The 142606-nt window shown below is 48.5% G+C and overlaps 4 protein-coding genes and 1 pseudogene across 10 annotated transcripts; 2 read left to right on the top strand and 3 right to left on the bottom strand.

Moving 5' to 3' along the window:
- Nucleotides 1-63267: 63267 nt before the first annotated feature.
- Nucleotides 63268-79661, bottom strand: PPP1R3F (protein phosphatase 1 regulatory subunit 3F). Of its 2 annotated transcripts, none has more exons than XM_019955990.2 (4): nt 78229-79661; nt 68737-68789; nt 68440-68519; nt 63268-65039 (listed from the first exon to the last, which is right to left on the bottom strand). In XM_019955990.2, the coding sequence occupies exons 1-4, from the start codon at nt 79215-79217 to the stop codon at nt 63741-63743; spliced, it is 2421 nt and encodes an 806-aa protein (XP_019811549.2). In that variant the 5' UTR covers nt 79218-79661; the 3' UTR covers nt 63268-63740. The 2 variants fall into 2 exon arrangements, with proteins under 2 accessions (XP_019811549.2, XP_019811548.2); XM_019955989.2 differs by having other exon boundaries at nt 68440-68522; nt 78229-79660.
- Nucleotides 78749-98093, top strand: FOXP3 (forkhead box P3). Of its 3 annotated transcripts, none has more exons than XM_070784647.1 (14): nt 78804-78881; nt 82518-82553; nt 82694-82863; nt 90902-91133; nt 91653-91757; nt 91847-91985; nt 92367-92454; nt 92525-92629; nt 93513-93600; nt 93781-93861; nt 94638-94788; nt 95465-95541; nt 96733-96834; nt 97029-98093. In XM_070784647.1, the coding sequence occupies exons 3-14, from the start codon at nt 82793-82795 to the stop codon at nt 97176-97178; spliced, it is 1389 nt and encodes a 462-aa protein (XP_070640748.1). In that variant the 5' UTR covers nt 78804-78881; nt 82518-82553; nt 82694-82792; the 3' UTR covers nt 97179-98093. The 3 variants fall into 3 exon arrangements, with proteins under 3 accessions (XP_019811553.2, XP_070640748.1, XP_070640749.1); XM_070784648.1 differs by having other exon boundaries at nt 82694-83143; XM_019955994.2 differs by lacking the exon at nt 82518-82553 and having other exon boundaries at nt 78749-78881.
- Nucleotides 98008-113134, bottom strand: CCDC22 (coiled-coil domain containing 22). 2 transcript variants are annotated; one of them, XM_019955992.2, is made up of 17 exons: nt 112931-113133; nt 111662-111839; nt 105572-105704; nt 104706-104812; nt 104491-104557; nt 104214-104392; nt 102042-102236; nt 101464-101526; nt 101251-101370; nt 100424-100543; nt 100214-100330; nt 100007-100108; nt 99591-99698; nt 99236-99331; nt 98961-99020; nt 98806-98880; nt 98008-98376 (listed from the first exon to the last, which is right to left on the bottom strand). In XM_019955992.2, exons 1-17 carry the CDS (start codon nt 112978-112980, stop codon nt 98263-98265), a joined length of 1884 nt encoding a protein of 627 aa, XP_019811551.1. In that variant the 5' UTR covers nt 112981-113133; the 3' UTR covers nt 98008-98262. The 2 variants fall into 2 exon arrangements, with proteins under 2 accessions (XP_019811551.1, XP_019811552.1); XM_019955993.2 differs by lacking the exon at nt 99236-99331 and having other exon boundaries at nt 112931-113134.
- On the bottom strand, nt 105711-109746 carry LOC139181192 (small ribosomal subunit protein uS2-like; annotated as a pseudogene).
- Nucleotides 113135-114836: 1702 nt separating the features above from the next.
- CACNA1F (calcium voltage-gated channel subunit alpha1 F) lies at nt 114837-142172 on the top strand. 3 transcript variants are annotated; one of them, XM_070785221.1, is made up of 48 exons: nt 114837-114861; nt 116339-116588; nt 116968-117073; nt 117511-117650; nt 117904-118046; nt 118150-118302; nt 119541-119737; nt 119850-119953; nt 120473-120630; nt 120914-120997; nt 121110-121203; nt 121368-121394; nt 121543-121703; nt 122836-123061; nt 124041-124248; nt 124346-124466; nt 124583-124664; nt 125973-126015; nt 126196-126259; nt 127161-127305; nt 127523-127652; nt 128145-128204; nt 128420-128526; nt 128609-128696; nt 129281-129388; nt 129481-129533; nt 131247-131393; nt 132176-132377; nt 132468-132626; nt 133560-133670; nt 134118-134201; nt 135011-135031; nt 135242-135370; nt 135682-135747; nt 136001-136092; nt 136742-136901; nt 137132-137259; nt 137544-137640; nt 137828-137930; nt 138194-138295; nt 138477-138607; nt 138839-138967; nt 139563-139732; nt 140439-140546; nt 140658-140785; nt 140891-141003; nt 141386-141583; nt 141868-142172. In XM_070785221.1, exons 1-48 carry the CDS (start codon nt 114837-114839, stop codon nt 142096-142098), a joined length of 5886 nt encoding a protein of 1961 aa, XP_070641322.1. In that variant the 3' UTR covers nt 142099-142172. The 3 variants fall into 3 exon arrangements, with proteins under 3 accessions (XP_070641322.1, XP_070641321.1, XP_070641323.1); XM_070785220.1 differs by having other exon boundaries at nt 120473-120663; XM_070785222.1 differs by having other exon boundaries at nt 114837-114911; nt 116492-116496; nt 120473-120663.
- Nucleotides 142173-142606: the final 434 nt, after the last annotated feature.

Below are 142606 nucleotides of genomic sequence, written 5' to 3'. Positions count from 1 at the left end.
GTTTCAGGTTACAAAATTAATAGTCAGAAATCTGTTGCATTTCTTCTATACACTAACAATGAAAGATCAGAAAGAGACATTCAAGAAATAATTCCATTTACCATCACATCAAAAAGAATAAAATACCTAGAAATAAGCCACCTAAGGAGACAAACAGAGAAGGCAATGGCACCCCACTCCAGTACTCTTGCCTGGAAAGTCCCATGGATGGAGGAGCCTGGTAGGCTGTGGTCCATGGGGTGGCTAAGAGTCGGACATGACTGAGCGACTTCACTTTCACTTTTCACTTTCATGCATTGGAGAAGGAAATTGCAACTCACTCCAGTGTTCTTCCCTGGAGAATTCCAGGGACGGGGGAGCTTGTTGGGCTGCCGTCTATGGGGTCACACAGAGTCGGACACAAATGAAGCAACTTAGCAGCAGTAGCAGCAAGGAGACAAAAGACCTGTACTCCAAAAACTATAAGATGCTGATGAAAGAAATCAAAGAAAACATAGATGGAACTACATACCATGTTTGCAGATTGGAAGAATCAATATTGCCAAAATGACTATACTACCCAAGACAATCTTCAGATTCAATGCAATCCCTATCAAATTACCAATGGCATTTTTCCCAGAACCAGAACAACAAAATCTTAACATTTCTATGGAGACACAAAAGACCCCAAGTAGCCAAAGCATTCTTGAGAAAGAAAAATGGAGCTGGAGAAATCAGGTTCCCTGACTTCAGACTATACTATAAAGCTACAGTCATTAAAACAGTATGGTACTGGCACAAAAATAGAAATATAAATCAATGGAACAGGATAGAAAACCCAGGAATAAACCTATGCACCTATGGTCAATTAATCTATGACCATAGGCAAGGAGGCAAGACTACACAATGTTGCAAAGACAGTCTCTTCAACAAATGGTGTTGGGAAAACTGGACAACTACAATGTAAAAAATGAAATTAGATCATTCTTTCTTTAAAACCACACACAAAAATTAGCTCAAAATGGATTAAATACCTTAATGTAAGACCAGACACTATAAAACTCCTAGAGACAGAATACTCTCTGCCATAAATCACAGCAGTATCTTCTTCCATCTGTCTCCCAGGATAATGGAAATAAAAATAAAAATAAATGGTATCTCCTTAAACTCAAAAGCCTTTGCACAGAAAAGGAAATTATGAACAAAACAAAAAGACAACCCACAAATTGGAAAATATCTGCAAATGATGTGGCCAACAAAGGATTAGTCTCCAAAATATACAAACAGATTATGTTGCTTAACAACATCAAAACAAACAACCCACTCAAAAAAATGGGCAGAAGACCTAAACAGACGTTTCTCCAAAGACAAACAGATGGCCAAGATGTTCAATATCACTAATTATTAGAGAAATGCAAATCAAAACTACAATGAGATATCACCACACCAGCCAGAGTGGCTATCATCAAAAAATCCACCAACAATTAATTCTGGAGCAGGTATGGAGAGAAGGGGACCCTCCTACACTGTTGGTGAGAACATATATTGGTACAGCCACTATGGAGTACAGTATGGAGGTTCCTCAGAAAACTAAAAATAGAGCTACCATATGTCCCTTCAATCCCATTCCTGAGCATATATCTGGAGAAAAACATGATCCCAAAGGATACCCCAGTGTTCATTGCAGCATTGTTTACAATAGCCAAGACATGGAAGCAACCTAAGTGCAACAGAGGACAGGGTAAAGATATGGTGCATATATTTGTGGTTGTTGCTGTTTAGTCACCAAGTTGTGTCTGACTCTTTGATTCAGCCTTTAAAAAGAATGCAATAATGCCCTTTGAGGTAACATGGATGGACCTAGAGACTGTCATACTGAGTGAAGTCAGACAGAGAAGGAGAAATACCGTATTACATCCCTCATATGTGGGATCTAAAAAGAAATTATATAAATGAACTTACAAAATAGAGACTCATAGACTTCAAGAATGAATTTATGGTTGCTGGGATGAAGTATGGGGCAAGGGATAGTTAGGGAGTTTGGGATGGACATATATACATATGTGCACTGTTATATTTAAATGGATAACCAACAAGGACCTGCTGTGTAGCACAGGGAACTCTACTCAATGTTTTGTGGCAGCCTGGATGGGAGGGGAGTTTGGGGGAGAATAAGTATATGTATTATGTATGGCTGAGTCCCTTTGCTGTTCACCTGAAACTCACAACATTGTTAGCTAATCGACTATACCCCAAAACAAAATAAAAAGTTTTTTAAAAGATATATAGAGTTTTTTTTTTTCACTTAAAAAATTTAGAACCTTTTACTCTAGGGCAGTGGGCAGCAAGGAGGTGATTTTGTCCCCCAGGAGACACTTGGCAATATCTAGAGAAAATTCTTAATTTGTCACAAGCAGGGAGGTGCCTCTGGCATCTAGTAGGTAGAGGCCAGTGATGCTGCTAAATATCCTACAATGCACAGAACAGACCCCACAACAAAGAATTATCTGGTCCAAAATGTCAGTAGATCTGAAGCTGAGAGACCCCGATCTAGGATATAAGGGCTTTAAAAATAAAGATGATTGTCCCTAATACTCTCATCAGAGTTTCCTGTTGTTGCTGTTTTATGACATTTGCACCTGCACCGCCTATATGCCCATCAGACTCTGGAGTTGTTTCACATCTGTTGTAACTAACCTTTCAGGCTAAAGTGGCCACTGAGATGCATAAATTCCTGTGTTTATAGCAGTGATCAGCTCCTCTCTTTTCACAATGATTAGAAACTACTTTAGCATTACAGTCAGAGGTACTGAAAATATTTATGCAACAAACAATTTTTTAAGATAGCTATGGCTCTACAAAATGGGCAGGGGCTATCTTAACATTCTAAATAAAGCATTATATTATAGAAAGTAAAGAAACATCCATATTTTATAGTCTATAAAATGTAAATCTATGCTTTAAAAAGAGACCTTACATGAAGTGCATACACAAGCCAGTAAGTTTATTTATCAGTATACAGTTGACCCCTGGACAATGTGGAGGATTAGAGGCTCTGACCACCCCAAGCACAGTTGAAAATCTGCATATAACTTTAACTCCACTCTCCCCTACACCCTCAGTTCCAGAAGTATTGTAGTGTATAGTTATTTGTCCCCCAAAATTGCATAAATGTAATGGACCCAGGCAGTTCTAACTCCTGTTGTTCAAGGATCAGTGGACTATTTATACAAAAGGTGTATTATGAAGCTAGGGAATCTGGTGAGACTATTTATAGACCAGCTCCAAAAGAAGGCAAATGGATGTGTGCTCAGTTGTGTCGGACTCTTTGTGACCCCATGGACTGTAGCCCACCAGGCTCCTCTGTCCATGAGACTTCCCAGGCAAAAATACTGGAGTGAGTTACCATTTCCTACTCCAGGGGATCTTCCTGACCCAGGGATCAAACCTGTGTCTCCTGCATCGCAGGTGGATTCTTCACCGCTGAGCTATGGGGGCAGCCCTTATGAAGGCAAGTGCCTGTGGAAAAATTTTGCGACAGGCAAGTTGAACTTGATGGAGATAAACTCTGTACAGGGGCAACTCTACAACAGTGAGAAACCAGAAATACCTATCTTCATGTGTCAGAGCCTCCCTTGCCTGCTTTAATGGTTTCCCTCGGGAACAGCTCTCATATGTTAGAAGCCTTATTTTTTCTACCTTACCCCCATTACACTTCTAACAAAATCAATTCCAAGAAAAAAATTCCGACAAGGTCTTCACCTGGAAGTATACATCCTATTGTGAATATGAGCTGGGGGGTGCACATTTCTGTGGGATTTGTCAGCAAGAGCAATATTTGAACAGCAATCTGCAACACTGTAGGTCTTGTTCTACTTCATATAAGCAGAATCATGCAGTATTTGTCTTTTTGTGACTGCTTTATTTCACTTAGTTTACTGTCCTTGAGCTTTATTCATGTTGTATTGGTAGCATGTGTCAGGATTTCCAGGATCTATATTTCTTTAAGGTATAAGTCTCCACTGAAGATGTTACAGACTTGCTTCAGAACACTTGGAGTCTGAGTTGGGATTCGCTCACTGGGGCTTGCTATAAATTCTCCACCATCTTTTCCCATCACTGATACTTCCAGCATCCTAATGTCACTCATCTCACTCATTTTACTATCACTCATCCTAATGGCACTCATCTCACACGCTAGTAGAGTAATGCTCAAAATTCTCCAAGCCAGGCTTCAACAATATGTGAACCGTGAACTTCCAGATGTTCAAGCTGGTTTTAGAAAAGGCAGAGGAACCAGAGATCAAATTGCCAGCATGCACTGGATCATACAAAAAGCAAGACAGTTCCAGAAAAACATCTATTTCTGCTTATTGACTATGCCAAAGCCTTTGACTGTGTGGATCACAATAAACTGTGGAAAATTCTAAAAGAGATGGGAATATCAGACCACCTGACCTGCCTCTTGAGAAACCTGTATGCAGGTCAGGAAGCAACAGTTAGAACTGGACATGGAACAACAGACTGGTTCCAAATAGGAAAAGGAGAATGTCAAGGCTGTGTATTGTCACCCTGCTTATTTAGCTTATACACAGAGTACATCATGAGAAACGCTGGGCAGGATGAAGCACAGGCTGGAATCAAGATTGCTGGGAGAAATATCAATAACCTCAGATATGAAGATGACACCACCCTTATGGCAGAAAGTAAAGAACTAAAGAGCAGTCTTATGGACTCTGTGGGAGAGGGAGAGGGTGGGAAGATTTGAGAGAATGGCATTGAAACATGTAAAATATCATGTATGAAACGAGATGCCAGTCCAGGTTCGATGCATGATACTGGATGCTTGGGGCTAGTGCACTGGGACGACCCAGAGGGATGGTATGGGGAGGGAGGAGGGAAGAGGGTTCAGGATGGGGAACACATGTATACCTGTGATGGATCCATTTTGATATTTGGCAAAACTAATACAATTATGTAAAGTTTAAAAATAAAGTTAAAAAAATTTAAAAAAAATACATGGACTGACATGGAAAGATAATAATAGCTAACATTTAATGAGAGGTTCTCATGCACTGGGCACTGTAGTGTGAGCTTTTTTGTATTAACATATTTAATTCTCACAAAAAAATAAATAAATAAATAAAATTAAATAAAATTAAAAAAAAAAAGAACTAAAGAGCCTCTTGATGAAGGTGAAAGAGGAGAGTGAAAGAGTTGGCTTAAAGCTCAACATTCAGAAAACGAAGATCATGGCATCCAGTCCCATCACTTCATGGCAAATAGATGGGTAAACAGTGGCTGACTTTATTTTGGGGGCCTTCAGAATCACTGCAGATGGTGACTGCACCCATGAAACTAAAAGACACTCTTTGGAAGGAAAATTATGACCAATCTAGACAGCATATTAAAAAGCAGAGACATTATTTTGTCAACAAAGTTTCATCTAGTCAAGCTATGGTTTTTCCAGTGGTCATGTATGGATGTGAGAGTTGGACTATAAAGAAAGCTTAGCACCAAAGAACTGATGCTTTTGAGCTGTGGTGTTGGAGAAGACTCTTGAGAGTCCCTTGGACTTCAAGGAAATCCAAGCAGTCCATCCTAAAGGAGATCAGTCCTGAGTGTTCATTGGAAGGACTGATGTTGAAGCTGAAACTCCAATACTTTGGCCACCTGATGTGAAGAGCTGACTCATTGGAAAAGACCCTGATGCTGGGAAAGATTGAGGGCACGAGGAGAAGGGGACGACAGAGGATGAGATGGTTGGATGGCATCACCAACTCAATGGACATAAGTTTGGGTAAACTCTGGCAGTTGGTGATGGACAGGGAGGCCTGGCATGCTGCAGTCCATAGGGTTGCAAAGAGTCAGACACGACTGAGTGACTGATCTGAACTGAACTAATGTCTGCCAGGTCATATGGCCCAAGCACTAGAGCTGCTTGAACTGCATCTTGAACCTGATACAGGGCCCTTTCCTGCTCTGGGTTCCAATCAAATGCAGAAACCTTCTATGCCATCTAGCATGTGGCCCAAAGCTATAATCCCAGGTGCTAAACACCCTGCCTGCAAAATCTCCCTCTGTGGTAGGAGATGCAATATGCAAAAATTAATCTTTTATTTTGGAAGGGGTGTTCTGGAACTGAACTCTGGACCACCACTGATCTCCAAACATTTTTAGGCATGTGACAGATTCCTGAATTTTCACAATGTTCATCTCTCACCCTCTGGAGCACATGTTTTTCAGTCACCCAGTGTTCTTGCCACCTCTTAAATGATAACTGATGTAATGAATCAATATGATGTTCTGTGGGATGGCCAGACAGTCCTGACTATTTTGTACTAATTATGACAGAAGGCAAGAGAGTTAAAAAGAATTTTAAGGCAAAACTGTAAATTAATATTATTATTCATTCTGTATGGCAATAAACTCTATTTTATATTATTTTTGATAGGGATAGTAAAGGATGCATTCAACAAATTGAGGGCCACATACCATGAACCTGAGGCCATGTTAATCTTCTCTAGCAATGATGCCACATTTGGCTGCCACTGGGACTGCTGTTCCTTAGTTGAGCTTGGAACAGTCCACTGTCAGCCTTCAGAATACAGCCAGTTTCTGCAGGAGCCAGACTGACAAATTAAATGGATATACAATGAAGATCTATGGACACAGATTCGTGGCATTGTATAGGAGGCAGTGATCAAGACCATCCCCAAGAAAAAGAAAGGCAAAAAGACAAAATGGTTGTCTGAGGAGGCATTACAAATAGCTGAGAAAAGAAGAGAAGCAAAAAGGAGAAAAGGAAAGCTATACCCATCTGAATGCAGAATTCCAAAGAATAGCAAGGAGAGATAAGAAAGCCTTCATCAGTGATCAATGCAAACAAATAGAGGAAAACAACAGAATGGGAAACACTAGAGATCTCTTGAAGAAAATTAGAGATACCGAGGGAACATTTCATGCAAAGATGGGCACAATAAAGGACAGAAATGACATGGACCTAACAGAAGCAGAAGATATGAAGAAGAGGTGGCAAGAATACAAAGAAGAACCATACAAAAAAGTTCTTAATGACCCAGAAAACCACGATGGTGTGCTCACTCACCTGGAGCCAGACATCCTGGAGTGCGAAGTCAAGTGGGCCTTAGGAAGCATCACTATGAAGAAAGTTAGTGGACATGATGGAATTCCAGCTGAGCTATTTCAAGTCCTAAAAGATGATGCTGTGAAAGTGCTGCACTCAATATGCCAGCAAATTTTGAAAACTCAGCAGTGGCCACAGGACTGGAAAAGATCAGTTGTCATTCCAATCCCAAAGAAAGGCAATGCCAAAGAATGTTCAAACTACTGCACAATTGCACTCATCTCACACACTAGCAAAGCAAAATTCTCCAAGCTACATTTCAACAGTATGTGAACTGAGGACTTCCAGATGTTCAGGCTGGATTTAGAAAAGGCAGAGGAATCAGAGATCAAATTGCCAACATCCGTTGGATCATAGAAAAAGCAAGAGAGTTCCAGAAAAACATCTACGTCTGTTTTATTGACTGTGCCAAAGCCTTTGACTGTGTGGATCGCAACAAACTATGGAAAATTCTGAAAGAGATGGGAATACCAGACCACCCTACCTGCCTCCTGAGAAATCTTTATGCAGGTCAAGAAGCAACAGTTAAAACCAGACATGGAACAACGGACTGGTTCCAAATTGGGAAAGGAGTATGTCAAGGCTGTATATTGTCACCCTGCTTATTTAACTTATATGCAGAATACATCATGTGAAACGCCACACTGGTTGAAGCATAAGCTGGAATCAAGATTGCTGGGAGAAATATCAGTAAGCTCAGATATGCAGATGACATCCCCCTTATGGCAGAAAGTGAAGAGGAACTAAGAACGCTCTTGATGAAAGTGAAAGAGCCAAAAAGCTGGCTTAAAACTCAGCATTCAAAAAAAGAAGATCATGGCATCTGGTCCCATCACTTCATGGCAAATAGATGGGAAACAGTGGAAACAGTGACAGACTTTATTTTTTGGGGCTCCAAAATCACTGCAGATGGTGACTGCAGCCATGAAATTAAAAGACGCTTACTCCTTGGAAGAAAAGCTATGACAAACCTAGACAGCATATTAAAAAGCAGAGACATTACATTGCTGACAAAGGTCTGTCTAGTCAAAGCTATGGCTTTTCCAGTGGTCACGTATGAATGTGAGAGTTGGACCATAAAGAAAGCTGAACGCCAAAGAATTGATGCTTTTGAACTGTGGTATTAGAGAAGACTCTTGAGAGTCCCTTGGACTGCAAGGAGATCCAACCAGTCAGTCCTAAAGGAAATAAACCCTGAATATTCATTGGGAGGACTGATGCTGGAACTGAAGCTCCAATACTTTGGCCACCTGATGCAAAGAGCTGACTCACTGGAAAAGACCCTGATGCTGGGAAAGATCGACAGCAGGAGGAGAAGGAGACTATAGAGGATGAGATGGTTGGATGGCATCACGGATTTGATGGACATGAGTTTGAGCAAGCTCCCAGAGTTGGTGATGGACAGGGAAGCCTGGTGTGCTGCAGTCCATGGGATTGCAAAGAGTCAGACACGACTGAGCGACTAAACTGAACTGACAATGAGGATCACCATTTCTACATCCTTTAGATCCTTAAAGGTGGCACTAATCTCAGCCATACCCCCAGGATGTAATATTTCTTTGGATTTAGTATCTTTGATGAGTGAAGGGAAGTGTTATGAGTTGAGCTAAGTCCACTTAAAATTCATATATTGAAGTCCTAACCCTCAGTACCTCAGAATGTGACCTTATCTGGAAATGGGGTTGTTGCAGATGTAATTGGGTAAGATGATGTCATACTGGAGCAAGAGGGGCCCCTAATACAATATAATCAGTGCCCTTATGAAAGGGGAGATTTGGAGACATACACACAAAGGGAAAATGAGATGTGAAGACGAAAGCAGAGATGAGGGTGATGCTGCAGAAGCCAAAGGGCACCAAAGATTGCCAGCAAACCACCAGAAGCTAGGAAGAGGCACAAATAGATTCTCTCTCACAACCTTAGAAGGAACCTACCCTGCCAACACCTTGATTTTGAAATTCTGGCTTTCAGAACTGTGAGATGATAAATTCCTATTATTTAAACCAGCCAGTTTGTGGTACAGGCTAACAGGTTTCCAGTTAGCCTTCCATACTATCACAGCTCTTACCCTACAGGCCAAGGGACCAATTTAGGAGTTGCACCAACTGCCTGTGTCAATCTCAATTATACATGCAAAGTCTGGCAAAATGACCACAGGTTGGGACCATGGACTCAGTGCCCCCACTGTACACTAGACAAAGTCTCACTGGACTTGGGTCAGGACTCTGTTTATTACCTGGTCCTTATACACCCTCCCTCTGACAGTGAGGCCATGATGACACAGTTTCCAGATATCAATGTCAACTCAGACCGTATGTCCAACAGTCCTTAAGAAATATGGATATTTCCCTTCCCCAGTGTAGTTGTCCAAGATCAGTTGCAGTTGCAGGGGTTCTAGTTCATCCCCCTAATCTCCTTTTTCTAAGTTACCCCTCAGGAACATAGGTCCACCAGAACTTTGGAGGAGTAGCACCTGATCATATGTGCAGAAGTAGATCCATGTGACACAAGGGGTGGTCTGTGTAGACACAAACATGAGCCTCCCAGGCCTGCTTCAAGCTCCTTTGGTGTCTGCCTCAGCTTCAGAAAACCAGCCAGGACTGTGCACAAGCAGTGACTGAGGGAGGCAGGAGGGATAAAGGCCCGCCAGCTCTGCCCACCACAGGACACTCTGATGAGCAATGCTTACTGCAATGGATTGAATGTTTGTGTCCCCTCTGCCACACACAAATTCATGTATTGAAACATCCCAATGTGATAGTATTTGGAAATGAGCTGGGGGAGGTAAATAGTCATGAAGGTGGAACCCTCAAGCTGAATTAGTGCTTTTGTAAAACAGACCAGATACCTATTGGTTCTTTTTCTTCCAGGTAAGGATACAATGAGAAGTCAGCAGCATGTGACCCAGAGGAGGTTTTCAGGAGAACCTGATCATTCCGGCACCCTGATCTCAGACTTTAAGCCTCCAGAACTGTGAGAAACAAACATCGTTGCTGAAGCCCCCAGGTCTATGGTAATTTGTTGTAGCAGCCCAAATAGATGAAGACACTTACTCCAGGGTTCCCTCCCAGATTGCCTGGCCAAGGCTTTGTCAGGCTCTCAGTCATAGTTCTACTTCTCCCTCTGCCCATTTCCACTTCTATCTCTCTTTTACAGGTGTTGGTCCTTAATAAATATCTTGCTCCCAACTGTCTGGGGAAAATACAACATGTGACATCTGTGTTCATTCTATTTGTATCAGAGTCATGTTTGTACGGAGAATGCGATGGCATCCCACTCCAGTACTCTTGCCTGGAAAATCCCATGGATGGAGGAGCCTGGTGCGCTGCAGTCCATGGGGTCGCTAGGAGTCGGACATGACTCAGCGACTTCACTTTCACTTTTCACTTTCATGCATTGGAGAAGGAAATGGCAACCCACTCCAGTGTTCTTGCCTGGAGAATCCCAGGGACCAGGGAGCCTTGTAGGCTGCTGTCTATGGGGTCGCACAAAGTCAGACACGACTGAAGCGACTTAGCAGCAGCAGCAGCATGTTTGTAACTTTTTGAAAATTGTACTTTAACAGAAATTTCACAGGCAGTATAGGAGTGTTACAAGTGCAAACTCCTGGATGGAACAAAGAAGTAGTTCTTTATTAAGAGCTGTGTGAGGTCAATTAATGTTTTTAATATCATCTCAAGCAAAACTTTTTTTCTGGGTTCCTCTCCTTGGGAACACATGGAGACTGGTATAGAGAGGGAGCTACACTAAAGAAAATAAAGGGAGGGAGTTCCCTGGCTGCCCAGTGGTTAAGACTCCATGCTCCTAATTCAGGGAACCTGGGTATGCATGCCACAACTAAGACCCAGCACAGACTAATTAATTAATTAATTAAGATACATTTTTTAAAACAGGAAAGGGAAAGGAACACTTCTCATAGCATTGTAAAACATGTTATGTTCCTTCACGGTCTTCACTTTTCTCTTTGAGAACCCTCTCTGCATCCCTCATTCTCCCCCATTTATCATGTGAATGATCACTGTTATCTGGGTTCCAAGCAAACCTCCAGGAACTTGTCCTTCATCAAACTCTTCTGCCCACTGTGACCCATTCTTCATCATCCCTGTGGGAAAGTGAAAGGCAAAGGAGAGAATAAAAGATATATCCATCTGAATGCAGAGTTTCAGAGAATAGCAAGGAGCGATAAGAAAGTCTTTCTAAGTGAACAATGCAAAGAAATAGAGGAAAACAATAGAATGGGAAAGACTAGCAAGAACATTAGAGATACCAAGGGAACATTTCATGCAAAGATGGGCTCAATAAAGGACAGAAACAGTATGGACCTAACAGAAGCAGAAGATATTAAGAAGAGGTGGCAAGAATACAAAGAAGAACTATACAAAAAAAGATCTTAATGACTCAGACAACCACAATGGTGTGGATCACTCACCTAGAGCCAAACATCCTAGAGTGTGAAGTCAAGTGGGCCTTAGGAAGCATCACTACGAACAAAGGTAATGGAAGTGATGGAATTTCAGCTGAGCTGTTTCAAATCCTAAAAGATGATGCTGTGAAAGTGCTGCACTCAATATGCCAGCAAATTTTGAAAACTCAGTAGTGGCCACAGGCCTGGAAAATGTCAGTTGTCATTCCAATCCCAAAGAAGAGCAATGCCAAAGAATGTTCAAACTACCACACAATTGCACTCATTTCACATGCTAGCAAAGTAATGCTCAAAATTCTCCAAGCCAGGATTCAACAGTACATGAACCAAGAACTTGCAGATGTTCAAAGTGGATTTAGAAAAGGCAGAAGAATCAGAGATCAAATTGCCAATATCCATTGGATCATAGAAAAAGCAAGAGAATTCCAGAAAAAAAAATCTACTTCTGCTTCATTGATTACACTAAAGCCTTTGACTGTGTAGATCACAACAAACTGTGGAAAATTCTTAAAGAGATGGGAATATCAGACCACCTTACCTGCCTCCTGAGAAATCTGTAGGCAGGTCAAGAAGCAACAGTTAGAATGGGACATGGAACAACAGACTAGTTCCAAATTGGGAAAGTAGTGCATTGAGGCTGTGTATTGTCACCCTGCTTATTTAACTTATATGCAGAGAACATCATGTGAAATGCCAGGCTGGAAAGCACAAGCTGGAGTCAAGATTGCTGGGAGAAATATCAATAACCTCAGATATGCAGATGAAACCACCCTAGTGGAAGAAAGCTAAGAGAAACTAAAGAGCTTCTTGATGAAGGTGAAAGAGGAAAGCCAAAAAGCTGGCTTAAAACTCTACATTCAAAAACCTAGGATCATGGCATCTGGTCCTATCACATCATGGCAAATAGATGGGAAACAATGGAAACAGTGACAGGCTTTATTTTGGGGGGCTCCAAAATCACTGCAGATGGTGACTACAGCCATGAAATTAAAAGACACTTGTTCCTTGGAAGAAAAACTATGACAAACCCTAGAGACAGCATATTAAAAAGCAAAGACATTACTTTGCCTGCAAAAGTCCATTTAGTCAAAGCTATGGTTTTTCCAGTAGTCATGTATGGATGTGAGAGTTGGACCATAAAGAAAGCTGAGTGCCGAGGAAGTGATGCCTTCTAACTGTGTTGGAGAAGACTCTTGAGAGTCCTTGGACAGCACAGAGATCAAACCATTTGATTCTAAAGGAAATCAGCCCTGAGTATTCATTGGAAGGACTGATGCTGAAGCTGAAACTCCAATCGCTTTGGCCACCTGATGTGAAGAACTGACTCATTGGAAAAGACCCTGATGCTGGGAAAGATTGAAGGCAGGAGGAGAAGGGGACGATAGAGGACAAGATGGTTGGATTGCATCACCGAGTCCTGGACATGAGCTTGAGTAAGCTCTGGGAGATGGTGAAGGACAGGGAGGCCTGGCATGCTACAGTCCATGGGGTTGCAAAGAGTCGGACATGACTAAGTGACTGAACAACAACAACATCCTGATATACAAGTGTGAAGTAAAGAAGTCATTAATCTGGATCAACCAGACTACTAATATGTACTAATAGCAATGTAAACAGTCCCCTCCTTGCTTTTTCCAGAAGAGGATTATAATGCAGGGATTTTAAAGCCATGTTGGGCCCAGTAATGCAGACTGTCATAAGTAGAGGCAACCACCAATTGTGGCTTCTCAGCAGCTGCTTTGACATGGAAAGACAGAGAAAGATCAGAGTGAGATCTAAGAGAGGGTTAATAATAAGCACCACACTGGGTTATGGCCCTTAGCAGCTAGAGTTACCTGGGATACTCCAGGGGCTGGAGAAATGGTGAAGGGATCAGGGAGGAAAGTGAGACTACTCAAGTCACCTGCTTACCCAGTCTGAGTCTTGTATTCCGAGGCAATTCCAGACAAGTAACTGATTTAAACAGACTGTTGGGACTTCCCTAGTGGTCTAGTGGTTAAGAATCTGCCTGCCAATGTGCAGGACACAGGTTCAATCCCTGGTCCAGGAAGATCCCCATGCAGTGGAGCAACTAAGCCCATGCACCACAACTACTGAAGCCCTGTGCTCCAAAACAAGAGAGAAGCCACTGCAATGAGAAGACCATGCATCACAACAAAGAGTAGCCCCTGCTCACTGCAACTAGAGAAAGCCCACACTCAGAAACAAAGACCCAACATAACTGATAAATAAATAAATATTTTTTAAACAGGCTGTTTATCCAGTCTGCCTTTGTCTTGGAGAAATGGGCTTCAGATAAATGACACCATTCTGATTAAAACAAATAGAAATCATTCACAAATCTTGACAAAGAGAAAAGACAATCAATTGAATACTGAAGACTGTCTTGAATTGAATACTAGAGCCCTACTGACACAGTCAGCAAAAGTTATCTAGAAGACTATTTTTCTCTATGGGTTATCAATTAGATCAAGTGTGAAGTTCATTTATCCTCCTACAGTATTGGTGGGAATGTAAATTGGTGCAGCCACTATGGAAAACAGTATGGAGGTTCCTCAAAAAACTAAAAATAGAACTACCACATGATCCATTAATCCTGCTCCTGGGCATATATCCAGACCAAACTATAATTCAAAAAAATACATAGACCCCTATGTTCACAGTAGCACTATTCACAATAGCCAAGATATGGAAACAACCTAAATGTCCATCGACAGAAGAATGGATAAAGAAGATGTGGTACGTATATACAGTGAAATACTACTCAGCCACAAAAAAAAGAACAAAATAACGCCATTTGCAATAACATGGATGCAACTAGAAGTCAGTCAGAAAGAGAAAGACAAATACCATATGATATCACTTATACATAAAACCTTTTTAAAATATGACATTAATGAACCAATCTACAAAACAGAAACAGACTCACAAACACAGAGAACATACTTGTGGTTGCCAAGACAAGAGGGGGTTGGGGGAAGAATGGAGTGAGAATTTGGAGTTAGGTGTAAGCTATTATATATAAAATGAATCAATAACAAGGTCCCACTGTATAGCCCAGGGAACTATATTCAATGGTGGTGGTGGTTTAGTTGCTAAGTCATGTCTGACTCTTTGCAACCCCAGGGACTGTAACCCATCACACTCCCCCATTCATGGGATTTCCCAGGCAAGAATACTGAAGTGCGTGCCATTTCTTTCTCCAGGGGATCTTTCTGACCTAGCGATCAAACCTGCATCTCCTGCTTGGCAGGCAGATACTTTACCAATGAGCCACCTTGGAAGTCCCAATACAAAATAAGAGTTAAAAAAAAATAGCTAAGTTTTTTTTTTAAAGAGTGAGGTTCATTTCTGTATGCTTGTATTCATTTTTAGAGCTTGTTTTTCCTCCCATACTATCACAGTTTTACTTTTTGACTATGTAGCTTTCCCCACTTTCCTATGTATCAGAAGAGAAAATCTTGGAAATATATGCAGCTAACACAAGTGTGTGTTGTTGCCTTTAGATAAAGATTTCTGTTGTGTTTTAAAATTAAATTGCAGTATGGTTTCAAAATAAACCTGGTTTGAGGCTTAATGTATTTCTGGAATTAACAGCAAAAAACAAAACCCACATGGGAAAATATTTCATTGCCAAAGCACCAACTGCTGGCAAGTGGGTTCTCCAAGCAGCCCTGCTCTGTGGTCCTGGGTTCATGGGCCCTCCACCAGGGCAGGATTTTGTGAAATTTCCCTAAATCTCAAATCCGACGATGCAATTTTAGCAATGGAGAGAATGAATGATGAATGCAAGGAGGTAAAATAAAGGTGCCCGCTGGACTTGTGTGGAGAAGGCAGTGGCACCCCACTCCAGTACTCTTGCCTGGAAAATCCCATGGACCGAGGAGCCTGGTAGGCTGCAGTCCATGGGGTCGCTAAGAGTCGGACACGACTGAGCGACTTCACTTTCACTCTTCACTTTCATGCATTGGAGAAGGAAATGGCAACCCACTCCAGTGTTCTTGCCTGGAGAATCCCAGGGATGGGGGAGCCTGATGGGCTGCCGTCTATGGGGTCACACAGAGTCAGACACGACTGAAGCGACGCAGCAGCAGCAGCAGCAGCAGCAGCTGGACTTGTGACTGGCTTAGGGACGAATGGGGAACAAGAGACTGCAGTTGTTCACTCGAGGTCAACCCCCATCACCCTGCACTCAAAGATATAGTTTTAAATTGTGCTACAGGAGAAGCTTCACCACCTTTGACAAGTGAAGAAACAGGCAAGCAGACATTTGAACGCGCCCTCAATCCGGAAAGCCCCGCCTCCACAGCTCAGAACTCTGCCCAAGCAACCACCGCGCCTGCGCCAAATCAGCAAGCAATTGGAGTTTGGCGCTCGCCGGGGGGCGGGGGCCCTGTGCACTCAGAAAAAGCTCCGGATTGGTAAAACCCCACATTGACCAATCAGATCCCAAAAAGAGCTTTGAAACCCGCCCCCGCCCCTCAGTTCAGTTCAATCGCTCAGTCGTGTCCGACTCTTTGCGACCCCGTGGACTGCAGCAAGCCAGTCCTCCCTGTCCATCACCAACTCCTGGAGTTTACTCAAACTCATGTCCATTGAGTCGATGATGCCATCCAACCATCTCATCCTCTGTCGTCCCTTTCTTCTCGCGCCTTCAATCTTTCCCAGCATCAGGGTCTTTTCAAATGCCTTTCCGTTGATACAATCTCTTTCTCCATCATGTTCAAACCACTGATTCAAAGGTAAAACACTTGAAGGGCGGAGACCGAGAAGCTGCGAGGGAAGCCTCGGCAATGTGAAAGTCTCAGTCCAATAGAGGGTGCTTTCCAGGGACTCGGATAGGAATAGGGAAGATGGGTGCGGTGTGCGGACGGTCAAAGTACATTCCTGCCTCCATCCGGAGCTTCTGTGGAAACCCCCTACCTGGGGGTGGTAGCGGCCCTTAGTGTCCTTCGCAGTGGTTTGTTCCAAAATAGATGCCACCTACCCAGTGGTACCTCTCAGAACTGACTATTCCATCTGTGCCTCACGCAGTGGAATAACCTGAGTGCGTGCGTGTGTGCTCAGTCGTGTCTGACTCATTGCGCAGCCCGCCAGGCTCCTCTGCCCATGGAATTTCCCAGGCAAGAATACTGGAGTGGGTCGTCATTTCCTCCTCCAGGGGATCTTCCTAACTCCTGGATGGAACCCGCATCTTTTGAGTCTCCTGCATTAGCAGGCAAATTCCTCACCTGAGGCTCACTTTCCTCATAGCTCAGTTGGTAAAGAATCCGCGGGCAATGTACGAAACCTCGGTTCGATCCTTAGGTTGAGAAGATCCCCTGGAGAAGGGAAAGGCTACCCACTTCAGTATTCTGGTACTGGCCTGGAAAATTCCATGGACGATATAGTCCATGGGGTCGCAAAGAGTCGGACACGACTGAGCGACTTTATCTTACCTGAGGGTATTGTTCTCTTGCCAACTTCTCATCCCTGAGTCCCGTACGCCCTCTAGTGGTGTGATGAAGGAGGTTTCCATACAGATGCCCTGTGAACTGTTCCTTCCTTAGCCTCCTTCCACCCACTCCCTGGACCCTTCCATCCCTGTCTCTAACCCATGTCCCCAAATGGACCGTCCCAGGCCCTGACCCTAAAGGCCCTGCAGAAAGCGAAGGCAAAGGAGTACACCCGCCCTCCTTAAAGCTGCTGCCCTGGAAGTAGGCTGAGGATGTCAGTAATTTGGATAGCAGTGTGGCAGCATCTATTTTAAAATAAAAACTGGAAATATCCTCCACTGTAATGTCAACTCCACGAAAGTAAGAACATGTGGCTTTCTAGTTCCTCGAGTCACCCCAACGCCTTGAGCACTATATGGCACAGAGTAGGCACTTGGGTTGTTGACTGACTGACCCCTTTGACTAAGCAGTTCACTTCTAAGACTGCTGAAGAAACACACACATGTGCACACAGATGTGTGCACAAGGCTGATAAAGGAAACTAACAGAGAAGGTGGGGTGGACCCTAAATAACCATTTATAGCCAATAGCTTACAGAGTAAAATTAATGACTAGGGTTCATGTTATACCACACAGCACCTGCTGGGTATGATACAAAATGAGTGGGACCTGTGTGTGCTTACAGGAACAAAGGGGAGTGCATTCTCCAGAACATGCAGTTAACAAAGAACAGCAAGTGGAATACATGTGTTGCAGAGAAAAGTGTCTGACCCCATGAGGCTAGTGCCCGATCCCTGGAGGAGGAACGGGGACCAGGCTTTGTTCACCACAGGGCTTTCTCAGAGGAGGAGCTTGGGGAGGGCTGGCTTAGGAGCCTGGGAGTGAGCCATTCTGAATGTCATTCGTTTATTCACAAATGCAGTGGGCTGCCAGTAATCTTTAGGACTTGGATGAAGCAAGAAGCTTATCCAGACTGACAATGGAAGGACAGGAATCCCCAGATTCTAGCTGTCTCTGGGTAGTCAGGCCCCTGGAGTGACCTTCAACAGGGCCCAGAATAAGGCCCTAACACCCAATTGGGCCCTTGCATTGCAGGGAAAGGGGGATCCGTGTTGCTTCGGGAAGGGACCTTTGGGACCCACCCGGAAATCTTGGAGCCACTGTAACAGGAGTGCGGTCCATCCTGCTAAGGAATGGAGACTTAGTCCTAGGACTAAGGCTAGGGCTTTCTTAAAGTGACATGAACACTTTAAGAAAGATGTAACAAAATAGGCACAATAAATTTGGGAGGATAATGCTGTTATCACCTCCACTTTACATGTGAAAAGACCTTTATGCCTTCTTCCCCTGTGTCTCTTCTTGAACTTCCATGGGCTGCACTTCTAATTCAATGTTTTAAAAGGGTTTCATTAGCAAGCACTTATGAAATAGTTACTATATACCAGAAAGTGTTTCAAATTCTTCTGAAATATTAACTCACATAATACTTCTCACAACAACCTAATGAGGTAGGAAGTTTTGTTTTCCCCTTTTTTTTTTTTTACAAATGAAGCACCTGGGAAACAAGTTTAGAAACCTGCCAGAGGTCACACAGCTGGGAAATCAAGGAGCCAGAATTTGAACCAAGGCCATTGGATCCAGAGTTCCATCCTTATAACCACATACCGCAGTGCCTTATCATTTTCTTTTTGTGCTTGTGTGTGTGAGAGAGAGAGCATGTGTGAGCCTTCTTCACCAGACTATGTGACTCCTGAAGGTTTGCATGATGCCTGTGGGATTGCCGGCTTCCCAGCAGCCAGGATGTCCTTGACATTGTGTGGGCATCCCTCAGCAGATGCTGACTTGATGGGTTAACTCCTCCCCCTTCCATCCTGGAGTAGGCATCCGGAGTGCTCTCAGTGTGGGCATCTAGGGGAATGAGCTTCTGTGCACCTCACCCCAGGAAGATCCTTCTGGGCAGCTGGGAGTGGCTCAAGGGCCATGAGCCCATTCTGACTAGTACAATTGTCTCAAATTTTCTGTAAGATTGAATCATTTTTCGTTTTAAATGAAATAGAAAAGGCTATATCACTACACAAAATCAGAAGCAATGTATTACCACAGAAGGTAACTGTAAAAATAAACAATGAAAAATACCATATCTTATCATTCTAAATGCCTTTTTTTAAATATTTCAACATATCAGAAATAGAGAATGCATCTTACAGTCACTGAGATGAGAAGGCTGTGGGGCACAGTTTAATTCGCCACACCTTCTTTCTTGTGTGTTAGTCTGTGTTGGTTGCTCAGTCGTGTCCGACCCTTTGCAAGCCCATGTAAGTCCACCAGATTCCTCTATCCATGAAATTCTCCAGGCAAGAATACTGATTATTTAAAATAATGATGTGACACGCTGTCTATAGCATCTGAGAGTTAATGAGCTATGGTAAAAAAAAAAATTCCAAAACTTTAAATTTTAAATTTAAATAAGAATTTTGTTTTCGGTAATCACTGATCTGTCTGATTTGTAGTGTTCTAAGCACTTCTTTTTCCCAACTTTAGTGAGATATAATTGTTATATACCATTGTATAAGTTTCAGGTGTACAACATAATGATTTGATATGTCCATATATAATCACCACAATCAGTTTAGTTAACATCCATCACTTCACATAGTTACAATTTGTTTTCTTGTGATCATAACTTTTAAGATCTATTCTCTTAGTGACTTCAAATACACAATACAGTATTGTTAACTATAGTCACCATGCTGTACACTGGATCCCCAGGGTTTATTTATCTTATAACTGGTAGTTTGTACCTTCTGACTCAACCATTCCCCAGCCCCCACCCCACCCACTCTACCCTCACCCTACCTCTGACAACCACCGATCTGTGTTTCTATTAATTTGTGTCTTTTTTAGATTCCACCTATTCATAAATGAGATTACTCAGTCTTTGTCTTTCTCTGTCTGACTTATTTCACTTAGCATAATGCACTCCAAGGTCATTCATGTTGTTGCAAATGGCAAAATCTCATTCTTTTTTATGGCTGATCCCAAGAATCTGTTAAGTGCCACCTCACTTCATCCTCACCAAGGCCCTTGAAGAAAACCCTGTTGCCCCTGTCAGCAAAGACACTCAGGCCCAGAGAAGGCACTTAACAAACTCCGTTGTCCAGCTCCAGTAGAACAGAGCCTGGCCAGGTGCCAAAGCCCATGAGGACAGCAGTTGGGGCCATCCTCGCATTCCCGCTGCCCCGGGTCCTCCCAGGGCTGTTCCCTGTCCTCACAGACCCAGCCCTGCCCTGTGTCATCCCACCTCCCACGGGACACTGAGCCCAGCTCCTCTCAGAGACCCCCTCCCTTTCCCCCCAGCCCTGAGGGAAGTGCCTTGGACGCCTGGTCTGGGCCTGGATTTTCTCTGGATCCTGGAGAGATTTTTCAGTTCCTCCCTCACCAGGACTTTATGACAGACCCTGTGTGTGGGCAGGAGAGAGGTGTCCTGTAGAATGTAGGGAGCAGGCAGGGTCCTGAGGGGATCCTCTGAGGCAGCACAGGTGCTGGGTGAAAGGCCACAAATGGGCTGAGGGTGTAACTGAGGCCCTGTGAGCAGGGCTGGGGGAGGGGCTAAAGAGGCCCTGGCTGGGAGGGGAGGCCTGGTGGCAGGCAAAGGGAGGTTTGGGAACAGATGTGTTGAGGTGTCCTTAAGTCCTGGTCTAGACCCCTGCACTGACCTCCCTCCAGATGCCCACAGGAGACTGTCACTCTCCCTGGCTGCCTCCCCCTCATTCTCAACAAGGCCATTTTAATGGGGGACGGGGCTGCAGAGCTTTGTGTAAGGCATGCCCCATGTGTGCTGAGGATCATCATCCCCTGAGTTTTATAGATACATAACCCCTTAATTCTGTAGATTAAGCCACAAGTGTGTGTGTGTGTGTGTGTGTGTGTGTGTGTGTGTGTGTGTGTGTGTGTGTAAGAGACAGACAAAGACATAGAGAATCAGAGTCAGAGACACAGAGAAAGGTGGAACCAAATAGCTTCTCTGGAGATTCATAAAAGGTAGTGATTTAGCCACTGCCTGCAGGCATGCTAAATCGCTTCAGTAGCATCTGACTCTTTTGAACCCTCATGGACAGTAGCCTGCAAGGCTTCTTTGTCCAAGGCATTCTCCAGGCAAGAATACTGGAATGGGTTGGCATGCCCTCCTCCAGAGGGTCTTCTGGACCTAGAGATTGAACCCACATCTCTTAGTCTCCTGCATTGGCAGGTGGGTTCTTTACCACTAGGGCCACCTGGGAAGCCCTGATTTGGCCACTAGCAAACCCTAAAATTCATCCTAAAATTCTAGGTCCATTAACGATCCATTCTAAGGAGGCCTCCCCTGACCTCTGGTGGTCATAGTCATAACTTGAGACAGTGGCTAAGGGCACAGGCTATGGAGAAGGCTGGTGTTCTAACCCTGGCTCCTCCACTATTCCTGTCTGCATGACACTGAGCAGATCATAGAACTTTGTTGGGCCTCAGACTCTCACTTGTAAAATGGAGACAATGGCAGGTATTATTCATGGAAAGCACTGGCACACGGCAAGCCCAATGCAAACAATGACTCTTAAGATCAACATTGTCACTATTATTATTCCTAGGGCCATCTACTGTTGCTGTATTTTTCCCCTTTGTGGGATGGGGACCTGGCTACTCTCAGAGGTAAGCCCCATCTCTCTACCTCTATGGACCCATTTGGAGACAGTGACAGTCACCACAAGGGCTTGGGGATGGGAAAGGAGGGTGTGATACACAGAACAATGGCCCCCCGCAAAGATGTCCACATTCTAATTCCCAGAACCTATGAATGTGTCACCTTACATGGCAAAAGGGACTTGGCAGTTGTGATTAAGAATCTTAAACTGGGGAAGATTATCCTGGATTATCTGGATGACCCCTATGTAATCACACAGATCCTTATAAATGAAAGGAGGAGGCAGGAAAATCAAAGTCCATATGACCAAATTCTGAGTCATAACAAAATCTTAACAAATTTAAAAGAACTGAAACAATGCACAGTATGTTCTCTGGCTGTAATGGAGCTATATTAGAAATCAATGACAAAAATATCTGGTAAATTTCCAAATGTTTGAAAATTAAAGACACATAAATAACCCATGGGTACCTCAAAGCAAGTCAGAAAATATTTTTAATTAAATGACAATTAAAACACAACATAATAGAATTTTTGGTATGCACCTAAAGCAATGCTTAGAGGAAAAATTATGACATTAAATGCTTATGTTAGAAAAGACAGTTATAGGAGAGGAAAAAGTTTCCCTTGACCCACTTAGGGGAAGATTAGATCACTGATGGGAGGCTTTGATGAGGTTCCAGACATGCTACTTCCAAATATGGCACCTTGGATTTTGAATACTTTAAGGTGAAGGCCTCTGAGAAAACAGCAGAAGTAAGGAAGTAACCCTGACCTTCCCCTAACCCTTCTCAGACTCCCCTGGCTGGGTCTGAAAATTAAAATGACAAAGACATTCATAGGAGAAAAGTATGCAAATTTATTTAATATGAATTTTACATACATGGGAGCCTTCATAAGGAAATGAAGACCTGAGGAAACAGACCTGAGTAGTTTTATTCTAGGTCTGATGACGCGAAGACAGAAATATGATAGGATCAGAGAGCACGTGGTAAGTGTAGTAAACTGGGGAAAGTTAGCAAGACCTGTTTGTTCAGATGCTCCTTTCTTGTGGGTATAGGGAACGAACTTCTTATATGAGGGTATATGAAGAAAGGCAGTGTGGAGGTCAGGGTTACTTCCATACTTCTGCTGTTTTCTCAAAGTCCTTCAGCTTAAAGTATTCAATATGGCAAGATGCCATATTTGGAAGTAGCATGTCGTGAACCTCAATAAAGCCTCCCATCAATGATCTAAGCTTCCACCTCATGAAATTAGAAATAGGCAAACTTAAGCCAAGCTGACGTAAGGCAATAATACAGAAAATGAATCAAGAAAACAGAATAATAAGAGAGAAAAAATCAATGAGGGACTTCCCTGGTGGCACAGTGGATAGGAATCTACCTGCCAATGAAGGAGACATGGGTTCCATCCCTGGTCCGAAATCCCACAAGCTGAGGAGCAACTAAGCCCGTGTACCACAACTACTGAGCCCTCACCTGAGCCCTCGCGCCACAACTACCAAGCCCACAGGCTGCAACTACTAAAGCCCATGCACCTAGAGCCTGTACTCTGCAACAGGAAGCCACCGCAACCAGACCGTGCACTGCAACAAAGAGTAGCCCCTGATGGCCACAACTAGAGAAAGCCCTCACAAAGCAACGAAGACCCAGCACATCCAAAAATAAGTAAATAAAAGAAATGCAGATTCCTGGCCTCTTCCCAACCTAGACCTGTGAATCAGAGATTAAAAAAAAAAAAAAAAAAACTGCCTGCCAATGCCAGGGAAACATAGTCTTCAATCCGTGGTCTGGGAAGATTCCACATGCCACAGAGCAACTAAGCCCATGAGCCACAACTACCATGAGCCCTTGTGCTATAACTCCTGAAGCCCATGCACCCTAGAGCCCGTGCTCCGTAAGAGAAGCCACTGCAATGAGAAGCCCTCACACCACAACGAAGAGTAGACCTCACTCACCACAGCTAGAGAAAGTCTGCGCACAGCAACAAAGACCCAGCACAGCCAAAAATAAATAAATAATTAAAAAAAAAAAAAACTGGTTCCTTGGAAAGATCAATGAAATTGATAGAACTCTAGCCAGACTGACCAAAAACACAAACAAACAAAAATCAAAGAGAAGACAAATTACCAATATCAGGACTCTATGGGAGAGGGAGAGGGTGGGAAGATTTGGGAGAATGGCATTGAAACATGTAAAATATCATGTATGAAACGAGATGCCAGTCCAGGTTCGATGCACGATACTGGATGCTTGGGGCTAGTGCACTGGGACGACCCAGAGGGATGGTATGGGGAGGGAGGAGGGAGGAGGGTTCAGGATGGGGAACACATGTATACCTGTGGCGGATTCATTTTGATATTTGGCAAAACTAATACAATTATGTAAAGTTTAAAAATAAAATAAAATTTTAAAAAAAAGAAAAAATAAAAAGAGACAGGGGGGGAAATGGGAAGTTCATGTGTAATGGGTACAGGGTTTCAGTTTTGCAAAACGAAGACTTCTGGAGATAGATGATAGTGATTGTTCACAGTAAATGTAAATGTAAATGTAAATGTACTTAATGCCACAGAACTGTACACTTAAAAGTGGTCTAAAGCAAAATTTGTGTTACCGTATCTTTAAATGCAGTTTTAAAATAAATGTTTAAATGAAGCAATGGTTGTTACCAGGAACCCAAAGCAGAATGTTGCGTGCAGGAGGGGGAAGCTGCTTATCCACAACTGCCACAAATGCTTGTCCTGCAGCTATTGGAATTCCAGGTGCCCATGACCCTGACTGACCTGAACTGAGCATCCTGGAGGGGCTGATGCCTCTTAGGGGGAAATCATCCCCTAATCCTCAGCCTCACGGTGCCCAGAAGACATACCCGGTGATCTCTGGTCATCCTAAAGCCTTTGTTCCTGTGACATAGACCAGTCTGTGCAACTCTAAGCCTTACCCGGGACCTAGATAAGTATCTCTTCTCCAAGGTGCCCTGGCTGAGGGAGGCTGACACCAGTCTTCAGCAAGGCTTCTGACCCAGATACACAGCTCCTCACAAATGTCTGTGATCCAAAGCCAGAGCAATAAAAAGAGATTTCCAAACACTTTTAATGGGTAGACTTGAGTCAAAACAGACCAGATGTCAAGGATTTATCTTCTTCCATAAAAATAAAACCTCCCTACATCCCGTCATACCCTGCATCTTCTGTCCTTTGAGTGCCTCTTCACCTATATTTCTGAATCAAACAGTTATTGGGTGACTTGGGGGAAAGAGCAAGCATCAGCCAGTTTTCCCTGGCTTTCGGCTCATTGAAAATACTCCGAAGTTGAAACAGCTTAAGAACTTCTGCTCCCATGGGCCATCTTTTGTCCTTTACAAAAGGTTGTCAAGTCTAGGGAATGCCAGAGTTTGTAAGTCTATGGGCAATACACAACTCCAGTGCTCTGTAAACTCTTCCACTGGGGAGGGAAAAAAATGAATTTTCAAGATTTTGTAGGAATTTGCCATAATATTGGTATCAGAACTCAACAAAGAGATCTTAATTGGATTAGGTGTATGTTTATATTTTAAGCATCCATTTATTAAGAAAAAGTAGAGAAATAGATCTTTTTATTATTTTTTTATTTTTATTTTTGGCCACACCTCAAGGCTTGTGGAATCTTAGATCCCCAACCAGGGATTGAACCCATGCCCCCTGCAGTGGAATCTCAGAGTCCTAACTAGTGGACTTCCAAGGGATTTCCAAAAAGTAGATTTTTCTTTTTGCTCTTTGTATGTTTAAATTTTTTATTGAAGTGAAAAAACAGACTTCAAAAAGATATCTTGGAAATCAGGTAGCTAATACAAAACATTCAATGGAAGACTTGAAAAAACAAGTTGAGCAAATCTTCCAGAAAGTTGAATAAACAGATAAAAGGAGTGAAACAATTTTTAAGTCTTAGTAAAGGTGATCTAGAATTAGATTTTTAAAACTTTTCAGATACCGAAAACAGAGGAAAAGGCAGGGGAAATTCTCAAAGAAATAATGCAAGAATGCCCCTTAGAAATGAAGGCCATGTGTTTCTAGCACAAATGAATAAACACTTTAGACAAAGAGATGTTACTTAAAATTTCAAAATACTAAGTAAAAATAAATAGTAAATCCTTAAGAGGACAACCCAATAAAATATGTACAAGAAATGTGAACAGACAAGAATACACATGGACAGACTTCCCTGGTAGTCCAGTGATTAAGAATCCGTCTGCCTGCCAATGCAGGAGACATGGGTTTGATCCCTGGTCTGGGAAGATTCCACATGGTGTGGGGCAACTTAGCCCATGCACCACAACTACTGAAGCCTGTGCACCACAAGTAGAGAAATCCCACATGCAGAAACAGAGACCCAGTGCAGCCAAAAATAAAAGAATATATATGGATGAAAAATTAGCACACGAAAATAGGTGCAACATACTGAAATGCAAATTCAAACCCCAAGGAGATGCCACTATAACCCTGCTTTTGTTGTTGTTCTTTAGTCACTAAGTTGTAGAGACTCTTGTGTGACCCCATGGACTGTAGCCCGTCTTCTGTCCATGGGATTTCTCAGGCAAGAATACTGGAGTGGGTTGTCATTTCCTCCTCCAGGGGATCTTCCTAACCCAGGGATCTAACCTGTGTCTCCTGCTTAGCAAGTGGATTCTTTACCACTGAGGCACCAAGGAAGCCCCATATCCCTTTTAGAATGGCTAAAATAAAAAAGACTGACCATCCCAAGAATTAATGAGGATATGAAGCAACCCTCATATATTATTACTGGTGAGAATGCAAAATTGTATAGCCACTTTGAAAAATATTTCATCAGTTTGGCACTAAAGCTGTAATAAACAAACTCCAGATGAATTAAAGAGAAAGGGTTTATGGCATAAGCAGAAAAAAGAAACATGTATGATGAGTGCGAATTAAGACTGAAGACAACAAACGGCTATAATGAGAAGTACACGGGCTTCCCAGGTGGCTCAGTGATAAAGAATCCATCTGTCAATACAGGTTTGATCTCTGGGTTGGAAAGATCCCCTGGAGGAAGAAATGGCAACCCAATCCAGTATTCTTGCTTAGAAAATCCCATGGACACAAGAGCCTGGTGCGCTACAATCCATGGGGTCGCAAAGAGTCAGACACCACTGAGCACATACACATTGAGAGGTACACAGGGGTTCTAAGAGTCCTGGGTTCAAAACTAGCTGCACTGGGACTAGTGATTTGACTTTGAATAAGATATTTCTCTTATCCTCAATTATTTGACCTATAAAATGATAATAGAACAGTGAGATTTTTTTTTTAATGAAAGAGGGATAGTAACAGAGAGATGGAAATGTACTTACAAACAGTACCTAAAGCACACACATCATCCCCTGGGAGAAGCCATTCCTGACCACCTGGGCTACGGAGCTCTCCTCTGTATTCCGAGCCTTCCCTGGCTCTCCCCTGCCCTGGCTCTTATCATATTTGTTCTATCACAATCTTCTGGATGGTTCTCTACTCATTAACTCTGAACTCTTTTAGAACTTATATCCTGCATTAATCAATCATTCCTATGTCCTCAGAACCTGCTTCGCCTAAAGCAAGAAGCTTGATTCCCAGCAGGTGCTCAAACAAGATTGTTTTTGGCTTTGGGTTTGGTTTGGTTTGGTTGGTTGGTTTTGTTTGTTGAATGGGTTTTTGTCTGAGTGATGACGACACTAGATACTTAATCAAGTATATTGGATGATGAGGTTCAGGACACACTACCCCAAAATACGGCACCTTGGCATGTTGAATATTTCAAGTGGAAGGAATTTAACAAACAGCAGGTACAGGCAGGATTTTCTGAACTTTCTCTGAAACAGGTCATAAACTGTCATGTGAGAGGTGCCCTCCCTCTACCCAGAGGAAAAGAGCATCCTTATCTCCAAAGACACAGAGACACTGACAAGAATCTGGACAGACAGGCCTTGATGTTTCCCCTAGTTTATTACACTCGGCTCACATTCTTTTTTATCTTATCACATTTTCCCAGGACTCATCAAATCTAGCATAAAACGCTCAGGTTTATCCACTTCAGATCTTGTAAAACTTACTAAATGAATTAATATGTTTTTCCCTTGTTATCTTTTGTTACAGCAGCCCCAGCCAAGAATTTTGAAGGGTAGAGAAAAAATATATTTTCCCTCCCTACACCATCATTAAACCAGCATTTGCTTATTGGAAATAACATATTATATCCAAGATATTGTAGGAAATATCTCTGTAAATTTCTGTTCTCTTAAATGGGGGTGTGGGGGAAAGGATGACCTCAGCAGGCCTGGGTTGCTCAATTCCTACATATACCAAAGAAAAGCCTGCCTCTGAGATTGGCACATGGATGGCTCCTAAGAGATAACTTCTGAGCCCCTGGAGTATTTTGCCTGATAAGACTTTCTGTGTGTTTAAGACCTCAGCCCATGCTCTACCAGCAGGATCAAATAAGTTTATCCTAACACTGATTTATGGTAAATGTCTGGTTTTGCTCTGGGGAGATATGGTCTGAGTAGCCCGAGATCAGCCACATAAACTCTTTTGTGTTCCTATGTGACTGACTCCCAAGACAAAAACATGGCACCAAGGCTCAGAGTGTCCTGATTGGCTAAACTTCACATGTGTTGTACCACATCATTACTGGGAGAATACATAAGGAATATGTCCCCATGCAACTCCTCTAGGAAGGGACCCCTGGGAATCTGCACCTGGTTTCTCCTGGATTAAATCCCATACACCTTTTCCCTTTGCTGATTCTGATCTGTATACTTTCACTGTAACAAACCAAACCATGCGTATAACAGCTTCTGAGTCCTGTGTGTCCTTCTAGCAGATCATCAAGCCTGAGTGGTCTTGCACAGGGAGCTTGTGCTCTTTACCCCACACTTCTGACAGACTTATGTAGTACCTGTTTATTGCCCACTTTTATAATGAATCTTTGTCACTGCTATTTTCTCAGATCAGCCCTAAGTTAGGCACTGCATCAGCTAATTCACTAGTCTTTCTATATAAAGAGGCCAAGGAACAGACTAGGCTCTCAATGAATACTTCTTGGATAAACACACTGCCAATCTTGTTATTTATTTGGCCCTGCCAGGTCTTAGTTGTGGCATGAAAACTCCAGCACGTGGGATCTAGTTCCCTGACCAGGGATTGAACCCTGCATTGGGAGTTCAGGCCCCCTGCATTGAGTGCAGTGTCTTAAGTCACTGGACCACCAGGGAAGTCCTTGGTTATTTTAGTCCTAAGTGTAAGGCATAGATGTCACTCAACCTTGTATCAACAGAATCAAGTATGTGAACCCATACTTGAGGTGTGGGAAGTCCAGTTGACCTTTCACCCTTATGAGTCTTCTCTCTCCTTGTTTTCCTCTTGCTTTGTGGCCACGTTACTCATCACTTTTTTTCTAGGTCCTTTCCCTGTGTTCCTCCTTTGCACTTCAACTACTCTTGTGTCTGTCTGCCCCATCAGTGTCATATCCCCTATGGCAAACACCATATGTATCCATCCTCACTTATTTCACCATAGCAATAATTTAGTGTCAATACTTTAATTCCTATTTTAGAAATGGAGAGACCCAAAGATATAAATACCTTTCCTACCATAACACAGTGCATGTCAGAGCCATGGTCAAAACCAATGGCTAGTTCATATCATGGCCTATAAGGAGAAAGAGTAGGTAGGACACAAGTCATTTGGCCTCAGCGAGATGCTCTGCTCCCTTTTCCTCTTCCACCTATGTTCTAATCCTTTCATCCAACTCTACAGCCTACGGACTTGTCACATATTGTGCAGCAAATTCGGATACCCTACATTTAGTATTCTTATTTAAACCATAGATTTTCAGTCTTTTTGGGTCAGGAAGTATCTTTAACTCTGTATTACGAGGGAGAAATAATTACATTTATCACTCCTTAAGCAGGGTGGATTCTCCTTAAGCAGAATCTTAAAAAACCACCAGTAGTGTCTTTTTCACAACTGTTTTTGGGGCCGTGAAAATACAAATGGAAGCTTGGAGATGTAACCTGATCTTCTTGTATATAGTTGGGGGCTTCTGAGTGAGATCTGTGACTGTTACGGCAACAGAGGATTTTGCAGAGGAAACAGACTCGTGGCTGCTCCCACCCTACCTCTGAATAACTCTGAAGAATACACATGTTTACAGGAGATGCTATGGCATTTTGCCAGGAGGCTTGTGGCGTAAGTTTTTTCTGTCGTCCCATAAATTGTCCCCAAGAGATTTAATGTTCTATTCTATGTAGTGCTGTAAGATAAGCATATTATTTTTAAAGGTTTGTTTTTATATCAATGATTTCATCTAGAACACCATCTGGGTCAACACTTCGTCTGTGCTCCACATATTGGGAAATGCTTCTAGAGAACAAAGCCTTTTAAATTGTAAAATTTCATATAATTCTTAAATTTTATAAAACACATCAGATTATAACTGAAGTAGCTCAGATGGTAAAGCGTCTGCCTGCAATGCGGGAGACCCAGGTTTGATCCCCAGGTCGGGAAGATCCCCTGGAGAAGGAAATGGCAACCCACTCCCGTACTCTTGCCTGGAGAATCCCATGGACGGAGGAGCCTGGTGGGCTACAGTCCTTGGGGTCGTAAAGTCGGACACAACTGAGAGACTTCACTCACTCACATCAAATTATAACTGACACCATCAGTTCTGTACTCAACACTTCCAGAGCTACTCTGAGAAAAGAGCAAGGGTTTTGAACTTAGAACTTGAACCCCCCAAATATGCCTGTTACTGCAGTCAAGAGAGAACTCAGTTTTGTGAAAACAAACTCTTTGTGAGGCTGAGGTCATACATGTGAAGAACCTAGCACACATACATACTCTGTAAATTTGAGTTTTTATAGTAACTCCTATTATCATTAGATAAAAAGAACTCAGTAAATGAAGCTGTGGTCATAATTGTTTACAGCTCCAGGGCAGCTCAGCTGGTAAAGAATCCGCCAGCAATGTAGGAAACCCCGGATCAATTCCTGGGTTGGACAGATCCGCTGCAGAAGGGATAGGCTACCCACTCTAGTTTTCTTGGGCTTCCCTGATGGCTCAGCTGGTAAAGAATCTGCTTGCAGTTCAGGAGACCTGGGTTCAACCCCGGGGTTGGGAAGATCTCTTGGAGAAGGAAATCGCTACCCACTCCAGTATTCTAACCTGGAGAATTCCATGGACTGTCTAGTCCATGGGGTCGCATTAGAGTCGGACATGACTGAGCAACTTTCACTTTCCAGGGTTTGTCAGCCATTTGTGACCAGACAGCACAGATCAAAATCAAGAACAGTGACTTTTAATTTTCTGTGTACTGAAGATTGTATCAGCATAGAAACAGGAGCAGGTATTTTTCAGAGCAACATCATCATTAGAGGTATTTGGCAGGGAAGATGGGCACCTCACAAAATTTGAAGGGATAGGTACTCAGTCTTGCAGCTCTAGAGAATTTCGAGGTTTTACATCCCAACTCATTGTATGAAGCTAGCGTTAACTTTGATACCAAAGTCTAAGAATACATGAAATAAAAGCATATGCTAGGTCACTCATGAGGACACACATAATTCTAAACAAATTAGGACATAGATTACTCATGACAAAATTGGTTTATCTTAGGAATATAAAATTGGCTTAAACATAGAAACCTATCAATGTAATTCAACCTATTATCATATTAATAGAGGGAAGTGATCATCTCAATAGATGCACTTTTAAGTGTTTGATGAAATTCAACATATAATCAAGATGACTACCCTAAGCAAAGTAATTATGAAATAGAATGACTCTGATAAAGTATCTACCAAAAAAAGCAGTTATATATCATGGGGAAATACTGAAAATTTTCCATTTCTCATCAGGGATAAAACAAGGATGTACACTATCACCAGTTCTATACATCATTTTACTAGGTGGGTCTACCTAATGCCATGAGAAATGGAAATAAAAGCTATAATGCTTAAAATGACAGAACAAAATTATTACTATTCAAAGATGATATAATTATGTAAATAACCCTGTGTACAAGACAGCAAAAGAGACACTGATGTATAGAACAGTCTTATGGACTCTGTTGCAGAGGGAGGGGGTGGGAAGATTTGGGAGAATGGCATTGAAACATGTATAATATCATGTAAGAAACGAGTTGCCAGTCCGGGTTCGATGCACGATACTGGATGCTTGGGGCTAGTGCACTGGGACGACCCAGAGGGATGGTATGGGGAGGGAGGAGGGTTCAGGATGGGGAACACATGTATACCTGTGGTGGATTCATTTTGATATTTGGCAAAACTAATACAATTTGTAAGGTTTAAAAATAAAATAAAATTAATTTAAAAAAAATAAAGAATATCACCAAAAAAAAAAAAAATTGAAAACGACCTAAAGGTAAACTTTTAAACTTAATAAGCATATTCAGCAAGGTTGCTGGGTAGAAAAAAATGACACACAAAAATTATGTCCCTCTATACCAGATCAAACAAAATATAAAATTTCCCAAAAAGGTGTAATTTTCAGTAGCATCAAATACCTAGAAATAAATTTAACAAAAGATGTATAAGACTTCTTTGGACAATGCTGCAAGGCTTTATTGAATTTTTTGTTTCAAACTTGTTAAATGTTATAGTAGTTTCAGAGGCAATATTGAGAGAATTATAAGAGCCACATTTTCAACACAAGAACAGCCTGCATGGTTAGTTTGTCTTCATTCAAATCTGCGGTTTTCCTTCACCTGTAAGTTAACAAACATTTGGGATTATTAGTTAGAACTTTATTGAGATGACACTAAAGGGATACAGAGGACACTACAGTTTTAGTTTTATAAAATTGACTAAAACCAGAACCCTAAGGATGACCAACCCTTGGCTTTATCTACAGTTAAACCTCTGTAGAGACTTTGAAGGTAGACTTTCAGGCACATTAACCACATTTGCTAAACACATCCCTCTTTCTAGTGGTACAGAGAAACAGACTATTCAAGTTCAGAAGTGATTAAACCCAATGCTTCTATTCAGAAGTAGTTTTAAGTAGAAAGTACAATTTTTTATATTTTTAGTAAAAATCCAACCAAACAATAAAAAACCTAAGAAACAAAAGAAACTTTTTAAAAGTTCATTTAAATGTTTTGACTTGAAAAAATATTAATATAGGTAGGATATCTAAAACAATAATGTCACACTTAGAATTGCTTAAATGAACAACAGAAAGGTTAGTAGTGCATTTGTTTTGGCTCTAATGTAGAAAAGTACAAAACTCTCTATGAGACAGTTTAACCCTTACCTAGTAGTAAGTTAACCATTTGCCCCTGTTTGCATCCATACTCCTGCTCTAACTATGAGTAGTGACTTTTTATACACTTAAAAGCATTCCAGTTTGCATAATAAATTATGTGGTTATGCTAGTTTTAAGCCATTACCATCAAAGGTAACATCACATGGTGAAGGAAAACAGTACCATTTATCAGTGTAGGAGAAAAAAACCTGTCTTTTTCATAATCCTTATTATGGATACTTGGCATTTTGTATTTTCTCCAAGATCATTTAAATTAGTAGGTCTTCTACTCACAAATATTTTTTTAAAGAGCAATCTCGATTTATTGGTTTTATTACTTTTCCTTCTCCTAATGATTCATACCTGTCTTAAGAATCCCCTTTCTTTCCCCTTAGATTTTGTTGCCTTTTATTTTTTTTATATTGAATGTTCATGTAGTTTACCACCTTTTTCTTTTTTAATAGCATATGTATTTAAGGCTATGATCTTCCTATGAGTACATCTTAGCCATGTTTAACAGGTTCCTGGAAGTAGCCTGCAAACTGTCTTGTAATATAAAATGTCTTGTAATGTAAAATGGACCAGGACTGTAAAGTGAAAATATTTAGAAGACTAATGCAGGGTAATTTCTTCCCTAAACATCAAGTGCTTCACACTTCAGTTATGACCTTTGAAATTCAATCTTACCAATTTGATGCCTCAAGGCACAAAATTTTCATGCCACATTTGACATGGTTAGAGGTGATTATATCAGTGTCCACATTTTATTAGGAACAGTAGCTTATTAAGACTGATAGTGGAGACAGGGAGCATACTCAGCATAGGTTATGTTACTAACACTAACCTTGAGCATCCCTGACTACATGCACTCTCTCTACTTGATCAGCCACAAAGATTAGAAAACTAGACTTTCTCTTGATATTTTATTAGTCATTTTTGAGGCTTAATTCAAGAAAGGATTTAAAATGCAACTGTTTATAATTTTGTCAATTATACATAAATAAAACTGGAAAAAAATAAAATGCAATTGTCATTAAGAGCCAGAGAATTCAGAATTCAACAGAATCTGAGGAGAGGCATCAGAACTTGAACAGTAAAACAAACATCAAGCAAAGTGTTTTTGTTCATTTTCTTAGTAGTGATGAAACTTCAAATGTATTTGACTCAGGTCAGGATTTGATGATTTATAATAAAAAATCTCATAAAATAGCTTATCTTTGTATTATATGCAACAGAACCAGAATAAGCAATAATGAGAACTAAAAATAATTTTTCAATATCTTATTTGAAGTCACTATTTTTAGAAGAGCAAAGATGAGTTTAGAAGTTAAGGGGTTTGCCCAAGAGTCACACAAATTATGTTAAGAGTTGGTACTAGAACCTACTTCAGGGTTTCAGTATATTTCATACAAACTGATGCGTGTTACAAATGCATTACATATTTGTTAAATGCAGAGCTCTATAAAAATATCTGAAAATTATTATTAACTGTTGGTTGAAAGGCTTATACTTAAAAGCTTTTATTTTATAATTCAGTATGGCTTTGACCCAATTTGTTTATATACCTGATGTTCCATGGGCATTTAAGCTCTGAACTACATTTCAAATAATCTGTATTTATGTGAACTGTATTAAAATAACAGTAACATTATCTCTGTATTATTAAAAATGTAATATTGTGAACAACAGACACTCTGTAATTCACATGCTTAATAAGATAACATACCCGCTTCCGGCATTTTTATGGGCTCTAGATTTGGCACTCCCTTCCCCTCGACATCAGGGCCATCTCCATGCTCAGAACCGGTCTTTGGCTCAGCCAGTTCCTGTTGAGAAGCCTCCAGGGAAGGCCCTTGCAAATAAATAGTTTATCAATTTAAGAAATAAAACATGAGATATGAATAAGGGAATGGTAATATTCATTCCTTCAAGGTTATGAAATAAAAGCCTTAGGCTACTGCAGTAATACATGTGATGCATGAGAATCACAAGAGCATTGTTTCAGGACTCTGTTACCAAACACCAGGAAAACAGGGTTTTATTACCCCTCTTCCTTTTGCAAGACTGCCCTCAAACAAATTAGGTACTCCTTTTGTACTTATGCATACTGTAATTGTGACTGTACTTACCAATGATCTTTTGGATCTCTCTGACTAGACTGTGAGCTCTCTTACATGGCATGAGCAGACAACAATAAATATTGAATGGGGGGAAGAAGTCTTTAAAAAATACCTCAAACTGGTTAACCTTCTGCAAACTGACTGTTATGTTCCTCTTCAAAAATGTAGTGTTATGAATGACAGGAAACTAAAGAACTATTCCAGATTAAAGAAGATTAAATAGACATGATGACTAAAATACATTACATGATCCTGGACTGGACTCTGGATCAAAAAAAATTCTGTAAAGGGAATTATCAGGACAACTGGAGATACTTGAATATACACTGTGTATTTTATGATTGCATATTCTCACTAATTTCTTGATTTTGATAACCATACACTGATCAGCCAAAAAATGACTTTTTCTTTGTTCTTGAGCTATATATACATTACTGTACTTACAGTAAAAGGTCATAATATGTGAACCTTTATCTAAATGACTCAGTATTAAAAAGAGCCAACACATCAGTAAGTGTGTATATGTGTGTGTGTGTATATATACAGGAGAAGGGAAGAGGATATGAAACCAATGTGGTAAAAACTATTAACAATTGGTAAATCTAGGTGAAAAGTATCAGTTAATTGTTCTAGGCTTGCAAATTCTATGTAAATTTTATGTTTTAGAAATATAAAGTAAAAATTAAAGAGAAGATATGATGTCTACATTGTACTTCAGGAAGACAATAATTATTTTTAATTGTGGTTTAAAAACATATTAACAGGAAATTCCCTGGAGGTCCAGTGGTTAGGACTCTGCACTTTCATTGACAAGTACCCAGGTTCAATCCATGGTCAGGGAACTAAGATCCCACTAAGTCATGTGGCATGCTCAAAAAAAATTTTTTTAGACAACAACAACAAATTACCACCTTAACCATTTTTAAGTGTATAGTTCAGTAATGCATCATTAACAGAAACTAGGAGTGGACTTTACGTATTTGTTTTCCTGTATTTTGAAACATTTTAAATGTCAGTCTAAGAATTAATTATTTCTGTATTTTGCTGTAGTGTACTAAAAACAGTGAGCCTCAGCTAGCTACAAAGCCTCAAGTCTACACCACATATAGGATTTCAATTACAAGTAAAATGTAATTTTCTGAAGGGTTATCTGAGTGGATTTGCGGTCTGTAACACATCTTACAGTTGTGATGCCCACCCTCTATTGGGGTAACCAGAAACTTATTTCATTAAAATAAATAATATTTAAGTCCAAACATCCAATATGTAACTTTCCATAAATGAATCCCATTTTTGGTACCAAAAGTAACAGCAAAATTATGAATAACAGTCAAATATACAGTGAGGATAAAGGAAGTATGATAGAAGGAAATGAAATGGGCATAGTTGCCCATCAAATTCTAGAAACTTTTAATAGTGGCCTGAGTTATATAAATGCTTTGCTTCAAAATACTGTATATATGCAGGAGAAATAATTTCTGTCTTTATGTTAATCTTAGAATAATCTTCTGAGGACTTCCCTGGTGGCACAGTAGAAAGGAATTCACCTGCCTTGCATAGGATATGGGTTCAATCCCTGGTCTGGGAAGATTCCACATGTTGCACAGCAACTAAGTCCATGTGCCACAACTACTGAGTCCCCTTGAGGCACAATTACTGAGTCTGTATACCACAAGTACTGAGCACACACACTACAACTATTGAAGCCTGTGCCCTCTAGGGCCCATGAATCGCAATTACTAAGCCTGGGTGCCATGTCCTCCACAAATAAAAGCCACCTCAATGAGAAGCCTGCACACTGCAACAAAGAGTAGCCCCTGCTCACTGGAACAAGAGCGCGCCCACATGCTGCAATGAAGACAGAACACAACCAAAATAATTATTTTTTAAAAATCATACTAAACCAGTATGCCAGTACCCTGAACTATTGAGCTTTTATCAAACTTCCATGTAAAAATATCAATTACATAAACAATGGCCATCATTCAGGACTCATTTCTGGAGTCTCTGTCCTACTACATTCAACTGGGCCAATACTGAGAAACATTACAGTACAGATATTTGAGTTTTAAGCAAAATCATTCACCTTATTTACAGCCACATTCACGATAAGGAGACTCCAACTTTGGAGTGAAATACAGATTTTGTATTCAATAGTCAAATGCTCTTTGACAAACACAATCCTTGAGCCTCAATTTTCTCATTTATAAAATAGAAGAAATTTATTACAGTGAGGGATTACCCTAAGCTACGAACTATACTCTCTTCACTTTTCCAGCCAATTTTCAGGCCATAAATCACCCAGTCACTCAGTCGTGTCCGACCCTCTGCAACCCCATGGATAGCCTCACTGTGGGAAGAGTAAGATCTCCAGGAGATCTTCCCGACCCAGGGATTGAACCCGCGTCTCCCTCATTGTAGGCAGACACTTTACCGTCTGAGCCACGTATTGAACCCCCGTCTCCCGCATTGTAGGCAGACACTTTACCGTCTGAGCCATGGATTGAACCCGCGTCTCCCGCATTGTAAGCAGACGCTTTACCGTCTGAGCCAAGGATTGCACCCACGTCTGCCTACAATGCGGGAGACGCGGGTTCAATCCCTGGGTCGGGAAGATCTCCTGGAGAAGGAAATGGCAACCCACTCCAGTATTCTTGCCTGAAAATCCCATGGACGGAGAAGCCTGGTAGGCTACAGTCCATGGGGTTGCAGAGGGTAGGACACCACTGAGCGACTTCACTTTTACTTTCAGGCCATGTTTGAGATCCCTTTCTACTGCTTTCTTTCCTTCTATTACTAGTATATCATAATACAAGAGACATAAAAGTGCGTGCATGCATGCGTACACACACACACAGGCATTCCTCTTCCCTTTCCCTTCACCTGGAGATGCAGATGCTCCTTCATCCTTTCTCTCTTGACCAGGTGTAATGCCCTTTCCTTCAATTGGTAGCTCCTCTGCAGGTTCCTCAACCTCGATCTTTAGATGTGTGTGCACAAATGAAAAATTGTGTTACTAATATGTGTCAACAATATAAATACACAGAATATAAACATATTTGATCATAAATAACTCTAAAGACATTTTTCCAATACTACTCACACTTACTCTTAATAAACTTACTCTTCCCACAGTGAGGCTATTCTAAGAACAGTTACCCACAGACTTCAGAAGCAATTTTAATCAATGTTGGGATGGATGTGTGCAATTTTGTTGTTAATAAGCTTGAGAAGAATGTCATCAGCCACATTCCCCAGGAACATAACAGCATACATACAGGCAACACCAGGATATAATCCTCCTGGATCAATGTTCCTTATTACATGGAATACCGTTATGATTATATTGTTCAACAATACCTAGAGGAATTAATTTTTAATAATAAAAAACGTCAAATGTTAAAATACTTAAAGCCACACTTACAAGTGCCTGGGGATATGCACGACCAAAACCTCTTCCTTTAGGCCTGTATGTTGACTTTATTCTTCGACTCATATTTCCCACTGTAAACAGAATATTGTCATTTGGAAAATACCCTTAAGAGAAAAATTATATTTGAACACTTCCCTGGCCAAATAATGATGTATACTATTTTTGTAAAATTGAAAATATTTTCAAAATAACTCTCAAGGTAATTTAATTGTGTGTGCGCTTTCCAATTACAGTAAATCTGGCTACTTGCAAAAGCAACTATTTGTTATGGCTAAATAGACTGAAAAATCATCTTAAAACACACAGTAAAAGAACATATATATACACACACACGATTTTTTTTATCACGCCACATGGCTTTTGGGATCTTAGTTCCCAGACCAGGGTTTGATCCCAGGCCAACCACAGTAAAGCATGGAGTCCTAACCACGGGAGGATCAGGGAATTACCAAGAATACATTTCTGATGAGTTTTGATCTCACAACTTGATTCACCATCATGGAGACATTTAGTGAAACACTGCTGGAAATTTAAAACTTGACTGTTGATAAGAGTGTCACATTCTCATTTGCCAAGCCCATTCTCTTCCCTCCCCCATCATAAAGTTTTACTGGAACACAAAATCACTTACTCATTTACATTTTTTCTATAGCTATATTTGCACTAAAATGGCAGAGTCGAGCTATGGAAATGAAGATTCTACGAGACACTCGCCTTCCTTCGCACCCTTTTCGAGGCATTACTAATCTCGCAGTGCAGTCACAACCCTCACAGTGGTCAGTTTCTAGACCTTTCCATGACCTCCTGCCCCGCCCCCAGGACCCGAGCCCCGCAACCGCCTCTGGATTCTGTGCTGTGGTCAGTTCCAGAACCTCCAAGACCCAGACACAGCAAATAACATACCCGTGACTCACCCCAACTTCATCTGACTCCCTGACCTAGTCGACCCACCACCCTCCCTCTCCCGCCACCAGGACAAGAGCTATGGCGGCCACGACACCTGTGAGGAGAAAGACAACTCGAAAACCTTTCTCCTCAGAGGCTAAAGACCACACTGCCCACTCGCCAGAAACCCGCTGGCTCGCCCTCACATGCATGCACACTTAAACTCCAGGCAAGTAAGATCTATGGCCCTACCTGGTGAGTTTCAGCCAGGTAAAAAGAACCCAGACGTTAAGATGCGAACCGAACAGCTCGACACCCAGACCACGTTACGCACGCGGATCGCCAATGGCTGACGGGAAAGCACGCAACCCTGGGCATGCGCACTATATTTCTCGTGCGCCGCTTGGGCTGGTTTCTCCGCCCCTTCCCCCTCTCCGCGAGGATGACCCCACCCCCGCCCCCCGCAATGGATAACTACCGTTTCTGCGCTCTGTCGTCAGTTCTAACACCTCCAGGACCCAGATACTTCCAGTAGCACCCCAAGACTCACCCCACCTTCATCTGACTCCCTGACCTCCACCGCCCACTGCCCTAACCTCCCCCCCCCCCCGCCACCAGAACAAGAGATATGGCGGCTGACCTTGAGGACCTTCCTCTTTAAAAGTTAAAGATGGCACCGCCTGACCCGCCCAAAGCCCACTGGCTGCCTCTGAAACACATGCACACTTAAACTCCAGACACGAAATATCGGTGGCTCTACCTGGTGACTCTCAGCCAGGTAGAAAGAACCCAGATGTTAAGACGCGACCCGAACAGCTCGGCACCCAGACCACGTTACGCACGCGGCACGCCAATGGCCGACGGGAAGGCACGCAACCCTGGGCATGCGCGCTTTGTTTCTCGTGCACCACTCGGGACTGGTTTCCCCGCCCCTCCCCCCTCTCTGCATGGATGACCCCCACCCCACGCCACCTCCCCTCAACGGGTAACTCCCGTTTCTGTGCTCCGTCGTCAGTTCTAACGCCTCCAGGACCCAGATACCTCCAGTAGCACCCCAAGACTCACCCCACCTTCATCTGACTCCCTGACCTCCACCGCCCGCTGCCCTAACCCCCCCCCCCCCCGAACAAGAGATATGGCGGCTAACCTCGAGGACCTTCCTCTTTAAAAGTTAAAGATGGCACCGCCTGACCCGCCCAAAGCCCACTGGCTCCCTCTGAAACACATGCACACTTAAACTCCAGACACGAAATATCGGTGGCTCTACCTGGTGAGTCTCAGCCAGGTAGAAAGAACCCAGACGTTAAGACGCGACCCGAACAGCTCGGCACCCAGAGCACGTTACGCATGCGGATCGCCAATGGCTGACGGGAAGGCACGCAACCCTGGGCATGCGTGCTAAGTTTCTCGTGCGCCACTTGGGCTGGTTTCCCCGCTTCTCACCGTCTCCGCTTGAGTGACCCCGCCCCCACTCCGCGCCACCTCCCCTCAAAGGATAACTCCCGTTTCTGTGCTCTGTCGTCAGTTCTAACGTCTCCAGGACCCAGATACCTCCAGTAGCGCCCCAAGACTCACCCCACCTTCATCTGACTCCCTGACCTCCACCGCCTGCTGCCCTAACTCTCCCGCCACCAGAACAAGAGATATGGCGGCTGACCTCGAGGACCTTCCTCTTTAAAACTTAAAGATGGCACTGCCCGACCCGCCCAAAGCCCACTGGCTCCCTCTGAAACACATGCACACTTAAACTCCAGACACGAAATATCGGTGGCTCTACCTGGTGACTCTCAGCCAGGTAGAAAGAACCCAGATGTTAAGACGCGACCCGAACAGCTCGGCACCCAGACCACGTTACGCACGCGGCACGCCAATGGCCGACGGGAAGGCACGCAACCCTGGGCATGCGCACTATATTTCTCGTGCGCCGCTTGGGCTGGTTTCTCCGCCCCTTCCCCCTCTCCGCGAGGATGACCCCACCCCCGCCCCCCGCAATGGATAACTACCGTTTCTGCGCTCTGTCGTCAGTTCTAACACCTCCAGGACCCAGATACTTCCAGTAGCACCCCAAGACTCACCCCACCTTCATCTGACTCCCTGACCTCCACCGCCTGCTGCCCTAACTCTCCCGCCACCAGAACAAGAGATATGGCGGCTGACCTTGAGGACCTTCCTCTTTAAAAGTTAAAGATGGCACCGCCTGACCCGCCCAAAGCCCACTGGCTCCCTCTGAAACACATGCACACTTAAACTCCAGACACGAAATATCGGTGGCTCTACCTGGTGACTCTCAGCCAGGTAGAAAGAACCCAGATGTTAAGACGCGACCCGAACAGCTCGGCACCCAGACCACGTTACGCACGCGGCACGCCAAAGGCCGACGGGAAGGCACCCAACCCTGGGCATGCGCACTATGTTTCTCGTGCACCACTTGGACTGCTTTCCCCGCCCCTCCCCCTCTCTGCATGGATGACCCCGCCGCCACCTTCCCTCAACGGATAACTCCCGTTTCTGTGCTCCGTCGTCCGTTCTAACGCCTCCAGGACCCAGATACCTCCAGTAGCACCCCAAGACTCACCCCACCTTCATCTGACTCCCTGACCTCCACCGCCCACTGCCCTAACCCCCCCGCCACCAGAACGAGAGATATGGCGGCTGAACTCGAGGACCTTCCTCTTTAAAAGTTAAAGATGGCACCGCCTGACCCGCCCAAAGCCCACTGGCTCCCTCTGAAACACATGCACACTTAAACTCCAGACACGAAATATTGGTGGCTCTACCTGGTGACTCTCAGCCAGGTAGAAAGAACCCAGATGTTAAGACGCGACCCGAACAGCTCGGCACCCAGACCACGTTACGCACGCGGCACGCCAATGGCCGACGGGAAGGCATGCAACCCTGGGCATGCGTGCTTTGTTTCTCGTGCACCACTCGGGACTGGTTTCCCCGCCCCTCCCCCTCTCTGCATGGATGACCCCCACCCCACGCCACCTCCCCTCAACGGGTAACTCCCGTTTCTGTGCTCCGTCGTCAGTTCTAACGCCTCCAGGACCCAGATACCTCCAGTAGCACCCCAAGACTCACCCCACCTTCATCTGACTCCCTGACCTCCACCGCCCGCTGCCCTAACCGCCCCCCCCCCCGCCACCAGAACAAGAGAAATGGCGGCTAACCTCGAGGACCTTCCTCTTTAAAAGTTAAAGATGGCACCGCCTGACCCGCCCAAAGCCCACTGGCTCCCTCTGAAACACATGCACACTTAAACTCCAGACACGAAATATCGGTGGCTCTACCTGGTGAGTCTCAGCCAGGTAGAAAGAACCCAGACGTTAAGACGCGACCCGAACAGCTCGGCACCCAGAGCACGTTACGCATGCGGATCGCCAATGGCTGACGGGAAGGCACGCAACCCTGGGCATGCGTGCTATGTTTCTCGTGCGCCACTTGGGCTGGTTTCCCGCTCCTCCCCGTCTCCGCTTGGGTGACCCCGCCCCCACTCCGCGCCACCTCCCCTCAAAGGATAACTCCCGTTTCTGTGCTCTGTCGTCAGTTCTAACGTCTCCAGGACCCAGATACCTCCAGTAGCACTCCAAGACTCACCCCCACCTTCATCTGACTCCCTGACCTCCACCGCCCGCTGCCCTAACTCTCCCGCCACCAGAACAAGAGATATGGCGGCTGACCTCGAGGACCTTCCTCTTCAAATGTTAAAGGCACCGCCTGACCCGCCCAAAGCCCACTGGCTTCCCCTGAAACACATGCACACTTAAACTCCAGACACGAAATATCGGTGGCTCTACCTGGTGAGTCTCAGCCAGGTAGAAAGAACCCAGATGTTAAGACGCGACCCGAACAGCTCGGCACCCAGACCACGTTACGCACGCGGCACGCCAATGGCCGACGGGAAGGCACGCAACCCTGGGCATGCGCACTATATTTCTCGTGCGCCGCTTGGGCTGGTTTCTCCGCCCCTTCCCCCTCTCCGCGAGGATGACCCCACCCCCGCCCCCCGCAATGGATAACTACCGTTTCTGCGCTCTGTCGTCAGTTCTAACACCTCCAGGACCCAGATACTTCCAGTAGCACCCCAAGACTCACCCCACCTTCATCTGACTCCCTGACCTCCACCGCCCACTGCCCTAACCCCCCCCCCCCCCGCCACCAGAACAAGAGATATGGCGGCTGACCTTGAGGACCTTCCTCTTTAAAAGTTAAAGATGGCACCGCCTGACCCGCCCAAAGCCCACTGGCTCCCTCTGAAACACATGCACACTTAAACTCCAGACACGAAATATCGGTGGCTCTACCTGGTGACTCTCAGCCAGGTAGAAAGAACCCAGATGTTAAGACGCGACCCGAACAGCTCGGCACCCAGACCACGTTACGCACGCGGCACGCCAATGGCCGACGGGAAGGCACGCAACCCTGGGCATGCGCACTATATTTCTCGTGCGCCGCTTGGGCTGGTTTCTCCGCCCCTTCCCCCTCTCCGCGAGGATGACCCCACCCCCGCCCCCCGCAATGGATAACTACCGTTTCTGCGCTCTGTCGTCAGTTCTAACACCTCCAGGACCCAGATACTTCCAGTAGCACCCCAAGACTCACCCCACCTTCATCTGACTCCCTGACCTCCACCGCCTGCTGCCCTAACTCTCCCGCCACCAGAACAAGAGATATGGCGGCTGACCTTGAGGACCTTCCTCTTTAAAAGTTAAAGATGGCACCGCCTGACCCGCCCAAAGCCCACTGGCTCCCTCTGAAACACATGCACACTTAAACTCCAGACACGAAATATCGGTGGCTCTACCTGGTGACTCTCAGCCAGGTAGAAAGAACCCAGATGTTAAGACGCGACCCGAACAGCTCGGCACCCAGACCACGTTACGCACGCGGCACGCCAAAGGCCGACGGGAAGGCACCCAACCCTGGGCATGCGCACTATGTTTCTCGTGCACCACTTGGACTGCTTTCCCCGCCCCTCCCCCTCTCTGCATGGATGACCCCGCCGCCACCTTCCCTCAACGGATAACTCCCGTTTCTGTGCTCCGTCGTCCGTTCTAACGCCTCCAGGACCCAGATACCTCCAGTAGCACCCCAAGACTCACCCCACCTTCATCTGACTCCCTGACCTCCACCGCCCACTGCCCTAACCCCCCCGCCACCAGAACGAGAGATATGGCGGCTGACCTCGAGGACCTTCCTCTTTAAAAGTTAAAGATGGCACCGCCTGACCCGCCCAAAGCCCACTGGCTCCCTCTGAAACACATGCACACTTAAACTCCAGACACGAAATATTGGTGGCTCTACCTGGTGACTCTCAGCCAGGTAGAAAGAACCCAGATGTTAAGACGCGACCCGAACAGCTCGGCACCCAGACCACGTTACGCACGCGGCACGCCAATGGCCGACGGGAAGGCATGCAACCCTGGGCATGCGCGCTTTGTTTCTCGTGCACCACTCGGGACTGGTTTCCCCGCCCCTCCCCCCTCTCTGCATGGATGACCCCCACCCCACGCCACCTCCCCTCAACGGGTAACTCCCGTTTCTGTGCTCCGTCGTCAGTTCTAACGCCTCCAGGACCCAGATACCTCCAGTAGCACCCCAAGACTCACCCCACCTTCATCTGACTCCCTGACCTCCACCGCCCACTGCCCTAACCGCCCCCCCCCCCGCCACCAGAACAAGAGAAATGGCGGCTAACCTCGAGGACCTTCCTCTTTAAAAGTTAAAGATGGCACCGCCTGACCCGCCCAAAGCCCACTGGCTCCCTCTGAAACACATGCACACTTAAACTCCAGACACGAAATATCGGTGGCTCTACCTGGTGAGTCTCAGCCAGGTAGAAAGAACCCAGACGTTAAGACGCGACCCGAACAGCTCGGCACCCAGAGCACGTTACGCATGCGGATCGCCAATGGCTGACGGGAAGGCACGCAACCCTGGGCATGCGTGCTATGTTTCTCGTGCGCCACTTGGGCTGGTTTCCCGCTCCTCCCCGTCTCCGCTTGGGTGACCCCGCCCCCACTCCGCGCCACCTCCCCTCAAAGGATAACTCCCGTTTCTGTGCTCTGTCGTCAGTTCTAACGTCTCCAGGACCCAGATACCTCCAGTAGCACTCCAAGACTCACCCCCACCTTCATCTGACTCCCTGACCTCCACCGCCCGCTGCCCTAACTCTCCCGCCACCAGAACAAGAGATATGGCGGCTGACCTCGAGGACCTTCCTCTTCAAATGTTAAAGGCACCGCCTGACCCGCCCAAAGCCCACTGGCTTCCCCTGAAACACATGCACACTTAAACTCCAGACACGAAATATCGGTGGCTCTACCTGGTGAGTCTCAGCCAGGTAGAAAGAACCCAGATGTTAAGACGCGACCCGAACAGCTCGGCACCCAGACCACGTTACGCACGCGGCACGCCAATGGCCGACGGGAAGGCACGCAACCCTGGGCATGCGCACTATATTTCTCGTGCGCCGCTTGGGCTGGTTTCTCCGCCCCTTCCCCCTCTCCGCGAGGATGACCCCACCCCCGCCCCCCGCAATGGATAACTACCGTTTCTGCGCTCTGTCGTCAGTTCTAACACCTCCAGGACCCAGATACTTCCAGTAGCACCCCAAGACTCACCCCACCTTCATCTGACTCCCTGACCTCCACCGCCCACTGCCCTAACCCCCCCCCCCCCCCCCGCCACCAGAACAAGAGATATGGCGGCTGACCTTGAGGACCTTCCTCTTTAAAAGTTAAAGATGGCACCGCCTGACCCGCCCAAAGCCCACTGGCTCCCTCTGAAACACATGCACACTTAAACTCCAGACACGAAATATCGGTGGCTCTACCTGGTGACTCTCAGCCAGGTAGAAAGAACCCAGATGTTAAGACGCGACCCGAACAGCTCGGCACCCAGACCATGTTACGCACGCGGACGCCAAAGGCCGACGGGAAGGCACCCAACCCTGGGCATGCGCACTATGTTTCTCGTGCACCACTTGGACTGCTTTCCCCGCCCCTCCCCCTCTCTGCATGGATGACCCCGCCGCCACCTTCCCTCAACGGATAACTCCCGTTTCTGTGCTCCGTCGTCCGTTCTAACGCCTCCAGGACCCAGATACCTCCAGTAGCACCCCAAGACTCACCCCACCTTCATCTGACTCCCTGACCTCCACCGCCCACTGCCCTAACCCCCCCGCCACCAGAACGAGAGATATGGCGGCTGACCTCGAGGACCTTCCTCTTTAAAAGTTAAAGATGGCACCGCCTGACCCGCCCAAAGCCCACTGGCTCCCTCTGAAACACATGCACACTTAAACTCCAGACACGAAATATCGGTGGCTCTACCTGGTGACTCTCAGCCAGGTAGAAAGAACCCAGATGTTAAGACGCGACCCGAACAGCTCGGCACCCAGACCACGTTACGCACGCGGCACGCCAATGGCCGACGGGAAGGCATGCAACCCTGGGCATGCGCGCTTTGTTTCTCGTGCACCACTCGGGACTGGTTTCCCCGCCCCTCCCCCTCTCTGCATGGATGACCCCCACCCCACGCCACCTCCCCTCAACGGGTAACTCCCGTTTCTGTGCTCCGTCGTCAGTTCTAACGCCTCCAGGACCCAGATACCTCCAGTAGCACCCCAAGACTCACCCCACCTTCATCTGACTCCCTGACCTCCACCGCCCGCTGCCCTAACCGCCCCCCCCCGCCACCAGAACAAGAGAAATGGCGGCTAACCTCGAGGACCTTCCTCTTTAAAAGTTAAAGATGGCACCGCCTGACCCGCCCAAAGCCCACTGGCTCCCTCTGAAACACATGCACACTTAAACTCCAGACACGAAATATCGGTGGCTCTACCTGGTGAGTCTCAGCCAGGTAGAAAGAACCCAGACGTTAAGACGCGACCCGAACAGCTCGGCACCCAGAGCACGTTACGCATGCGGATCGCCAATGGCCGACGGGAAGGCACCCAACCCTGGGCATGCGCACTATATTTCTCGTGCGCCGCTTGGGCTGGTTTCTCCGCCCCTTCCCCCTCTCCGCGAGGATGACCCCACCCCCGCCCCCCGCAATGGATAACTACCGTTTCTGCGCTCTGTCGTCAGTTCTAACACCTCCAGGACCCAGATACCTCCAGTAGCACCCCAAGACTCACCCCACCTTCATCTGACTCCCTGAACTCCACCGCCCACTGCCCTAACCCCCCCCCCCCCCCGCCACCAGAACAAGAGATATGGCGGCTGACCTCGAGGACCTTCCTCTTTAAAAGTTAAAGATGGCACCGCCTGACCCGCCCAAAGCCCACTGGCTCCCTCTGAAACACATGCACACTTAAACTCCAGACACGAAATATCGGTGGCTCTACCTGGTGACTCTCAGCCAGGTAGAAAGAACCCAGATGTTAAGACGCGACCCGAACAGCTCGGCACCCAGACCACGTTACGCACGCGGCACGCCAATGGCCGACAGGAAGGCACGCAACCCTGGGCATGCGCACTATGTTTCTCGTGCACCACTTGGACTGCTTTCCCCGCCCCTCCCCCTGTCTGCATGGATGACCCCGCCGCCACCTTCCCTCAACGGTTAACTCCCGTTTCTGTGCTCCGTCGTCAGTTCTAACGCCTCCAGGACCCAGATACCTCCAGTAGCACCCCAAGACTCACCCCACCTTCATCTGACTCCCTGACCTCCACCGCCCACTGCCCTAACCCCCCCCCCCGCCACCAGAACAAGAGATATGGCGGCTGACCTCGAGGACCTTCCTCTTTAAAAGTTAAAGATGGCACCGCCTGACCCGCCCAAAGCCCACTGGCTCCCTCTGAAACACATGCACACTTAAACTCCAGACACGAAATATCGGTGGCTCTACCTGGTGACTCTCAGCCAGGTAGAAAGAACCCAGATGTTAAGACGCGACCCGAACAGCTCGGCACCCAGACCACGTTACGCACGCGGCACGCCAATGGCCGACGGGAAGGCACGCAACCCTGGGCATGCGCGCTTTGTTTCTCGTGCACCACTCGGGACTGGTTTCCCCGCCCCTCCCCCTCTCTGCATGGATGACCCCCACCCCACGCCACCTCCCCTCAACGGGTAACTCCCGTTTCTGTGCTCCGTCGTCAGTTCTAACGCCTCCAGGACCCAGATACCTCCAGTAGCGCCCCAAGACTCACCCCACCTTCATCTGACTCCCTGACCTCCACCGCCTGCTGCCCTAACTCTCCCGCCACCAGAACAAGAGATATGGCGGCTGACCTCGAGGACCTTCCTCTTTAAAACTTAAAGATGGCACTGCCCGACCCGCCCAAAGCCCACTGGCTCCCTCTGAAACACATGCACACTTAAACTCCAGACACGAAATATCGGTGGCTCTACCTGGTGAGTCTCAGCCAGGTAGAAAGAACCCAGATGTTAAGACGCGACCCGAACAGCTCGGCACCCAGACCACGTTACGCACGCGGCACGCCAATGGCCGACGGGAAGGCACGCAACCCTGGGCATGCGCACTATGTATCCCATGCGCCGCTTGGGCTGGTTTCCCCGACTCTCCCCCTCTCTGCATGGATGACCTCCACCCCACGCCACCTCCCCTCAACAGATAACTCCCGTCTCTGTGCTCTGTCGTCAGTTCTAACGCCCCGCCCCTCCCCCTCTCTGTATGGATGACACCCCCCCCCCGCAACCTCCCCTCAACGGATAACTCCCGTTTCTGTGCTCTGTCCTCAGTTCTAACGCCTCCAGGACCCAGATACCTCCAGTAGCACCCCAAGACTCACCCCACCTTCATCTGACTCCCTGACCTCCAACGCCCGCTGCCCTAACTCTCCCGCCACCAGAACAAGAGAGATGGCGGCTGACCTCCAGGACCTTCCTCTTTAAAACTTAAAGATGGCACACGGCCTGACCCACCCAAAGCCCACTGGCTCCCCCTGAAACACATGCACACTTAAACCCCAGACAGGAAATATCGGTGGCTCTACCTGTTAAGTCTCAGCCAGGTAGAAAGAACCCAGATGTTAAGACGCGACCCGAACAGCTCGGCACCCGACCACGTTACCCACGCGGCACCCCAATGGCCGACGGGAAGGCATGCAACCCTGGGCATGCGCGCTATGTTTCTCGTGCGCCACTTGGGCTGGTTTCCCCGCTCCTCCCCGTCTCCGCATGGGTGACCCCCACCCCGCGCCACCTCCCCTCAACGGATAACTCCCGTTTCTGTGCTCTGTCCTCAGTTCTAACGCCTCCAGGACCCAGATACCTCCAGTAGCACCCCAAGACTCACCCCACCTTCATCTGACTCCCTGAACTCCACCGCCCACTGCCCTAACCCCCCTGCCACCAGAACAAGAGAGATGGCGGCTGACCTCGAGGACCTTCCTCTTTAAAAGTTAAAGATGGCACAGCCTGACACGCCCAAAGCCCACTGGCTCCCTCTGAAACACATGCACACTTAAACTCCAGACAGGAAATATCGGTGGCTCTACCTGGTGAGTCTCAGCCAGGTAGAAAGAACCCAAATGTTAAGACGCGACCCGAACAGCTCGGCACCCAGAGCACGTTACGCAGGCGGATCGCCAATGGCTGACGGGAAGGCACGCAACCCTGGGCATGCGTGCTATGTTTCTCGTGCGCCACTTGGGCTGGTTTCCCGCTCCTCCCCGTCTCCGCTTGGGTGACCCCGCCCCCACTCCGCGCCACCTCCCCTCAAAGGATAACTCCCGTTTCTGTGCTCTGTCGTCAGTTCTAACGTCTCCAGGACCCAGATACCTCCAGTAGCACTCCAAGACTCACCCCCACCTTCATCTGACTCCCTGACCTCCACCGCCCGCTGCCCTAACTCTCCCGCCACCAGAACAAGAGATATGGCGGCTGACCTCGAGGACCTTCCTCTTCAAATGTTAAAGGCACCGCCTGACCCGCCCAAAGCCCACTGGCTTCCCCTGAAACACATGCACACTTAAACTCCAGACAGGAAATATCGGTGGCTCTACCTGGTGAGTCTCAGCCAGGTAGAAAGAACCCAGACGTTAAGACGCGACTCGAACAGCTCGGCACCCGACGGCACGCCAATGGCCGATGGGAAGGCACGCAACCCTGGGCATGCGCACTATGTTTCTCGTGTGCCGCTTGGGCTGGTTTCCCCGCCCCCTCCCCCTGTCTGCATGGATGACCCCCCCACCCCGCCGCCCGCCACCTCCCCTCAACGAGTAACTCCCGTTTCTGTGCTCTGTCGTCAGTTCTAAGGCTTCCAGGCCCCAGACACCTCCAGTAGCACCCCAAGACTCACCCCACCTTCATCTGACTCCCTGACCTCCACCGCCCACTGCCCTAACTCTCCCGCCACCAGAACAAGAGATATGACAGCTGACCTCGAGGGCTTTCCTCTTTAAAATTTAAAGATGGCACCATCTGATGCACCCAAAGCCCACTGGCTCCCCCTGAAACACATGCATACTTAAACTCCAGACAGGAAATATCGGTGGACCTACCTGGTTAGACTTAGCCAAATAGAAAGAAGCGAAAGCTAAGATGCGAGCTGCAGAGCTCAGCACAGACCACGTTACACACGCTTCACAAGGGCTGACGGGAAAGCGCTCAACCCTGGGCATGTGCACTAAGTCTCCCGTGCACCATGTGGGCTGGTTTCCTCGCCCCTCCCCCTCTCCGCATGGATGACTCGCGTCCGCCCCCCGCCACCTCCCCTCAATGGATAACTCCCGTTTCTGTGCTCTGTCATCAGTTCTAAGGCCTCCAGTACCCAGATACCTCCAATAGCACCCCAAGACTCACCCCACCTTCATCTGACTCCCTGACCTCCACTGCCCGCTGCCCTAACTCTCCCACCACCAGAACAAGAGCTATGGAGGCTGACCTCGAGGGCTTTCCCCTTCAAAAGTTAAAGATGGCACTGCCTGACCAGCCCAAAGCCCTCTGGCTTCCCCTGAAACACATGCACACTTAAACTCCAGACAGGAAATATCGGTGGACCTACCTGGTTAGTCTCAGCCAAATAGAAAGAAGCAAAAGCTATGATGCGAGCTGCAGAGCTCGACACGCAAATCACGTTACACACGCTGCACCGCAAGGGCTGATGGGAAACCGCGCAACCCGTCTCTCGTGCGCCAAGTGGGCTGGTTTCCCCGCCCAACTCCCCCAACAGATTACCACCCCGCCCCCAACCCCAGATGACTTCCATATCTGTGCTCTGTCAGCAGCTCCAGTTCTTCCAGGGCACAGGTGCCTCAAGTAACGCCTCCAAGACTCGCCCCACTTTCTACTGTCCCTTTCCACTCTGGTGTACTGTTTTCCATTATCCCAGCCCTGCCACTAGGACGAGGGCTGTGGTGGCTGCCTGTGAAGTGAGATATAATGCCTGCTAAAACCAAAGTACAATATACTCCATAGAATTTACACGTTCCTTGGTAGCTCAGCTGGCAAAGAATCCACCTGCAATGCAGAAGACCCCAGCTGTATTCCTGGGTCAGGCAGATTCCCTGGAGAAGGGTTAGGCTACCCACTCTAGTATTCTTGGGCTTCCCTGGTGGCTCAGACAGTGAAGAATCCACCTGCAATGCAGGCTATCTGGGTTCGATCTCTGGGTTGGGAAGATTCCCAGGAGGAGGGCATGGCAACCCACTCCAGTGTTCTTGCCTGGAGAATCCCCATAGACAGAGGAGCCAGGCAGGCTACAGTCCATGGGGTTGCAGAGAATCAGGCATGGCTAAGCAATGGCACCCCACTCCAGTACTCTTGCCTGGAAAATCCCATGGCTGGAGGAGCCTGGTGGGCTGCAGTCCATGGGGTCTCGAGGAGTCGGTCACGACTGAGCGACTTCACTTTCACTTTTCACTTTCCTGCATTGGAGAAGGAAATGGCAACCCACTCCAGTGTTCTTGCCTGGAGAATCCCAGGGACGGCGGAGCCTGGTGGGCTGCTGTCTATGGGGTCGCACAGAGTCGGACACGACTGAAGCGACTTAGCAGCAGCAGCAGCAGCATCAAGCTCAAGCCTCAGAACCTAATATTCAAAATGTCCAACGTATGATTCAAAATTGATCAGAAATACTCAAGAAAATAAAAACAGAACTACCATGTGACCCAGGAATCCCACTCATAGGTATATATATCCAAAAGAAACAAAAACACTAATTGGGAAAGATGCATGTGCTCCAATGTTCATAGCAGCATTATGTAGAGTTGTGAAGACATGGAAACAGCCAAAGTGTACGCAAAGAGATGAATGGATAAAGATGCATGATAGATACATACAAGGGAATAATACTCAGCCATAAAAAGAATGCAGCAACCTGGAGGGATTTGGATGGTATTATGCTAAGTGAAATGTCAGAGAAAGACAAATACTGTATGATATCACTTAGATGTAGAATCTAAAAGTACAGCAAACTAGTGAATAAAACAAAAAAGCAGACTCACATATATAGAGAACAAACTACTGCATACCAGTGGTGGGAGGGGCAATATAGGGGTAGAGGCATTGGAAGTACAAACTATAGGGTGCAAGATAGGCTTACTGTATTATATAACCAATATTCTATAATAACTGTAAATGGAAAGTAACTTCTAAAATTGTATTAAATTTTTAAGTGAAAAAAAAATTGCTCAAAATGTGAAAAACCAGGAAAATCTGAGCTTACATGGGAAAGACAATCAACTGACACCAATGTAGAAAAGACTAAGATGCCAAGTATTATCTGACATCGTCTAATTTTAAAGATGTATTTATTTATGGCTGTGCTGGGTCTTTATTGCTCCTCATGGGTGTTCTCCAGTTGCAGAGATCGGGGGCTACTCTCTAGTTGTGGTGCACAGGTTTCTCACTGAAGTGGTTTCTCTTGTGGAGCACCGGCTCTAGGCACCTGCTTCAGTAGTCTCAGCTCACTGGCCCTAGAGCGCTGACTGAGTAGTTTTTGCACACAGGCTTAGTTGTCCCTTGGCATGTGGGATCTTCCTGGACCAGGGATCAAACCTGTGTCCCCTGCCTTGGCAGTCAGATTCTTTACCACTAAGCCACCAGGGAAACCCTGATATCATCTTTTTTGTTTGTTTGTTTTTGTGCTTTAGCTGTGCTGGGTCTTGGTTGTGGCACACAGGCTTTCTCTAGTTGTGGTGTGTAGGCTTAGTTGGCCCCGAGGCATATGGGATCTCAGTTCCTGGACCAGGAACCAAACCTGCCTCTGCTGCTTTGAAAATTGGATTATGAACCACTGGTCCACCAGGGAAGTCCTTAAAGCACCTATTTTTTTAACGCTTCAACAAATTAATCATGAACGTTTTTGAAACAAATGGAGAAACAGGAAATCTTGGCACAGAGAGAGAATAGTTGAAGAAATAAATGGAAATTTTAGAAGTGAAAAATATGATAGCCAAATAAAAATCTCAGTGCATGGGTTCAATGGCAGAATGGGGATGAGAAAATAGTGTTCAACACACAAAAATCAAGCTTATTTCTATATACTATCAAGAGACAAAACCAAAATTTAAAGACACACACAATACTCTTTTACAACAGCTCCTCAAAAAATCTAACAAAACATGTACAGGATCTGTGGATGTTGAAAACTACAAGAAGCTGATGAAAGAAATAGAAGGCCTAAACAAACAAATGTAGTGTTTATGGACTGACAGATTCAATGTAGTTAGGATGTCAGTTTTCCCCAAGTTGATCTTTAGATTTAATGCAATTCCATTCAAAATCTCAGCAGGAATTTTTTTAATACAGAATAATTGGTTCTAAAATGTATGTGGAGGACATTCCTTGGCTTTCCAGTGGTTAGGACTCTGTGCTTTCACTGCCAAGGGCCTAGGGTTCAATCCCTGTTTGGGGAACTAAGATTGCATAAGCTGTGTGGCGTGGCCAAAAGACTTTTTTTAATTTAAAAAAATAGAGAATAAAATAGATGTGAAAAAACAAAGAACTACAACTGTCAAAATAATTTTGAAAAGGAGGAACAAAATTGGAGGACTAACATGGTTTTTCGTGCAAAGTTGCTTCAGTTATGTCCAACTCTATGGGACCCTATGGACTGCAGCCTGCCAGGCTCCTCTGTCCATGGGATTTCCCAGGCAAGAATACTGGAGTGGATTGCCATGCTCTCCTTCAGGGGCTCTTCCCAACCCAGGGATCAAACCCATGTCTTTTACTGTCTCCCGCATTGGCAGGCAGATTCTTTACCATAGCATCACTTGGGAAGCCCCAACATGGCTTTTAAGAATTACTATAAAGTTACAATAATCAAGACAGTGTAGTATTGGCAAAGGGTTATAGACACATAGACACACCTTTGTAAAATATCAGTTAGTCATATTTGTGTGGGAAGGTGTGGCTATGAAGGGACAGCACAAGGAAGTTCTGTAGGGTGATAGGACAGTCATGTATCCTGAATGTGGTGGTAGTTACATGAATCCACACGTGTTAAAACTCACAGAACTCCCAAGGTCAATTTTACTGTATGATTTTTTTCATTTTTAATTTTTTTTATATTTATTTATTTGGCTGTGCCGGATCTTAGTCGCAGCATGCTTGATTTCCTATCTTCGTTGCAGCATGTGAGATCTAGTTACTTGACCGGGAATCAAATCCATGCTGTCCCCTCCAAATTGGGATGGCCATCTGCAAAAGACCCTGAGCTTAAACCAGAGTCTTCCAGGGTCCCCCAGGAGCAAGAGGCAGAGCTGACCTTAGGCTGCCCCCAGCTGTCCACTCACAGAGAAGGAGGCTCCAAGGGACACCCAGGCCTGGGGCTCACACACCCAGAGGCCTGTGACCTTCTCAGGTGTGAATGTTTCTGCCTCTGTTCCTCCTCTGTGTTCTCAGACACTTTCCCAGTCTTGGAGATGAGACGCCCCTGCTGGCAAAGGCAGGTATCTCTGTAATGTGGACAGTTGGTGGCTGAGCTGTGCCTGGTGATGCCAAGACCTCCTGTGGGGCCAAGGCTTCAGGCAAGCTTCCGTGAATGAAAACAAAAGGCTGATTTAACTTAGCAGCATCCTCGGGTTTGGACCTGGACTCACCCTGCATCACAGACATCCAGAATGGGAAGTGGGGAGGTTATAGGAGGTGGTCCAGTAACAGCCAGGCTGAGGGCCGAGAGAATCAGGACAGAGAGAGAGGCCACTGTGAGATCAAGATACTGGGCCTCGTAATGAGGAGAAAGAGGGAGAGGAAGATCAGGAAGGCAAAGGACTGTACTCAGGGCTGATGAGAACATGGAAGGCACTCAGAGCCTCAGTTTGCCCATCTGTATAGTGGTGATAAAAGTTGAATTTACATCATGCAGTTGGTGTGAGAAAAGCATGATTCATGTAATGTGATCCACTAACATCTGGTACAGAGTAGCTGTGTGGTTAATGGTGATGGTATTGTTATTTTTATTATTACAAGAATCACTCAGTCTTAAATAATTGTTGACAAGCTCTTCTCCCCCACGGGCTGGGCACCTTGTCTCCTTCAATGGTAAAACCCATTGGTCCACCTCTGTGGCTCCAGTGTGGGGACACTGGCGGTCACCAGAGAGATCTGGTGAAGGAGAGGGTATTTGATAAGGCAGAATAATGCCCCCTCAAAAGATGTCCATGTCCCAAACCACAGGACCTGGAATATGTCACCTTACATGGCAACAGAGACTTTGTGGGTGTGATTAAATTTAAGTATTTTGAAATGGGGAGATCATCCTGGATTATCTGGGTGAGCCCAGTGTAATCATGAAGGTCCTTATAAGTGAAAGAAGAAGGCAAGAAAGAGAGTGATTTGATGTGAGAAAGACTAGACTGGTTATTGCTGGCTTTGAAGATGGAAGAAAGGGGCCAAGGACTGCAGGCTGCCTCTAGAAGTTTGAAAAGGCAGGGGAATGGTTTCTCACCGAGAGCCCTCAGAAGGCCCAGAAGGAATGCAGCCCTGAGGACACCTTGTGAGACTTCTGACCTCCAGAACTGAAAGATAATACATTTGTGTTGTTTTAAGCCACTGAGTTTGTTGTAAATTTGTTACATCAATAACAGGAAACCACTAGATGGGGAATGGGGAAGGCAATGGCACCCCACTCCAGTACTTTTGCCTAGAAAATCCCATGGACGGAGGAGCCTGGTGGGCTGCAGTCCATGGGGTCTCGAAGAGTTGGACACGACTGAGCGACTTCACTTTCACTTTTCACTTTCCTGCATTGGAGAAGGAAATGGCAACCCACTCCAGTGTTCTTGCCTGGAGAATCCCAGGGATGGGGAAGCCTGGTGGGCTGCCGTCTATGGGGTCATACAGAGTCAGACATGACTGAAGCGACTTAGCAGCAGCAGCAGCAGCAGATGGGGAAACACATATCCTCTCCACTCCCTTCCTTCCTCCTTCTCAGGCCTCCACTCTATCAGAAATGTCCAGTCCTGTGGCCCCTGGCCCTGGGATGAGATGGTGGCTCTGTCCCTTCCATCAGTCTCTGAGACAGGGGGAGACAGGAGGGTGCAGGTCCACTGAGGAGGGTATATTGGGACCCAGTGCTTCTCAAGGTGGCAGACAGGGAAGGGGCCTGGGATACAAAGGAGGCCCCCTGCCCATTATCCACCACTATAATAATACACATACTTGAAGGTAGACACAAAGTGTCATGAGCCTGTGATTGTGAGATCTAGAAGGGGCTGATAACAACTGATGTTTACTTGCTCAGGTCGAGCACTGCCCCAGGTGAAAGTGTTATCTCATTTAACCTTCACCACAACCCTGTGAGGAGGGAAAGTCATCACTCGTGATGACAGAGGAGCAAAGGGAGACACAGAGAGATTGTGTAACTTGCCCATCATGTGACATCATGGAAATTTAGTCCTGGACTGTGTCATTCCAGAGCCCCGCCTCTTGCTCACCCTACTCCACTGCCTGGATTACTAGATTAATCAAAAGTGGTCATAGGAAATTCCCTGGAGGTCCAGTGGTTAGGACTTGGTGCTTTCACTGTCAGGGGCCCAGGTTCAATCCCTTATTGGGGAACTAAGATCCCACAAGCTGTATGGTGCTGTGAAAAAAAAAATGTGGTCATAAATAAGGCCATTACACATATTTTCTCCAAAGCCCGGTGGGCACTAACCCCCTCTTATGAATGAGAAACAAAGGCCAGGAGAGGAAAGATGATTTGCCCGAGGTCACACAACCAGGACTTGAGGTTCTGGCCTTTATAGCACATTTACCAGACTCTAAAACCACATTTCCTCAGTTAGTATGAATGTGAATGAGGTCCAAGGGAATATGGACTCCAGAGTCTGAGGACAAAATTAGCAGATCCTATCCATCCCCTCAAACCTGTCAGTCCTAAAGGAAATCAGTCCTGAATATTCATTGGAAGGACTGATGCTGAAGCTGAAGCTCCAATACTTTTTTTAGCCACCTGATGCGAAGAACTAACTCATTGAAAAAGACCCTGATGCTGGGAAAGATTGAGGGCAGGAGGAGAAGGAGATGACAGAGGATGAGATGGTTGGATGGCGTCACCAACTCAATGGACATGAGTTTGAGCAAACTCTGGGAGATGGTGAAGTACGGGGAAACTCGGTGTGCTGCAATCCTTGAGGTCACAAAGAGTCAGACACAACTGGGCGAATGAACTGAACTGATCCATCCCCTCAGAGAGGTATCCCCACACCACCGCTGGTGTCAGGAGATAAAGAATAAACAATTTCTGCAAAATATGACTTCAGACAGGGCTGAGGGAACGTCAGTAACTTCCAAGACTGATGGTTAAGAGGACTCTGACTCCAGAGGAGGTTCTGACGGAAGTAGTCTACACTTCGTGGTCTAGACAAGGAAATTTGGGTGGCTCAGAGCCTGTGTGGAGGAGTCTCAGAGAATCATATTACTCCTACTTCTCACTGCATTTTTAGTTGTCTTTGGTGTTTTTTTTCACTTGAGAAATGTACATCTTAATGCAGATTAATGAATTTCATATCTATGAACAACCACCCAGATCAAGCAGTAGACCATCATCCACATTCCAGAAGTCCCCTGGATCCCTTCCCAATCATATTCTTCCCTCCTCCAGAAGTAAACACTATTATGACTTGATGATTATTATTCCCTTGATTCTCTTTGTAATTTTACCAGTAGTAATGGATTCACTTCACCTGTTTTTGAATTTTGTGTAAGTGAGTCATACAGTGTGTAAGCATTTATGTTTGGGCTTCCCTGGTGGCTCAGAGGTTAAAGCGTCTGCCTGCAAGGCGGGAGACCCAGGTTCAATCCCTGGGTCAGGAAGATCCCCTGGAGAAGGAAATGGCAACCCACTCCAGTATTCTTGCCTGGAGAATCCCACGGACGGAGGAGCCCGGTAGGTTACAGTCCACAGGGTCGCAAAGAGTCGGACACGACTGAGCGATTTCACTCTTTTGCTCAACAGCATATCTGTGTGGTTCATCCAGGCTGTTCCATGTATTCATAGATCTTTCATTCTTATTGCACAATAGTCCATTCTACGAATAAACTATTTACACACTTCATGTCACTTTTGGTTTTTCTATTTGTAGTTTTTAATATATTCTACGTTTGAGTCTTTAATCAGTTAAATGTGTTTCAGTTATCTTCTCCCAATTTGTGCCCCAATTTGTGGTTTTCATTCTCTTTATGGCAGTTTTGATTAATAGACATTCTTAATGTAATTGAATGTTTTATAATTGTCATTTATGGTTAGTGTTTTTTCTGTATTAAGAAAAATCTCTATACTATATTAAAGTCTTAAAGCTCTTTTGTCTTTCACATTTAGGTTTTCAATCCATCTAGTACTATTTTTATTTGTGTTTTGAGGTAGGGATCTGATTTCATTTTTTTCAATATGGAAAACAGATTGTTCCATTTATTAGAAATCTAACCATATTGGAAGTCCGATCTCACAGTACCTCCTTGGCCACATATTCTCTGTCAACATACAAGTGGGTCTGTTTCTGAGACTACTATCTTTCATTGGTCTATTTGTCTACCCTTGCAGCAGTATCACACCATCTTAATTGCTATACCTTTAGAGTAAGTATAGGTGCCCTGGCTTGTTGGAACTTCCACACAAATTTAAGAATTATCTTGTTGTGATACACAGACACAATATCTATTGAAATCACGACTTTATTTGTATTGAACCTATAAAACAGTTTAGAGGGAACTGAAAGCTTTATGACATTGAGTCTTCCATTTGATAAATACGTATATCTATTTAGTATTTTAAAATTTCTTTCTATAAAGTTTTATATTTTTCCCAAGAATGTTGGCTTCTTTCATTAATTTCTAAGAAGTTCAAAAATGGTATCTTTATTAAAATTTTCTTTGTTGTTAGCATATAAAAGCAGTAGATTTTTAAATATGGATTTTAAATCAGAAAGCTTAAAATTCTTTTTTTTTTTTTTTTTTTTTTGGCCTCACCGTACAGCATGCAGAATCTTAGTTCCCCCACCAGGGATCAAATCCATGGCCCCTGAAGTGGAAGCACAGTCTTAACCACTGGACCACTGAGGAAGTCCCAGAAATATAAAACACTTAATAATTCTTATAATTTATCCATGGACTATTTTGAATTTTCTAAATATACAGTGGTATCATCTACAAATGGGGCTTCCCTGGTGGCTCAGTGATAAAGAATCCGCCTATAATGCAGAAGACCCAGGTTCCACCCCTGGGTCAAGAAGATCCCCTGGAGGAGGGCATGGCAACCCACTCCAGTATTCTTGCCTGGGGAATCCCATGGACTGAGGAGCCTAGTGGGCTACAGAGTCCATGGGGTCTCAGAGTGGGACACGACTGAAGCAACTGAGCATGCACACACGCATCATCTACAAATAATGGCAATTCTGTACTTCTTTTCCTTGCCTTACTGTGCTTGCTAGGCCCCCCAGTACGATACTGAGCAGAAATGGTGATAGCAGGCATCCTGTGTGTGTGTGTGTGTTAGTCGCTCAGTATAACTATAGACTGTGTTTGTGTCCCCTCAAAATTCAAAAGTTGAAACCTAATCCTCAGTGTGAGGGCATTAGGAGGAGGGCTTTGGAAGGTGACAAGGTCATGAAAGTGGAGCTCTCATGAATGGGATTGAAAAAGAGAGAGTGAAAGTCACTCAGTCGTGTATGACTTTTTGCGACCCCATGGACTATACAGTCCATGGAATTCTCCAGGCCAGAATACTGGAGTGGGTAGCTGTTCCCTTCTCCAGGGATCGAATCCAGGTCTTCCGCATTGCAGGCGGATTCTTTACCAGCTGATCCACCAGGGAAGCCCGTGATGAATGGGATTAGTGCTTTAATAAAATAGCCCAGAGAGCATCCTTGTTCCTTCACTGTGTGGGGACACAGCAAGAAGAGAGCCGCCCATGAACCAGGAAGTTGGCCCTCACCAGACACCAAATCTGCCAGCACCTTGATCTTGGATTTCCCAGCCTCCATAACTATGAGAAATCAATGTTTTTGTCTATTAGCCACCTAGTCTACATATTTTGTTATAGTAGCCTGAACAAAGACAGGAAGTTTTCATTTAGTTTAAAACATTTACATCTATTTTCTTTTTTAATATTTCTTTATTTGTCTTCTTCAGGTCTTAGTTGCGGCATGTGGGATCTAGTTACTGGGGCCCTGCGTTGGGAGTGCAGAGTCTTAGCCACTGAACCACCAGTAAAGTCCCACATCTATTTTCTAATATCTCATTAATATTTTTTTTACTCAGAAGGTTTTAGTATCAAGGTTATATAAGTCCCATAAAGTGAATTAGAAATGCTCCCTCTTTTTCTACAATCTAGAATTGCTTTTATAAAATTGGAATTATTATTGTAATTATTACACATTATTATTATTCCTCAGAGCATTTCACCACTGAAGCCATCTGAGTCAGTTTTGGCAAATTATATGTCTGCGAGTGATTTGTCCATTTTACCTAGTTTTTCAGCCCAATTGGCATAAAGTTTCTTTTTTGGACACTGAGCAAATTATCACATCAGTGGAAGGCCAAGGGCACATGTCTAAACTTTGATACTTAACAAAGTCAGAGTATCCTCATTAAAAGGTGAAATATGAGTGTGCTCATTAAAAGGTGAAATATGAGTGTGTTGAAAGAATCCTCCTGCCAACACAAGAGACACAGGTTTGATCCCTGGGTTGGGAAGATCCCCTGGAGAAGGAAATGGCAGCCCACTGCAGTTTTCTTGCCTGGAAAATCTCATAGTCAGAGGAGCCTGGCAGGCTACAGTCAATGGGGTCACAAAGAGTCAGACATGATTGAAGTGACTTAGCACACACAGCTGTTTTCTTGGCAGAGAAACTTGGGTAAACTCTGAGAGATGGTGAGGGACAGGTAATCCTGGTGTGCTGCTGTCCATGGGGTCACAAAGAGTCAGACACAACTTACGAACTGAACAACAAGCTGTTTTCTACTTCCTGACCTCAGCAATGCTATTCCCTCTGACGGGACTACCCTCTCTTCCCTTCATCACCTGGTGGATTCCTTCTTGTTTTGTAGGGGAGAAGGAGGGTTGTTGTTAGTTTTGTTTGTTTGTTTTGTGTGCCAAGCGGCTTATGGGATCTTAGTTCCCTGACCAGGGATGGAACCTCGGCTGTGGCAGTGAAAGCACCAAACCACTGAACTGCCAGGGACTTCCCATTTCTTGTTTTTCAAAATGCAGCTCAGGCACCACATCCTCCAAGAAGGCTTTAAGAGTCCCTACACTGGACTGAGCACCTGTCCTAGGGCCCCCACAGCTCACTGGATCCATTGCTGCTAATGCTCTAACCACACTGTGGTACTAACCCCCTCTGTGTCTGTCTCTCCCACTAGACCATGGGCCCTTTCCTCTACGTCCTAGAGTAGAGCACACATCAACACTTGTGGAGCTGAAATGAGCTGTAACCACTGAATTATCAGCTAAGTTCTCTAGCCACGTCTCTGTATTTCCCCACATACATTTGTTTGTTCACTTATTTCTTTCAAAATGTATTTATTGAACACTTACTATGTGCCAGGTACTGTTCTAGAAGAGTGGCCAGTGGGGAAAGAGGAAAACTTACAAGAGTGTGGTATCCTGGAAACCAAGTGAAGAAAGGATTTCAAGGTTGAGTTGATGGCCCACTGTGTCAAATACTGTCAATCAATTAAGTCTGATTAGGTCTGAGATGACTGTCAATAGCATAATGTGAGTATCATCAGTGTCTTCAGCACTTTTGCTGAAGTGGCTAGGCAAAAAAAATCCAATTGGGGCTGTTTCATAAAAGCATTGGAGCCCTGGAGGAGAAGGACTAAAGAAAGATGACATAAAGTTTTGCTATGAAGGCAAGTAAATAAATTTATGGTGTTTTATTTTGCTATATAGAGTTTTTCATTTGCATGCAGTATATACATCTATCCTTCCTTTCAAAGATTCTGGGTTTCCAGTTTTGAGTTAGAATGCAATGTCTTGGACAGCAACTCAACTATGACACATTAAGTCCTCTGTCCTTTCTGAAGCCATCCCAATCCTGAGGGCAGAGGGCTCTCCCTGTGTGTCAAAGGCTGTTTTTGTTTTTCACTAACCTCAAAACCTTGTGGCTGATTCACAACCAATATCCCCTCATCCACAGCTGGCCACATGTCATAGAGTCATATGTGTGACATCAAACACTCATGTGGCCACCATTCTTCCTCCACCCCTGGCAGAAGGTGGAAAAGACCAAAGGATCTGCCCCCACTCCCGCAAGACCACCAGACTACATTTTAGTACCATAGGTGAGATGACAAAGATCCTCAAGGACATACTGAAGCAGCAGCAGCAGGTATGACCACATCCCACCCCACCCATCCACCCCCACCCACTCTCCACCATGGTCCTTCCACAGAACGTGGCCACCCTGCACATTTAGGCCCAAAGAGGAAAACACTGCACAACAAGACACATTGTTTCTCATAGAGTTCTATTGCGGCGTATAATAATAGGTACTCTATATAAATTAAATTAAAAATAAAGCTCCAGCAGGTTGCACAGGTTGGCTGTTAATAAATACATCTCTGGGTAATTGTGCCCCAAGACCAGCTCATGACCACTCTCCCTCAACCAGAGAATTATACAAAAATAAATACAGGCTTGAGGGTGGGGTGGGAGGGGAGGACATGCCCAATTCCATTCTGCAAGTTCTTACACCATCCCCGCATGCCACTTCTCTCCACTGGTATCACCACAGGGAACCCCGTGCTCACTGGAGAGCTGAGGGACAAAGAGGTCTCTCTCCAGTCAAGTATTCTAAGAAGCAAAGGACTGTTCACTGAACAGACCACACAACCCATCTGAACCCTCTGGGGGGGGGGGTGATGCAGGGGCTGCCCCTCCCCAGAGAGGGGAAACCTGTTATTGCTCATCTCACAAGCAGCTCCTACAAGAACCAGACCAGAGAGAGGCACAGTGCAAGCACCAGGAGGGACATACCATTGTTCAGAGCCACAGGGACCACCACCAGCACAGCTAGGACCCCCAGAGTCTGGGTCAGGGGTCCCCAGAGCTGGGGAGGCAATACACACATGCTTTCTGCAGGGTCTGCTAGGGTAGGAGACCTCTTTGGGGGTTCAAGGCTTGGGCCTGAACCCCCTTCATCCTGGGGGCTTACATGGGGCCTGGCCAGGCTGGAAGGACAGACTTCAGTCCCTAAGGGACCAAGGAGGGAGAGATCTTGCCGCCCCTGCAGGACCAGAGCAGCTGGCTCCTGGCCAGATATAGAAATCAGCCTGTCTGCCAACTCAGTGGTAAACTCCATCTGGGCTTCTGTGGCACCTGAGGACCCAGTCACCCCAGATATCATCCTACTCACATGCAAAGAGTCAGAGTCCTTGCTCGTCCCCTTCTCTGGAGCCCCACTGAATTGACCCTCTATACCCAGAGCCACAGGGCTGTTACATCCAGAACCCTCCGCCCATGGGAGCCACACATCTCCCATAGTGGATACCAAAGAAGGGGCCCCCGAGAGGATTTCTGGAGGTGATTCCTTAGGGGTGTCCCCTTCTGGGCTGGAGGGTATGATGGAGAGCCCCTCTTCCCCCTCCCCCTCCTCATCAGGGTCCTCGGTGTCCTTGATGAGCTCCACACCACGTCCCAGCCGGGCATAGTGCAGCGTGATCTCCTCAGCCAGGGCACTGTTCAGGGCCCGCTCAGGGCCAGGCCACTTCAAGATCAGGTCGCGGTCTGTGAGTATGCCCAGGGGATGGCTGGGGGACACCCCTCCATCTGTGGACCCCTCCCCACCACCTCCCGCCCCACCAGCAGCCACGGCAGCCCGCAGGCGGCTCAGGTGGGACTGGTAGAGCTGCTCCAGCTCCTGGTCGATGGTGTCCTCTCCAAGCAGCTCCTCCAACCCACTCACAACCTCCAGCCCCCCGGGAGGCTTGTCCATGACAGCTCCCACTACGGGCTCCTTTCGGCCCCTTCCATTCTCGCTGGATACTTCCCACGTGGCCTCCATCTGTCGCTGGCTCGGTTCCAGGAGAGGCCCAGCTGCCCCCTCACTTGCATCAGGCCCAGAGGCCTGGTCCCGGGGAGAGCGACCCAGGGCGCAGAGAGAAGAAGAGAGGGGAATCCTGATGGCCGGTGCCTGGGGAACCTCTGTGAAAGTCACAGGCGGGCTGCTTCTGGTGACATCACCTTCCTCTGGGGGTCTGCCAGTCACTGTAACTTCAGAAACCTGGAAACCATGGTGGGAGGTGGGAGCAGAGAGAAAGGGAAGGGAATGAAGAGGCAGGGGAGGCAGGGAAACAAGCAGAGACAATGAGAACTGGTGACAGCCTGCACCCAGCCCCACAAGTGTTTCCAGATGAAAACTCCTTAAAGAACTATAATTTCCTTAACTCCAAAGAGTATGCCTATATTAAAATAGATGGAATAAAAGGGGACTTCCTGCAGATCATAAAGCTGAGCAATTCAGTGGGCACCAATATTTGATGAACAACTATCAGTAAAAACTATTGGTTGACCTCCAAAACATATCCAGGACATCCATATGAATTCATATATTTTCTCTTTAAAAAAAAATTGTATTTCCTAGCACTGTCTTTTGACAAGGCCTAGAAACAATGACCAGTCTAGTAGCAACAAGCATTCCTAGCTCCCAGATCTTGGTTTCTAAATACCATTCTCCACTAAAAGGAATCAGGGATCCTGAAATAAATGACTGTTTTTCAAGTATGGGGCAGGAAAAGTACAAGATGAGGTTGTGACATATTGACATACCAGAATGTAAGAAAGTGCTCAAAGAATGTTGGGGATGTGTCAAAACAAGTCTGGAGCCAATGAAAATAAATTCCCACTGGCCAGAGACAGTTCAACTTAAGCAGTTAAATTTATTATCAAAATAAATAAATAGGTTCAATGGGTTGAAACTCATCAAATATGTTTAAAATTCATGAGTTAATAATATCACCCCAAAACTTAAATCCCTAACTGGTCACCTTTGGTGTTCATTTCTTCTGAAAACTGGTAAATGAAAGGGAAAATTTTAAATATTTATCCAGCTTTCTATACAAACTATATATATCCTCAGTGTATATATGCTCAAGGTAGCCAAATAGTTGATGAGAGAAAGCTTTTCTTTAGAGAAGAATTTCAGCTAATAAATAAAATGGAAATAGAAGTAAACAGAATTGATTCTATTTGAATTACTTTAATAACAGATTTAATAAATGTATTTAATAAAAATTAATAGTTTAATAAATTAATTAAACCTAATATTAGATCAAATAAAATAGAATAAATTAATAAAAATTAAGTAGAAATGTGTTTCCACGTGGATGCAATCAGCCAAATCCAGACTGTGGGAAACTCTATAGGACAAACAAGTCTTCGTCAACAAACAATTTTACAACTGTAAAATAATTTAAAATTCTAAAAAGACTCATCAACCAAATGCAATGTGTTGACCTTGTTTGAACCCTAAAACACTTACAATATAAGGAAATTTGAACACTGACCAAATATTTGGTAATACTAAGGAATTACTGTTAATCTTCTGAGGGGGAATGATGTACTGTGGGTTGTTTTTTTTTTTTTTTTTTGAGTGCTTAATTTTCTGAAATACAAACTGAAGTATTTGTGGATGACATAATGTCTAAATCTTCTCCAAAATAATTTCATAGGGAAGGCGAGAAGAAGGGGTGGGTGGAGTATAGAAAAAGTAGGAATGGATGTGCTAAAATTTGTTGAAGCTGGGTGATAAGTATATGTGGGTTCCTTATACTGCTGCTGCTGCTGCTAAGTCACCTCAGTCGTGTCCGACTCTGTGTGACCCCATAGACGGCAGCCCACCAGGCTCCCCCATCCCTGGGATTCTCCAGGCAAGAACACTGGAGTGGGTTGCCATTTCCTTCTCCAATGCATGAAGTGAAAAGTGAAAGGGAAGTCGCTCAGTCGTGTCCGACTCTTAGCGACCCCACGGACTGCAGCCTACCAGGCTCCTCCATCCATGGGATTTTCCAGGCAAGAGTACTGGAGTGGGGTGCCATCACCTTATCCGTTCCTTATACTAGTTTCCTTATTATTATTATTATTATTATTATTTTGGCTGCTCCTATGGCATGCAGAGGAGAAGGCAATGGCATCCCACTCCAGTACTCTTGCTTGGAGAATCCCATGGACGGAGGAGCCTGTTGGGCTGCAGTCCATGGGGTTGCTAAGAGTCGGACACGACTGAGCGACTTCAATTTCACTTTTCACTTTCATGCATTGGAGAAGGAAATGGCAACCCGCCCCGGTGTTCTTGCCTGGAGAATCCCAGGGACGGGGGAGCCTGGTGGGCTGCCGTCTATGGGGTCGCACAGAGTCGGACATGACTGAAGTGACTTAGCATAGCATGGCATGCAGAATCTTAATTTCACCGACCAGGGATCAAACCCACACCCTGTGCAGTGGAAGCATGGAATCCTAACCACTGGACTGCCAGGGAATTCCTGGTTGCTTTACTTTGATACGCTTGAAAATCTTTGTATTAAAAAGTTAACACACACACACACACACACACACACACACACTTACATCTCTAGAATCTCTCTCTCTCCCTGCCAGCACCAGCATCATTCACCTGGACCACTGCAGTAACCTCCTCTTCCTAAGGGTCCCCCAGCTTCTGCCCTCAACCCCACGGTCTATTTTCCTCAAAGCAGCCAGAGGGAACCAGCTAAACCCTAAGTCAGATCACAGCCCCACTCTGTTCCCCTGCCATTTAGAGTAAAAGCCAGAGTCCTCTCCACAGCCCATGAGGTCCCACACAATCTGTCCTCCCCAACCTCCCCCACCTCACCTCCTGCCGCTCCCCTGCACTCACTCTGCCCCTCTGCACTGACCTCCTTGCTGCTCCTCACACATATTAGCCACAGCCCCGGTTGGGGACTTTGCACTAGCCTGAGATGTTCTTCCCTTAGTTATCCACATGCCTCACTATTTCACTTTCTTCAGCTCTTCACTCAAATCTCACTGACCACTAAGGCCTTCCCTGGCCACCCAATCTGAAGTTGCAAACATCTCCCCTCCTCTAAACCCCCCTCCCACACACACACCAACATACTCTCTCTCTTTATCCCTTTATTTTTTTCCTTAGCACTCATCATCTAAAATACCATATTTTTAAAATTTGTTTTTTAATTGGTAAAATACCATACATTTTAACTACTACTTTGTTTTATTATGTCTCACTCCACTAAAATGTAAGTAAGCCCCATGAAGACAGTGTTTTTGGTCATTACTGTGTAACCAGTGTCCATAACAGTGCTTGGCACAGAGCAAGCACTCAATAAATATTTGCTAAGCAAATGACATTTCTATAAGCCCAAATAACTGCATTCTACTGTTCTGCCACCAAGTTCTGACTTGGGGGTCTCCCCCAACTCAGTGGACATTAGTTTGAGCAAAATCCGAGAGATAGTGAAGGACAGGGAAGCCCGGTGTGCTGCAGTCCATGGGGTCTCAAAGAGTCGGACACCACTTAGCGACTAAACAGCAACAAACTTCTACCTAGGGTTGACCCAGAGCAAGTCAGCCCCCACCACCCAGCCTCTCATCGGGCCGTTCATCCAGAGGCTGCCAGGTCTGCTTACCTGAAGTGTCATCTGGGGCCACGGACGGAGAGGTGTGGGGGCCACCAAGGGACCCACTGTCTCCTGGACATCAGGACGCTCTGCTGGAAAGAGGAGGACAGCGTTGGGGCCAGGCAAGTATATGAACTGGCCTGGTTTGATTAAGAAAATATATGCTTCTAGCCAGTTGTCAGATTTGCCTCTGAAGCTTTCTGTGACAATCTAAGGCAGAGGGTGCCTCTTAATTTATGGAGAAAGAAGAGGAAGATAGAAATAGTAAATATAAGCTAAAACTCCCACAGCCTGCCAATTGCTTACCCACAGCAGGGGTATTATCGTCCGCACTCTTCATCTTCAGCTCTTCGTTAGGCCTGTGGGGCGGAGGAGAGAATGCATGGATCTGATGCCCTGAAAGGCCAGTTCTGCCACCTACCGGCACTTTCTGAGCCTCTCTGCTGGGCCACCCTCACCTGATAGCTGCAGTTTCTCTTCTGCTGTCTCTCTCTATCCTCTGGTCATAAAGTCTACACTCTCACTGTAGAAAACTGACGAAATACAGGAACGTGTAAAGAAGCAGGAGGAAAGTCATGCATCAGCCAGAGGCAACCACCATTACTGTTCTGGAAAATTTCATTCCACACATTCTACGAATCATTTAGATTCTACAGGCATAATTTTGCAGCTGGTTTTGTCCACTTAACAGTAAGAAGCAGAATTATATACTTTTGTAACCATCTGAAATGGCTGTTTACTGCTCCTATCACATGGGCTGACCTTAATGTACATAGCCATTCCCTTCCTACTGGGCAGCTAGGTTATTTCTTTCATCTTGCTCTGGCAAAGCAGACTTCAGCAGACATCATTGCTACTGCTAAGTCACTTTAGTCGTGTCTGACTCTGTGCGACCCCGTAGACCGCAGCCCACCAGGCTCCCGTCCCTGGGATTCTCCAGGCAAGAATACTGGAGTGGGTTGCCAGGACATAGCTTTGGATTATTTCTCTAGGGTATATTTCTGGCTGTGGAGGAAACCATCTTTTCCAAGAAATGGCAAGTGAGGACTGTGGGGCACAGGAAACAGCAACAGGAAGGAAGGAAGCAAATGGAAAACAGGAAGGTCAGAAGAAAAGGCAGTTATTTGAGGTTGCAGAGGCCTAGGTCCCTCTGCCAACCCTCCACCCACTGCTGTATCAGCCTGGCAGGATACTTAACCTTCCTGAACCTCACCCTCCTCATCTTAAAACGGAGCACAGAGGAGCCAGGATGTATACACCAAACACAGAGCAGTCATGGGAAACGAGGACTTCAAGCCAGACACCAGGGCCTGGCACAGAGCAGGGGCTGAATAGATATTTTTTTGGTCTTTTCCTCCTTTGCCAGGCAAGTCTGACCCTAAGGTCTGAGTAGCAGAAACCAAGTGTATTTCACCCAGTCCCTACCACAAGTGAGGGCATGAGGATCATGCGGAAATCATTGTTCTCATGAGTATCAGCTGTTTCCAATGAGGGAACCATTAACTAAAATCATACGGAGATCTGAGAAGAGCTGAAGCAATAGCTCAGGGCTTTTTTCTTTCTAAGAAGTACAGTATGATATTGACACTTCCGGAAGTGGTTGCAACTTTTTTGAAAACATATAATCAATTATCTTCACAATTACCTACAGAAACAGAATTATCACTAGCTGACCTGAATATAGTGCTTACTATGGTACTTCGTAGCATAGCTTCACATAGCTTCACATGTATTCACTTAATTCTCATGAGAACCCTATGAGATACTTTTATTCTTTTGAAGTAGACAGTATTATCCTTATCTTACAGATGATGAAACAGAAGCCAAGTAAACAGCTCAGTCATGCAGTGAAGATAGAAACATAGGCCTTTCAGCTCCTAAGTCTGTGCTCTCAACCAACAAACTGATGAGGGAGGCTGGGATCTTACCACAGCCCCATCTCCAATCCTTTCCAGAGTAGATAGGAAGCAGCAATAATGGACAAGATCCCTCCCTCCATCTTCATTCAAGCTTTGCTTTCGATCTGCCTTTTGCCCACACTGTCATTCCCAGTTTCCCTGCCTTTGTGGGACATGTGGCTAGAAGACCACCAGACACAGAAATGGCTGAAAGAACTGCTTTTTATTAGCAGCCTTGGGGAGGGTGCTAATATAAAGCTTGAACAATGCACATGGATCTAGAGTCTGGAAGATCCAGAAAGGACCATCTGTCCTTCTCCACAGACTGGGGCTCACATCTCCCAGAATCAGAGACTACAGGGCATGGAGTGGGTGACTTTAGGAGCTCAGCCATCATCTCCTGTACTTCATGGATGAGAATGGGGGATTTGGAGCAAACTGGCTTGGTCCTGCACCAGTCCCTTGAGTAGGCTGAAAATCCAGGTCTTTGGATTTGTGGCCCAACACAAATTCTGCTGACTTCTTTGGCTAATGTAGTCCTTCATTAAAGAAAATGTCATCTTTCCAGGGTCTTCTCAAGCATCCTTAAGACCCACAAACAGAGAGGCAACCCTCCTTCCAGGGCAGGACTAAGCCAGCCTTCCCCTGCCATCTGGCCCAGTGCATGTACACAACAATCAGACTTCTAAAAGCCACTCCAGAGCCTTGGGTATATATGAGAGATAAGAGGGGGAACACAGGATGCAGCAAACAGCAAGGAAAGAACTCCACGGTCCATTTGAAGGAAGAGAGAGAAGAAAAACAAAGACATAACAATCCTTCTGCCCCTAGAACATCTCTTCCACAGCCAGGGAAGGTGAGAAGAGGGGGGACATCCAAAAACTGGGTCAAGCAATTCAGCCAATCCCAAGATCCACGAAGTCAGCAGAAGTACACAGTTCATTCTCCCTTCCTCTGACGTCAAAGAAATGAAAGCAGGAGGCACAAACATCGTTCTCCTCCTCCACCGTGGACCCTTTTCACTGATACACTTAAGTCATGTGAAAACCTTCATATCTATCCTTCTAAGCAATACCTTTCCTTTTGCAGAAACTGTTTGCAAATGCAGAAACTGAGGCTCAAGGAACTCTCTATACACACTAACTACTAACTACACACCACTCTGATAACATCCAAAGAGGGTTCCATTTTGAAGACAGTTTGAAACTTTGGGCCTTAAAAAAAAAAAAAACAAAACACTATCCTTGAACTGTCTTTCACAGTAAATATTTGGAGGCAGCTAGGATTTTAATCAAAAGGAGGATAGTAAAAGAAATGGGAGTACAAATGTATACTGACTCAATAATCGGTAACAGAGAAGAGGGGTTCTTAGAAAACTGGAGAGGGAGATTAAGAACAAAACTGTACCTCCAGTGTGCTTGCTAATTTTTGAGAAGGAAACCTGCCCTTTTGGCACCAACCCCACACATGCCACATGGTATCACCTTAAGGGTTATGAGCAGTCACAAGCTGGAGCACACAGATCAGGGGGCATCTTGGGTGCTCTTCTGGGTGCTCTCCTGACAGCTAGTCAAGACAGTGTGGCCTAGAAGGGGCCATGTCAGGCCTGCACGCCTGTCTCCTGGGCCTGAGAAGTCTTCCTGCCATCAGGAGACTCAGTGGCCTCTGACCTGATGGCAGCTGAGACTGGGGGTGGGGTTTCTGAAAGAGCTGCTGGGGACCCCAGCCTAGGCCAGCCAAGACAGAACAAAAAAAGTGCATCGTCACAGTGAGTGAGCAAGTGATGGCTGACAACCCCTGTGGACAACCATGGAGAAGAGCAAAGCAGACTTTTAGGGATGTCACATCACTGCCGCCACCACCCAAGTCCTCTGAGAGCACCCCCAACACTCGTGTTTTCAAAGAACCTGGCCAGCCCAAAGTGGGTCATGCAATGAAACCCAAAGGGAAACTCAGCAGACCCCAGCTCCCATGCAGTCAGCCCAAAGATAATGCTGACTCTCCAAGGGGACAGGTGGCTTTGGAAACTTGCCCAAGATACTTGGAATCCCAGTTACCCTGAGCCATCTGCTTTCTGAAAAGAATGGGGTTTGAAGGAGGCTGAGAAAGCCAAGTTATGTGGGGCACTGCTTTGCCTTCCCCAGCTGTGTGTGTCAGTTCTGGAACTTACGGACAACCCAGTAGGGTGGAGGGAGGAAGCTCAGCAGTTTATTGTGCTATGAGTTTCTGTTAAAGCAATGCCTCTATTCACTTCGCAGTGACCCACAGTGAGATACATTTTACATCATAACCCAGTACACGCTCATACATGTGTAAATATATAGACATATATCTGAAAACCAGTTGTTCTTTGAACACTTACCTTTACTACATGTTGTGATGCACTCATTATTTTCTATGCTGTTTTTTAATGTTTGTTGGAATCGAGTAAACTGATCTCACATCTCAATAAAGGGTCGTGACATGTAGTTTTGAATAACCCCAGCTCTACCACCTACCAGCTGTGTGACCTAGAGCAAGTTATTTAACCTCTCTGTGCCTCAGTTTCCTCATTGTGAAGAGGGTGTAATAGTAATACCTACCTCAGAGAGCTGTTTGGCAGATTGAGGAAATATTTTGAAATTGCCTTTAAAGTGCTTAACCAACAGTACTCCCCTCCAAATTCCCACTAAAAGAAACTGAGGCTCTAAAGAGGAAGGAAACTTGCCCAGCTGGTAAGACCCATCACCCAGCCTGGCACAGCAGTTGAGAACTGGGGTGCCAGAGCAGGAGCTCCCAGCTCAGATCCCAGCTGTACCATTTTCATAAAATGTGGCCTCAGGCCCACATCCTTGACCATGATGCCCTACTAGTTTTCCATGGAATAAAAGAGGATCACTTTCCCACTAAAATCCTCACTTTCTAGACAACTAAGATGACCCCTGGCCCATCCTGTTTCAACTTTGATTGTTCTGATGTCCCAACTGCTAACTCGGATAGCAAGTCAGGTCCCCATTCATTCGCCTACAGGTACACCTAAAAATCATGGAGGCCTTACTGTGCATCAGCCCAGGGACAGACCCTGGAGACAAAATGGTGAGCAAATCCGACTAGGAGGCTTACAATTCAGTGTGCAGGAAGATATCAAAAAAAGATACTCACACTCATTCTTTCAACAAACATTTATTGAGCACCTGTTAAGTGCCAGGCACTGTGACAGGCCCTGTGGGAATACAGTGGTGAACAAAAGCAGACCATGTCCCTACCCCTCACGGAGCTTACAGTCTAGCAGGGCAGAAAGGGTCATCCAATAATCCCCTAATGAACGTCTCACTACAAACTGAGGCCAGGGCCTTCAGAAAAGGAAAGAATGCCCTAGAACAAGGGGCCTTGGCCCAGACTACAGGATCAGAGAGGGCTTAGGATGCTTAGAAGAAAAATGAGCAATGGAGGGGTTGGGGAGTAAGGGGCTGCTCAGGACTCTATGGAAGAGGTGATGGAGTCAATCTTGAATGAGGAGAGTTTGAGGCATCTTTGGGACATCAGCCAAGTAGAGGTACTGAGTTAATATATATGAGGCTGAAGAAAAGAGCAGAGAGAAAGAGAAGAGCCAGAGAGTTCAGAGGAAATGCAGCAGAGGGTGGTCCCAAGGCAAGGAAAGAAAGTATTTTAAATAGGAGTGTTCAACCACTTCAAGAAAACAAAAACACCCCTTTGGAATCTGGTAGATGCAGGGGCAGGAGTGGAGAGGTGTAGGTACCTCTTCAGAGACGGGTCAACAGTGAAGGGGAGAAGGGTGACTGGGTGCTAGCCAGGAGCAGCATGGACAGAAGTAAGGTCAAATGACATATGGTTAAGACAGTAGAGACGCTGGCATGTATAAAGGCCAATAGAGAGGCTCAGCCAAGGAGGGCAGTGAAAAGCTGCCAGAAGAGAAAGTGTAACTGATTATGTCAGGTTCTGGAGCAAGGTGCGGAAAAATGGAACACAGAGTGTAAGCAGGGGACTGGCCTAAGGGAGGAAACACAAAGGTGGGAAATCAGTTTGCAGGCTTGGGGGCTACAAGTCGTAGGGAGTTCCACTCTTATGGTTTCTACTTGTTTTTTTGAAGCAGGAAGTCTGAAGGTAAAGAACATTCAAAAGAGTCACTTTAGGGACAAGACAAGAGTGGCTCAGAATAAAGTAGGACTGCCAGGCAAGGTGGAAAGTGATCCTGGATCTGTGGAAATGCTCATCTGCTCTGCTATATGACAGTCTCTATCAGGGCTTGCCTGCTTGGCTGATCAGTGCTATAAAAAGACCTGGGCCTGAGGTCACTGGGACGGACAGGCTTCCAGGAGGGGAATTGAAGGATCAAAATGAGGAGCTGCAAGGGGCACAGGACCAACATTCTTGGTGAGGGAAACAGCAGGGACAAAGGCTCTGAGGCAGGAAAGGGCAAAGCACCTTGCAAAGACCCCAGTGATAGAAGCTCAGAAGGCAAAGGATGGTGTGAGGTGAAACAAGTAGACCTGGAGGCCAGACTGGGGGAGAAGGCAGGAGGTGCTCAAAGGACATGCTGAGGCCTTCCTTGTCTTTATTTTTAAGAGGAACAGGACACTTCCCAAGGGTGTAAGCCGAGGCAGACCTGGAAGACTCTCCTCCCCACACCGGCCCTGGGATTCTGGACTCTGGGAGCCTCAGTTTGCTCATCCAGAAAAGAAGGATCAAAACAGTCTTTCTCACAGAGAACGTTGAAAGGGTTAGATAAGACTGTGCACGCAAATACTCCGCAGGGTCTCTGCCAGATCTTGTTCAACAAGCCCTCCATCCCTGCCCCTCCCACCCAGTTCCACCACCAACCCTTTGACAACTTAGCACCAGTCTGCAGTTTTTGCCCTATTTGAACCTAGCACTGTGCCCAGCACATGGCAGGCCTTCAATAAATGCTTGCTGATGGGTCATCTCTAAGCCTGAGGGTTATCAGAAGCCTAGTCCAGCAACTTGAGGAATGCAGCCATTTCAGTTTCTGAGCTGTATCCCAAGGGCTAGCACAGACTTCTCCCATGCCCCAACATGATGTGGCTGTGCTGGTGCACAATAGGCCTGGAGCCAACACTTTCTGAATGGCAAGCCATCTATGACAGGGCTCCCGCAGAAGGCTAGCCCCTAAGATCCTCTACCATCTCCTAAGAGGGCTGGGTCGCAGGGAGTGGCTGTTCTTCAACAGCGCTCCATGTCACCGGCAGCACCCAGGTTTTAAAACAATAATAAGTTGAAATGTACTCGCCAAGAAAGCCACCGACCTACAAAGAAAATCTTATCACTGATCATCGCTGATCTTGCAGTGAGCACCAACCTCCCCTTTGCAAGAGCTGAGATCAAGATAAAGAAGCTATCAAAAGCCATCTGCCCACTTAAAATAATATCACAAGTCATGTTAGGAACCACAGACCTGGGGCCAGATACCAAAACAATTGTCTGAACGGGCCGCTTCAATTTCTCCTTAAAACCACCCATGTATTTTTAAAAGAAAAACACCCTCTCCACCCACCTTGGCCCTGCAAGCTTTTGATTTCTCTGTTCCCTTCCTTTCACACTCTAAAATGACCAAACTCTGCTACCCAAACTGTCGCGTCTTAGACAGAGCTCCCACGACAGCTGCCTGGGATGACGACTTGGGAAAACTGACAGAAATGAGGGTGATTCTGGGGCACTGGAACAACTCAATTATCTTGATCTAGGTGATGGTTTCACAAAGGCGTACATATGTAAAAATCTATTGAGCTTTACACTTAAGATCAATAAAGAATAAAAAAGATAAAAGGAAAGCAAGACATGCTGGAAACACAGAAACACCAGGAGTAAAATGTAGAATTTGCCCGGAATCCTATCAGGCCTTCAAGAGGAACAGTAGTTTTTTAAAAGGTCCCTACCTCTCCTCCCTGGTCCTGTCACTCACTAGCTGAGTATACTTGAACAAGTTGGCTCACTTCTCTGAACTACCTCAGTTTTCCCCTCTGTTAAATGGGCATAATCATAGCATCTACAGCACACAGCATGCACAGTAGGACTAAAGAGAGAACAAACTCGAAGCTCTCACAGAGATCAGTAAATGCTGGCCACTGTCAATCTTTCGAAGCTGCCACTATGCTTCAGTTACCTTGCCCATGCTTGCTGCATCCAATCCAAGCACCAAAGTGACTGTCACATCCCTTTAGCAGATGGGAAAACTGAGGCTCACAGATGAAGAAACTGATGCAAGGCTACACAGCTGATGACAGGCAGAGCAGAGATGGGGAACAGAATCCAAGAAACCATCTGTGATTCCCTAAGTATTAATACTGACACCTATATGGCCCCACTAAAAGCCAGGCTCAGTTCCGAATGCTCTTACTTGTCTCCTGTGAAGCAGGTGCAATAATTATGTTTTCCAGATGAGAGTACTGAGGCACAGTGCAGTGAGATGAGTTGCCCAAGGTCACAAGGCTAATAGACAGGACCAGGATTTGAACTCAGGCACTGATGTCAGAATCCACTCACCGCTCAGCCTTGCTGCTTGCCCTGTTCAAGTTACTGTGAGGCTCACTGGTTGGTAAGTGGGTACTTGTCTGCTTGCTCACTTACCCAGGCACATCTGCGCACCAGACCCAAGCTAGACCTTTCAAACCACTCACAGCCTAAGACTTTGCCAGAATCATAAACATCTTGCTGCAGCCAGAGGCTTCTGATCAAGCATATACAAGATCCAAAAAGCATTTTCCCACTCCAATTTCCAGTCCTCCAAAGAGTGGGGAAATGCATGCATTTCCCACAAGTGCACAAAGAACCTACTTATCCCAGGTTAGACTTAGGTGGCTCCCCTCAAAATCAGGCCTAGCTGCTACTCTTGAAGAACTCGCGACTTGATAGGAGAATCTTACATCAAGACCTCCTGGGGTTAACGGGTTCATTCTCCCAGGACCTGAATGGTCCGTCACAGGTGGTACAGCAAAAACAAAGATCAAGAGCTTCCAGTCCAGGCCCATCTGGTTCTGCCTCTGCCAGAGGCACTGCTTGCCTGTGAAAGCAGGGGCGCAGCCCCTCAAGTCCACAGGAGATATCAGACTATATTAGAGCGAAGCAGGAAAGAGTGCACAGGCTTCAAGGTCAGACATGGCTGAACTGGAAAAGCCAGGCACCATCACTTCCTCAACCAGTTTCTCCCTCTGGAACCCTGGCCTCCTGCTCCATCAAATGGGGATCAGATTCCCCGCCTCCCACTGGCAACGCCCTTGGTCCACACTACCATATCACTGCAGTTCTCTTCACTCCAGCACATTATCCTTCATTCATACCAGATTCATTTCCAGCTCAGGACCTTTGCACTTGCTGTTCTCGCTCCCTAAAACACCCTTGCTCCCGTCATATGTGCATAGCTATTCCTCTTTATCATTCAGAGCTCAGTTAAAACAGCACCTCCTCAGAAAGTCCTCCCTGTTCCCTTTTCTACAACCCCCCCGTATCTGTACATAACTCTTTACCAGCATCCAGGATTCACTCCCTCAAAGGCCCTCCCCAAACATCCTGCCTAAAGCAGCTATTCCCTCCCAAACTATCCCCCTACTCTATTTTACTTTTCTCTCAGCAGTTAATCTTATCCTATGTATCTTATATACCTGTGGGTTTTTTTCAAACCATGCTTATAAAAGCTTGTATGAACCTTGAGGGCAGGGAAGATGTCTGTCTTGTTCAGGGCTTTACAGTGGACCTCAATAAATCAATGAAACCCCAGTAATTAAAACACGGCCTAGCACATGTTTGGTCTCCATTACTCTTTGACTAACTGACTGAACGTGCCCTCCTCCCTGTCCTGGACAGCAGGCCTGAGGGTTGTTGGAATGCTTGTCCTCCATCCTAAACACAGCCCTGCGTTGGCGGAGGTGGCGCTGGCAGACATTACCTGCGCCTCATCGGCTTCATGCAGCTCTTCAGCTGCCTGGCCTCAGCCTCCACGGGGCCCTGGCACTCGGGCTGTGGCTCCAGCTGCTGCTGCTGGAGCAGCCCTTCAGCATCAGTGGGTATGGGAGCGGGTGCAATCCGGAGCAGAACTGTGTAGTTGCGGCCGTGGTTGTTGGCCCAGAAAGTGCCCTCGGGGGTCTCATAGCGCACCACGAAGTCCAGGCGCGCCCCATCGCCCGCGCCCTCAGCAAAGGGCAGCTGGAAGGCAAAGCGGTCAGTGCGGCCACCGTCGTCGGGCGAGGAGGCGGACACCTGGCCAGGGCCCAGGCCAAGGCCCAGATCCAAGATGGGATCTCCTGCTCCTGGTCCTCCCGCTCCTGCCCCCGGCGGGCTGCGTGGGACGTAGCGTGCTGGGTGGTCGCAGAAGGAAGCCCAGCCGTCGTGTGAGGCCCGCACGTGCACCACCTTCTCGAAAGAGCGGTTCAGCACGCGGACCAACCCTCGCAGCACTGGCGGGCGCCCCCCAGGCACCCACACCCCGGCACCCCCGGGGACCGCTCCGGGAGGCGGCAGCAGCGCCTCCAGCTCCACCATGACGCGCCCCAAGCGCTCCAGACGGCCCGGCGCGGGCGGCAGCGAAAATGTGGGCACCAGGTAAAACCCCCCGCCAGCGGGAACGGGGCACAACGGCGAGGGCTCGGGGCAAGCCTCCTCTTCCTCCTCCCCTTCATCCCCATCCTCGCCATCGTCGTCCTCAGCCCCGCCGCCGTCACCATCTTGCCCGGCCGCCGCCGCCATCTTGCCCGCCCCGGGCCCGCCCCACGGCCGGTAGCGGCGCAGCTGCGCCAGCGGCAGCCCCAGGGCCTCGTCGGCGAACAGCACCCTCCGCGGGGCCACCGCTGCCTCTACTGAGGTGCGGGGCTCGCCCGAGGCCAGCGAGGGGGGCGCGGGATGCCGCAGCGGGGGCTCCACAGGGGCCGTGCGCGCCATATTGGCGGCGGCGGCGGCACCGACGGCACCGGCAGCGGGACCGGCGGGGGCAGGGCCTGAAGGGGCGGGCAGCCAATGGGAAGGCCAGCGCGGGGGAGGGTTACGACTCACGGGGGACGTAGGCGGTGAAACGAAGACAGGTATAGCGGAGAACCAATGGGGATCCGCGCATGCGTGACGTAGGCGATGAAGTGCGTGCAGGGGAAGCACACAACCAATGGGGATGCCCGAGAGTGGGCGGTGTACGAGGCGGGATGATCGAGGAATCAATGGAGAGGCCTGGATGCGTGGGGGGTGCGGGCCCGGGATGAAGAGAGCAGACGTAGGATAGCTAATGGGGAAGTGTGAGCTGGGGTGGTTGGGAAAATGGAATGGCTACAGGCGATGGGGCAGCAGGGAGCGAACAGAAAGGCCAGAAAAGTAGGAGATCCGTAGGTTGCGTAGGTAGTGGGACGGAAGAGAGAGACAGCGAAGAGCCAATGGGGAGCCGCGCGCCGGTGATGTAAGGAAGGATGACGATAATAGCTGCAGTGAGCCAATGGAGAGTCTTGTAAGTGTGCACTACGCCTTTAAGGGGCGGTGCCAGGGCAGACGTAACCAATAAGGAGGCTAAAAAAGATGAACAGGAGGTGGTGTCAGCAGCCTCAGCGGGGAGGGGAGGGGAAGAGCCAATGGGGTGGGCGATGAAGGAGCAAGGAAGAGCTGCCAGGTAGCCAATGGGGGAGCCAGAGTGAAAGCAGTTGAGACCGCAAAGGGCAGTGCTAGAACGGGATGAACCAATGCCGAAGCCAGAAAGTGTAGAAGGACCCGGAGGCGGGACTGCAAAGAGCAGAACCAACTGGGATGTTTTAGGTGTTGTGAAGAAGATGAACAGCCAATAAGGAGGCCAGAGAAGAGGACAGTGCGTAGGCCGCCTGAGCTGTAGGGTGATCAGGCCACTGATCTGTAGAATGTAGGCAGCCCTTAGGAAGAGTACACGTCTGACGGATGAATTTCAGTTCAGTTCAGTTCAGTTCAGTCGCTCAGTCGTGTCCGACTCTGCGATCCCATGAATCGCAGCACGCCAGGCCTCCCTGTCCATCACCAACTCCCAGAGTTAGCTCAAACTCACGTCCATCGAGTCGGTGATGGATGAATTTACGTTCTCCTTAATCCTCTGTGACTCCCTGTTGCCCCAAGAGTGTGAATGCCCAGAGCCCCTGAGACCTAGATTGCATCCTCATGTGAAACCTAAGAAGGCACAACGGACCTCTCCTGTCGCAGTTACTGGGCCTGCTCGACCCAGCTCCGAGCCTTTCCTTGAGCTGTACCACTAGCCAAGAATGCCCCTGATTATCATCTTCAGTATTCTCCAGACTTGGCATCATTCTTGAGTGAATGGCCAAATGAGAGTCAGAGCTTTATGGGGAAGATTAGCTTTTTCTAACTCCAGCTCAGAAACACTGAGTGATGACTGTATGCATCCAGGAGTTGGTTGAGCATGTTGGCAGACATTGACTAATGTAATCACAAACCAGAGCCCTGTCTTTCTTGCCTGACTCAAACTCCACACCCCTCAGTGGCCTCAGCTCCCTTCTTTCTGTCTCGGTCTCTACTCCTACTGTTCCCTCCTCCAAGAGTACTGCTCCTTGGTCATCTAATGAACTCCTCTCACTCCCCTTCCACTCTTACTTTGAAACCCTGCCTCCTGTGGGAACGGAATTGTAGCTTGTGTCCACTGAACATGACATGTTCTCCCTCCATCCTGGGAGGATTTTTCTGAACACCCACTGTATGGAAGGTTCTGACTCACAACATCCCTAGGAGAAAGGCAGTTCTCCCGGCGGGCTCCCCTCCTCAGGTCTGTGTCCAGGATAGGGTCATGGGCCAGGAACTAATATGTTTAGTTGCAAATAACAGGGAAACCCACACAAAATAATATGGGCTTAAACAAGATAGAACTTTTTTTTTTCTCACCTAAAATTTCAAGATGTTAAGTAGTCCAGGAAGTCCTTCGTCTGTGTCCTGGCCTGGCCTAAGACTGTCATCCTTCAGCAAATCCTGTCAGCTCTCCATTTGCTATATTTCCCAAATATGCCCTCTCCCACTCCCTCCACTGCCAGCACCATCATCAGTCACATGGATTACTGCAGTAGCCTTTCTCTCACTGATGCCTCTGCTTCCACCCTCACTCCTACAGTCCATTCTACACTCAGCAATCAAAAGGATCCTGTTAAATCCTATGACAGTTCACATCTCTCCCCTGCTCACAACCCTCCCATGGCCTCCTGCTCATTCAGTAAAAGCCAAAGTCCTTACCATGGGCTATAAGGTCCTGTATGGTTCAATGCCCCTCCCCCCAGTCCCCTGTCTTACCTCAGCTCCTACCCGTTTCTCTCACTTGCACCACTCTAACCACACGGACCTCCTTGGTATATTTTGAGCAGATCAGGCACACTCCCACATCAGGATCTTAGCACTGGCTATTTCCTCTGGAATTGCTCAGATATCATCTACATGACTCCCCCCTCACCTCCTTCAAATCTTTGTCAAAGGCCCACTTCTCTGCAGACTTTCGCCAGCCTCTCTATTTAATCCTGTCCCCTCTCCCATAGAAGCCTCCTCTGCGAGAGGATGTAGTCCAGTGCAGAGAGGTGGTGACCCTGACCTCTGCCCACTTGACCCCTTGGTCCTCGCTGTGCACGAGTCCTGGCCCCCAACAGCAGCAGCATCACCCCTCACTCAGCCTTCTCCCTCCTTTTCTGGTGCTCCTCTCACAGAGTGAGAGGAAGGGTAGGGGCCCTGTGGGGAGGATGCAACCCACACCTTGGACTCTGAAAGGGAAAAAAGAGCCCCCTCTCTCAGGAGGGAACAGGTCCTGGGGCAGGGAATGGGGCCTCAGCTTCTAGAACTGACCTGGTTTACAGTTATATAGTTCAGACCCCCCAAGTCCACAAGGAGCAAGGGACATCCGTAAAGTCAGACTCCTTCCTGACAAGCCCGTTCCTCACCCCATCTCTTGCTCTTAACCACATGCCACATCTTTTAAGCTCCTGCTGTATGCAGGATCCCTGAAGGCCTCCAGCCTGAGACCTTACCCCACTTGGTGCCTCCCCTGGCTGCTCGGCACACATGGGCCATCTTTGGGTCTCAGACATATCTTACCACCTCAAACGCCTCAACCAGTGAAATTGTTTTGAACTAATGGTAGGGAGATTTGGGTTTTTTTTTTTTTTTTCTTTATTGTTGTTGGCTTTTTTTTTTTTTTTTTTTAGGTCTTTTTTCTCTATTCACTTTTTTTTTTTTCTTGTCTTTACAAAGCCAGGCCACCAGGCCCCTCTGCACTTTTCCAGAAAGGTAAGTCTGAGTGGAGGAAAGAGGCTCTCCTTCTTTTGAAAACTTGAGAGGGAATGGGGAGAAAAAGAAGTGAAGGGGTTGGGTCTTGGACAGGAGGTTTATACCATGTGAATAAGCTCTTCCCAATTTCTGTTCCCCAGGCCTGAAGCCAATCTTGCAGACGGGTTGGAGTAGACATTGGATGGCAGAACCCTAGGCTCTGCAGGGCACTGGAGTGCTAAAGGCAGAGAGTCTCAGCCATGGCTTATCTGGAGAAGCCCGAGGGCTGCTCACACCTGTTGAAGATTGATTGGAGGGAAAGCTCACTGAGGTGAGGAAATGCAGCCACCAAGTCTTGGACAACCTGAAACCTTCAAGCCCCCCGAAGAATCTCCAAATCTCAGAACCTCCCTGTCATTGCAGCCTAGAATTTAAAACGTGAGACCATTGTGCTCAAGGAAACATGGGGGTTTCAAACTCCACCACTGATGGGACACAGGGCCCCTATTCACCAGCTCTGTGATCCCAGGCACATTGCCGGACTACCTCATGTCTCCGTTTTCCCGATATGTATAACCGCCATGATGACAGATGGATCTCCAAGGGCTGTGGTGAGGATTGAACATGATTAGTTGTGAGAAGTGTTCAGTGCTGTGCCTGGCACATGGAAAATCTGAGATAACTATCAGCTATAGGGATGATGGTGGATATTTGGAATACTAAATCCTTAGAAACTGGGATTTGTCAGAGTAGAAAATTACAAAGGCTGAGGGCCTCAGAAGCATCAGAACATGATGTACCTGACCATGAGAAGTTTGGTGTCCCAACGGGCCTCTCCAGGCTTTGCGAGGATGGATATATTAATACTGGGGTCTGGTTGGGACCTTCCTGGTAGGGCAGCCTCTGGGTCAGAGTTCTCAGGCCTGAGATATAATGAGGCAAGACTTTTCTCCCTTTCCTCATTCAGTGATGTTCAGTGGATTCTGGGAGTGATTCCCAGACTCTTGGATTCTGTGAATTGTGCGGGGGTAGGGAGGGACTCCCTGCATTTTTTCTCGGTAAATTAACTTCTATGCCCCTCAGTCTCAGAAGATGGGTTGCAAGAATGTCCAGAGCTCCTCATCCTTGGGCAGTAAGAGCGTGATGACCATGTCAGTTCCACTTAAGGGTAAACAGGCCTGGACCACAGCAAGGCCTCTGGAAATGCAACCCTATTTCATTTATTTCCCTGGCATTTCCCATCCATGCATAGCCTGTAGTTCGTCTCTCCCTTTCCTCGGAGACCCTCACATATGCCTTCACTCATGGGGTGGCATCTCTACTTGCCTGAGAAGCCCCTGTGATTTATTTGAGTTCTTTTCCCTTTTTTTCTAACTCTACACAATTGTTTTAAAAACTGTGGTTTCTCATGAGCCTTGTTATCTCATTGATACCTCTCACCTCTGTAGTGAGGGGAAGAAATCATATTTTCAGATGACTCGTAAAGGGCAAAGAAAAAACCCAAAATTTCAAAATTTCCGTTTAAGTCTCATAATCAAGAAGAGAAGAAACAGAGCAAGCGAGTGAGAGAGAGAGAGAGAAGAAAAAAACTATGAGAACCCCCCCCCACCCCGTGATTATCAGCGTACACACTCATCAAAAAAAAAATTGGATTATTAGAAGAGAGAGGTCTGTGGCTTCCACACCGTGGTTTTTCTTCTCGGTATAAAAGCAAAGTTGTTTTTGATATGTGACAGTTTCCCACAAGCCAAGCTGATCCTTTTCTGTCAGTCCAGTTCACCAAGGTGAGTGTCCCCACTCTCCCCCACCAGATGTGGGTACAACGGAAGAGACGACAGTGAGGTAGGCATTGAGGGGATCGGGGGCCCTTGGGGACTGTCAAGACGCACACAGCTCCTGTGGTCCTGGTCAGGTAAGGTATTATTTACAGTAATAATAGTAATAACAAACGCCAGAAGACTGATAGATAAGCACTTAATCAGTGCTGAGGCGGAGGCAAAGATAAATAAATGGATCAATGAGTGGATGGGTAAGATATTTTAAATATATCAACTGCCAATCTTTATGAATTGCAGAGCTTTGAACAACTTGAAATACTATCCAGGTAAAACTGGAAATTTCAATTACGTCTGTGGCATCTCTTCGGCTCTTCTCTCTTGATACCTCCCATACCTCTCTGTCTCGTTCTTTTTATGTTTCTCTGCCCCACTCTTTTTCTGTCTTTTCCTGGAATGCACACTCTCCATCCCTCTGTCTCTCTCTGTCTCTGACCATTTCCCCTGTTGCTGTCTCCTCCATCTTGACCACACTCCGTCTGTCTCCTTTCCTCCGTCTCTCCCACCACCTTTCCTATTCACTCATCTTGCCTTCTCCCTGCCTGCCTCCCCACACCCCAAAGTCTAGCACTGAACTTTGTACAGTTGGTGGTTAATAACAGTGTGTTAAATAACGTTGAGAAGGACATTTACATTTTACAAGAATGAGCTTCAATTCTGTTTGCCCTGATCAAAAGAGGAGTTGGGTTGGGCTGAGCCCTTAACATGAACTTGTGCTCGCACCGCATGATGAGAGCCTCCTGGGGGGCACTTCACACCATTGTCAACCATGGTTTAGCTGCAGGGTCATACCCTTAGGACCTGGTGTGTGTATGTGTGTGTGGCCAGGATCCATGTCCAGTAACAGAGTAGATCATTCAGGCTCCGTGTGATTTTGTCTCTGCAGGCTTAGCAAGTGCTCACTGAGTGTTAACTGTTAGTATTTTTTTTTTTAACCAAATTAGAATCATGCTATCTGGCTATCTGTTGATTTTGTTTCTGCTTTATTCAATGAATAGGAGCATTTTTGTAGGTCACTGAAAAATGTTTCAACATAAAATGATCTTTTATAACTGTCCAGACTATCTTCACTTTGGTGTGAACCACGGCTGGTTTAACCAAGTGCTGATTTTTGGACATTCAGGTTGTTTCTAGTTTTTCCCATAATCATCCCTGATTAATCCCTCGAATTCCTACAAGTCGAGTGGCTAGGGCAAAGGGTTTGTGCATTTTTAAGGTTTCTGACCTTTTCTACAAATTGTTCTCCCAAAACGTTGTCCTGTTTTATGTTCCCTCTACTTGAGCTAACCATGGGTGGGTATTATCATTTTTTAGTCCTTTCCCAACATAACAGGTAAGAAAAATATTACCATGTTGTTGAAATTTGCACCTTTTGATGATACTGTTTGTTGACCATTCATGCTTTTTCCCCCCCAGTTGTCTGGTCATGTCCTTAGTCCTAATAGGGTGTTCATTATTTTAATTTATTGATGTGTCACAGCTCTTTATATAAAAGGATATTAACCTTCTCTCAGCCATACATATACAGCAAATATTCTCTCTCAATTCATCATTTGCTGAAGTTGTTTTTCTATTTCTGCTGTTTTGTGATGCTTATGATGTTTTTATATTGTCAACGAGGTTAGTCTTTTCTTCTGTGGTTACTGTCTCTGGTTTTATGCTTAGAAAGTCCTTTCCCACTTGAAAATGAGATAAATGTTCACCTGTGTTGGCTTTTCTTCTCTTTTATGGCTTCATTTTTTCCATTTACTTTAGAGGTTAAGAGTGTGGGTATTGGAGCCAAACTGTCTGGGACAAACCCAACCTCAGCCCAAGCAATCTGTGTGATTTTTAGCCAGGCATCTAACCTCTCTATACCTCCATTTCCTCATTGGTACTGTGATGGTTATAATAGTACCAACCTCAAAGGGTGGTCGCAAGGATTAAATCTCTGAACCTTCTTAAATGCTTAGCATAGGGCCTGGCATACAATAAACCCAAGATCAATATAGGATATTATTATTTATCCCTTTAATGGATCTGGAATTTATTTTAGGGTATATGATGAGGGTGACATTTCACACTAGGCAGGGAGGGGTTGGTGGGAAAATGGACTGGTCAGTCATTAACTTTATTGTCCCCTTAATTATCCCAGAAACATTTGTTAAACAGTCTCTTTCAACGTCTCCTGGTTTGAAATGCCACGTGCCACATTCATCACAACTCCATTCCCTGTAGATGTTTTTGAGCTCAAATACATGGTCTGTATTTGAGCTTTTCCCCTTCTGTTCCCCCTCAGCGTCTCTTCTGGTGCCAGGGCCACAGCATTTTGTGATTGTTGCTCTTCGCTACAATGTAGCACCCACTGAAAGCCCTGGCGCCTTGCCCTTTGTTATTCCTTTGTTATTGTGGAATAACAAAGGATCAGTTCCTCCAGCTAGAGACCAACAACTGTTCTTACTTGGAGCATCTCTTTCTCTGTCTCTCTCTGTCTCCCTCTCTCTCTTTCTCTGTCTCTTGCTGTCTCTCTTGTCTGTCTCTTTGTCTCTCCCCATCTCCCTGTTTCTGTCTCTCTTGTTCTCTGTCTTTGACGTTCTGCTCCTGTGGGTTCCTTGCTCGTCCTCACTGTCTCTCCTCTCTCAGTATCTTTCTCATTCTCTTTGTTTCTCTCTCCGAGTGTCTCTCTCTGTCCCACCCCATGTCTCTCCCATCTCTCTCTGTAGCTGTTGTCCTCTGGGTCTCTCAATTTGCCTATGTCTGTTTCTGTCTCTCCTTGTCTCTCTGTATCCCGGTCTCCAGCTATTCCCCTGGATAGAAGGGCAGTATCGAATCAAAGGGCTGCAGACACCTAGCCGCTCACCCAGACACAGAGCGCAAGGCCCCTGGCCCTCATCCACTCCATACCCCTCCCCTTCCCAGCATACAGAGGGGGCAGATTGAGGCCGGGAGATGGGCAGGAAGACTCCATGAAGCCCTCACAGAGACATAGTGGCAGAGCTGAGACCCGAGCTCAGATCCCGAGACTCTCAGAGGGGCCCTGGCTCTGTCTCTCTCCCCAACCGTAGGCCTCAGACTACTCCTCGGCACCCATCACAGGCACGGGGGACCCTGGGCTGCCTCCCATCTGCTGCCATTCTCCCTTCAGCCCTCTCACAAGTTGGACCCTCAGGGTCACAGTGTGGGGCCAGCCTCACAAGAGCTAGGCTGGGTGGGGTCCCAGGGCCCCATGAGTCAGGAAGCCTCATGGCCAGAGGGTGGTGATACTAGAGGGACATCAGTCGGTCTGTTTGTGAGTCTGGCTGTGGACAGGGCTCAGCCATGTCCCCAGAGTTGGCACTGGTCCCTGGGACTCTATCCTGGAGCCCCTCCAGAGAGCCTGATGGTGCACTCTCTACTGGCAAAGACCAGGGCCTTTCCTGCTCCCACCATGAGGTCCTAGCCAAAGGTGTGCTGGCCTCAACGTCCCCTTCCTTCCCTCCCACATCTCTGGCATAGTGGCTGTGAGTCTGGGAGCTTTGTCCCAGAATGGACAGGAAGACAGACCCTTCACGGGTCCATCTACTGGTCACTGACATTTCATTAAGCATTTAGTACACATTAACTTTGGAAGATGGGTACTATTATTGTCTAAATTTACATTTGAGCCTGAGGAATGTTACAGCTGGTTAGTGTCAGAGCCTGGTTCCAGGCTGGGGGAAGCAGAGGATGATTCTGACCTTCCTGCTTTCCCAGAACTTAGGAGGGAGGCCGAGGGGAGGCTTGCTGCAATTCCAGGCCTGGTAGGCAGGAGGCACTGTGAACTTCAGGAAGTTCCAGTGAATTTGGGCACCAGGGACGTAGGCCTTCACATACTGAGAAGCTGAGCCCATGGACCCCACAGAGTCTGTGGGTTCGAGATTCTGGGATCGTTTGAATCTAAGAAATAATGTTCTATGATTCTAAGGTTCTGGCATCGTACCATTTGAAGACTCCGAGGGCCCCAGTCTCTGTGGGGTCTACATGGCGCTCCCCAAGCGTCTAACCTTGGGCCTCTCCATGGCCCAAGAAGGGCCAGGTCTACAGGGCCCAGGGCTCGTCATGGTGGCCAGATGGACGTCACTCACCACATCCGCCAGCACCCACATCACCCCACCTGGGCCAAACCAGCTGCAGGACGGGATGGCCAATTCTCGGAATGAAACCCGTGGGGTGGGGTACCTGCCCCCTTCTTTTCCTCCTTGGTACTGATGAAGCCCAGTGCATCCGGCCGCCATGACGTCAATGGCAGAAATATCTGGGGAAGTCGGGGGCTGTGACAGCAGGGCTCAGATGCAGACCCCGATACGAAAATACAATCTGTGTCCCAGAAACATCCTCCATGTGGCTTCTGAGAAATAGTCAGAAAGGGACGCCCCAACAGACAGTGCAGGAAGCCGGCTGCCCAGTCTGGCCCTCCAGGTACCCCACCACCAGACAGACCATATCCACGGCCCCTTTCTGAGAATGTATCTATGCTGCCCTGACTCAGGTGGTTCCAGATGTATCTGGGGAAGTGGTTTCTTATATGCTCTGGCCAAGGGTCCAGGCAACTGGAGAACCGACCACAAGCTAGCCTTGTGGACCAGGCCAGAGCGCTGGGAAACATTCATGCATCCACCAAAACCGGTATTGGTTTGCTCAGGTCTTCTGTGACAAAGTACCACAAACTAGGTGGCTTACACCACAGAAACGGTTTGTTGCACAGTTCTGGAGGCCAAAGTCCGAGATCAAGGTGTCGGCAGGGGTGGTTCCTCATAGGGGTATGAGAATCTGTTCACGCATCTTTCATAGCTTTGGATGGTTTGCTGGCAGCCTGATGTCCCTTGGCTTGTTCAAGCCTCACCGTGATCTCTGCCTGCCTTCATCCACTCATTCACTCACTCACGTCTTCAGGGTCTTCGACAGTCTCTCTGGCCCTTGTTCTGAGCCTCCACAGACCCAGGCTCTTAATTCTCAGGCAGTAATGCCCTAAGCCCCTGAAAGACTAGGGGTTTAAATACCTGGATTCTTACCCCTACTTCCTTCAGCACCATAGCTCTGACACCCGCTGACAGCAAAGAAAAAAAGGAGCTACTGCCCCCTCAGAACCCTCCCTTCTACTCCCCAGGTCTGCTCTCAGCAGCTCTGTGCCCATCCCAGTGCTGTGGGGTGAGACTGGGACATGAACACACACACAGACACACACACACTTTCTGGAGAAAGTAGAGTTCTCAAGTCACCATGGGGCTGTGGGACACTGTACCTGGTTAGCCACTTCCATAGCATGGAAGTTGGACTTGGCAGTCCCTTCCAGTTCTGGCTTCCTCTCTGACTTGGATTACATGAATCTGAGAAACCAAGGCCCTGCCCATCAGAGAGTGTAAGGTTCTGGAGCCATTTAGGAGAACTTTCTGGACAGGGCTTTCTGGATAGGAAAAGGAGCAAGCATTCTGGGTAGGTCGAATAGCATGAGCAATGGCTGGGAGGCAGGCCTGCAAAGCAGAGACTGGGGTAAACTCTGGTGGGAGCCAAGTCAAGGAGCTTGTACCAGCCCTGGCTCAAGAGAATCTGTATTTCCTCTTTTCTGGTACCTGCCCTGCCAGCTCCGTGCAGGGTGGGAGCATGGAGATGATCTTAGAGATGCCCGTCTAAGCTCCAGACTTCTTCACTCAGCTCCTACCCGGCCTTGCCACTTGCACATCTAATGCCAGACTTTCCATGTCCCTCCACACCTGGATCATGACCCCCTACCCTGCTCCCCCATGTCTCCCCCATCCCAGGTCATGTCAGCTCTGTCCCTCCAGCTGCCCAGCTAACACCCATAAGTCACCATGACCCTCCCTCTCTCACCTCCCACATCCAAGCTGCCATCCAGTTCTCCTGACTCCACCTTCAAAACATAACTCAGCATAACTCACCACTTCTCACCATATCCACTGCCATCAGCCTGGTCTGGACTGTTGCTTGCCTGGACTATTGTAGTAGCCTCCTCACTATTCCCCCTACTTCTGCCCTCACCTCCCTAGAGCATCCCCCTCTTACAGCAGCCAGAGGGATCTTTTGACTCCGTGCCCCCCTCTTACTCCCAGATATGCCCAAGTCACTGGGGTAACAGTGCTCCCAGGAGAAAATCAGAACCCAGTCCTAGCAGGGTCAGCAAAAGTTGTGTGGCTTGTACCCAGTTCTGGGAGGACAGGAGGGCGGAGGTTTGAAGTCCACCACTCAAGTGCTGAAATCTACCCTGACTGAAGCCCCCAAAACCAGCCTGAATTCCCCAGCAGGGTTGTGCCAGTGTGTGCGGGCAGGCTGTGTACTCGGTCTATGTATGTCTGCACGGGGGGTGTGCTTTGAGCCATAGTAGGCACACCTGTGTCCCTGACACCAAGTATGTGTGTACACAGGCACACACATGTGACCAGAGCTGGGGTCCCTTTGGGACAGTCCCTGGCCAGTGCCTGCTCTGACCAGAGGGGGTGTCCACATGGTTCAAACAGTTGAGTGTTTCATACACGCACAGCCCAGCACACATGTAACTTCCTTCTTCTTGTGTCCCTGCAGCCTGCCCTTGAACAAGGACCCAATGCCCAACCCCAGGCCAGCCAAGCCCTTGGCCCCTTCCTTGGTACTCAGCCCATCCCCAGGAGCCTCGCCCAGCTGGAGGGCTGCACCCAAGGCCTCAGACCAGCTGGGCACCAAGAGCCCAGGGACAACTTTCCAAGGCCGGGATCTCCGAAGCGGGGCCCACACTTCCTCTTCCTCCTTGAACCCCATGCCACCATCACAGCTGCAGGTAAGGCCTAGGGTCCAGGATAGGGCAGGCAGGGTGGGGCACCTGGGCCTACAGGTGCCGACCTTTACTGTGGCACTGGGAGGGGGGGCCCAGCTGGGGCACAGGAAGTGGTTTTCTGGGTCCCAGGCAAGTCTGTGACTTATGCAGATGTCACAGGGCCAAGAAAGTCCCCACATAGCAGGTCTCAGAGATTCGAGGCTCTCACCAACCTCCCAACCCATATCTCAGGAGAGGAGACCCCATCATCGTCCCATAGGCATAGCCGTGTGTGTCTCCACCCCCATGTGACAAAGGGCTGGGGGCCCACAGAGGTAAGGTGACGGGATGGAAGCCAGCTCCGAAACTTACTAGCTGGCTTGACCTTGAAACAGTCACCCAGTCTCCCTTAGCCTCAGTTTCCACATATGTAAAATGGGGATGGTCATAGTATCCAGTAGGCAGGGTTGTAGTGAGGAGTATAGGGATTAGACATGTAGAATGAGCATAAGGATAGCATGTCACCCACCTGCCTTCCCCCAGATGCCCACAGTACCCCTTGTCATGGTGGCACCCTCCGGAGCTCGGCTGGGTCCCTCGCCCCACTTGCAGGCGCTCCTCCAGGACAGGCCACACTTCGTGCACCAGGTACCAGCTCAGCACGGGTAGGGAGGGTGGAGCAGGCGGGAGAACTGGGGAGGGGACCAGGTTGAACCACAGCCCTCATGTGCCCCCAGCTCTCAACGGTGGACGCCCATGCCCGGACCCCTGTGCTGCAGGTGCGCCCACTGGACAGCCCAGCTATGATCAGCCTCCCGCCACCCACTGCTGCTACGGGGCTCTTCTCTCTCAAGGCCCGGCCCGGCCTGCCACCTGGTAACACTGTACCCCACAGTTCCACAGAACCCCAGAGCCCCCAATCCTTGAACTAAAGCAGTGTGGGCTGCTGAATCACGGCCCTCGGGGGGCCAGAGGGGTCAGGTCTTATCATCTTGGAAACTCCAACCTCTCAAAAATGTCAGAATCTTAAAGACGCAGAATGTCAAAATCCCAGAACCACAGATCTTTTGCAGTTAGTCGAAATGTCAGCACAGTCTTTGAGCTGTTCTACAGAAGCTTTGGAGGTTAGGGACCACAGAGCCCCCTGGGAGTCTGGGCCTGCTAAACTCAGGGGGGGGTCGGAAGCTCAAAACGAGAGGCCTGGTCGGGGCCAAGCTTCAGAGCCTGGCACCCAGAGGTGCCCTGTCCCCCCTGCAGGAATCAACGTGGCCAGCCTGGAGTGGGTTTCCAGGGAGCCAGCACTGCTCTGCACCTTCCCAAGCCCCGGCATGCCTAGGAAAGACAGGTCAGTGCACAGGGCTGGGAAGGCTCCCTGCCCTGCCACGCCCGCCCCTGACACTCTTTGTCCCCCCTAGCACCCTTTCGACTGTGCCCCAGGGCTCCTACTCACTGCTAGCAAATGGCGTCTGCAAGTGGCCCGGATGTGAGAAGGTCTTCAAGGAGCCAGAAGACTTCCTCAAGTGAGTGAGCCGGGCCCACCAGGCCCATTCTGGTCCAGGGGTGGGGGTCAGTTTGTGGGAGGTCTGGGGGTGCAGGTTTCAGCTCACGCCTCATCCTGATAGGGAGTAAGATGAAAGAGGCAAAAGCTGAGACTGTGGGTTCAGAGCCTGACTCCATCACTCATGGGCTCTGATCTTGGGCAAATTACTTAGTTTCTCTGAGCCTCAGTTTCCTCATCTGTATAATGGGGCATCACAATAGAGGTGTGTGCTGATTGCCTCCATTTTACAGATGAAGAAATTGAGGCCAGCGAGGTTGTGTCTTGATCAAGATCACCCAGCTTCTGAGTGATAGCCAGCCTCCAGAATCCACACTCCTAACTGCTTTGCCCTGCTACCCTGTCATGCCAACACACCAGCCTGATTTTATTGATCCCTGAAGTCCCAGATCCTCACAGTGGCTGTTGCTGCCTCCTCTCAGCCCCATCACACACACACACACATACACACTCTGTTTCTCTCTCTCTGTCTCACACCCACCCCCTTCTCCAACCATACCCAACTATCAGTGGCAACTCAGTGCATCCTGTCTTCACAACCAGGCCTTTGGACAGGCGGTCCTCTCCATCTGGAATGCCTTTCCCACTCTCACTTACCTGGCCCGCTCTCAGCTCACTACCCATCCATCATCATCTCCAGCACCCTGGCCATAGAGTAGATGCCAAGTGGCATGCATTGAAGGAATGACAGGTGTGAGAGGGAGACTGAGGTCAAAAGAGGGGAGGGAGGCTGAGACTCTGAAGAGACCTTCCTCCCAGAGAGTCTGAGCCCTTTCCCCTCAGAATGTTGAGCCAGAAGGCTGGGCCCACCATGGTCACCTGCGTGGACTCTTCCCCCTACCCAGGCACTGCCAGGCAGACCATCTCCTGGATGAGAAGGGCAGGGCGCAGTGTCTGCTCCAGAGGGAGGTGGTGCAATCTCTGGAGCAACAGGTGATGTGGGGGTGTGGTAAATGGTCAGTCCACCCCATGCCAGGAGCCAAGCTCACCCAGGAAGGGGCCTGCCCTGAAGGAAGGAAGGGGGCAGGGCACTCCCAGGGAAGACCACAGCCCGGGCAAAGAAGTGGAAGAGAAAGAGTGGGTCGAGGCCTCACTCTGTGCCTGTCCTCACAGCTGGTGCTGGAGAAGGAGAAGCTGGGTGCTATGCAGGCCCATCTGGCCGGGAAGATGGCCCAAACCAAGGCTCCATCTGCGGTGAGCCACCCCAGACCCCACAGGTGGCACGGACGGCTGGGCAGTGGGAGAGGCTCCTGCAGGGTGCAGGGGACCTATCCTTGCACCCAGGTCCTGGGATCTCTGGGCCCCTGTCCCCAGCTCCAAACACATCCAGACCTGGGAATCTGTCACTTTCTGCTTACAAACTCTCTGATCTTAAGATCCCCAGACATCACGATCTTGAGTTTGCAAAGCAACAGCAAATCACCCAACACTGAACACAGACCACGTGCTGCTGGCAGAACCACCTATATAACTCACAGGGCCTGGTGCAAAATGAAATCACAGGGCTCGGATTTCAAAGTGATGATTGCAGAACATTAAACAAAGTGCCGGGCCCTGGGCACCTGCAGTGATCATATAGCCAGCCCTGGGTGTCAGGCATTGTTTCTGAGCACTTTGGTGATGTTACCTTATTTAATTCCTCATGATGCCTGTGTGAGGTATTACTATCATCTCTACTTCACAGTTGAGGAAAATTGAGGCCAGGGAGGCTTAGGTGACTTCCTCAAGGTCCCAGTTGGGTGGCAGAAGAGCCCAATTCCAATTCAACCCTAGCTTGTGGCCCCATCACTGGTGCTCTACACCCATTTGTCCACACCTCCACTCTAATAAATATGGTTTGTGCTGCTTCGTCGGATTCCACATCAGAGTGGAATTGAGGACGCCCTTGCTTTTGTTAATAAAAACATTTATTTAAAACTAAAGTGGAAAGTTTAAGCCTCTGGGTCACCAGCCCCTCCCTCTTCCCCCAGGCATCATCTGACAAGGGCTCCTGCTGTATCGTAGCCACTGGCACCCCAGGCACCACCGTCCCAGCCTGGCCAGGACCCCAGGAGGCCCCCGATGGCCTGTTTGCTGTGCGGAGGCACCTCTGGGGCAGCCATGGAAACAGCACATTCCCAGGTAAGGGTGGTGCATGTCCTACACGGTGCCCCCTGACCCCTCATCTCCCTAACTGGTACAAGGTTGGGGACCACTCTCCCCTGCCACTGCCACCCAGCCTTTGGGAAATGGCAACTGCTTGCAAAAGCTTCCTCTCTGGAATTCCATGGCCTCCAAGCCCCCATTGTGGTCTCAGATGTCTAGCCCTGTCTTCCCTGGAGGTTGGGACTCACTCACTCTGAGCTTCAGCCACTCACTCTATTTGGTCATCAGGAGGGAGAGAGCTAGCTTAATAATTCCCAGGGACTCTTTGTCTCCCCACCACCAAGAAAAAGCAGGGTGACTTGCTGAGCTCCCCAATCCTCTGCCATCCACAAGGTCTGGGCTATGGGTTTAACAGGGATCAGGGCCTTTGAGTGCCCTCCTGGCCCCGCCACTTAACCAGTTACATCCCTTTGGTGTGGAAGTTACTACTTTTAAACCTTGGGAAGAATAAGCCCTATAGTGGTGGGAGCAGTGTAAAGAGGAAATGGTATCATTTACGTAGAGTGCTTAGCCAACAGTGATTGTGATCCTGGAAAGCGGTGTACACGGTGGGATTTCAGGCATGCAGACTCGACAGCTGGTGGAGAGCAGAGGGTGGAAGAGGGAGTGAGGAGTTCCCAGATGGCCCCTGATCCCTCCCCACCTCTTGCAGAGTTCTTCCACAACATGGACTACTTCAAGTTCCACAACATGCGGCCCCCTTTCACCTATGCCACCCTCATCCGCTGGGTAAGCGGGGTGCCAGGCTGAGGAGAAGGAAGAGAGGGCTGGGGTGGAGGACCTTCCCCTCACCAAACACCCTCAGGGGGCCTCCTGTGTGAACAAACCCATGCCTTAGATGTGATTCCCCATCTACACCCCAAACCCACACCTCAACTGCTGTCCAAGCCATGGCAAGCCAAGAGCCGGCCCTAAATCCACCCCTTTCCTAACGACCACCTCAACCCCATGCCTAACTGCCTCCTGGGCCTATAAATAGCCCCCAAACTAATCTGATCTCTGCCCCTTCCCCTATGCCCACCTCAGGTTCACCCTAACTCCTTCCTCAGCCCTGACGTACCCTAGTCTGTCAAGACATCCCCCTGCTAGACCCCACCCCTAACCCCTTCCCACCTCACCCCATCCCAACCCCTTCATCTTAATCTCCCTAATGCCTTCCCCAAAGCTTCACCAGATCCCACATGGACCTTCATCCCAGGCCCACACCTAACCCTACACAACAGCACTCATTCACCTGCCTCACCCCATCCAAACCCGGAGGCTCACTGCAGCCATGATCACCGACCCCTGACGCAATTCCATTCCTAAATCCCAGCAGATCAAATTCCCAGACCCTCAGCCTCACTCCACACCCAATCCCATCCCTGATCCTTAAATGACCACACACAGTCAAGACCTAACTACAGTCCAGACACACAAAATAACTAGGCCCATCTCTGCCTCCTGACCTAATGCTACACGTCATCCCACCCCTCACCCCTTGACTCACCCCACCTCATCCCCAGCCTGACCCTTAACCAGTCACTTATCTGACCTCTAACTCTGCTGGGCCCTTTACTCCTTCCAAACCCTAACTGTACCCCACCCCTGGCCCTTAAACTTCCTAAACCCTGAAATCTCACCCTACCCCCATCCCAAGAGCTCCAACTCCACCCCAGAAATTTAACTTCACTCCAGCCCTGACCCTGAACCAGAAGCAACTCCAACCTCAGCCCTGATCCTTCACCTAACCCCATCCCAGCCCCACCCTCACCCCACTTCTAACCCTGTCTCTGACCCGTCACCCCTCACTATCTCCCTCCCTTCCCCTGTCCCCACAATTCCACCCAGGTCAGAGGCCAGCCCAAGGTGGGCCAGTGCCCCTGTCAGGCTGCATTTGGGGGAGCAGCTCCCCTCACCCCCACACTCCCTAACCTCCAGGCCATCCTGGAGGCTCCTGAGAAGCAGCGGACACTCAACGAGATCTATCACTGGTTTACACGCATGTTTGCCTTCTTCAGAAACCACCCAGCCACCTGGAAGGTGAGCTTCTTTGGACGGGGCAGTGGCTGGGAGGGCCTCAAATGCCACCACAGGTGGGCCTGGGAGGGGGCTTGGAGGCGTGTTGGGAAAGGGCAGGAGGTCAGTTTGGGGTGGGCACTGCTGGCATCAGTGCATGGCTGCCTGATCCCCCCACCCCCTGGCCCTGGCCCGGCTGGCTGGTCCTCCTTGCACAGAATGCCATCCGCCACAACCTGAGCCTGCACAAGTGCTTCGTACGCGTGGAGAGCGAGAAGGGGGCTGTGTGGACCGTGGATGAGTTTGAGTTCCGCAAGAAGAGGAGCCAGAGGCCCAGCAGGTGTTCCAACCCCACACCTGGCCCCTGATCTCAGAGCCAAGAAGAGAAGGGAGGACAGGGGAGGGGATCGAAGTGGCTGGGGGCAGGGGTGACCAGCCCTGGACATGCCCGCAGGGACCAAGAAGTAAGGTGTGCACTGTCCTGCCAGTCAGGGACCCCACTCCCCAGCTGACCGCCCTCTTGGATCACATGCTCTGCACCAAGGATGCTCAGAGGGACCCCAGGCCCAGCCCTGCACCCACTCCCCAGCCCCCTGCGATGGGCTCTTCAGCCAAACTGAGACTTCACAGTCACACACACAGCCTGCCTCAGTCACTCTCACAGATGACCTTGGAGCTGGAAAAGGACACATAAGAGTCACAATCCTGTCCCCTGGACTCGATGCAAACCCCCAAAACATGAAGAGCCTGCCTCAGTACACTCACACCACCTCAAGTTTGCAGTCACACAGTCACACCCACACACAGTCAACCCACGTCCCCCAAAGCACATACCCACAGCCGGCTTCCAGGCCCACAGGTGCGGTGTCACATGAGGCAGGCCCTGACAACAGCACAGCAGCAGCATTGGGACCTTCAGGATGTCAGGTTCCAGAAAGCCACCCAGACGCATGCACGCAGGTCACACACGGTAACGCGTGGCTCCCGACACACATGCTTGGTCACACAGACTCTGAACTCACCAGCACGTCTCATGTGCACATGCACACCCACACAGCACCCCGAGGGGCCTCTGGAGTCCCAGGCAGACGCCCAGGGCTACACACACCAACTCACCAAATGTGTCCAGCGTCTCACCTGCCACCCACCCCTCCCCCACCCTGAGCCCTGCACCCTCTTCCATGCCTCAGCTTCGACTGCAGACAGAGCCCCTCATTTATTTGAGATCCAAGACCCCAACCCCCGCCCCGTGCCCTTCACAATAAACTGAAGCCAAGCTCCCACACTCTGGATGACTGCCCCAGATAAGGGTCGGGGTGAGGTGGGCGAGGCTCTGGGGCCAAGGCTGCAGCAGGAGGAACCCGATGGTAATCAGAGGGCACAGCGAGGGCCAGTGCCGCCAGCACTCCACATCCCTGCCTGAGGCCGGGGGCAGACCTCTGGTGGGGCTACTCAGGCCTCGCGGACCCGGCCCAGGAGCCCAGCGTTCTCCTGGCGAAGGGCTCGGTAGTCCTCGCGGATCTTGTCCAAGTTGCTGAGGGTCTTCTTGCCCATCTCCGTCTCAATCTAAGGCAATGTGAACCACAGCCCTTTAGCACACAGGGCCCCCTTCTCAGTTCCTGCTTGCCGCCAACACCCCACTGCAGCCACTCAGGGCCCCACTGTGCTCCTCCCACCCCCTGCCCCAATAACAGCCTGCTCTGTCCCACCACCAGGCCTTAGCAGATGTCACCCATCCACCTGAAGCATCCTTGGCTGCGTGGCAGGATCACCCAGCCCATACTTAAGCTGAAGCCTCTGCCAATGGCCCTGGAGGCAGGTATGAGGACCCTCAGGACGGAAGGCGGGGGTCAGAGCAGGCCACTGGGCGGTTCCAGGTCACACAACCAGTTACTAATGGGCAGGGCTAAGACCCCAGCCATTGGCTAGGTCTGGTCCCACAGCCTCTCTGTCCCCCGGCCTGCCTTGCTGAGCCCTCCCACCCCCTGGCCTTACCTGCTCCTCCAGGTCTCGAACCTCCCTCATGATCGTGCCTGTGTCCTCGATGGTCTGGATAAGCTGGCTGCAGTTCTGGGGACAGCAGGAGTGGAAGGCTTACACCCAAATTTGTCCCCTCCCCAGCCAGCCCCCAGGCACACTTCTCCCCTCACCTCATGCAAGGCAGCTAGATACTTGTAGGCCTTCCGAACAGCATCGTCCTTTTTGGCATCCTGATGAAACAGGGGATCTTGAAGGTGTCAGTGGGCTGTCCTGCCCCACTCCCACCCCACCCCCACCTTCCCCCAACAAGGCCACCCATTTCCACTCCTCTGACTTCACCTTCCATGGGGCAAAGCCAGGCGCAAGCATCACTGTAACTATGAGACTCACACCTGGTCCAGGCCCACCCACCCCACCCCTGCACCCAGCCCAGCCTGCCCTAAACCTTGAACACAAGTTCATCAGTCACTGCAAACGTCCGGTCCAGCTTCCCAGACAGAGAGTTGATTTCCTTCTGAAGCTCCTTCGTGTCAGACAAGATCTGGCAGAGACCAGGGTACCCGTGAGCCCATGTCTGGGACAGGCAGCCAGCCAGCTGAGGCCATTCATATTCATGCTGTCACATCTAGACAGGCTCAGGGGTGGCTGGAATGGACTATGTGGGGCTGTGCTGTGCCAAGTATGGCCAGATAGCTCTGCCTTCCATAGGGTGTAAGGTCCCTGTGTCACCCTGCAACACACATCCTGCCCTTGGGCATGTCTGCCTGCGTGACCCACCTTCCACAGCCACAATGGTGTACCTTAGTGATCTCTTCCTTCTGCTTCCGGATATTGCCCACAATCTCCAGGATGCGCTGGGTATAGGCCAACCGGGACACATCTTTGGGCAGGGTCTCAAGCTCTGACACCTACACAGAAACAGCGGGTGCTCCCCTTGGACCCACACCTCCCCCACTCTGAGCTACCCAAGGCCCCCACACAGGTCTTTGGTTGTTGGTTGGTCAGTCGCTTCAGTCATGTCTGACTCTGCGACCCCATGGACTGTAACCCGCCAGGCTACTCTGTCCATGGGGAGTCTCCAGGCAAGAATACTGGAGTGGGTTGCCATTTCCTTCTCCAGGGGATCTTCCCAGATCAGGGATCAAACCCATGTCTCCTGCATTGGTGGGTGGATTCTTTACTGTCTGAGCCACCAGGGAAGCTCCACGGGTCTTACCAGCTGCTTGTAGACCTCCTCCTTCCGGCGGGCTTCTTCGGCAGCTGCCCGAACGCTCTGGTGCAGCTCCTGGATCTCTGCCAGCCGTCGAGAAGATTCCAGCTGCCAGGGTCCCACAGAGAGAGGGTAGTGAGGCAGAGCACAGGACTAGCCCCCTAGGGAGGGACTGAACCTGCCCCACCCATGGTCTGGGACCCCACCACCTACCTCTCTGCAGTCCTGGAGCTTTCGGAGGTGGCGGTACTCAGCGAGGAGCGGGACCCGGTGCTTTTCCCACTGACCCGCCAAGTGGATGACCCGCTGGGCACTGCTCTCTACCACAAGCTGGAGGGTGATGGTGGGAGGGAGGCTGCAGATAACACAGGCTGGGCCCGCCCAACTCCGACCCTCCCAGCCCAGCCTCAGCACCAGCCCCACCTGCAGCTTGGCAAGGTTGGCAGCCCCGTCGGGCAGCAGCTCCACCGCCTGGCTCTTCAGACGCAGGGCTTGCTCACGCTCCACGATGCTGAGCTCACTCTGCCGACACTCAGTCTCCACCTGGCACCCCAGAAACCCTTACTCCCAGTCAGTGGGGGAGCCCAGCCTGCTGGGCCTGGAAAGCCCTGGCCTAGCCCAACCCCAACAGATGACAATACATCCCTCTAGCCCTTATGGCTTCCCAGGTGGCACTAGTGGTAAAGAACCCGCCTGCTAATGCAGGAGATGCAAGAGATGGGGGTTCGATCCCTGAGTCAGAAGATCCTCTGGAGGAGGGCATGGCAACCCACTCCAGTATTCCTGCCTGGAGAATCCCATGGACAGAGGAGCTACGGTCCATGGGGTTACAAAGATTCACAACTGAAGTGACTTAGCATGCCCCTATAGGCCCCTCAGACCCCTCCCAATAGTAACAGAGACATATAAGCAGAGACAGGCACCCACAGCAGACCCCTCTGACTCCTTGACCTCAACACTGACTCCCCTGGAAGCCCCGAGGAGGCCCACAGGCCCCTCCAGTTGCCCATGGACAGTCACACCCCTCCCGACTCTCACAGACAGCAAGGCACCTCTAACCCCTACAGGTCCCACATCCTCCTCCCACTCCCCCTGATTCTCCTGAACCCTCAAGAGTCCCACAGGTCCCCCAATGGCTTCCACGAATCTTTCTGACATCTGCAGACCTCTACAGAGTACCCTCAGTCCCCGCAAGTCCCTCTAAGCCCCCTAAGCCCGACCTCAGCGGGCAGCCCCTCCCCAACCCTCACCTGCACAAGGTTGATTCCCAGCGTCTTCATGTTAGCTTCAACCTCTTCAATGTTGTGGTTCACCCCCTCCAGCTGCTCCCGAAGAGACTCCAGCTCCTGCTCCTGGGCTGCCCACGTGTCCTGGTAGACACAGGCCAGGCGATGTGGGGGTGTCAGGCCCAATAGACAGCCAAGGGCCCAGGACACCGCCCCACCCACCATTGCTCTGCTCACCTGTTCAGGCCGCTGGGAGGTGGCTGGCACATCTGACACCTGGGCTGCCTGGGCCTCAGGCTCCTGGGGAGGGAGGAAGGAGCATCTTGGCTGTCGGGGAAGGCCCAGGCCCTCACAGCCAACCTCAATACCCCCTGTCGGCGCCCTCCCAGCACAGTACTCATGTATAGTGCACTGATGGCTGTCGGAATATGTGTGAGGATCAAAGCACTCTCTGTGACCTTAGACTGGAGTGTTTACTTATAAAAAACCTCCCTGACCCTGACACAGCTCCTGCCCACCTGCCCATGAAAGGGGTGAGGGCCCCTCCGGGTGACCATCCAAGAAGAGATATCCAGAAGAAACTCTCCAGAGAAAGCTGAGCTTTGCACAAAGAGCAGTCCTACACATTTACACGGCTCCCACCCCTGGACCCTTTCTCCACAGAAGTTCCCAAGAAGCCAGGGGACTCCTCTGGGTACCCACCTCAGTGGGGAGCAGGCAGGTCTGGTGGGAACAGGGGCCTCTTGTGTGGAGAGAGTGTGGTGTGTATACCTACAGCAACCTTGGTGCCATCAGCATGCCCTAGCCCCACCTACCAGATGGAAGGTGAACTTCTTGGAATGTGTGAAGCGGGAGCCTTTGGGAGTACCAGGCCTGGCCCCAGCACCCCAGGCCTGCAGCACTTCTCCCAGGTCTCGGGCTTGTTGCGGGGGCCCTGGCCGGCCCCAGGTCTGGCGCAGATGCTCGGCCAGGTGCTTCTGTAGCCGCTGCCGCTGAGCCCGTGTGTCCTCCTGGAAACAGTGGAAGGGGGTGGAGGTCTGCTGGGTACCCGAGGCCCTGCCTCCACCAGGGAGCTGCCTGACAAGGGGCCACCCCCAAGTCGCACCCACCCTCCAGCCTCTCCAACAAGAGGACCTGGCCCCACTGTCTGGGCCCACCAGCCTGGGAGCTCCCTGAGGACAGCCCCATTTCTCTCCACCCACTCGGCTCTCCACAATGGAGGAGGCTATGGGAAGGGAGACAAGCCTGCAGCTCCCAAATTAGAGACCAACACTGAAAGGACATGTGGGGACAGAGTGGAGACTGAGTCAGATGAGCTGGGAAAAGAAGGGGGCGGAGGCAGAGTGGAGCAGAGAGATATGAAAACAGAGGCAGTTTTGAGACAAATGGAGAAATCTGATTGTGAACTCAGTGTTGGATAGTATTAAGAGGTCACTATTCATTTTCTTAACTGTGAAGATGGCCTGCTGGTTGCATTAAAAAGTCAATGCCCTGGGGCTTCTCTGGTGGCTCAGTGGTAAAGAATCTGCCTGCCAATGCAGGAGACACAGGTTTGGTCCCTGATCCGGGACAATCCCACATGCTATGGAGCAACTAAGCCTGTGTTCTAGAGCCCGTGGGCCACAACTACTGAAGCCCACATGCCTAGAGCTTATTCTCTGCAACAAGAGAAGCCATTAGAAGCCTGCACACCACAACCATAAAGTAGCCCTTGCTTGCCACAACTAGAGAAAAGCCCACGCAACAAAGACCCAGCACAGCCAAAAATAAATAAATTTTAAAAACTTATTTTTAAAAAGTGAATGCCCTTTTGAATCACGAGATGTCTGCCTAAGTATTCAGAGTTAAAATGACATGATGTGTCCCCCCATCCTGAACCCCCCTCCCACCTCCCTCCCCACCCCATCCCTCTGGGTTGTCCCAGAGCACCAGCTGGGACACATGTACACCCGTGGCTGACTCAAGTCAATGTATGGCGAAAACCACTAAAATACTGTAAAGTAATTGGCTTCCAATTAAAATAAATAAATTTTTTAAAATGACATGAAATCTTGAATTTGCTTTAAAATAATACACACAAAAAATAAAGAAGAGATGAGGAAAGATTGGAAAAATGCTTGGATCTTTTTTTTTTCTTTTTGGCTGCACCACAGAGCTTGCAAGATCTTAATTCCCTGACCAGGGATTGAACCCGGGCCTGGCAGTGAAAGCACAGAGTCCTAACCACTGGGCTGCCACGGAAGTCCTGCAAAATGCTTTAATTGAAGGTGGATGATAGGGCCATAGGGCTCATGAAACTACTCTCTCTACTTCTGTGTTTGAAGTGCCTATAAGTTTTAAAATGAGAGAAAAAGATAAAGACAGAACAAATGGCAGTGGGGGAGGCAGAAAGGGACAGTTATAGAGGTAGACAAAGTGGGGAGGGGATGGAGACAGACACTGAGGTGGACAAAGGGGATATAGGGACAGATATAGAGGTAGACAGAGGTGGGGAGACAGTACAGAAATGAGACAGTGGTGGGGAGAGAGAAAGAGGGGCAGCAAAACCACAAAACGAGAAAGCCAGTGGTGGGAAGAGTTGGTCAGAGATCTGGAGGCTGTAATCGGTGATGACGACACAGAGAAAGAGGAAGCGAATTAGGGGCAGGAAGGAGGTAACAGAAGCAGGGAGAAAGGGAGGAGATCCTGATGGCTCTGGCTGCCCGTGCACGACCTTTGGTGGAACATCACCCTCGGAGGAGAGCAGTATTACCACCCATGTGTCAGAGCAGGACACCGAAGCTCTGAGGGGCCATACTGACTTGTGTGAGGACTCTCTGGCTCCAGCGTCCTTTCAGGCAGGGAACCAGGTAGTTGCACACAGAGAGGAAACAATGGAAGAAAGGGACAAAGTGGGGAAAAAAGAGTGGCAGAGGACTAAAGGGAGATGAAATGGGAGCTGTAGGGAGGAGCGGCCTCATCAGGGGGGGCCAAGCACCAAGCAGTACCTGCGCGGGGAGGCGGGATGTCCGGTGGCCCCAGTCCTCGTCCCCAGCACGGTCCCGGCCTGTGTGCTGGCAAAGCTGGATGGCATGGTGTTCGAGGAGTGAGGCCGCCCTGGCAGCCGGCTGGGGCACCTGGGCAGGAACTGGTAGCAGCAGGGGACCTGCCTGGAACTCCCGGGACTCTAGAAGCAGCAAGAGTCAGCCAGCCCTCCGGCCTCACCACACGGGCAGGCCCACCTCTGCCCCTCCCTTCAGCCCCTCTCCACAGCCTCCTGCTCACCTCCTCTGGAGCTCAACTCAGGCATGACCAGCCTGCTGGCATGGAAAGGCTTCTGGTGGGCTGAGCCCTGGTGGGAGAGCAGAATCAGAGAGCCTTTAGGGTGAATCGTGTTTGGGGGTGGGCAGAGGGAAGGGGCCAAAAACCTGAGCAAACAATTGGGGACAAGGCAGGCAGGGCAGTGACAAGCAATATTAACACGAGTTGAGGGGTCCCACCTGGAGGTACTGTAGTTTAGGAGTGCGAAGGAGGGGTGGGACCCAGGGCAGGGCCAGGTGGTCCCGGATCCGGCTCCCGATGGCCCGGAGGAGGATAGCAGATTCACCTAGGGGAGAGGGGAGGGGGTATCCATCAGGTAATAATGCCACAACTCCAAAAATGCATACACCCTGGGAGAGCAGCCTGACCCCCTCGCAGAGATACATATCTATGTAGCTATCATTTTCACAGTCATTCAAGGAACACTTATTAAGCGCCTACTCTGTACCAGTCCCCATTCTAGACCCTTAGGCTACCTCAGTGAACAAACTGATAAATATCCTCCTGCCCTCCCAGGGCGGCAGGCTGATAGAGGCATGACTGAGGTCATAAGTACAATGCAGAAAACTGGCAGGTGGTTGTCAGGAAAGGAGGCTAAGGACCAGGGAGAGGAAGATATTGTTTTGAACAAGGCAATCCAGGGAAGGCCTCCCTCAGGTGACACATGAACAGGAAACTCCAAGGGGTAAGGGAGTGAACCATGAGAGTAAGTACCTGGGAGAGTAAGCCAGCAGATGCAAAGGCCCTAAGGCTGGAGTGGCCTGATGTGTCTGAGGAGCATCACTGAGGCCAGTGTGGTTAGAGTCGGGGCAGGCAAGGCAGGAGGTAAGGCCACAGGACCCTTCCAGCACCAACTCCCCACCTGGGTCAGCCCAAGCCCCAGTTCCCTCCCCATGACCTGTATCCCCCTCTCCACCCCAGTCCTCCCACTTAGCTCTCCCTAAGACACATACTCCACCCCCACCAAACTTTTCACCCCTTCCTCTTTTCTCAAGCCCCACAACACCCTCTCCCTCACTCCCATCACACCCCAAGCGCCCCATACCAGCAGACTGGTCTGCATCCTCAGAGGCATCAGTGGGCAGACGCTCAGCCAAGAACAGAAGCAGGTCTCGGAGGTCAGGCTCACTGGGGTAGAGGAAGTTCTGATAGCCAAGCTCCAAGGGGTAGCCCAGGTCCTGGGGGTTGGAAAGGGTGACACCTGTGAGTCTGACAGGCAGGATCGTCCTGACCTGAGAGCCCAGGGCAGAGACTCCAAATGCTACCATGCTCTCACCAGCCACCACCCTCCGAACTTTCCCTTGCCTCCCCACGGCCTCCAGAACTTTAAAGTTAAAGCTCTGGCCTTGCTAAATATGATCAAAACCCAGAGGCCATAAAAGAGAAGATGAGTGTTTCTGAATACACAAAAAAAAATTTAAAGAAAAAATATAATGAGCAATGTCAAAGCATAATAACAAGATGGGAAAAAATAGTATTTGGACTTGATTTTTTAATTTAAGATGTTGCAACTAGCTGTCACATATCCAGCCTCTTGTCTGCATTCTTTTTAAAAAAAATTTATTTATGTTTAATTGAAGGATAACTGCTTTATACATATTATGTTGGTTTCTCCCATACATCAACATATCAAAGACAAAGAGTGAATCTACCTAGTATATAGCATACATGCTAAGTTGCTTCAGTTGTGTCCAACTCTTTGTGACCCTATGGACTGTAGCCCACCAGGCTACTCTGTCCATGACATTCTCCAGGCAAGAATACTGGGTGGGTTACCATTTCTTTCTCCAGGGGATCTTCCCAACCCAGGGATCAAACCCGCAACTCTTGTCTTCTGCACTGGCTTTACCGCTGGTGCTAGGTTCTTTACCACTAGCGCCACCTGGGAAGCCCACCTAATATATATAGAGTACCTAAAACCACACAAGCCGAAAGACCAGCAGTGCAACAGTAAAGGAGGCAAAAGATAGGAACAGATAGACAATTCCCAGAAAAAGAATGAAAAAATGGTCCTTAAACATATGCAAACATGTCCAACTTCACTTACAAAGGAGACTTGAATTGAAAGCACACTGAGCCCCAACGTGAGTATCACTGATCTGGGATAAACTGACATTATGTTCTCCTGAAGTTCCACTTGGGTAGAGAGATACTATCACTGGCACAGAGTTACTGCCCCAGACTTGAATCTAGTCATGAACAAACAATCAGATCAGATTGTGGGCATTCCATCGAACGACCAGCCTCCTCGCTTCAGACATGGGTCATTGCAAAAAGAAATAAAGAAAAACTAAGAAGGACTGCTGCTGGATACAGAAGATTAGAGATATAACAGTGAAATAAAATGTATGATCTTTGATTGGATTCTGTAATTGGAAAAAAACAGCTGTAAAGGATATCTTTGTAACTACTGAGGAAATCTGACCATGTACAAATATTAAATACTATTATTCTATCGATATTCAATTTCATGGGTGTGATCATGGTACTACGGTTATACTGGTGATTGTCCTTTTATCAATACTTAGGAAAGGTGCACTGAAAGTTTTAGGTATGAAGTATCACAATGTCTGCTGTTTTCAAATGGTTTAGAAAAGAAATGTGTGTGTGTGTACCCAGATAGAAAAGAATGAAGTAAAATGTTAACAGTATAGGAAGCTAGGAGAAAGATGTTATGTTTCTATTTTCATTTTTCCTTAAATTCAAAAGCTTTTCAAAGTGCAAAACTAGCGGGAAAACTATTTGGAGATACTATTCCTCACCTATTGAACAGGCAGAACTCTGACACTACACTTCCTCAGTGCAAGACGCTGTGGGAAAACAGATACTCTCTCATATACTGCTGTCAGAAATACAGAAATTAAACAATCCCAATGAAGGTGATTTGGCAAAATCTAACAAAATGACACATGCATTTACTCTTTCACCTAGCAATCCTACTTCTAGTTTACCATGAAGATATGCCTCCAACAATTCATGAATATAGATGTGCAAGATTATTCATTACAGCATTATCTGCAAAATACTGGAAACTCCCTAAATGTTCAAGCATAGGAGAGTAGTTGAATAAACTACAGTGCGTACATACAATGAACTACTCTACAGCTTCACAAAGAAAAAAATGAGGAAGAGCTCTATTGTCTGATATGAAACGATTTCCAGGATATGCTGCAAGGGGGGGAAAAGTATAAGAATTTAGGTATATGTTTTCTTTTATGTAAGAAAGGGGGGAAATAAGAATATATATTTATATTTGCTTATATCTTCATTTTTTTTCTGAAAAACTGGAAAGATACACAAGAAACTAATCAAAGTAATCCCCCTCTCAGCAGCCAGGTAAGGGTAATCAGGTGAATGGTTTGGAGTGCACGTGAGACTTCTCAAGGTATCGTGTCACTTCTGTCACACCTTGGAGAGTTACTCTTTCAGTAACTAACCATCTTTCATCTAGTTAACAATTCTTGTTCTTTTTTAAGAAACTGTTTATTTTCTCTCAACTGAATTTCCATCTTAAGAGTTTGTAGAAGCACAGCTTAAGGCCCCTCGGTAGTTGTCCCTCCCCATTCAGTGGGCTGGGCAGTGGGAGCTGCAGACAAGTCTTCAGTGGCAGGCTGCTGAATAAGCATAGAAGGCACATGAGCACCTTCAGACCAGTCCACCACCTCAGGCTGAGTTGCAGCTGGAATGGTCCATTCACCCTGAAATTCCTCCTTGGTCACAACTTCTCAGTTGCCACCTGCTCTTCCTTTTCAATCTCTTCAAGATCTCTGTAGAAGTAGAGGTCAGGCTACACCTCTCATGGGTATTCACACAAGATCATGCCACACAGGCACAGAGCATCCATCACATCTGACCCACTGAGTGAGCTCCCCTGTTGTTGCATGGGATAGCACTGTCCACATCCTGCCGAGAAGAGTTTGTGCTGCATCAAGCAACAGTAGGCAGGTTAACGTAAGAGGCTTCTGTGAGAGGCTTGTGGTCAGCCCTGGGATCAGTAACCACCAGGAGTCTTGGCTCCTGGAAGGCTGCCTGGATCTGGTTAATAAAGGTTCCAGGAGTGAAGTGGCCAGCAACAGAAGTGGCTCTGGGGCAGCAGCAAACTTTAGCCCAGCTCACTGGCCAGTATTCCTAGAGAAGGTGACACTGACATCAGCTGGGTTTTCAATGGCAATGGCATGAGCTGCCAACAGAAGCTTCTCCTAGGTTCTCTTCAGATTTATGATGTAGATGTCATCACTTTTCCTTCTGTAGATATACTGTTCCATCTGGAAGTCAAGGTTGGTGCCACCTAAGTGGGTTCCTGCTGCAAGGAATTCAAGGACATCCTCCTCCTTCACCTGTAGGGTATCAAGGGCTCTGGACACTGTGAAAGTTCCCCTTTAAGTTATGATGGGAACCCAGAACAATGCCACATGGACCCCTGTCTAGATAGTGTCGAAAGGCAACAGTTCTTCATATTAAATTTTCCCTATTCAAATTACTGCTAGGGTTTCTGTGTCTGGACTGGACTCTGATAAAAATGACCTCCATAAAACAGTAAATAATGGTTTCAAAAGAGACTATGGGCTTTGGAGTCAAAAAGGTTGCAGCTGAAATCTAACCTGTGCTCCTTGACTCACTATAAAGCTTTGGACTCATTATTTAACCACCCAGTTCAGTTTCTAGCTGTAAAATGGGGCTGACAGTAGTGTTTCTATGTGGATGCTTTAAGGGATTAAAAACAAAAAAAAGGCTTCCCTGGTGGCTCAGATGGTAAATAATCTACCTGCAATGTGGGAGACCTGGGTTTGATCCCTGGATTAGGATCCCCTGGAGGAGGGAATGACAACTCACTCCAGTATTATTGCCTGGAGAATCCCCTGGACAGAGGAGCCTGGCAGCCTACAGCCCAGGGGTCACAAAGAGTCAAACACGACTGAGTGACTAACACTTTCATTTTAACTTAAGTGGTAAAAAGGCCCATCAAGGTTCTGGTCTGGAGCTGCATGGATTCTGAAAGCAGACTTTCTGGATTCAAATCTAAGCTTTGCTTCTTACCAACTGTGTGACCACAGGCAAATCACTTAACCTCTCTGAGCTTTACTATCCTCACCTGAGTAAAAGGATACCAACAGTGCCTACTTCAGAAAGCTGGCTCAATAATTCAATGGCTTGATGCCAAGTTACCACAACAGCCAGCACAGAGCAACACTCAGAAAACATCATGATTATATATAACATCGTTATTATACAGACATATGTGTATTTGGTCACAATGTAGGACATATTTATTTCAGAGGGTCGCAGACAAAAAGTGTGAAAACCACTGTCTTTTAAGCTACTTTACTTTGGGTTTTTCCCGACACCTGCAATCAAAGAGTTGTGACTGATACAGAAACTCATTCCAGGAGTGGGGTGTGTGAAATGACAGACACCAAAATATGAAGGTGCCTGAGTCGCAGAAAGCGGTGTCAGCAGTAGGGCACATGACAAGGCAGACACCAGAAGGTGGCAGTGCTGAGCCAAGGTGTGCTACAGAAGCAGCACCCAGCTGAGTTAAGAAACTTTCTCTACTTGCTTTTGCATCCCCTGAAGAAGGAAATGGCAACCCACCCCAGTATTCTTGCCCAGAAAATCCCATGGACAGAGGAGCCTGGCGGGCTACAGTCCATGGCATCACAAAGAGTTGGACACACAGCAGGCTTTCTAGATGCTCAGGCCAAACCAAGACTTTGGGGCCAGACAATTACGTGAACTTCTCCATCACTGAAAAAGCCACATTCTCTTCCCCACGCAAAAGTTAGTGTGCAGAAAAGTAGATAACCATCAAATCCAGTGGGAAACAACACTGAGAGAAGGAGGTAACAGAAAACTGGGGGAAGCCTAAGCCCCAGCCCCTCCTCAACATGTCTCACTGTGCCCCCGTCTAGACAGAGGACCCACGTTCCCCCTTATAAAGTGCCATTCTCAAGAAGACAACCCCAGGCCAGAGGACAGACTGCTCGCCTTGAAGGCCACCAAAAGCCCGAGACAGAAGAACCCAAGAACACCTAAGAGCTAGGTGAACCTGAGAGCCGAAGGCTGGGTAGAGGCCTATTTCTAAGAGACAGAGACTACACAAGCAAGGCACAAATTCAAGAAACCGGACCACCCTGTCCCTTGGGGCTAAGTGGAAAGTTTTACTGTAGTTAACACTATTGGCCCTCTACCACCAAATACTGCATATGTTGGGTATGCTGACATTCATTACATAGCTACAGGCTGTTGGAATGCAAGAAGCCAGATCAAGCCTATCTGGCTAACAGGGCAGAGTGAAGTTTTAGTGCAGACACTGTTTAAATTAACCAGCATATCTTCCTTTGGATAACCCTCCCTCCCCCAACTCCATGTGATCCTGATGGAGTAGCTACTCACAGTGCCCTATAGGGATGACCATAGGATCCAGGCTGGGCCAATCAGAACAGGTGGTTAATTCAGCCTGAGCATTTAATCAAACAGGGCTGTTTCAGAACTGGTAAATGGATATTATAGGATTTAGAAAAATACTTGGTGTTAAGCTCAAAATCGGAGAAGGCAATGGCATCCCACTCCAGTACTCTTGCTTGGAAAATCCCATGGATGGAGGAGCCTAGTAGGCTGCAGTCCATGGGGTCGCTAGGAGTCGGACACGACTGAGCGACTTCACTTTCACTTTTCACTTTCATGCATTGGAGAAGGAAATGGCAACCCACTCCTGTGTTCTTGCCTGGAGAAGCCCAAGGATGGCAGAGCCTGGCGGGCTGCCGTCTGTGGGGTCGCACAGAGTCGGACACGACTGAAGGGACTTAGCAGCAGCAGCAGCAAGCTCAAAATATGAAAGCCAGGAGTCACCCAGGTGCAAACTGGATCAACTCATTTGATGATCCTAACAACCCTACTTTTATCATCCCAATTTCACAGAGAAGAAAACTGAGGGCTACAAGGTTTAGGGTCACACACAGCCAGTGCTGTAGCCAGGGTCTCAGTTACTTAGGCAGTTTGACCACAGAGCCAGCAGCCTTAACCACTAAGTCACAAGGGGAGGTAGCAGAGAGGAAAGTCAAAAGAGTTTCAAAGGAGTCTGGCGACTATAAAGGAGGAAGGAAGAGGCTGTGTATATCGGGAGGAAGGCACTCACCATGCAGGCCTGAGCCAGGCTCATGGCCAAACGGAAACGGGCAGACATGGCAAGAGGCAGCAGGGGGCTGAGGCCAGAGCCCACAGCGGGGTTGATCACACGCAGGCAGCGGACCACAGCTTCTACCACCAGCTCAGTGGTGAAGGCTCGCAGGGTCTGCACATCTGGAGGAACTGCCCTGAAGAAGAAGGGGGCAGACTCAATGAGGGGGATGGGAGTAGTCAGGAAACAGGGATGAGGCATAGCCGTACAGTCTCCTGTAAGCCCTAATACTGGGATGGGGTGGTGAGGATGGACACAGTTCAGACAGGTCCTCAGTGTTGCTGGCTGACTTCCATTTGTAAAACTAAAAATGGTGGTGGTGGTGGGAGGTAGTCCTTAGGTCCTAAGACCTCAGTGTAGAATGGTGGATGGAAGAGATCCAAATTCAAAAAATCTCAAATTTCCCTATGCCTAAAAGTCCCAAATTCCTGGGGTCTGGGAAGGCCTAGAAGCCCAGATGGAATGGTCTCTGGGTTTCTGCATCCCCAGATATCATGTTCCCTGCATGTCAGGGGCCCCTAGATATTGAACTGCTAGGGTTTTGAGACTCGACCTCAGGAAGCTGGGATTTTCAGGACTTCCAAATGTCAGAGTCCCTGGATATCAAGACCACCTAGTCTCAAGCAATCTGGAAGTCAAGCTCCCTACATGTTGTCATCCTGGGTTTTTAGGACCCTCGAATGCAGGAGTCCCAGTGTGTCAGGGTCACCAGGCATTAAGAACACCAGATTTTAAAGTCCTGGGATTGTAAAAGCCTTGGGTGTTGGGAAAAGAGGTTTGAAGGTTCCCAAGTATCCAGTCCCAGAGGGTTTTGGAGTCCCTGAGTGCCAGGACCCCAGGGTTTTAAGTTCCTTGGTTCTCAGTATACAGGTGTTTTAGAATCTCCAGATATCAGGGTTCCAGGGACTGATGTTAAGATCCACAGACTTCAGGAGCTCAGGCCTTGAGATTGCAAGGTTTTAAGGTCTCGAGGTGCCTAGGTCCTGGAGTTTGGGGTTTACCAAGTGTAGGGGTCAAAGGTTGGGGAGAGAGAGAGAGAGAGTGTGTGTGTGTGTGTGTGTTTGTGTGTGTGTGTGTGTGTGTATGGAGGAGGGAGGGTCTTAGGGTCCTGGAGGTTGGATCCCTAGATGTTAAGGTCTGGGGTTTTAAGGTTCCCGGGTGACTGGATCCGGAGTTTTGGAGTCCCGGATGTGGGCATTCCGAGGTAGGCGGGGGCTGTGTCCTTACGTGCCGGCCTGGCGCAGGGAATGGATGAGGATTCGGTCCGCCTCCTCCATGGTGGAGCCGTTTTGGAGTCCGAGGTTGGGTCCAGGGCCGGGTCCGAGGAAGAGAGGCGCAGCTGAGGAAAGCCCGCTCCCCGCTCGCGGTCCAAGGAGTGTCACAGGCTCCGCGAGGAGAGTCGGGAAGTGTAGTCCCGAGAGCGCGTTTGACGCAAGCCGGGTGCCTGTCGTACTGGTGTGAATGAGCGCGTGCACGCTTGAGCGCGCAATGGCTGCTGGGAGTTGTAGGTTCCGTTCTGTTTTGTTTTGCCTACAGCCCAGTGCGTTCTTCCAAGTGGCCAAGGGATGGTACTGAGCACGCGAGAGAGAAGGAGACGGGGGAGAGAGAGAGAGAGAGAGGCTTCTTGACTCATTCCTTTTAAGGCATTCATCTTCTAGATTGTAAAAGTGTACAAGTTAATTAAGGCAGAGGCTTTCGCACAAAGCAACTAGGTTTGAGTCTCAGTTCCACAGCCTGCTAAATGTGCAACAGTGGGGAGGTTACATAGCTTCCTTTGTCTTAGTTTCCTCATCTGTGAAATGGGACTATTCATAGTACCTGTTTCCTAGGATTAAAGGAGAATTATTCATGTAAGGTGAAGGTGAAGTCGCTCAGTCGTGTCCGACTCTTTGCGACCCTGTGGACTGTAGCCTACCAGGCTTCTCCGTCCATGGGATTCTCCAGGCAAGAATCCTGGAGTGGGTTACCATTTCCTTCTCCAGGGGATCTTCCCGACCCAGGGATCAAACCCAGGTCTCCCGCATTGGAGGCTAATGCATGTAAAGCAGCTGTTAAACTGTGTGTGATACATAATACAGTAAAAAAAAAAAAAAAGCACTATGGTGGCTTAGACGGTAAATCGTCTGCCTGCAATGTGGGAGACCCGTGTTCAATTCCTGGGTCCGGAAGATCCCCTGGAGAAGGAAATGGTAATCCATTCCAGCACTCTTGCCTGGAAAATCCCATGGACAGAGGAGCCTGAGAGGCAAAGGGTCGCAAAGAGTGGGACATGACTGAGCTACTAGCTACTAAGCTACAGTCACTAGTATTCATGCATTCAATAAATGCTTTATTTTAATGTTATACATATATGTACACTCCAGAGTATAATTACCTAGTAAGCATTCATATAACCACCAGTCATTAAAAAGACCACCCTGTCTTCACTGATCAGTAGTGCCACGTTTGTCATTAAATCATGTGGGACAAAATAGAGTTTCTGAACTCTATTTTGTTCTTAATTACTCTAGCTCTATTACAAGTTTTGATATCTAATATGGCAAGTCCTCCCATCTTGTTATTTTTCAAAGATTTTGCTTTTCTAGGTCTTTTGTATATCAATATACATTTTAGAATTAGTTTGTCAAATGTCAAGGAAAAATCTTTAGAAATTTATTTGGGACTGCATTAAATCTCTGGATCACTTTGGGAGGAATTGACATCTTCATAATATTGACTATTTTAATTAGTAAATTTAATCTATCTATTTATTTAGATCCCCTTTAATCATTTGATAATATTTGATAATATTTTTCCCATGGAGATCTTGTACATATGTTATCTTACGTCTATTCCTGCACACTTCAAATTTCAGATACTTTTGGAAAACAATTATCATTTTTCTTATTTTAGTTTCTGCCTCTGGTGCTGGTATATATTTTGTAAAATAAATAAACATATATATATATTTATTTTTTTTTTTTAATCAGTGCCTTTTCTGTTGCCAGGCTCTGGCCCACAAGTGTCCCATCTTCACCCCTCCTCACCCTCCCATCCGACCCTGTTATGGCCCCGCCCTGTGACCTTAATCCCTCCAAAGCTGGGGGAAGAGACAGGGGCTGTGTGCAGATGGCTCTTCAATCTCGAAAGGAGGATGTCGGCATCTGAAGGCGGGAAAGGTGAGAGCAACCTTCCACTCCTACAGACCCTTGGAGCAAGCCTGGGCTCTGCTCTATCCTCTGCCCCTCTGACCCACCCACTGCCCACCAGGATCCTACCCCTGGAGAGCCTTTTGGGGACTGGAATCATATTACCCTGTTCCCATCCCAGACAGCCCCAACACAGCCCACAGCCTTAGATCCCAATTTGAAACCCAACCCCAATCCTGGCCCTGATCTCTATCCTAGCACCCACCCCAACTTCAACTCCAATGTTAGCCCCAAGCTTAATCCTAACACAAACTTTACCAACCAGAGGGCAAACCCCTGTTAGAGTCCAAATCCCAACATGGATACAGACCTTACCATGAGCTCTAAAGTCACCTAAACTCAACCCCAACCCCTGGATATCAGCACTGTTGGCGAATGGGTCTCTGATTTTCCAGAAAGAGCACAGACCCATTTTTAAGGATCAGAGAGAAAGACAGAATGCATACTTGATGGTGGTAATAAATCGTAAAGGTTTAGAGTCAGAGACTCCCTGGGTTTAACTCCCAATTCAGTCGCTTCTTCAAATAACTTAACCTCTCTTTTTGCATCAATTTCTCCACCTGAAAAATGGGAATAATACTGTGTGTCAGACATTCTTCTGAATGCTGAACTCATTTAATCCTAACAACAACCCTATGTTGTAGGTACTCTTATTGTCATCTCATTATACAAATAAGGAAATTAAGGCTCAGAGAGATTACATAATTTGCTCAAGGCCACAGAAAGCTACCAAAGTGGTAGAATCAGGATTTAAACTCAAATAGTTTTTTTCCCTCTAAAGCTGATGGTATCTTAACCAGACCAACCCGCTACCCCTTGGAGGCTGAAATAAGGCTGTGGGAACTGGGAATGGATTTAGCTGAAAACCCCAATGTAAAACTCAGATCCCACCTGAACTCAAACTCAACTTTAACGCTAACCTTGATCCTGATTCAAATCCCAACTCATTCAACTATCTAGGCCTAAATCATATTTTAAGCACACTTTACTCCCACCTGAATTTAAACCCAACCCAAAATCTACCACTTAAGTTTAACCCTACATTTGCTTCTAGCTATAAACTTAGTCCTACCCCATGCAAATTTAAGCTGTCCCCCCCCACAAATCTAACACAAACTCTACTTCAGTTAGAAATATAATCTCACCCTCTCTCACCTATAAACTTGCACTTTACCCTCAGTCAATTCTAATACCAACTCATCCCCCAATCCTTAACTCAGGTACCCTCAGTTCAGTTCAGTTCAGTTCAGTCACTCAGTCACGTCCAACTCTTTGCAACCCCATGAAATGCAGCACGCCAGGCCTCCCTGTCCACCACCAACTCCCAAGTACCCTCAACTCTCCCTAATTTTACATGCTCTTCTCTCCTTCCCTCAGATAGAAGAGTAGGATCAGGTAGGAGGCAACCAATACCTTGTCCTCACCCTGACTTGGTTTCTTCACACAGACACCACCCCAGAGCCCAGTCCAGCCAATGGGACAGGCCCTGGGCCCGAATGGGGGCTGTGCCCTGGGCCCCCAGCATCAGATGGTGAAATCAGCGGGGCATCGGGCCTAGGGACCCCTAAGCGAAAGACTCAGCACAGTAAGCACAAGACAGTGGCAGTAGCCAGTGCCCAGCGGTCACCCCGGGCACTCTTCTGCCTCACCCTGGCAAACCCCCTGCGGCGGTCCTGCATCAGCATTGTGGAATGGAAGCATCCTTGAAGGCCAGGGACAGGGCTCAGGGGTGAAGGTCATCAGGGTACCAAGAGTCAAGGATCAAGCCAGAGCTGGAATGAAAGAGGGCTGAGATCACCAGGGATCAAGGGTTAAGAACTGGATTCAAGGGAGAGTTGAGAAAGGTGAGGGTCTGGAGGAGGGGGTGTTGTCAAGAGTCAAAGACTAAATCTCAGCCAGACTTGAGGATGCTAAAAGTTTCCCAGGGGGTCAGAGTCAAGGCCTTGGTCAGAGCTGGGGCCAGGAATGTCAAGGTTGGTCATCTTAGAGTCGAGTCAGCACTGGGTGGGGAGGGACCCAAGGAAATGTCATATTCTGAGGCCACTCTGCCTGGGTCCTTAACTGTGTCCACCTGAGGCCCTTCGACATCCTCATCTTGCTGACCATCTTTGCCAATTGCGTGGCCCTGGGAGTCTACATCCCCTTCCCGGAGGACGACTCCAACACTGCCAACCACAACCTGGTGAGGTTTGCCCTCCCTGCCTCCAGCTAGATATAGCTCCAGTAGAACCACACCTCAAGCCTTCCAGCCAGGCCCCACCCCTGCTGACACAGATGACCCTCTCCTGCCCAGCCCCACCCTCCGTCCTGCTTTGCTGGCCTCCCCCTGAAGAGAAAGTTGCTCAGTTGTGTTGGATGCTTGGCAATCCCACGGACTGTAGCCCGCCAGGCTCCTCTGTCCATGGAATTCTCCAGGCCAGAATACTGGAGTGGGTAACTGTTCCCTTCTCCAGGGGTTCTTCCCAACCCAGGGATCGAACTCAGGTCTCCCACATTGCAGGCGGATTCTTTATCCTCTGAGCCACCAGAGAAGACCCGCCTCCCCCTACCCCCTATCAAACAAACCCCACTCCCAAATAACTTCCCAATCTCCCACCTCGCCCCCGGCTCTGCCCCCAGGAGCAAGTGGAATACGTATTTTTGGTGATTTTCACTGTGGAGACGGTGCTCAAGATCGTGGCCTATGGACTGGTGCTCCACCCCAGCGCCTACATCCGCAACGGCTGGAACCTGCTCGACTTCATCATTGTCGTGGTCGGGTGCGCATCTGCAGGGGACACACCCTACCCTAGTTCAACTTCCCACCACAGACCTGCTAAATTCGGGGCTCGGGGAAGTGACTGCTTCAGACTACCCCCATTTGGCAGCCAGAATCAGGAATATTAACATATTTTAAACCTATTTGCATTTCCAGTTACAGGGATTTGTACTTCTCAGAGGAGAAGGAAAGGAAGGGAAGGGGGGATCCCAAGGCCTGACCCCCTACTTCCTTTTCTCATGCTCTCCCATCAGGCTGTTCAGCGTGCTGCTGGAGCAGGGTCCCGGACGCCCAGGGGACACCCCGCATATGGGAGGGAAGCCAGGGGGCTTCGATGTGAAGGCATTGCGGGCATTTCGGGTGCTGCGGCCACTGAGGCTGGTGTCTGGGGTCCCAAGTGAGTGGCACATCCCCAGGCTTGGAGGTGATGGACGGGAGTGGGAGGAGTTGGGGGCTGAGCTGACCCTGCCCCTACTTTGCCCACCCATGGCTCCCTACAGGCCTGCACATAGTGCTCAATTCCATCATGAAGGCTCTGGTGCCGCTGTTGCATATTGCACTTCTTGTGCTCTTTGTCATCATCATTTACGCCATCATTGGACTGGAGCTGTTCCTCGGACGCATGCACAAAACGTGCTACTTCCTGGGATCTGGTCAGCAAGCCCACCCATCCCGAGACAGGGCATGCCTCCTCCATTGGCTCCTAAGCCCCACCCTGTTCTCAAGGAGACGCACTCAAATACACGAGATTCTTCTCCCCGGTTCAGGCTCTGCCACCAGATCAACAAGCCCTACCCCATATATTTGGGCTTCCCAGTGGTGCTAGTGGTAAAGAACCCACCTGCCAATGCAGGACACATAAGAGACGGGTTCAGTCCCTGGGTTGGGAAGATCCCCTGGAGGAGGAAATGGCAATGCACTCCAGTATTTTTGCCTGGAGAACCCCATGGACAGAGGGGCCTGGCGGGCTACAGTCCATGGGGTCTCAAAGACTTGGACATGACTGAAGCCACTTAGCACACACACACAGCACACCCCATGTATTCAAGACTCTACCCTTAATCACAGACCTTTCTGTGACCCCATGGACTGTAGCCCACCAGGCTCCTCTGTCCTTGGGATTTCCCAGGCAAGAATACTGGAGTGGGTTTCCATTTCCTTCTCCAGTGGATCTTCCAATCCAGGGATCCAACCGGTGTCTACCGCATCTCCTGCATTAACATTCTTTACCACTGAGCCACCAGGGAAGTGAAGACTCCTAGGCAGGCCTTTTTTATCCAGACCCAAACCCAAGGCTTGCCCCCATCCTTTCAAATGACCCTCTGAAATTCACAAGACTCTGCTCCTAGGCTCATGGCTCACTGTTATTCACAAGATTCTGCCTCAAAATTTACAGTCCTACTCCCCAGATCTCTGTGGTTAGGCTTCACAGCTTCCCAGCGGTTCAGAGTCTTGACCCAGCAATCAGAGGCTAAGGGTTGTCTATTTTTTTAATTTCATATATTTATTTATGGCTGTGCTGGGTCTTTATTGCAGTGTGCAGGCTTCTCTTGTTGTGGCTCAAAGGCTGTAGAGTGTGGACTTCAGTAGTTGTAGTTCACGGGCTCAGTAGTTGCGGTTCTCAGGCTCTAGAGCACAGGCTCAATAGTTGCACTACTCAGGCTTAGTTGCTCTGAAGTATGTGGGATCTTTTGGGACCAGGGATCAAACCCTGGTCTCCTGCATTGGCAAGCAGATTCTTTATCACTGAGCCACCAGAGAAGCCCTAAGGGTTGTCTGATTTAGAAAAATCTAGAACCCTGAGGCAAACTTCCCAGGTAGGCGGGCTTCCAAGGTGCCCATGACTGTGGGTGGGTGCACTTCGGATTCCAGAGCTCCAGTGTTCCCACAGACGTGGAGGCGGAGGAGGACCCGTCACCCTGTGCGTCCTCAGGATCAGGGCGTGCTTGCACACTGAACCAGACGGAGTGCCGCGGGCGCTGGGCAGGGCCCAACGGAGGCATCACCAACTTTGACAACTTTTTCTTCGCCATGCTGACAGTCTTCCAGTGCATCACCATGGAAGGCTGGACCGACGTGCTCTACTGGGTGAGGTGAAATGACAGACACCCAGTGCAGAAGCTGAACCTGCCTTTCTTCCCTGATCTCAGGCAGGAGGGTCTGCATACACTGAGAGATGCATGTCCTCCCCCCTCCCTAGATGCAGGATGCCATGGGGTATGAGCTGCCCTGGGTGTATTTTGTGAGTCTCGTCATCTTTGGATCCTTCTTCGTCCTCAACCTTGTGCTTGGTGTCCTGAGTGGGTGAGGAGCCTAGACACTTACCCAACCCCTCAGCCCCTGTCCCTTTACTTTGTTCCTTGCAAACTTCTAGGCATCCTTCAAAACCCATCTAAAATACCCCTTCATTCATTCAGTCAACACTGAGCATCTACTGTGTGTGAGGCACTGTTTTAGGAATGCAACAAAAGACAGAAGTCTCTGCTTTATTGGATATTACATACATACATACACACATATGTGTTTTGTCTCATATGAAATATATACTATGGAAAGAAAGGAATGGGGAGATATTGTAATTACAAATAAGGACAAGCAGGGACGGGCCTCCTTGAGAAGGTGTTATCTGAGTAAAAATGGGAAAGATACTGAATATCTGAGGAAAGAGTGTTCCAAGCAAAAGGAAGAACCAGTGCAAAGTCTCCAAAACTAAAACGTTCCTAGCATATTCAAAGAACAGCAAGGAGGTCAGTGTGGCTGGGATGGTGATGGCAAGGGGGCCAGGGTGGTTCCTCTGTGTAGCCCTCTATTCTCCTTCCTCAGGGAGTTCTCCAAAGAGAGGGAGAAGGCAAAAGCACGAGGGGATTTCCAGAAGCTTCGGGAGAAGCAGCAGCTGGAGGAGGACCTCCGGGGCTACCTGGACTGGATCACACAGGCGGAGGAGCTGGACATGGAGGACCCCTCAGCTGCTGGCAACTTTGGTTCCGTGGCTGAAGAGGGCCTGGCCGGCCACCGTAGGCAATCTCAACCCAGCCCACTCCCTGCCTCACGCGTCCCTCAGATGTGGGCTGCTCTCCTGAGATCTAGCCCCAGCCCTCAGCAACTCTAGGCCCAGCCTCTGGTTATGGTCTATGACACAGAACCCAGACTCAGATACCCTTCCCAGACTGTACCCAGAACAAAGACTCCAAATAACACCCCTCACCCCAGAGCCCTAACCTCACCCCAGACCCTGTTCCTCAAATGTCCTCCCTGTGCTTACAGGGCCACAACTGGAAGAGCTGACCAATAGGAGACGAGGACGTCTACGCTGGTTCAGTCACTCCACCCACTCCACCAGCAGCCATGGTGAGGATCCAACCAGACTGAGGAGGGGGTGGGAAGAGTAGGCAGAGGGGAAGGCCAAGAGCAGAACCCTGGCATCTTCATGTGCTGACCTCTTCTGCCACCCTGCCCATAGCCAGCCTCCCAGCCAGTGACACCGGTTCAATGGCAGAGACCCAAGGAGACGAGGAAGAGGAAGAGGGCACTGTAGCCAGCTGTACACGCTGCCTGTGAGGCTCCGGCCCTTGACCCCTGACCCAGCCCAGAACCCGGAACAGATCCTGGCCCCAGTCCTGACTTCAGCCTCCAACTTCCTAGCCCTGACCTCCAACCCCTGCTGCTGAGTGCCCCTCAGCCCCCAGTGATGCCCACCTCCCATCTTCCCCTTTTCCAGAAATAAGATCGTGAAAACCAGCGTTTGGTGAGTTGGGAAAGCTATGCGACTCCCAGACCCTATGACTTTGTGAACCCCACCTCCAAGCCCCCCATGACCAACAGGCTCCCCAACCTGAGCCCTCAGGACAGGTTCAGGTAAGTGATCTCTGTCAGTGGGCTCCCTGTCCCCACAGCCGCCGTCTCCGCCGAGCCAACCGGGGCCTTCGGGCGAGCTGCCGGAGGGCTGTGAAGTCCAATGCCTGCTACTGGGCCGTGTTGCTGCTCGTCTTCCTCAACACTCTGACAATCGCCTCGGAGCACCACGGGCAGCCCTTCTGGCTCACCCAGATCCAGGGTGCACCCCCCAGCCTGCCAGCCCTCTCCCCAGCCCCCAATTCCTTCCACCCCAGAAGCTCAGATGCAGGATCTCTTGGGTGCCCTAGATCCCCAGATACGGCCCTCCCACCCAAGTAAATGCAGAAAACCTGTCCCATCCTACCTTGCAGCTTACACTTATGTAGCGCTTGCTGTGTGTGTCAGTCTCTGTTCTCAGCGGTTTACATGTACTCACTCAATTTCTCTTCACTGCAACTTTATGTGAATTAAGTACTAAGGCACAGAGGCCTAGCACCAAGGTCCTGAAGAGTTAAATGACTAACCCCAGGACTCAGCTACTGAGTGGCAAACCCAGGCAGCCTGGCTCTAGAGTTCAGGCTCTTAACACCACACTGTCTGGACAAGTTAAACCCTTTGTGCCTCAATTTCCCCATCTACAAAATGGGGATAGTGATAGTATCCACTTCATGGGATGCTAAAAGCAAAAGTGAAAGTGTTAGTTGCTCAGTTCTGTCTGATTCTTTGAGACCCCATGAACTGTAGCTTGCCAGGCTCCTCTGTCCATGGAATTCTCCAGACAAGAATACTGGAGTGGGTAGCCGTTCCCTTCTCCAGGGAATCTTCCTGACCCAAGGATCGAGCCCAGGTCTTGCGCATTGCAGACAGATTCTTTACCATCTGAGCCGCCAGGGATGGTGGGGAGGATTAAATGAGTTAAAGTGAAAAATGCTTAGAATGTTGCCTGACCCACATGGAGTTAATACTGTATAAGTGTTATTAATAGCCCTTACTATTATTCATTTTAATCTCAGCCCCAACCTGAATACTGAGCAAACTTCTAACCCCAACCCTCAAACCAGCCCCAGTCCCAGCTAAAAGCTAGGCTCTAAGTCTACCCGTGAATCAGAGTTTTTCTGTATTCACAGAGGCTAACTGAGGCCCACACCCCAGCTCTGCCCTCGCCCCAGCTCCAAAACTCTCAAAACCTCATGCACCCTGACCTACAAACTCACCCTATCCTCAATCCTAACCACATCACCAGCTTGTGCCTGGTCTGACACCAGCTGCCCCAGATCGCTCCATGGCCCCTCCCTCCCTACATGTCACCATAAACCTGGCTAGCCCACTCACCCCTGCCCCTCTCTCCACAGAGTATGCCAACAAAGTGCTACTCTGTCTATTCACGGTGGAGATGCTTCTCAAGTTGTATGGTCTGGGGCCCTCTGTCTACGTGTCCTCCTTCTTCAACCGCTTTGACTGCTTCGTGGTCTGTGGGGGCATCCTGGAGACTACCCTGGTGGAAGTGGGTGCCATGCAGCCCCTGGGCATCTCGGTACTCCGCTGTGTGCGCCTCCTCAGGATCTTTAAGGTCACCAGGTATGTGGGGGGTGGGGGTGGGGGTGTGTTTGTATGTGGCGAAGGATGAAGACTGAGACCCCAAACACAGCTGCAACAGCCACCACCCCAGCTCCAATGATGACTATATTTGCATCATCATTCATTTGTCAAATATCCATTGAGTGCCTACTGCATACAAGGTGTCCTTCCAGGCCCTAGGGAAACACCAGGAATCAAAGCAGACAATAGCTCCTGCCTTCCTAGAGATTGAAGTCAGTTGGGGAGGGTGTCTACTCCACTTCCTTCCCCTTCCTCAGCCTCAACTTCAGCTAGAATATGATTCCCAACCCCATCTCCAAATTCAACCCCATACTCATCACCAACCCAAACCCCATCCCTCACCCTCAACCATAACACTATCTCTAACTCCAACCACCAGCCACTCATCATCCACAAGGTCATTTACAGCCCCAGTATCCAAGCCCAAGCCCAGCCCCACCTCCAACCTCATTTCTAACTCCCAGATACATCCCCATCACTAACCACAACCCCCACATCCCAAATTCATAACCATTAGCCTATCTCCAACTGCAAACTCGTCCCCATTCCCAGCCCTAATCTCATCCCCATCCATCCTCTCCTCTATCCCAACCCTCAACCACAACCTTATCCCCAACTTGGTCATCTACAACTCCAAATATTCCCTAAGCCCATCGCCAGCTACCATCCCTTACCCCAAACCCAGTCCCAGGCCCAACCCAGGCTGAAACCCAATTCTAGCTTCACTAACTTCCATATACCTACCATACTAATCTCATCTTCCCTAACGCCACCCTAACCTCAAATAACCCCTTCCCCTTCCTTCTTATTCTCACCTCACTCTAACTCCAAAATCACATCCAACAGTGACATCAAAGTTCACCTTAACCCGCCCCAGTACACCCCAAGCTGAAGCCCTGCCCTAGCTCCTGACTCACCACTGGACATGTCAACCTTTCCCCCTCCATCTCTGCTGCAGGCACTGGGCATCTCTGAGCAATTTAGTGGCGTCTCTACTCAATTCAATGAAATCCATTGCATCCTTGCTGCTTCTCCTCTTCCTCTTTATCATCATCTTCTCCCTGCTTGGCATGCAGCTGTTTGGGGGCAAGTTCAACTTTGACCAGACCCACACCAAGCGAAGCACCTTTGACACCTTTCCCCAGGCCCTCCTCACTGTCTTTCAGGTGGGACCTGGAGATCATGGGATGGGTGGGCAAGTGGGGAGGGACCCAAGGTTGGGGAGAGGGTCCCAAGGACTTCATGGTGACTTCCCACCCCTAGATACTGACGGGTGAGGACTGGAATGTGGTCATGTATGATGGTATCATGGCCTATGGCGGCCCCTTCTTCCCAGGGATGCTCGTGTGCGTGTATTTCATCATCCTCTTCATCTGCGGCAATTGTATCCTCAGAGCCTTGGGAGGCTGGATCATGGCAGGGTTGGGGGAGGATAATGAGGACCTGGGCACTCTGTAGGCAGTCTGCTTCTCCATCCTCTCTAGCCTGAGCTCACCCCAGACATCCTATTGAATGTGTTTCTTGCCATCGCTGTGGACAACCTGGCCAGTGGAGATGCAGGCACTGACAAAGATAAGGGCAGGTGAGGTCTGACTCTGCCTCCAAGACACTTTCGCCCTGGAATCCCTGACTGGGACCCTCACACACACATCCCACACCACCAAAGATGCCTTAGTCTCCCTGGAAATCTCTATCTGCAGATCCAACCTGCCAGTCCTCATTCATTGGACATGCGTTTACTGAGCACCTACTTTTTACCTGGTGGCTCAGGGCTTCCCTGGTGGCTCAGATGGTAAAGAATCTTCCTGCAATGCAGGAGACTCATTGTTACCCAGTTCAATCCCTGGGTAAGGAAGGTCCCCTGGAGAAGGGAATGGGGAGGAATACCCACTCCAGTATTCTTGCCTGGGAAATCCCATGGATAGAGGAGCCTGGCGGGCTATAGTCTATGGGGTCCCAAAGAGTCAAACACAACTGAGCGACTAATACATACATGCACACTTTTTGCCAGGCCCTGTTCTAAATGCTAAGGAGACAGCAGTGGTCAAAGTAAACAGAGTTCTTGCTTTCATGGAGCTGACATTCTAGCTGGGAAAGGCAAGCAAAACACAAACAAATGAATATATAACAATATAATTTAATTAAATATATGTTTACAATATGTAATGAAGGAAAAGAAAGCAGAATAAGAGAATAGAGAGATATTATGCTTGCTGTTTTGGTTAGAGTAATCAAGGAAGGTGACTACTGAACAGAGGCCTGAAAGAAGTAGGGGAGTGAGCCATGCCAATATCTGGAGTAAGAGTTCAAGGCAAGGGGACAGCAAGTGCAGAGGTCTTGAGGTGATAATATTCTTAGGACATTTTAAAAACACTATGGAGGGGTTTTCCTGGTGATCCAGGGATTAGGACCCCATGCTTCCACTGCAGAGGGGCAGGGGGCACGGGTTCAGTCCTTAGTCAGAGAACTAAGATGCCACATGCTGCTGGGAGTGGCAAAAAAAACAACACCATGGAGACACCATGGATGCCATGGAGTGGCATGAACAAGGAGGAGAGTGATAGGGCATGAGCTCAAATAGGGGGAAATAGAGAAGCCAGATCAAGGGTATCCTGGGCCATGGTGAGGACTTTCGGTTTTGCTCTGAGTAAGGGAGGAGCCATGGAAGGGGTGTGAGCAGAGGAGGAATGTCCCAGACTTAGAACTTAACAGGATCTCTTCTGCTGCTATGAGAATAGACCAAGGAGATGAGGGAGGAAGCAGGGAGGTTCTATGGGACCTAAGAAAGGTCTGTTCTGACTACAGTGACCCCCTCCTCCACCAGCCTTGCCTATCTGATTCAATCTTTAACAGTCACCGCCCACACCACCCCCTATATTTCTTTGCCCAGGGAGAAGATCACTGAGGAAACTCCACAGGAGAATGGAGCACTGGTGAGTTAAAAGCCTGGGCACTGTCTACACCTCCCACTACCACCAGTATCTGTGTGCGTGTCTTTAACCCCCATCCTCTGCCTATTCATTCCTTCTTTACTGCATCCCTTCTGTGCCTCCCCTGTGTCCATCCCCTGGTAAACCCCCCATCATCGATGACCTCCATCTTCCTGTCCCCAGGTGCCTGGTGGGGAGAATGAGGAAGAGGAATCTGCAAAAAATGAAGGAGCAGGCAAGTGGGCAGGTCAGGTGGAAGAGGCGTGGGACCTTGGGGAAACCACCCAGGCAGACCTTGTGACCCCTGAGACCCTCTTCTCTGGGGAGAAGCCTTCTATGAGATGGTCTTGAACATAATGGACTTGGTGTGTGGTCAGGAAGTTTCAAGACACTGAGATTAAAGATGTGCTTAGTCGCTCAGTCGTGTCCAACTCTTTGCGACCCCATGGACTGCAGCCCGCCAAGCTCCTCTTTCCATGAAGATTCTCCAGGCAAGAATACTGGAGGGGGTTGCCATGCCCTCCTCCAGGGGATCTTCCCAACACAGGGATCAAACCCAGGTCTCCCACATTGCAGATGGATTCTTTACTGACTGAACCATCAGGGAAGCCCCAAAAGAGAAACCAATATTTTGTTTTATTGCAGAACTTCTCAGAGCCTTTGTTATAAAATAGTGTGTAAATGCCTGAAGAGGGGCTTCTCCAGTGGTTCAGATGGTAGAGAATCTAACTGCAGTGTGGGAGACCTAGGTTCAATCCCTGGATACAGAAGATCTCCTGAAGAAGGGAATGGCAACCTGCACCAGTATTCTTGCCTAGGAAATCCCGTGGGCAGAAGAGCCTGGTGGGCTACAGTCCTGAAGATGGCGATGTTCACTCAGTACACATTTACTGAGCCCCTACTGTGTCCCAGAGCTTCCCTTGTGGCTCAGCTGGTAAAGACTCTGCCTGCAATGTGGGAGACCCGGGTTCGATCCTGTGTTCTAAGTGCTGAGGACACAGAAGTAAACAAAACGAACTGAAATCCCTTCTCTGAGGTGCTGCCATTCTAGCAGGGAGATGAGAATTTTACCATGGGAAAGCACTGTTCTAGGTGCTCTACATACATCTTCTCAATTCATTCTCTCTCTTTTGATCTTCTGGTGCCAGGCATGGAGGAAGAGGAGGAGGAGGAGGAGGAGGAAGAGGAAGTGGGGGCCGGGCATGTGGAACTCCTGCAGGAAGTTGTACCCAAGGAGAAGGTGGTACCCATCCCTGAGGGCAGTGCTTTCTTCTGCCTCAGCCAAACCAACCCGTGAGTGCTGCAAATGTGTGGGGGGGTGGGGGCTGGAGGGGGGCAAAGGAGGGGAGGGAAACAGGAGGGCCTGGGGTAGGGAGATGGGGAGGACCAGGGAGCAGCCAAGGCTCAGGTGGGGTGCACAGCCTGATGCAACAGGGCCCAGGCTCCTTGGGCTCCCTCAGTCACTTCTGTGGTCCTGGGTTCTGACCACGGCCATTTCTCCACTCCCCAGGCTGAGGAAGGCCTGCCACACCCTCATCCACCATCACATCTTCACCAATCTCATCCTGGTGTTTATCATCCTCAGCAGTGTGTCCCTGGCCGCTGAGGATCCCATCCGAGCCCACTCCTTCCGCAACCACGTGAGCCTTGGGCTGGGGGCTCAAGGGGACACTCCCAGGGCTGTCCTACTGGATACAAGCTATGGCCAGGGTGCAGACAGGGACAAGACCCCCTAGTTAGGCAGAGAGAGACAAGAAATAATGGTAGGTGCAGCAGTACTAGCCTTTATTACGTGCACAATACCCTTGGGGAAGCGCCGGGGAGGTGATCAGTATTTGGAAGAGGAGGAAGCTGTACTCAGAGGCTGAGCAGACCAAGGGTGCCCATGGAGCTGGGTAGAAGGAAAGGAGGCCAGATCCGAAGCCTTGTCTTTCTGATGGCCAAGGATTTTGCCTTGTAGAGAAGTCCTTGATGGTGATGAGAGAGGGGAAGGAGAGGGAGGGAAGGAAGGAAGGAGAGAGTGAGGAAGAGAGGGAAGGAAGGAGGAGGAACAGCAAAACCTACAGAGAGGGACACACAGCTAGGATCCCCCTCATCCATGACTTGGTGCCCCCATCTTTCTCACCCCCCAGATTCTGGGGTACTTTGATTATGCCTTCACCTCCATTTTCACTGTGGAGATTCTACTAAAGGTATGAATGGGCCCCTGAAGTTCATGGGGTCACAAAGAGTCGGCGGACACGACTTAGCAACTGAACAACAGTTGATATGCCCCCACCATACCCCCAGTTGCCCCAACCTACTCCCCACAAACCCTTGTAGCCCACCACTCCTGTTTCCATCCCCAACTGCCCTCCCTATCTCCAGATCTGTGGTCTAACTAGCCTTATATCCCCCTACTCTCAAGATGACAGTGTTCGGGGCTTTCCTGCACCGTGGTTCCTTCTGCCGTAGCTGGTTCAATCTGCTGGATCTGCTGGTGGTCAGCGTGTCCCTCATCTCCTTTGGTATCCAGTGAGTGATACCTTGCCCACTCCATCCCTCCAAGAGCCAAGGCCAGGCCCTGGCCATGGTCTGAGGACTGCCCTCTCCTCAGCTCCAGCGCCATCTCAGTGGTGAAGATTCTGCGTGTGCTCCGAGTACTGCGGCCCCTTCGAGCTATCAACAGGGCCAAAGGACTCAAGGTATCCACATCCCACCCAAATTCATGGGACCCAGACTCTGCCCCACCCCTGGGGCCAAAGATCATGGTCAGAGTGGCCATTTGCAGTGATGCCTGACCCTCGTAGTTCAGTCGGTAAAGAATCTGCCTTCAATTCAGGAGACCCAGGTTCAATTCCTGGGTGGGAAAGATACCCTCGAGAAGGAAATGGCAACCCATTCCAGTTCTTGCCTGGAGAATCCCATGGACAGAGGAGCTTGGCAGGTTACAGTCCATGGGGTCGCAAAGAGTCAGACACGACTTAGCGACTAAAACCACAACCTGACCACATAGCCTGGACCTGATGTTGTAACCACCCAGCCCTGAACAGTGGGCACAGTTACTGTCCATTTCTTACCAAAGGCCACATTTCTATGACCCAGGTTTCTGATGTGTGGACTCATACCCATCTGGCAAACACTTATTTCCAGTTGGTACCCACATGTCCTTCACCCAAGACCGCATGTTCTCAACCCAAGTCCCTGAGCCCCACACATGCCAAGAGTTTGTGCCCCCTGGCTGTTATGGCCTGCGGTGTCCATGAGCCATATTTGTGGGTGTCTGCAGCATGTGGTGCAATGTGTGTTCGTGGCCATCCGGACCATCGGAAATATCATGATCGTGACCACGCTCCTGCAGTTCATGTTCGCCTGCATTGGTGTGCAGCTCTTCAAGGTGAGAGGAAACACTGGAAAGGCTCAGATGTGAGTCAAGGCGGGGAGGTGGGGATGAAGGATGAATCTGTTTGACAAATATCATCCCTGCAGGGGAAATTCTACAGTTGCACTGATGAGGCCAAACACACACCCCAAGAATGCAAGTGAGTGCCCAAATCCTGCCCTCCATGCAGCCCAGGACCCCTCCGAGAGTCCAAAGAGGTCCCTGGATCTCACCCAGGCCTCTGAAACCCCTAGACCTTCCTCCAAAGAACTTAAGAGACCCCCAGAGTTTTAAAAATATTTATTTGGCTGGGCTTCCCAATAGCTCAGTGGATAAAGAATGCACCTGCCAATGCAGGAGACACAGGAGATGCTGGTTCGTTTCCTGGGTTGGGAAGATCCCCTGGAGGAGGGCATGGAAACCCACTCCAGTATTCTTGTCTGGAGAATCCCATGGACAGAGAAGCCTGGCTGGCTACAGTCCAAAGGGTCACAAGAGTTGGACGTGACTGAGCGACTACGCACATACACACACACACATATTTATTTGGCTAAGTTGGGTCCTAGTTGCAGCACACAGATCTATGTTGCATCACACAGGATCTTCTGCTGCAGCTGCAGTGCACGGAACTCTCTTGTTATGGCACATAGGCTCAGTAGTTGCAGCCCGTTGGCTCCAGAGCACGTGGTCTTAGTTGCTCTGTGGCATGTGGGATCTTAGTTCCCCAACCAGAAATCAAACCCACATCCCCTGCATTGCAAAGCAGATTCTTAACCATTGGACCACAAGGTAAGTGCCACCCCCAGATTTTATCAAGGCCCCCAAGACCCCAGAATTCCTTAAGGCCCTAAGATACACCCTGAGAATTCTAAGAATTGCAAAGGCTCTCAGAACTCACTAATCCTTAAGATACCCCCAGTAACTGCCCCAAACCCCTCTTCACATTCCCCAGAGTTACCTCCACTCCCCCTGGCAATTCCAAAACACCTACCACCACCACCACCACCAAGTCCCCAGCTTCCACCTTGAGACTCCTATGGAGGGTAGTTGATATTTAGCCACTAAGCTGTGTCTGACTCTTTTGCAGCACCATGACAGTGTATCCTGTCAGGCTCCTCTGTCCATGGGGTTTCCCAGGCAAGAATACTGGAGTGGGTCCCCCTACTTCAGGGGATCTTCCCAATCCAGGGATCAAATCTGCATCTCCTACATCTCCTGCATTGCAGGCAAATTCTTCACCACTAGGGCACCTGGGAAGCCTGTAGAGGGTAGTAGTTAACTGAAATTAGACATTCCTGGTTCAATTTCATCTCATGAGACTTGAGTATGTTTCTTAACTTCAATGAGTCCCATTTTCCTTAACTGAAAAATGAGGATCAAAAGAGTATGGATTTCACAAGGTTGTTGTGAAGAGTAAATGAGTTACTACATGGAGAGTGTACTACAATGTAAGAGTAGTACATGTAAAGCCTAGCACAGAGCCTGGCATATACTTAGTGCTGATAAATGTTGGGTATTATTAGTATTGCTTTTTCCTGGATGACAATGATGATGATAATAATGGTGACGATAGCTAATGTATATGGTCCCAACAATGCACCACACACTGTTCTCATTGATTGACAAAATTAATCCTTGTGACAAGCCAAGAAATATGTTCTGTCATTATCCTTATTTCATAAATGGGGAAAACTGAAGCACAGAGAGGCTAACTGCCCAAGGTCACCCAGTCAGTAAATGGAAGTCCAGGATTTGAACCCAGGCTATTCACCTCCACCACTATGCCCTGCTGCCTCCATGCTGGAGACACCAGTCACCTTTCCATAGCTCCCCACCCCTCCTCATCCATCCAGCATGTCTGCAACATCCACAGGGGCTCCTTCCTGGTCTACCCCGATGGAGATGTGTCAAGGCCTCTGGTCCGGGAGCGGCTCTGGGTCAACAGCGATTTCAACTTTGACAATGTCCTTTCAGCCATGATGGCCCTGTTCACTGTCTCCACCTTCGAAGGCTGGCCTGCGTGAGGGACAGGGCCCTAGGGATGGGCAGGGGACTGGGCGAGAGTCTCTAGTGGATTGGCTTGGGATATCCTGGGGATGGGTGGAAGGGTAACTTGAAATGTGATGAAGGTCTCTGGAAAATGGATAGAGTTTTCTGGAGACTGGTGGGTGTATCAGATGACTAAGTGGGGATCTCCTAGAAGTTGGTTGAGGGTGCTTTGGGGACCTGGGTGAGGGGGCTTCCAGGAATTGAGTAGATATCTCTGAGGCACTAGGTGGAAGTCTAGAGAGGACTGGATACGATTTAGAGGGTACCCGGGTAGGGGTCTGGGGGGCTGGGTGGAGGTCTTGGAGGAGATGGAGCTAGAGATTCAGTGGTTTCCAGATACCTGCACAAGTCTTCATGGTATTAGTCAAAGATGTTTGGGGGGAGATGGAACAAGGAATTCAAGCTGATGGGACAGAGGACTTAGAGATCTTTGGGGGCTTGTGGGGGAGTTCTGGAGAGCTGCATAGGGACCCCAAGATGACTGGAGGAGAATTGGGCATCTGTGGGAACTTAAGGGATTTGAGGGTCCCAGAGAGCCTGATTGGGGAATTCTCTGGAGGGTTGGATGGGGATCTCTGGGTCTCTGGAGGGCTGGGCTTTGGGAGTCTTTGATGACCTGATGTGGAGGTCTCAGGTGATTAGGTCGGGGGGGTGGGGGATATTTGAGAAGGATATTCTGGGGTATCTAAGGTGTCTATGGGTAGGTTGTAGGAGTCTGGGATATCCCCCCACTTCCCCCCACTGGTTCCCCAGGCTGCTATACAAGGCCATTGATGCAAACGCAGAGGACAAGGGCCCCATCTACAATTACCACGTGGAGATCTCAGTGTTCTTCATTGTCTATATCATCATCATTGCATTCTTCATGATGAACATCTTTGTGGGCTTTGTCATCATCACCTTCCGAGCCCAGGGCGAGCAGGAGTACCAAGACTGTGAGCTGGATAAGAACCAGGTGACCTCTGACCCCTGATTCACCAACTCCCCTCCCCAACTCCTTGCCTTGGGACACCACCGCTCACTCATGCCTTGCACCCATATGCAGCGCCAGTGTGTAGAATACGCCCTCAAGGCCCAACCACTCCGTCGCTATATCCCCAAGAACCCACATCAGTATCGTGTGTGGGCCACTGTGAACTCTGCTGCCTTCGAGTATCTCATGTTCCTGCTCATCCTGCTCAACACGGTTGCTCTAGCCATGCAGGTCTGAACTCCCCACCTTGACCCCCACCAGACACCTGACCCTATTCTGTCCACACAAATCCTTGAGAACCATCAGAAATGCTTTAGGCTGCAAGTAACAAAACCCCCAACTGAGAGAAACTTAAGCTTTGAAGATATGTGTCACATTTTTTCAAATTACAGACCTATTCACCCTAATTTCAGGGATGTCAGAATGTGAAAAAATATGGCAGATGGCAAATATAAGTTGCCATTGACTGTGAAATGCACCCAAGTTTCAGAGATCCTAAAATGTGAAAAGATGTATATCCTGGAATCAATAAATGTGAGTTATCTCACATAGCAAGCAGAGGTAGGCTATTTGCTTATTGCCCACCAGGGACCCAGGCTCTTTCTGTTCCACTATTCTTAGCAAGTTGGTTTTCATTCTCATGATTGTTGCTTCATGGTCACAAAATGGCTGCCATAGCTCCAGGCATCAAAACCACATTCAAAGCAGGAAAAAGGAAGGAAGGTTGCAGTAAGGGACTTTCCTCATTTGACCCTTTTGTTGTTTAGTCTCTGAGTCGTGTCCAATTCTTTGTGACCCCATGGACTGTAGCATGCCAGGCTCCTCTGTCCATGGGATTTTTCCAGGCAAGAATACTGGAGTGGGTTGCCATTTCCTTCTTTGATCCTTTTATTGGAAATCAAAAATATTTTTCACAGAAGCTGTCCAAGCAGCAGCAAGCTTATGTTTTAGTCTCATTAGTCAGAACTAGCTGCAAGGAAAGCTAAGAAATCAAGAGCTGGGCTTTCCAATATCCATAATGGGAAGCAGACAGTGTGAGAGTTTTGGCCAACTCATTGTGCTTCCACATCCCCAGACTCACCTCCGTCCAAGCCAGAGAATATTTGATTGTTATGGTGGTTTTCTGCCTCATGCTGTATCCCCACATCTGATTTTCTCCTGCAGCACTATGAGCAGACTGCTCCCTTCAACTATGCCATGGACATCCTCAACATGGTCTTCACTGGCCTCTTCACTGTCGAGATGGTGCTCAAAATCATTGCCTTCAAACCCAAGGTACCTTCCTCCCAGACCTAATCCATTCCTTAAGGTGGAGCTCATTGCGTACCTCTCAGGGGGGACTTCCCTCATAGCTCAGTCGGTAAAGAATCTGCCTGCAATGCAGGAGACCTGGGTTTGATTCCTGAGTTGGGAAGATCCCCTGGAGAAGGAAATGGCAATCCACTCCAGTATTCTTACCTGGAAAATCCCACGGACAGAGGAGCCTGGTGGGCTACAGTCCCTGGGGTCACAAGAGTTGGACACAACTTAGCAACTAAACCACCACCACCAGGGGGGCAGCAACCAGTGAGTCAGGAGACTAAGGAGGAAGAGGGATCTAGATGCAGCCCTATCATGGTCCAACCTAGACCCTGCCTCCCCAATGTCCCCAACTGCTACTAGCCCCATACCCTAGCTTGCTAGCTCTGAGAAGACAGGACACTGCTTTCCTCTTGTCTACAGCATTACTTTACTGATGCCTGGAACACATTTGATGCTCTTATTGTGGTGGGCAGCGTAGTGGACATTGCCGTCACTGAAGTCAACGTGAGGACTGGCCTCTCTACTAACCCATTGTACTCCTACCAACCTTCTCTCACCTCAACCCCAGGGCTTTCTCTCATGGGGAGGTGGTTCCCACTCACATCCTACTCACTCCCAGAGACTCAGAACTCCTTCCTCTAGCTCTCTCTCTCTGAGTCTCTGTTGCGTTCAGCCAAAGCCCTCTTCTCCCAGCCCTCCCCCTCCCATTTATTTGCAAGTTATGCCCTGCCTCCAGCAGCTCCTAAAATGACTCTCTTGTTTTTACCATTATTTTCTTCATTGCCTCTACATCCCCCTCCATTGGCCCCATCATCTCCACCAACTCCTGCTTTGACTCCATCATCTCTTCTGATTCCTTTATTGGCTCCATTTCCTCCACCAACACCATCGTCTCTGACACTGGGTCTTTCACGGCTCTGTCATCACCACTGATTGCACCATTGGCTCCATCATCTTCTTCATTGGGTACTACGTGGTCCTCCGTTGACAATGCTGCTGGGTCCATATCTCCATCACTGGCTTCTCCATTGGATCTTTCATCGGTTCTCTCATGTCCATGAAACCACTGGCTCCACCATTTCCTCCACTGGCTGCAATATCTCTCCTCCATCATCTTCTGCACCTTCTTTCCCTTTCACCCTTATTACCAACTTTTCCTTCAACCATCCTGATCCATCACTACATAACCTTCCTCATCATCCCTGGATAATAACTCTGCCATCCACTATCCCTCGTATCTGCTCCATCATTTCTCCTCTTGTTCACTGACCCTGTGATCTCATCACCTCTGTTTTGGTAATATCTCCATCCAGAATGGTGGCCACCTGGGCGAGGTAACCCCCCCACCTCACAGCAGGGACTGTATGCCTTTCTCTTCACCTACCATCCTTTCCTTTCTGCCTGAAAGTCCTTAGAAATGTTCCCTAACCACCCTGGGGCCTGGGTTCTGAGGGATTTGATGGCTTCGGGAGGTCAAAGTATAAGACCGGGAGGTGGCTGAAGCAAATGTGAACTGAGCATACTCACCACACACTCAATCCCAGAGCTCTGAGGACAGTTCCCGCATTTCGATCACCTTCTTTCGCCTCTTCCGAGTCATGCGATTGGTCAAGCTTCTTAGTAAGGGTGAAGGGATTCGCACATTACTTTGGACATTCATCAAGTCTTTTCAGGTAACTCCCTCACTCCTTTGTCCACTCCTCATCCCTACCTCACACCTCTCAGCTTGTCCTTTTACCACTCTCAGAACTACCCCTTCCAGCATGTCATACCCATCAGCAGCTTACTGTTTCCAGTTTTCTGTCTTCTGTGGGCTTTCAATTCCCAACGTGTCTTGGCCTCTATTGTACTTAATACTGTGTTGTAGGCACCTTGGGGATGGACCACATCTCTCATATGGCCCAGGCTTGAGGGAGCAGTGCATTCTGGGGCTTACAGTTCTCTGCCTGGACCTGAGTACCTATCGTCCTCTCTACCCCCCTAGGCCTTACCCTATGTGGCTCTTCTCATCGCAATGATATTCTTCATTTACGCAGTCATTGGGATGCAGGTACGTGGAAACACTAGGGGGAATCCCTCAGGCACTCTTCTGTTGAAAGGGGTTAGACAGGAATGAGCCCAAAGTGGGGGTATAAAGACAAGCCGCATAACCCTGAGTCAGTCCACACATCTGTGTAATGGGGTCAGCAGTGCCTGCTTGTCAGCGTGGTGAGGATCCTTCAGGTATTAGGTGTTGTGAAATGGGTGGGATCCTGTAAAGGGCACAGAGTCACCCCTCTGACACAGCTCTTGTGTGCCCACAGATGTTTGGCAAGGTGGCTCTTCAGGATGGCACACAGATCAACCGAAACAACAACTTCCAGACCTTTCCACAGGCTGTACTGCTTTTGTTCAGGTGACACAAAAACCCCTTCCCTGCTGCTTTGATCTCCAGCATGCTTTTGGGGGGGGGCACATAGCCTCTCTGGGCCCCAGACTGCCTGAGTTATGGAAATAACAGGGCAGCATGGGACTCCATGGAGTGTCCCTGGTGGCTCAGATGGTAAAGAATCTGCCTGCAATGCAGAAGACCCAGGTTTGATCCCTGGGTTGGGAAGATCTCCTGCAGAAGGAAATGGCTACCCGCTCCAGTATTCTTGCCTGGGGAATCCCATGGACAGAGGAGCCTGGCAGGCTATAGTCCATGGGGTTGCAAAGAGTCAGACACGACTGAGCAACTAACACTAGTGCTGGTGCTGTGAGACTCCATATTCCCAAAGACCTTTTCTGGTTGTGTTCTAAAGAATCTTTTAGAATAGTCTAGCCTCAGCCATCCTTTTTCTGGCTGCAAGATGTATACCTTTCATAGACCTTGCATCTATAAAATGAAAACATGATAGTCATCAACATGGCCACACCAGCTTTTAAAATATTGAAATGCTATCTTTACCAGATGTTGCGCCTGGCAAGAAGTAGGTCATCTCCTCACCCCTCTGGCCCCTACAGCCCCTTGTCGTGATGTCACAGCCTCCCCTCCAAGATGGCATCCCTGTGTGACCCCCCAGGTGTGCTACTGGTGAGGCATGGCAGGAGATAATGCTTGCCAGCCTTCCTGGAAGCCGGTGTGACCCTGAGTCTGACTTCGGCCCTGGTGAGGAGTTTAGCTGTGGTAGCAATTTTGCCATCGCCTATTTTATCAGCTTCTTCATGCTCTGTGCATTCCTGGTAAGGACCATTTCCCCACCACTATTACCACTGTCCCAGGGGCTGGCTCTGAGGAAGTCCGGGGATGAGGTGGGGAGCCCAGATATTCAGAGCAGATAAAAGGGCTGGCCTGACAAGATCAAACCAAGGACTCCTGAGTCAGTGACCATATAAGCTTACCTCAGCCTCCCACCAAACCCACATACCCTGCTCTGCCCTTCACCTAACCTCTCCTACTCACTGGCCCACAGATCATAAATCTCTTTGTGGCTGTGATCATGGACAACTTTGATTATCTAACCAGAGATTGGTCCATCCTGGGCCCCCATCACCTCGATGAATTCAAGAGGATTTGGTCTGAATATGACCCTGGGGCCAAGTATGCCCTCTAACCCCATACCTGGGATCCCAGAGGACAGTGTGCTGCCCCACACAGTCCTCCAACCCCAGAACCACTCACCTGTGCTTCCCATTACCCAGGCAGTAGATGCTCCAAGGTTCCCACTGCTGCTGTCCTCGGCCTTTTCCCCTCCCAACTCTCCCCTGGCAGGCTATAGGGTGTTGGTGCGGGGAGGGAGTGATGAGCTGGTAGGATCTTGAGTAAGGACTAGAGGGGTTATCTCCAACCCAGTAGTGCCTCCTATCCACCCCTACCTTCCCCAGAGGCCGCATCAAGCACCTGGATGTGGTTGCCCTGCTGAGACGCATCCAGCCCCCACTGGGATTTGGGAAGCTGTGCCCACACCGAGTGGCCTGCAAGGTCTGTGCACCTGCCCACCACTGTCTTGGAGAGGACTGTCCACCATATGACTGGGGTGGGCAGGGACCCTGCCTTGGGTGGGGAAGGGGTGTTTGGTGGCATCCTCAAAGGCTTCTGCCCTTGGGCATCACATGCCTGCATCCCTGGCGTTTGCCCAAAGTGGCTTCCATATCCCTGCTGTGCACAGAGACTTGTGGCGATGAACATGCCCCTCAACTCAGATGGGACAGTGACATTCAACGCCACACTATTTGCCCTGGTCCGGACATCACTGAAGATCAAGACGGAAGGTGTGTGGGGAAGAGGGGGAGGGGCAGGAGGGAGAGGGTGCCTGGGTAAGGTGCCAGGAGCAAACTAATTGGAGAACGGGCCCCACTCCTAGATCTGAACCTCAAAATAGGTGAGTTTGTCTTCTCCAGGTCTGTTTTCCCACCTGTCCAACCGGAGCAGTGTATGGCTGCAGTAGAAGCTTGTGACGCCCCCTCCAACAGTGAGGGAGTAGCTGTGAAGTGTTCTTCCCATTGGCTTATGCCCATATCCTCTCCTGATGCAGGAAACCTGGAGCAAGCCAATCAGGAGCTGCGGATTGTCATCAAAAAGATCTGGAAACGGATGAAGCAGAAGCTGCTAGATGAGGTCATCCCACCAGCTGATGGTGAGCTGGCTCCACCCCAATTTCTTAAACCCGCCTCTGAATGTCGAGGATTTGCTCACCACCACCAAACCATCCCTGGCTACAGACGGAGGGGTGCAGGGAGAGAGTCCAAGCCCTGGTGGGAGAAGCAGGGAGAACAGAGGACTTCTGTGTGACCTTGCTTCTTCTCCCTTGCTCCCAGAGGAAGAAGTTACTGTGGGCAAATTCTACGCCACATTTCTGATCCAGGACTACTTCCGCAAATTCCGGCGGAGGAAAGAAAAGGGGCTACTAGGCACCGAGGCCCCCCCAAGCACCTCCTCTGCCCTTCAGGTCTTGGGAGCAGGGGCTGAGCTGGGTGGGGATATGTGGGAGCATTGTAGCTGAGGTTGACTGCCTTCTTGATCTCATGGAAGCCATGTCACAGATGAAGAAACTGAGGTCCCAGGACCCATAGAGGGTCAGGGGTGGCTGTGGGGCTCCTTTCCCACCCCACACTCCTACCCAAGGGCAGGGAAGTTTAGACCCTGAGCTGCCTGCTTCCCTATTTTTCTACCCTCACAGGCTGGCCTGAGGAGCCTGCAAGACTTGGGTCCGGAGATGCGGCAGGCCCTCACTTGTGACACAGAGGAAGAGGAAGGGGAAGAGGGGCATGAGGGAGAGGAGGAACATGAGGACCTGGAAACATACACAGTAAGGACAATAAGCTTTCATTCCCCCAGACACTCTTGATCGTAAAATATTGGGTTGGCCAAAAAGTTTGTTTGGGTTTTTCAGTACCCTGTTATGGAAAAACCTGAATGAACTTTTTGGCCAACTGTATCATCGACTCAATGGACATGAGTTTGAGTAAACTCTGGGAGTTGGTGATGGACAGGGAGGCCTGGCGTGCTGCAATCCATGGGGTCTCAAAGAGTCGGACAAGACTGAGTGACTGAACTGAACTAAATACTCCCTCAACCCTTTGAGTGACTTCCATACTGCCTCTGGGAGGAAGCCCCCCAGAGAAGACACCCTACAGTAGACAAACGTTTATTTGGTATGATGGACATGAGTCTGAGTGAACTCCGGGAGTTAGTGATGGACAGGGAGGCCTGGCGTGCTGCGATTCATGGGGTCGCAAAGAGTCAGACACAACTGAGTGACTGAACTGAACTGAACTGAACCCACTGTTGGGCTGGGGGCAAGACCCAGATTCAGCCCCCGGGGCACTTGCTGGATACATACTATGTGACCAAGTGACTTAGTTATAACCTGGATGCAATCCTCAATCCTGTGATTTCCATAGGCCCTGATGGGCTCCCAGCCCCCATCTCGCCGGAGCTCCGTGATTTCTGTGTCTCTGCCTGCTGGAGACAGACCTCCAGATTCACTTTCCCCTGGACCCAGTGATGACGATGGGGGGGCTCCCAACTCCAGACAGTCCAATGTTCCCCAGTCTGGGTCCCATGCCCACAGGTATGACCAAAGCTCTACAGGAGGCTTGTGAGGGAAGACAGGGACTAGCCACTATATGGGGACTTCAGGGCGCAGAGGTGGTTAGCATAAGAGGGCCTTCAAATGGAAATGTGGGGAGAAATGGAGGGGATTCAATGGCTCTGGTGGGAACAAAGGGTAATAAGAGATTCATATGAGAGAGGCAATAAAGAGGTTTAATATACAAAAACATATGATGTGAAGCAAAATGGGTTTAAGTTCAAAGCCTGGCTCTGCCATTTGCTAAGTGACCTTGAGCTAGTCACTTAGTTTCTGTGGTCCTCAATTTCCTCACCTGTGAATGGGGAGTGATGGTAGCACTTACCTCATGGGAATGATGGATGAAATGAGGTCACACCTAGCTTTTACAGCCTCCCCCTCACCACCTCCTCAACACACCTCCAGTTCTTGTGTTGAAGCTCTCTCTTCAATAGGCCAAAGAGAGAGCCTGCTTTGATTTTTTGGAAACTTTGGGTGCTTCCAATGAGACGGACAACTGTTAAAAGAAAGCTTATGTTTGCCTTAAAATTATGACATGTTAACTTTATGTTTTGTGAATTTTCTCAATTAGGAAAAAATTAAAAGTCTGGTGTTTCTGTAGAAGGTAGGGCATGGAATGAGAGGGAATCAGGGGCTCAGGACCACATTGAGAGGATCTGGTCTGCCTAACTTGCCTCACTTTCCCCAGGAGAAGCTCTGGGGTTCTCATTTTCACCATTCCAGAAGAAGGAAGTTCTCAGTCCAAGGCAACCAAAGGGCAAGAGAGGCAGGATGAGCAAGAGGAAGTCCTGAGCCAGCACTCTGGCCACGACACGTAGGATGAGCCCATGAGCCCATGTGTGGGTGGAATGGTAACCCACTGCACATGCCCAGGCCTGAGCTCACCCCAGCCATTCCTCATGAACAGGCTCTCCTACCTAGATGAACAGGCAGGGGCTCCCCCACGCCCCATCCTTTTGCCATCTCACAGACCCCAGAGATACGTGGATGGCCACCAAGCACCACGCCGCCGTCTGCTGCCCCCAACGCCTGCAGGTGAGAGTGGACGTGGGCCCGGGCCCCCCTCCCTGGGCCATCAGGGCAGAGGGCTCGGGAGGCACTGACATTCCTCTTTGCCCATGGTGCCCCCCACACCCCCAGGTCGGAAGCCATCCTTCACCATCCAGTGTCTGCGGCGCCAGGGCAGCTGTGAAGATTTACCCATTCCAGGCACCTATCATCGTGGACGAAACTCAGGGCCCAGTAGGGCACAGGTGAGGTGGGGGAGGGAGGCTGAGGTCTGGAGGGGTGGGGGCAGCCGAGGCTGAATTTATCAAATACACTATATATTAGTTCCTTCTGAAGAAGGGGGCACATGTGAATTCACACAATCCTCACTGTGCCTGTAAGGTGGGTACTATTAGCCCCAGTTTACAGATGAAGAGACTGAGGCCCAGAGAGGCTTACCCAAGATCACACAGCTAGTAGGTGGCAAACCCAGGCCTTCTGTGCTCTTAAATAAACTCAAGTCTGATTTATACCCTTTAAGTTTGACTCCAGTTGTGGTTTGGGGTAAGAGGTAGGCATGGGAGTGATTCCTAGATCCTCATACCCCATCCATCCATCACTATGCCCCTGATGTTTATTCTGGTCCAGGGTTCCTGGGCAACCCCTCCTCAGCGGGGCCGACTCCTATATGCCCCACTGCTATTGGTGGAGGAGGGTGCAGCAGGGGAGGGATACATCGGCAAATCCAGCAGTCCGCTGCACACCTTCACCTGTCTGCATGTGCCTGGAACCCACTCGGACCCCAGCCATGGCAAAAGGGGCAGTGCTGACAGCCTGGTGGAGGCTGTGAGTCCAGAAGGGGGGGGGGGGGGCAGGAGGGACGGGAGAGAAGGGGAGGAGGTGGGAGCTTGGGAAGGAGGGGAAAGGGGTCCCCAGTCTCTGTGTTGTGCATGTAGCTCTCTCTTTGCTCTGCAACTTCTGCTCAGCAAGATGTGTGCCCCACTGTCCCCCACAGACATCCCTGTGTGCCTTCATGGGTTCATCACTAATTCACAGCAGCCTTTCTGTGCATACTGCCTTGCTTCCATGCTGCACCCACTGTCAACACATATCCCATCTGTGCCCCCCAGGTGCTCATCTCTGAGGGCCTGGGCCTCTTTGCTCGAGACCCACGCTTCGTGGCCCTGGCCAAGCAGGAGATTGCAGATGCATGTCGCCTGACCCTGGACGAGATGGACAGTGCTGCCAGTGATCTGCTGGCACAGGGGACCAGCTCACTGTATAGTGACGAAGAGTCCATCCTCTCCCGTTTTGATGAGGAGGACCTAGGAGACGAGATGGCCTGCGTCCATGCCCTCTGAAGTCCTACCCCTCCCCCACTGCTCAATAAACTTCCTTCCCTCCCTTCCTCAGAAGGAGACAGCCGTGGACCACACTCCTGGATTTTGGTGTCTTTGCACTGGAGGCCTGGGGCTGCCCAGCGGCTCCCATCTATCCATCCCCTGTATCAGCCCTGAGCCACTGCCCACACATGGGTATTTCCAGAAACCAGGACAGCCAGGCCTGATTATTCAGCGTCAGGGAAGGAGGGAGGAGGAGGAGGAAGAGACAGCAGCCAAAAAAAGCTGGAGACAAAGTGGAGGTGCTGGGGGAAGGGAGGGTACTAGACAGATGGAGGGAAGTGGAGAGACAGAGAGGATGTGTGGGGGTTTGGATGAGGGGTGGGGGAAAGTCAGAGATTCCACAAGGGGTCAGGCAGATCAGACTGAGGCAGGACAGATGGATGGAAAGATACGGAAACCTCCAGGCGAGGCCTGCCAGCAGTAAGGCCTGGAGGTTAGAATTAGCCTGGCATGTGATGTGTCTTAG

This window comes from Bos indicus, chromosome X (genome assembly GCF_029378745.1).
Source record: "Bos indicus isolate NIAB-ARS_2022 breed Sahiwal x Tharparkar chromosome X, NIAB-ARS_B.indTharparkar_mat_pri_1.0, whole genome shotgun sequence".
Classification (NCBI taxonomy): domain Eukaryota; kingdom Metazoa; phylum Chordata; class Mammalia; order Artiodactyla; family Bovidae; genus Bos; species Bos indicus.
This window is presented reverse-complemented; position numbering and strand designations above follow the sequence as displayed.

Coding starts and splice junctions, on each gene's coding strand:
- PPP1R3F (XM_019955989.2), bottom strand. CDS start 79,217: ATGGCGCGCACGGCCCCTGTGGAGCCCCCGCTGCGGCATCCCGCGCCC. Junction 68,790..78,228: donor ATGAAGCCGATGAGGCGCAG/GTAATGTCTGCC, acceptor TCCGCCCCACAG/GCCTAACGAAGAGCTGAAGA. Junction 65,040..68,439: donor GGCCCCAGATGACACTTCAG/GTAAGCAGACCT, acceptor CATGGTTTCCAG/GTTTCTGAAGTTACAGTGAC.
- FOXP3 (XM_019955994.2), top strand. CDS start 82,793: ATGGCTTATCTGGAGAAGCCCGAGGGCTGCTCACACCTGTTGAAGATT. Junction 94,789..95,464: donor TGGAAACAGCACATTCCCAG/GTAAGGGTGGTG, acceptor CACCTCTTGCAG/AGTTCTTCCACAACATGGAC. Junction 96,835..97,028: donor ACCACCCAGCCACCTGGAAG/GTGAGCTTCTTT, acceptor CTCCTTGCACAG/AATGCCATCCGCCACAACCT.
- CACNA1F (XM_070785220.1), top strand. CDS start 114,837: ATGTCGGCATCTGAAGGCGGGAAAG. Junction 121,204..121,367: donor GCCAGCTGTACACGCTGCCT/GTGAGGCTCCGG, acceptor CCCCTTTTCCAG/AAATAAGATCGTGAAAACCA. Junction 140,547..140,657: donor CAAGAGGAAGTCCTGAGCCA/GCACTCTGGCCA, acceptor CCTCATGAACAG/GCTCTCCTACCTAGATGAAC.
- CCDC22 (XM_019955992.2), bottom strand. CDS start 112,980: ATGGAGGAGGCGGACCGAATCCTCATCCATTCCCTGCGCCAGGCCGGC. Junction 102,237..104,213: donor CATCCCGCCTCCCCGCGCAG/GTACTGCTTGGT, acceptor CACTGTTTCCAG/GAGGACACACGGGCTCAGCG. Junction 100,331..100,423: donor CCAACCTTGCCAAGCTGCAG/GTGGGGCTGGTG, acceptor ATCACCCTCCAG/CTTGTGGTAGAGAGCAGTGC.